Source organism: Mya arenaria, chromosome 17, assembly GCF_026914265.1.
Source record: "Mya arenaria isolate MELC-2E11 chromosome 17, ASM2691426v1".
In the NCBI taxonomy this organism is placed as follows: Eukaryota; Metazoa; Mollusca; class Bivalvia; order Myida; family Myidae; genus Mya; species Mya arenaria.
Genome location: NC_069138.1, coordinates 34322258 through 34466436, shown reverse-complemented (window position 1 = coordinate 34466436; position 144179 = coordinate 34322258). Strand labels below are relative to the sequence as shown.

At 36.0% G+C, this 144179-nt stretch overlaps 6 protein-coding genes across 10 annotated transcripts; 2 read left to right on the top strand and 4 right to left on the bottom strand.

Moving 5' to 3' along the window:
* Positions 1-74564: 74564 nt before the first annotated feature.
* Positions 74565-78684, bottom strand: LOC128223162 (long-chain fatty acid transport protein 1-like). Its single transcript, XM_052932451.1, has 4 exons — positions 78350-78684; positions 76316-76463; positions 75721-75961; positions 74565-74941 (listed from the first exon to the last, which is right to left on the bottom strand). Exons 1-4 carry the CDS (start codon positions 78574-78576, stop codon positions 74760-74762), a joined length of 798 nt encoding a protein of 265 aa, XP_052788411.1. The 5' UTR covers positions 78577-78684; the 3' UTR covers positions 74565-74759.
* Positions 78685-80234: 1550 nt separating this feature from the next.
* Positions 80235-84247, top strand: LOC128223411 (PR domain zinc finger protein 12-like). Its single transcript, XM_052932691.1, has 7 exons — positions 80235-80397; positions 81027-81205; positions 81484-81636; positions 82484-82552; positions 82672-82690; positions 83290-83499; positions 83758-84247. Exons 1-7 carry the CDS (start codon positions 80235-80237, stop codon positions 83874-83876), a joined length of 912 nt encoding a protein of 303 aa, XP_052788651.1. The 3' UTR covers positions 83877-84247.
* A 112-nt stretch (positions 84248-84359) lies between these two features.
* LOC128223164 (vesicle-associated membrane protein 4-like) lies at positions 84360-93838 on the bottom strand. The gene is made up of 7 exons (XM_052932457.1): positions 93475-93838; positions 92047-92093; positions 91313-91360; positions 90196-90296; positions 89210-89289; positions 88430-88481; positions 84360-87809 (listed from the first exon to the last, which is right to left on the bottom strand). Exons 1-7 carry the CDS (start codon positions 93538-93540, stop codon positions 87763-87765), a joined length of 441 nt encoding a protein of 146 aa, XP_052788417.1. The 5' UTR covers positions 93541-93838; the 3' UTR covers positions 84360-87762.
* A 3758-nt stretch (positions 93839-97596) lies between these two features.
* Positions 97597-102087, bottom strand: LOC128223161 (nmrA-like family domain-containing protein 1). Of its 2 annotated transcripts, none has more exons than XM_052932450.1 (4): positions 101975-102087; positions 99656-100188; positions 98860-99053; positions 97597-98296 (listed from the first exon to the last, which is right to left on the bottom strand). In XM_052932450.1, the coding sequence occupies exons 2-4, from the start codon at positions 100179-100181 to the stop codon at positions 98102-98104; spliced, it is 915 nt and encodes a 304-aa protein (XP_052788410.1). In that variant the 5' UTR covers positions 100182-100188; positions 101975-102087; the 3' UTR covers positions 97597-98101. The 2 variants fall into 2 exon arrangements, with proteins under 2 accessions (XP_052788410.1, XP_052788409.1); XM_052932449.1 differs by lacking the exon at positions 101975-102087 and adding an exon at positions 101174-101375.
* Positions 102088-107986: 5899 nt separating this feature from the next.
* LOC128223163 (probable low affinity copper uptake protein 2) lies at positions 107987-135380 on the top strand. Of its 4 annotated transcripts, none has more exons than XM_052932452.1 (5): positions 107987-108375; positions 118550-118619; positions 120256-120469; positions 132410-132525; positions 133164-135380. In XM_052932452.1, the coding sequence occupies exons 1-5, from the start codon at positions 108286-108288 to the stop codon at positions 133349-133351; spliced, it is 678 nt and encodes a 225-aa protein (XP_052788412.1). In that variant the 5' UTR covers positions 107987-108285; the 3' UTR covers positions 133352-135380. The 4 variants fall into 4 exon arrangements, with proteins under 4 accessions (XP_052788412.1, XP_052788414.1, XP_052788413.1 ...); XM_052932454.1 differs by having other exon boundaries at positions 107988-108375; positions 120256-120400; XM_052932453.1 differs by lacking the exon at positions 107987-108375 and adding an exon at positions 114791-115209.
* Positions 135381-135822: 442 nt separating this feature from the next.
* Positions 135823-140318, bottom strand: LOC128223410 (interferon-induced protein 44-like). The gene is made up of 6 exons (XM_052932690.1): positions 139790-140318; positions 139600-139664; positions 139069-139266; positions 137543-137686; positions 136798-136969; positions 135823-136172 (listed from the first exon to the last, which is right to left on the bottom strand). Exons 1-6 carry the CDS (start codon positions 140316-140318, stop codon positions 135823-135825), a joined length of 1458 nt encoding a protein of 485 aa, XP_052788650.1.
* Positions 140319-144179: the final 3861 nt, after the last annotated feature.

The window sequence follows — 144179 nt, the reverse complement described above, 5'->3', positions numbered from 1 at the left end:
TCGTTGTCATGCAATAGTAAAAGGAATATACATCCTCGATGTCAGGCAATAGGAGAAGGAGTATACAACCTCGTTGTCAGGCAATAGTAGAAGGAATATACATCCTCGTTGTCAGGCAATAGGAGAAGGGGTATACAACCTCGTTGTCATGCAATAGTAAAAGGAATATACATCCTCGTTGCCAGGCAATAGTAGAAGGAATATACATCCTCGTTGTCAGGCAATAGGAGAAGGAGTATACAACCTCGTTGTCATGCAATAGTAAAAGGAATATACATCCTCGATGTCAGGCAATAGGAGAAGGGGTATACAACCTCGTTGTCAGGCAATAGTAGAAGGAATATACATCCTCGTTGTCAGGCAATAGGAGAAGGGGTTTACAACTTCGTTGTCTGGCAAAAGTAGAAGGAATAAATATCCTCGTTGTCAGGCAATAGTAGAAGGAATATACTTTCTCGTTACCAGGCAATAGTAGATGAAAAAATACATTTTCGTTGCCAGGCAATAGTAAAAGGAATATACATCTCGTTGTCATGCAATCGTAGAAGGAATATACATCCTCGTTGTCAGGCAATCGTAGAAGGAATATACATCCTCGTTGTCAGGCAATCGTAGAAGGAATATACATCTCGTTGTCAGGCAATCGTAGAAGGAATATACATCCTCGTTGTCAGGCAATCGTAGAAGGAATATACATCCTCGTTGTCAGGCAATCGTAGAAGGAATATACATCCTCGTTGTCAGGCAATCGTAGAAGGAATATACATCCTCGTTGCCAGGTAATCGTAGAAGGAATATACATCCTCGTTGCCAGGTAATCGTAGAAGGAATATACATCCTCGTTGTCAGGCAATCGTAGTAGGAATATACATCTTCGTTGTCAGGCATTTGAAGGAGTTAACGTGTTTGCAATGTTAGTGTTAAACAATTGTAGAATAAATACGCATCCTTATTGTCGAACAATTCTAGAATTAACAAGCATCTGACATTATAGTCAGGCAGTTGCTTTATAAATATGAATTCAAATTGTAAGGGAAATGTAGCATGAAGGCGCGTCCTTGCTGTACCTTTAAACCGATGTTGCATAAAATATACATCTTTGTTTAACAATGGTTGCAATAGCATGTGTTTTACAATGGTTGCAAGAATGTACATATTTCGTCCGTCCCAATTGACTGTATACTAGTATGCACCTTTGTGTTCTGTCATGTTTTCATGCATTTTCGTCCTGTTTTGTCAATTGATGATTGTAAGATATACAGTGGTTACATTGATAGATAACAATGCAAATGTTTAGAAAACAAAACAAATGTTTTTGCGTACAAAAAACACCTTTCAACAACCTTCATTCAACGGCGTGTGTCTTTTCAAAAGGAGTCGAGATAATTTACGACTTACCTTTGTATTTCAATGAAGAAGGCAACATTGTACGTGATCATTAAAGTTTGCATAAACAAAAAGTTAATGACTAGTATTATGCACCAGTCAATTGTAACCAAGGCCATCCCAGGTCCGGGGAGTAGCAGGGGACTTTGACTTGCGGTCTAGCTAAGCCCGGGTAAAGTCCCCGCCCTTCGGGAACGAACTGCTGGTAAAATCCCCGCCAAATGCGCTCGCACCCCAGGGACCCTAGGTTAGGAACATTCCCCGATATTTTTGGCACGAAGACAAAACCACCGCATTCACCCGGCACTGCGGGGCCACCTGAAAGGTAAAAACATGACCCATTTTTCCCGCTATCCCCCGGACCTGGGGGGGGGGGGGGGGGCAGTGGTTACAATTGACTGATGCATTACGAAATAATTTTATAGTTTTTTTTTGTTTCTGTATGCACTACTTTGTTTTGCAAAGGATTATTGAAACGAAAACATTAAAAAGTGCAACATTCCGCTACAGTATATGTACCTCATCTAACAATGTTGGATTGTAAAACAAGAGAAACCCTGACAGAATGTTCTGTTTCGCCCGTTTTAACAAGTGAGATAACATCTTCTAATGACGGCTTGTGACAGCATTGAGTGTAAATTATGCAGATGCGCAGTGGCAGAGGTCTACCAAGGCGTAGCCTGAGCATGGTTTTTATCCAGATTGAAATTGCAAATCGAATAACGGGACTCAGGCTTTACTTAATTTTGTTTTGTAGCATGCAAAGTGACATGCAATGAATGCTTATTTATTATGCAACTGCATGGATATTATAACGCATTTTCATTATACATATCCATTCTACAATTGTTATGATATTTTTTGTAATCGGTTGCAAAACATGAAATATTTATTATCAGACGACGGGTTAACTGTTGCAAAATTACGCAGACGATGACCACATGGTGAGACTTTCTCTAACCACATTATGCCTGGCCAAGCTACGTACATATGGATGCCGCCACAGACATACGATGTACACTGGCCAGGGCCTGGATCGATATCTCTGTCTGCGATGTATGTTATACTCGAAACAAGATGGATGGATGGGACATCACTTATCATTTCAGACTACTGTAAAAAAAACAGCCCTCATTACCGAAATGGCAACGTTCCCTGAAAGAAATTAAATAAAAGAGACTTAATTTAGGAAATGACTAGATGCTTTATGAATAAAGGACCTGTTTCCTGTCATAAATGCCATTTCAAATATAGATTCGAGTAAATGTTATTTTTCTGGAACTGTCTGTAGATTTACAACCCTAAAATGCAGGACAGATTACATGCGTGTTGAGCAACAGAAGATAACCCTGTATCAAAAGCTAGCCTATTGATTGCTCGTCCTGGTTATTGGGAAAATGACTGCATCTGTAATGTAGATGTTGCCAATTCGGTGATGTTTTCTATCAGGGATGTCACCAGGGAGATATACGCCGCTATGGATGTTTTTGTTTGATAATGGACCCAAGAGACTACGCATCCATATTTTCTGGCTTTGCTGAAGTTTTTTTTCCTAGAATGGATCTCGAATGATATGATCTGACACACAATGCTTTATACTGTTGTCGGGCGGGGGGGGGGGGGGGGGGGGGGGGGTGGAGTATTGCTGCTTCTTTTGATGCAAGTACAGACATTTCATTGAGATATTTCTTGTTTTAGGCAATCAATTAGTTTCATTGGGTTTTAAAGCTGCACTCTCATAGATTGAACGTTTTGACAACTTTTTTGTCTTGGAACGAGCCAAATTTTGCGGAAATGCATGGAAACCAGTGGTATAAGACTGCTGGCAAAATTCAGAACGCAGGTGTTCATATCTATGATCAAAAATGTATGTTTTATGCATGTTTTACGCTTAGTAACGCTTTTAGCCATAACTCATTGATTTTCGCACGTATACTAAATATGAAAAACTGCAGTGTGGTCTTTTGTCAGCAGCCTTATATCACTGGTTTTAAGATAAGTATGCCAAAATTGGTTCATTCCAAGACAAAAATAGAGTTGTTAAAACGGTTAATCAGTGAGAGTGCGGCTTTAAGGCATCCTACCCACAACTAGTATATTTTTTATGCCTGATGACCCCATATAACGTTAGTATCATTTCAATGGGAGAACATGTAGATATATGAAGAAACATTAAATATTATTCTGTGTAGAAAATTAAATTGTAAATATTTTACTGAAAATAGAATAACAAAAATGTTGTTTTTTTTATCTTCGAATATTGCATAATATATAATCTATGCCCGAATTCAGTTGAAAAGAGGAGCAAATATTCAACATGTATTATATGTTGTTGTTGTTGTTGTTGTTGTTATTGATTTGACATATTAATAATCAGCAAGCAAGCACCTTGCAAATGATACCATGATACTAATGGGTCAATCCACATCAAAATTTTACAGTATGGAAAATGAAGTTATCAAATATAGCGTATTTATGTGTCGGTCGCCTTAATAGCCTATGTGCGTGTTAGTTTAGATGTAGGAAGTATTTGCGATGCCTTAACGATTCTTGAATATGAAATATCGCTTAAGCCGTTTCTTGGGGGGTATTGATTTCTTTTATTGCACATAGCATTACAGTAAATGAACAGTTCCAAGCAGTTCGAGGATGAAAGTGGTCTTGTGGTTAATGTGTCCATCTCTCAACCAAGAGGTTGTGAATTTGATCCCATCAAGGTGAGAGAGGTCTTGTGGTACAGGTATCCGCCTTTCGCCAAAGAGGTTGTATGTTTGAGCCCCACCAGACTGAGAGTGGTCTCGTGGTACAGGTGTCCGCCTCTCGCCTAAGAGGTTGTGGATTTGATCCCCACCAAAGTGAGAGTGGTCTAGTTGTAAAGGTGTCCGCTTCGCACGCAATAAGTTGTAAGTTCAATCCCCACCAAGGTGAGAGTGGTCTAGTGGTATAGGTGTCCGCCTCTCACATAAGAGGTTGTATATTCAATCCCTACTAAGGTGAGAGTAGTCTAGTCGTAACGGTATCCGCCTCTCATCCAATAGATTGTGGGGTCAATCACCACCAAGGTGAGAGTGGTCTAGTTGAATAGGTATCCTCCTCTCACCCAAGAGGTTGTGTATTCAATCCCCACACGGGTGAGAATGGTCTAGTGGTAAAGTATTACTGGATTGTTACGGGCAGTGAAACCAACAGGTTTAATCCAAAGAAATAATTGATAAGCTGCATTTTTGAGTACCATTTCCTCACTACTCAGCCTAATTTAATATGAAAACTTTATATCCAATGGGATCTATTTCTGGCATGGTTCTTTACCAAATATAAACTAGATGTTGTAAAGTAAATGTAATGGCATTGCTTGCTGGATAGATCGATAGGAATGTGTATTGTGTATCCCATGAGCATTTCTTTTCTTTAAATTAATTGTTAATTGAGTTAATTGGTTATACATGTTTTAATTTGCGGCATGTAACTGCATTTATTTTGTAAACGTGAATATTGATATCCATTAAATGAATGGGTACTAAAGCAGAAGTTTTATTTATAAGTGCAAATGACCAATCTAAAGTGTTGAGGTCCTACTACATATTGCTCGTATGTTTTCTGCATTCCTCTGCCATTGTTAGGTTAAAAGTTATAACCTACACTAACGAATTGAAAACAAACCTTATCCGAGTGAAGAAACAAAATGTAAGGTATTACATGAATGAAAACAAGCGCCATCTTTACTATGATACAATAACAATAAGTGCTGTTTATATGCCACCAGGTTACACAACATATAAACACCGGTCACCTTATGACCTTTTAACAAGGTCTTCATTGTGTTTACTTTTAGTATATATCATAGCATTTATTATACATAAAAATGTAGTTCAAAATAATGACACGATAGCAATGCAACGTTGCCCATATTTTCGAAAAAATGTAAGATGCAGTTGAAACTCGTTATGTCAAACTCTGTTATCTCGATGATCTAGTTATGTCGAAAAATTTTCGACTTTTTTATGTTAACTTTTGCACTTTTTGTACTTCGGTTATTTAGAATGTTCGTTATCTCGAAGTATTACCCGACGTCTAATCGACTTTAACATAGCGAGTTTTGACTGTATTACACTTGTAAACGAACATGTCTAAAGATCATTACAAATGTTATACATGGTTAATATTCTATATTGCCAGTGTCAATAATTAATAATGCATCAGACATGCTCGTTATTTTGCCATTTAACGATGTATACCATACAAGGCATGGTTTTCTGCTGACAATGTTTTGTACATAATATATAAGCGTGATATTCCAATTTGTATCATCAATGGTGTGTATGCATGCAAAGCAAAAAAAGTTCTACTGATGTGTTAACTTCAATAAATGTTGTTTCAAAAGTGGCAAAAGTATACGCTGTAGAATAGCTGTAAATAGAAGTTTTATAAGATAAAACTCATGATGTTTCTTTTGTCATTCGTTAATGTCATATGAGCAAAGAGCCATTATTTTTGTTTTTAATAAGATGCAATTCATTATGTGTCAATTATTAATTGTTATGGTTATATGAATTATAAGGCCTAAAAAAATATGTCTGTTTCGGGTAACCCGACCCTACCTATAAAAATGCGCCGACCCTAACTATTTTTTTCCGTTTCTGAGCAAAAAAACAATTGTTAGCGAATAGAGAGTTACGAAGGGCGGATAAATGCAGATTTTAATCAGAATTATTGTTTATATGATAAAACAAAGTCAGGCAATGGCAGTAATGTAGGAAAGACTGCCATGTGCAAACAAACACTCTGAACTTACGACAGATTTTGAAAATAAAAAAAAAATCCCTACCTACCCTACCTAGAAATTTTGGGAAGGTTACCCTAAACAAACAATTATTTTTTTTTTGCCTAAGAGACAATTTCTCAATGTTTAATAATGTATACTTTATCAAGTGCCCAGTGTCATTGTCAACTGAAAGCCATATTCTCAATGTTTAATTAAACACAACGCATGATTTGTATATTGTCTATGCCTATGATATATAGGCCAAAAGCCATATGTTCAATGTTTGATAGGCTTAAAGTCATGCTGATCTATGTTTAAGAAGACACCAGCCACGATTTGTCCATTGTCAATGTCAATGATATGTCGGCTAAAAACCATAATTATGTTCAATGTTTCGGAAGGCACAAGCCATAATATGTCAATTGACAAAGTAAATGATATAAAGGCTGTTAAATGTGTCTATCATGGTCAATGTGAATGATATATAAACTAAGAGCCATATGTTCAATGTTTATTTAGATACAATAATACAATGTAAAATACAGGGACAAGCCCAGTAGTCGAAATTTCAAAAACAAACCCTTTCCAGGGCCACATTATGTAAGGGCCCAAACGACAAACAACTATATACACAAACATATTAACATCACATACACAAACATATTAACATCACATACACAAACATATTAACATCACATACACAAACATATTAACATCACATACACAAACATACTAACATCACATACACAAACATATTAACATCACATACACAAACATATTAACATCACATACACAAACATATTAACATCACGTACACAAACATATTAACATCACGTACACAAACATATTAACATCATGTACACAAACATATTAACATCACATACACAAACATATTAACATCCCATACACAAACATAATAACATCACATACACAAACATATTAACATCACATACACAAACATATTAACATCACATACACAATCATATTAACATCACACACACAAACATATTAACATCACATACACAAACATACTAACATCACATACACAAACATATTAACATCACATACACAAACATATTAACATCACATACACAAACATATTAACATCACGTACACAAACATATTAACATCACGTACACAAACATATTAACATCATGTACACAAACATATTAACATCACATACACAAACATATTAACATCCCATACACAAACATAATAACATCACATACACAAACATATTAACATCACATACACAAACATATTAACATCACACACACAAACATATTAACATCACATACACAAACATATTAACATAACATACACAAACATATTAACATCACATACACAATCATATTAACATCACATACACAAACATATTAACATAACATACACAAACATATTAACATCACATACACAAACATATTAACATCACATACACAAAGATATTAACATCACATACACAAACATACTAACATCACATACACAAACATATTAACATCACATACACAAACATATTAACATCACATACACAAACATATTAACATCACACAAATACAAACACCAAAAACAAACTTATAATTAAGTACATGATATTTGTTTGTTTTAATATTAAGGGTGAAAGGAACCAGATGCTCATCAGGTAAAATATGCCACTGGCATTGCAGGTCATATATTAGCTGCATTGCCAGGATATGCTTTTCAGACCTATATTGCATTGTGCCCGTTTTGTCCTGGCATTGTTTTTAAAATTACTTATAAAAGAGCCCACACCCAATATGTACTTTATGTCGGATGAAATTGGCATTTCTTTGTATAATTTAAAATAGGTTATCAATTTAGAAACAAGTACTATCGAGCGTAAATAAATTCACAGAATGTTAATCCAATGACGCCAACTTTAATACTACTGCGTGAATAAACTTCAATGACAGGCTGGTTGAATAATCTCTTTTGGCAGTTGAGAAATGGACTGGCACCTGTATCGCCTCAATGGTGTAACCTTGTACTAAAGGTTAATTGTTTGAGCGCTGGTATGGCTAATTATGTTTTAAGTACCCACACCTATTTATGTAACCCCAGACTTTCGATCAAGACGCTTTAACCGCTTGGCACTGATATGGACTAATGCTCCATTTATATGACGAAATATACCCGTAGGGGAAAATATGTGCATATCAACGCAGATGATATACACTGGTGTAAATTTACCCTCGGGGCAAATTTGCCTTATGTCTGAAGGTGGGTAAATTATACACTATGGGTGGTTGATATCATATAAACGCAAAACTTGATTTGCCACCGAGGATGTTTCGATTTTGGCAGAGGTTTACAGTCATATTCTACATTATTTCGACATTATAGGACGAAAGTTGTTCGAAATACATTTGCTTCATTCTATTGAACATTTTGTCGAAATTCCTTACCAAAATGTTTCTATAAAGCAATCGATACATTGTAATACAATATAAACGTCTTATTTAGATAACAATCGCAGAAGGGCTACTACCAAGAATTAAAGGGTACAGCACCCTTCCCTAACTCTTTATATAAACCCCTAGCAGAAGGGTGCTACGAAGAAATGACTGGGCGCAGCACCATTCCATAGCTCCAAAGCTAAAACTCCTTGCAGACATGTTCTATAAAGAAAAGACAGGGTGCAGCACCATTCCACTTCTGCTCAATGAAACCCCTCGCAGAAGGGTGCTACCAAGAAAGGACAGGGCGCCGCGCCATTCCAAAACTCTTTAGCTTAACACCCTTCCAGAAGGGTACTACCAAGAAATGAGAGGGTGCAGCAACATTCCATAACTCTTTAGCTAGACACCCTACCAGAAGGGTGCTACCAAGAAAGGACAGGGTGCAGCAACATTCCATAACTCTTTAGCTAAACCCTAGCAGAAGGGTTCTACCAAGAAAGGACAGGGCGCAGCTTCATTCCATAACTCTTTAGCTAAACACCCTAGCAGAAGGGTGCTACCAAGAAATGACAGGGTGCAGCAACATTCCATAACTCTTTAGCTAAACACCCTAGCAGAAGGGTTCTACCAAGAAAGGACAGGGTGCAGCTTCATTCCATAACTCTTTAGCTAAACACCCTACCAGAAGGGTACTACCAACCAATGACAGGGTGCAGCAACATTCCAGAACTCTTTAGCTAAACACCCTAGCAGAAGGGTTCTACCAAGAAAGGACAGGGCGCAGCAACATTCCATAACTCTTTAGCTAGACACCCTACCAGAAGGGTACTACCAAGAAAGGACAGGGTGCAGCAACATTCCAGAACTCTTAAGCTAAACACCCTACAAGAAGGGTACTACCAAGAAATGACAGGGTGCAGCACCATTCCATAACCTTTAAGCAAAACCCCATAGCAGAAGGGCTACTGCCAAGAAATGACAGGATGCAGTTCCCTTCCATCAGTCTTTAGCTAAACACCCTAGCAGAAGGGTGTTTCCAAGAAATGACAGGGTGCAACACCATTCCATAACTTTTAAGCTAAACCCCCTAGCAGAAGGGTGCTACCAGGAAGCATAGGGTGCAATACCATTCCTTAACTTTTCAGCTAAAACCCCTAGTAGAAGGGTGCTGCCAAGAAATGACAGGGCGCAGCTTCATTCCATAACTCTTTAGCTAAACACCCTAGCAGAAGGGTGCTACCAAGAAATGACAGGATGCAGTTCCTTTCCATCAGTCTTTAGCTAAACACCCTAGCAGAAGGGTGTTTCCAAGAAATGACAGGGTGCAACACACTTCCATAACTCCTCAATGAAACCCATAGCAGAAGGGTGCTACAAAGAAATGACAGGATGCAGCACCCTTCCATCAGTCTTAAGCTAAATACCCTAGCAGAAAGGTGCTACTAAGAAAGGGCAGGGTGCAGCAACATTCAATAACTGTTTAGCTAAACACCCTACCAGAAGGGTACTACCAAGAAAGGACAGGGTGCAGCAACATTCAATAACTGTTAAGCTAGACACCCTAGCAGAAGGGTGCTACCAAAAAAGGACAGGGTGCAGCAACATTCAATAACTGTTTAGTTAGACACCCTATCAGAAGGGTGCTACCAAGAAAGGACAGGGTGCAGCAACATTCCACCACTCTTTTGCTAAACACCCTACCAGAAGGGTACTACCAACAAAGGACAGGGTGCAGCAACATTCCAGAACTCTTTAGCTAGACACCCTAGCAGAAGGGTACTACCAACAAAGGACAGGGTGCAGCAACATTCCAGAACTCTTAAGCTACACACCCTAGCAGAAGGGTGCTACCAAAAAAGGACAAGGTGCAGCAACATTCCATAACTCTTTAGCTAAACACCCTACCAGAAGGGTGCTACCAAGAAAGGACAGGGTGCAGCAACATTCAATAACTCTTTAGCTAGACACCCTAGCAGAAGGGTGCTACAAAAAAAAGACAGGGTGCAGCAACATTCAATAACTCTTTAGCTAAACACCCTACCAGAAGGGTGCTACCAAGAAAGGACAGGGTGCAGCAACATTCCATAACTCTTTAGCTAAACACCCTAGCAGAAGGGTGCTACCAAGAAAGGACAGGGTGCAGCAACATTCCATAACTCTTTAGCTAGACACCCTAGCAGAAGGGTGCTACCAAGAAAGGACAGGGTGCAGCAACATTCCAGAACTCTTTAGCTAGACACCCTAGCAGAAGGGTGCTACCAAGAAAGGACAGGGTGCAGCAACATTCCAGAACTCTTTAGCTAGACACCCTACCAGAAGGGTGCTACCAAGAAAGGACAGGGTGCAGCAACGTTCCATAACTCTTTAGCTAAACACCCTACCAGAAGGGTACTACCAAGAAAGGACAGGGTGCAGCAACGTTCCAGAACTCTTTAGCTAGACACGCTAGCAGAAGGGTACTACCAAAAAAGGACAGGGTGCAGCAACATTCCAGAACTCTTTAGCCAAACATCCTAGCAGAAGGGTGCTACCAAAAAAGGACAGGGTGCAGCAACATTCCATAACTCTTTAGCTAAACACCCTTCCAGAAGGGTACTACTAAGAAAGGACAGGGTGCAGCAACGTTCCAGAACTCTTTAGCTAGACAACCTAGCAGAAGGGTACTACCAAAAAAGGACAGGGTGCAGCAACATTCCAGAACTCTTTAGCCAAACATCCTAGCAGAAGGGTGCTACCAAAAAAGGACAGGGTGCAGCAACATTCCATAACTCTTTAGCTAAACACCCTAGCAGAAGGGTGCTACCAAAAAAGGACAGGGTGCAGCAACATTCAATAACTCTTTAGCTAAACACCCTACCAGAAGGGTGCTACCAAAAAAAGACAGGGTGCAGCAACATTCAATAACTCTTTAGCTAAACACCCTAGCAGAAGGGTGCTACCAAGAAAGGACAGGGTGCAGCAAAATTCCATAACTCTTTAGCTAAACACCCTACCAGAAGGGTGCTACCAAGAAAGGACAGGGTGCAGCAACATTCCAGAACTCTTTAGCTAGACACCCTAGCAGAAGGGTGCTACCAAGAAAGGACAGGGTGCAGCAACATTCCATAACTCTTTAGCTAAACACCCTAGCAGAAGGGTACTACCAAGAAAGGACAGGGTGCAGCAACAATCCATAACTCTTTAGCTAGACACCCTACCAGAAGGGTGCTACCAAAAAAGGACAGGGTGCAGCAACATTCCATAATTCTTTAGCTAAACACCCTACCAGAAGGGTACTACCAAGAAAGGACAGGGTGCAGCAACATTCCATAATTCTTTAGATAAACACCCTACCAGAAGGGTGCTACCAAGAAAGGACAGGGTGCAGCAACATTCCAGAACTCTTTAGCTAGACACCCTACCAGAAGGGTGCTACCAAGAAAGGACAGGGTGCAGCAACATTCCATAACTCTTTAGCTAGACACCCTACCAGAAGGGTGATACCAAGAAAGGACAGGGTGCAGCAACATTCCATAACTCTTTAGCTAAAGACCCTACCAGAAGGGTGCTACCAAGAAAGGACAGGATGCAGCAACATTCCAGAACTCTTTAGCTAAACACACTACCAGAATGGTGCTACCAAGAAAGGACAGGATGCAGCAACATTCCATAACTCTTTAGCTAAACACCCTACCAGAAGGGTGCTACCAAGAAAGGACAGGGTGCAGCAACATTCCATAATTCTTTAGCTAAACACCCTAGCAGAAGGGTGCTACCAAGAAAGGACAGGGTGCAGCAACATTCCAGAACTCTTTAGCTAAACACCCTACCAGAAGGGTACTACCAAGAAAGGACAGGGTGCAGCAACGTTCCAGAACTCTTTAGCTAGACACCCTACCAGAAGGGTGCTACCAAAAAAGGACAGGGTGCAGCAACATTCCATAACTCTTTAGCTAGACACCCTTCCAGAAGGGTGCTACCAAGAAAGGACAGGGTGCAGCAACATTCCATAACTCTTTAGCTAAAGACCCTACCAGAAGGGTGCTACCAAGAAAGGACAGGATGCAGCAACATTCCAGAACTCTTTAGCTAAACACACTACCAGAATGGTGCTACCAAGAAAGGACAGGGTGCAGCAACATTCCATAACTGTTTAGCTAAACACCCTACCAGAAGGGTGCTACCAAGAAAGGACAGGATGCAGCAACATTCCATAACTGTTTAGCTAAACACCCTACCAGAAGGGTGCTACCAAGAAAGGAAAGGGTGCAGCAACATTCCAGAACTCTTTAGCTAAACACCCTACCAGAATAGTGCTACCAAGAAAGGACAGGGTGCAGCAACATTCAATAACTCTTTAGCTAAACACCCTACCAGAAGGGTGCTACCAAGAAATGACAGGGTGCAGCAACATTCCATAATTCTTTAGCTAAACACCCTACCAGAAGGGTGCTACCAAGAAAGGACAGGGTGCAGCAACATTTCAGAACTCTTTAGCTAAACACCCTACCAGAATGGTGCTACCAAGAAAGGACAGGGTGCAGCAACATTCCAGAACTCTTTAGCTAGACACCCTAGCAGAAGGGTACTTCCAAGAAAGGACAGGGTGCAGCAACATTCCAGAACTCTTTAGCTAAACACCCTACCAGAATAGTGCTACCAAGAAAGGACAGGGTGTAGCAACATTCCAGAACTCTTTAGCTAAACACCCTAGCAGAAGGGTGCTACCAAGAAAGGACAGGGTGCAGCAACATTCCATAACTCTTTAGCTAAACACCCTAGCAGAAGGGTGCTACCAAGAAAGGACAGGGTGCAGCAACATTCCATAATTCTTTAGCTAAACACCCTACCAGAAGGGTGCTACCAAGAAAGGACAGGGTGCAGCAACATTCCAGAACTCTTTAGCTAAACACCCTACCAGAATGGTGCTACCAAGAAAGGACAGGGTGCAGCAACATTCCAGAACTCTTTAGCTAGACACCCTAGCAGAAGGGTGCTTCCAAGAAAGGACAGGGTGCAGCAACATTCCAGAACTCTTTAGCTAAAGACCCTACCAGAAGGGTGCTACCAAGAAAGGACAGGATGCAGCAACATTCCATAACTCTTTAGCTAGACACCCTACCAGAAGGGTGCTACCAAGAAAGTACAGGGTGCAGCAACATTCCAGAACTCTTTAGCTAAAGACCCTACCAGAAGGGTGCTACCAAGAAAGGACAGGGTGCAGCAACATTCCAGAACTCTTTAGCTAAACACCCTAGCAGAAGGGTGCTACCAAGAAAGGACAGGGTGCAGCACCATTCCAGAACTCTTTAGCTAAAGACCCTACCAGAAGGGTGCTACCAAGAAAGGACAGGGTGCAGCAACATTCCAGAACTCTTTAGCTAAACACCCTAGCAGAAGGGTGCTACCAAGAAAGGACAGGGTGCAGCACCATTCCATAAATCTTTAGCTCAAACCCCATAGGTAAATGTTTATCTACTGTTCTTTTCTCTTGGTTTGAATTGATTCATGTATCGTCTGGCAACGTAACAATTCGGCACTGTCATTATTGACAGTCATACCAGACCTATTCAACGTAACTCAAGTGAAGTCTACGAAGCAATCATAAGGATGAATACCGCAAAACATGTTATTTTCGTAATTCGCCCACTCGTATCAAAGTTATAAATCACTTGAAGCTTGTTGTACATTATTAAGTAAATGTTAGTGGTTTAATAATGAATCTCAAATTCACAGATCGTAAAAAACGAACATAAAATAAACAATTCGTTACGGCTGCGGTTTTATGTTGAAATAATAACATGTCCTTACGAAACAAGTAAATTTTGTTTGGTGAACAAAAAATATCTTATGAAGCAAATACAGATTTTTTTCAGGTAATTTTAAGAGACTTAAAAGGTTTTGGAAACATATTAAATCGAAATAATATCACAACTGCACTACAGTATCTTAGTTGAATATTAACAGGTCTTGAAATCATTTGAAATTGAAATAATATCACAACGACAATACATTATCTTAAGTTCAAATTGAAATAATATCACAACGACAATACATTATCTTAAGTTCAAATTGAAATATAAGCACAACGACTCTACAGTATCTTAAGTTCAAATTGAAATATTAGCACAACGACTCTACAGTATCTTAAGTTCCAATTGAAATATTAGCACAACGACTCTGCAGTATCTTAAGTTCCAATTGAAATATTAGCACAACGACGCTACAGTATCTTAAGTTCAAATTGAAATATTAGCACAACGACGCTACAGTATCTTAAGTTCAAATTGAAATATTAGCACAACGACGCAACAGTATCTTAAGTACAAATTGAAATATTAGCACAACGACTCTGCAGTATCTTAAGTTCAAATTCAAATATAAGCACAACGACTCTGCAGTATCTTAAGTTTAAATTGAAATATTAGCACAACGACGCTGCAGTATCTAAAGTTCAAATTGAAATATAAGCACAACGACGCTACAGTATCTTAAGTTCAAATTAAAATATTAGCACAACGACTCTACAGTATCTTAAGTTCAAATTGAAATATAAGCACAACGACGCTGCAGTATCTTAAGTTCAAATTGAAATATTAGCACAACGACTCTGCAGTATCTTAAGTTCAAATTGAAATATTAGCACAACGACTCTGCAGTATCTTAAGTTCAAATTGAAATATTAGCACAACGACTCTGCAGTATCTTAAGTTCAAATTGAAATATTAGCACAACGACTCTACAGTATCTTAAGATCAAATTGAAATATTAGCACAACGACTCTACAGTATCTTAAGTTCAAATTGAAATATTAGCACAACGACTCTGCAGTATCTTAAGTTCAAATTAAAATACTAGCACAACGACTCTACAGTATCTTTAGTTCAAATTGAAATACTAGCACAACGACGCTACAGTATCTTAAGTTCAAATTGAAATATTAGCACAACGACGCTACAGTATCTTAAGTTCAAATTGAAATATTAGCACAACGACGCTACAGTATCTTAAGTTCCAATTGAAATATTAGCACAACGACGCAACAGTATCTTAAGTTCAAATTGAAATATTAGCACAACGACTCTGCAGTATCTTAAGTTCAAATTTAAATATTAGCACAACGACTCTGCAGTATCTTAAGTTCAAATTTAAATATTAGCACAACGACGCTGCAGTATCTTAAGTTCAAATTGAAATATTAGCACAACGACGCTACAGTATCTTAAGTTCAAATTGAAATATTAGCACAACGACTCTACAGTATCTTAAGTTCAAATTGAAATATTAGCACAACGGCGCTACAGTATTCTAAGTTCAAATTGAAATAATAGTACAGCGGCACTAGAATATCTTTGATTCAACATTGACCAGTCTTGAAATCATTTCAATAAAATTGAAATAATAGAACGACAGCACTACAGTATCTTTAAATTCAAATTATATACAAGAGAATACAAGCTTGGTCTGTGTTCACGTACAAAAAGCGTTAGTATAACTTCCCCAAAAGTTCAGCAATTAAATTCAATCATTTAAACCGCTCACGCATTTTGATAACAAAATCAATGGTACAAAATATGCAGACTTAACAAACAAGTTTGAAATAAAAATCTTAAGATAGATTAGAGGGTAACCGGCTAACTCAGCAAAATATTCCCCACTTGGGCTTGTCTCTAGCAGCGGTACAACTTTGCCAAAAGCGTGGGTTGATGTTCCTTACGGCGGATTTATTATCCAGGGTATAAATATGTGATTGCATTTGAAATGACACAATTAAGCATGGTAGAGTAAGTGGCACGATGTACTAATAGGCTTTGAAGGTAGTTGAAGGAAACTAAGTGAACTGGGTCATCCATCGTGCATTGACAAGATTTGAAGTAGTAGTCCACTGTCAAGTTGTCAATTGCCAGGAACAAACTATGGTGTACCAATCGGCTTAAAAGTTACACTATGATAACAGTAGCCTATTTTATGCTACAGCTGTATACTTATAACGTCAGTTGTAATTTGTATTTCTTGTTGTTGCATTCCGAAGCATTTATAACTACAGGTGGAAATCTATAACGACATCTGTAATTCGTAGTTCTTGTTCTTGTATTCCGAAGTATGTATATCTACAGCTGTATTTTTATAGCGGCAGCTGTAATTTGTTGTTCTTGTTATTGTATTCCGAAGTATGTATAGGTACAGCTGTACATTTATAGCTTCTTCTAAACATATACAGCTGTATATTTACTTTGATTACATCTATACCAAGCATCCATGGGTGTTTAACAATAAAACAAATAAACTAAACATTTATAAACAACTCTACTGTGATTTCTGTTAAACAGAGACTAAGGAACACAAAGGGGCACAAACTATTTGTTTAGATTATCGCCTTTAAACGAAGGTACATGTAGTTAAATAATTTACTGTCGTATTTGAACGAACGTTTTCAAAAGACTTTACTGAGACGTAGACATATCGCCATGGGACAAAGGTAAAACGAGGAAATTCACTCTAATTAACTAGAAAAGGTATGGACTACGAAAGTATATATACTAGTTTATATTCCTGAATTAGAACATTAAATCTTATTGGTGTTTCACAAGATTGAATAATATAAATGGTGAGGAAGAATGATAGCTCAGCTGAAGTTACAATATCTATAATCTAGTAATATCGCAGTTTACAATTCGTCAGGTATAATTTCTTTTCTTTGAGATTTCCTTGAGATTATGTTTTTTAACTTCTAGTCCTTAGTTCTACCAGTCACCATTGCCGAGAGTGTGAATGCACTTGTGATTTTATGAGTTTGAGTTTGGTATCAAAATAATTTATTCTTGGGGGGGGGGGTTACAGTGAGTCATCATGATTCATGGGCTATTCATTTTCATTCATGAATATTAACATTAAGCTTACACTAAACTTATCAAATGTTTGAATTTGATTGATACAAACCACATACTTATTTCACTTCTTTATTTTGTTTATTCTAAACCCATGCAATAAGTGTGAATTTATTTACTGGTACTTTCTAACTAGATGCGAAATGACACAAATAGTATTATTTCAAATTGTCTGATGTTTATCGAATACTCCGATTATGTAATCGGGCAGGTGGGCCGATTTATCGATAATGAAAATCCAGCCGATTGTCCATCGCTGTCAACTCGTCTTGACATTTCAGACTTATGACATCAAGAGTTCGAAAAGTTTTCGATATAAGGTACACGTTACAAGAAAAATTGTTTCACGTGGGATATATATAAACTACAACACTAGCTCGCGGAGCTATTTTTCGCGACAAAATGCAAACAACGTCAAGTCAATTCAATACCTTTATTTTCAAATTCATGTACAACATGAAAAAATTGCCGAACTTACATTTTTGTACTTTTTCAGGAGATACAAAAAACAATATAAAATGTCATAATTATACAATTACATGTAGGTTAGGGTTTTTCTGCAACTTCTTCTGACCAGTAAACTCAATTTCTATTGGCTGTTAAGTCCGGTGTTTTCAGAAAAGGCGGCAAACTAAAATATGTTAATAAAAAGATGAAAACCCCGAAATAGCAAAAAATGTAGGTTCGGCTTTTTTAAATGGTGCCATCGATATTATAGACAATAAAATATAGGTCAAAAGAAGACCAACAGCAAATATAGCAAATTTAACAACAAATAGCGGTTAAAGATAAGTATTGAATTTTGATAATGGTGGTATCAATGATGAGTATACAATAGTAATCATACAAATAACACTAGGATAACTAAACACTTCCACGTGAATCATGTAGAAGATCTTTAAAATATATATCTGAATAATATGCAAATAAGGTAACTTATACTCTTATGCAATTGGTAAATACTTGCTATATAACAGTCCGATATGATGCACATTATCGGAAGTCCGCTGGTCACAGTTTATACACGATTATGATTTGATGTCAAATTGATATGTCAAGTAAGGAAAACCTATACAACTGTGGCCGTCCCTTGACTTTCATTTTAATTTCTAGTGATCTATATTTTTCAGAGTTAATTATTTCAAAGATAATGCTAATGATAACAGTATTGTATAGTAAGGCATGTTTGTTAACGGATGTCTGCTGACTTTGGCATCATGTGACTTGGTAAATAGAATCTCGTTTGAATAATGCAATGAAAACTGCATGGACTAGGCAAACATTTACTTCTAACCTTGTCTTCCGTAATACGGTTAAAGATTAACGTACATTTAATGACAAACACATGACGTACAAAAGAACACAGACATAACCCGTACAAAAGCATACATACATACCCCGTACAAAAGAACACAGACATACCAGGTACAAAAGAACACAGTCATACCACGTACAAAAGAACACAGACATACCCCGAACAAAAAACACACAAACAGGCCACAAAAAAACAAAACAACACAAAAAGATCACGTACAACACAACACAGACGTACCTCATACAACACAACACAGACGTACCTCATACAACACAACACAGACGTACCTCATACAACACAACACAGACGTACCTCATACAACACAACACAGACGTACCTCATACAACACAACACAGACGTACCTCATACAACACAACACAGATGTACCTCATACAACACAACGCAGACGTACCTCATACAACACAACACAGACGTACCTCAAACAACACAACGCAGACGTACCTCATACAACACAACACAGACGTACCTCAAACAAAACAACGCAGACGTACCTCAAACAAAACAACACAGACGTACCTCAAACAAAACAACGCAGACGTACCTCAAACAAAACAACGCAGACGTACCTCAAACAAAACAACACAGACGTACCTCAAACAAAACAACGCAGACGTACCTCAAACAAAACAACGCAGACGTACCTCAAACAAAACAACGCAGACGTACCTCAAACAAAACAACGCAGACGTACCTCATACAACACAACACAGACGTACCTCAAACAAAACAACGCAGACGTACCTCAAACAAAACAACACAGACGTACCTCAAACAAAACAACGCAGACGTACCTCAAACAAAACAACACAGACGTACCTCAAACAACACAACACAGACGTACCTCCAACAAAACAACACAGACGTACCTCAAACAAAACAACACAGACGTACCTCCAACAAAACAACGCAGACGTACCTCAAACAAAACAACGCAGACGTACCTCATACAACACAACGCAGACGTACCTCAAACAAAACAACGCAGACGTACCTCAAACAAAATAACGCAGACGTACCTCATACAACACAACACAGACGTACCTCAAACAAAACAACACAGACGTACCTCATACATCACAACGCAGACGTACCTCAAACAAAACAACACAGACGTACCTCAAACAAAACAACACAGACGTACCTCAAACAAAACAACGCAGACGTACCTCAAACAAAACAACACAGACGTACCTCATACAACACAACGCAGACGTACCTCATACAACACAACGCAGACGTACCTCAAACAAAACAACGCAGACGTACCTCATACAACACAACGCAGACGTACCTCAAACAAAACAACGCAGACGTACCTCATACAACACAACGCAGACGTACCTCAAACAAAACAACGCAGACGTACCTCAAACAAAACAACGCAGACGTACCTCAAACAAAACAACGCAGACGTACCTCAAACAAAACAACGCAGACGTACCTCAAACAAAACAACACATACGTACCTCAAACAAAACAACGCAGACGTACCTCAAACAAAACAACGCAGACGTACCTCAAACAAAACAACGCAGACGTACCTCAAACAAAACAACGCAGACGTACCTCCAACAAAACAACGCAGACGTACCTCAAACAAAACAACACAGACGTACCTCCAACAAAACAACGCAGACGTACCTCAAACAAAACAACGCAGACGTACCTCAAACAAAACAACGCAGACGTACCTCATACAACACAACGCAGACGTACCTCAAACAAAACAACACAGACGTACCTCATACAACACAACGCAGACGTACCTCAAACAAAACAACGCAGACGTACCTCAAACAAAACAACGCAGACGTACCTCAAACAAAACAACGCAGACGTACCTCAAACAAAACAACGCAGACGTACCTAAAACAGTGTTTCGAGCGCACAATCAGTCGTTTTAAGGATGCATTTTTATACTAAATATTGTTCTTTTAAAGCAAAATACTTCACATCACTAATCACTATACATGGAAAGTTGAAATTCATAGTTTATTTCCTCACAGGTAAGTAAACAAATGAAACAAGTATATATATATATTCATAAGGCTGTCGCATTTTCAATAAATTTACATACACCATATTAAAAGACGATTTCATGCAACAATAACCAGCAAGTCATCGCAGTAGGGTTCTTATGAAAAGCATGATTACCAACTTACGTATGTGATCTCTGAAAATTGTGTGTGAGTTATGCGTGGTAATGGATTAGAGCTTGTTTGCGTATTCGCCATATATGGGCTTTTAAAAGCAATATTTCAATGGTTGAGCACACAATCACATGCCAGGATATTTTGTAGATGAGACATATATCAGGACATTGTCGATTGTGTAAATATGTACTTTCATTGATAAGACGTTAATGAAGTCTATATATGTATTACGAGGACGTGCATTCATGTTCATACTATCGTACGCACGGAAGCATGCAAATATGAAAACTGATTTTGTCTTTGCTGTTTTTGTACATGTATATATATATATGGGAGTAAGAGTGCATCTTTAAGTTTTTATTAAACACGAACAACCAATGCTCAACTTGGCAATTGCGGTTGCGAATAGGAAGTTCTACGAAACGCCAAATCTGTATAAACTCAAATATTTGAAGAGGTGGAGACATCTCAAATAATTAGTTCTTTAAATCAGCCACAGACCTCTGTAATTGATTTAAAGAGGTCTGTAATTATTGTTTGCTATCATAATATGATTTTGATTTTTTGCTAGCAACAATTCAATTGATTCTCTCACTTATTGATTTCCAGAGCTCTTTAAATCAATTACAGAAAGCTCTAATTCAATTAATGAAGGCATTGTTTTAAATGTATAATTCTCCGCGAATCATTTGATGATAGAGCTCATTCTATTTATGAGCTCTTTAATTCAATATAACACTATAACTTTGATATGGGGATCTCTAATTGAATAACAGAGGTCTTAAATTGACTTAAAAGATAGCGTTTATTCAGTTGATACTTTCATTTATTCAAGTGAAGACCAGTTTAATTACATTGAAGATGTATCTTGTTATTTGAAAACCTCTTTAAATATTTAAGTTTATGCAGATTTGACGTTCCATAAAACTTCCTTAATTGCAAATAAACACGTTAAGGATTTTTTTAACAACAACAGCAAAGCCAACTCTTGTGTTCATTCTCTGCATGCTTTCATGCGAACGAAAGTCTGCACAAGAAAGCACGTCCTCGTAATATGTTTTCAAATGTCCAAAGTGAATAATTTAATGTTAGTGTGCCTGTTTCAAAAACATCATATATCTTACGTTGTCGTTCGAGTCTTCATTCGTATACAATTCTAGATGTTGCGTTAATTAACAAAACAGAACATCTACACGTTTGGTGGGGTCGTTAAATGAACGAATAGTTGTTTTTCTGTGCTTGAAAGAACATATAGTAAGATTTACTACACTAATATTTGACAATCATTAAGGGTTACCTAACAGTATACTACTACTAGTTTAAAAATGAGATACTTTTGGTTTCTTGATTTATTATGCGTAAGGAATGGGATAAAAGTATAAATGTATATAAAGATAAATCCAATAATCAATCGCATGTTTTGGCTTCACTTAATCGTCCTCGTATAAGCAACTATGTATAATAATATTATGAAATACATACTGCTGTTTAGAATAATTTGAAAGGTCCAATAAATCCACTCGTTCATAATGTTTTTTTTGGAAAAAATTGAAGGGTCCAACTAATGCACTCGTTTTATAATGGTATTCGGAATGATTTGAACGATCCAATAAATGCACTCGTTTATAATGGTGCTTGGAATAATTTGAAGGGACCAACAAATGCACTAGTTCCATAGTGGTGTTTGGAATAATTGGAAGGGACCAACAAATGCACTTGTTCAATAGTGGTGTTTGGAATAATTTGAAGGGACTAATAAATGCACTAGTTCCATAGTAGTGTTTGGAATGATTTGAAAGGTCCAATAAATGCACTAGTTCTATCATGGTGTTTGGAATGATTTGAAAGGTCCAATAAATGCACTCGTTTATAATGTTGTTTGGAATAAATTGAAAGGTCCAATAAATGCACTCGTTTATAATGTTGTTTGGAATAAATTGAAAGGTCCAATAAATGCACTCGTTTATAATGTTGTTTGGAATAAATTGAAAGGTCCAGTAAATGCGCTCGTTCATAATGGTGTTTAGAATTATTTGAAGGGTCCATTAATTGCACTCGTTCCATAATGATGTTTGGAATAATTTGAAGAGTCAACAAATACATTCGTTCAATAATGGTGTTTGAAATAATTTAAGGGTCCAATATATGCAGTTATTTAATAATGGTGGTTGAAATCATTTGAAGGGTCCGATAAGTGAACTTGTAACTTCATATTTGGTTAAACGCCTACGTTAAGTTTTTGGCATGCACTACTAATACTCTAAATCCCCTTAGGGCTTACTATTTGAGCATGAGTGCTCACTAAATGAGGGTGCCGGGTTGCTTTGCGCTTTTGTCGTCTAACAGGAAGTTCTCAATCCCTCATGCATTTATTTATCACTGAGATAAAGAAATCTCGTGGGAAGTACCAAGGTGCACTTATTGAATCTGCGTGTTACAGTTTGTTTGTTAGAAGTACTCGGTCTATGTTTTTTTTTGGCTGATAAAGCAATTTTTAATAGTACTCCCATTTACGATTTAAAACCTTATTTACAGAGTTTAAGTAGGCTAACAGATAGGCTGATCAAGTTCTTAGCTTTTAGAAAAAAATCAAGGAGTTTAACTTGTAAAAGGTCCAAAAAGTGATCTTGTTCTTTAATAATGTTTGGATAAACGCCTACTGAAATGTGTCGGCATGCACTTCAAATACACTAAACATATACTGATCTATATCAATCACATTAGGTGTAAGTGGTTGCTTAATGTGGGTGCAAGTGTGGGACGTGAGCTATTTGACCTATGTCAGAAAGTTCTACTCCATCTTTTTATCATGGGAAGAAAGCCATTTGCTCTCAGGTGTATGCAATCTGAACACCTCGGCCATTATCCAACATAATTGAAGCTTTCCGGAGATGGCCGAGTTGTTGCGAATGAGATGTATGATAGCTATCAATGACCATTTTTAAATCATTTTAGGGTCACGTGACTTGTATTAAGGTTAATCGAAAACTGGTTTAAAAGCAGCGTTGTACTGGCTTCATAAATATCAATTGGTCGACATCCAAACAATTGTTTCAGAAGTGATTTCGATCTTCACCTTTATTTCCTGTCTAGTTAATTATTCAAAAGTTATGAGCTCTTTGGCAATATGTTACAAGAACGGCAATGATAATTGTAAAATATTTATAAAACTAAATTTAAAAAGCAATTTCGATTTAATTTATAAACAAGTTCACATGAATCTGATAGAAGATCATTGGAAATATATATCTTAATTACATGCAAATTAGGAACACATAGTCTTTTATTTACAGTCTTTATTGTTGGATAATCGCTATAAAACAGTCTGACGAAATACACACTATGGGAAAACCACTGGTGGCTGTATAAATACACGATATATTTTTATTAATTTGAAGTCAGTTTGATTTATCTTGTATGTAATTTGTTTTAAATTTTGATACAATTTTGGCTATACCTTCGAATGACAGAAAGATTTATGGGTGCTTATATTCATGTTTGTTGCTGCTGTTTTTAAATTGACAACAATTATAAAAAAATAAACTAGCAATATTGTGCTTCATGTTTGGTGTTTCTTTGGCCTTGATTTGAGTGCCTTTAAAGAGGATCTTTTTTTAGTTTAGTATACTGAGATTGTCCATATAGTCCTTATTCTCCCACCTCAGATTATAAGAAGCTTCCATGACCGAAGTTAGGTCCATCCCAACCCGAGCGTAGGGTGTTTTGCGGAAACGAGGTTTACATCAAATGACACCATAAAAAGATTTTCACGCTGCATTCAAGAAATAATGCTGCACTCCCCTTAGAACTATTCAAAGAACGATTGACTGTTTACATAATCGAAATCACTGCGCGCATATCCATGACAAACACAAATATCACATAACTGTACGCAAATTGTTTTCACTACGCACAAAAGAGTTCCAGGGAAAAATACATTTTAACTTTATTTTGTTTAACTGAGCTAGGAGAAAAAGCATCTACCATATAGCCGCTCGTGTAAGAAAGGTTTATTCCCTCGCCCCTTTTTACCTGCACACAAATTGTATGCTTTTTTGTTTTGATTTTTAAAGTCAAAGAAGTTAAACATAAAACAATTTAAATTAAAGTGATTGTTTTACATCGCCACTTAATGTGTCCCATTAAAAGAGCTTGATTCATTTTTAGGCTACTGGGCTGGTTTAACTTTTCCGTTGTGTTTTTTTATAAAATGTAAATGAAACTTTTTGGAGAAGGTAATGTAAACAAATTAGGCGATAAAAAACAAAATTACATTATTTAAACTGAAATGCAAGTTGATGATAATGGGTTTATTAAAGTCCAATAAAATACACACTATCTGAATAAATTACAGTTAAAAGGATTTGTCAAGTTTCGAATTGATATTTAAGCCGTTTATAGTCAGTTTTTGTTTAAGTGTGATTTTTTTGAAAAATCATAAAATATATGGGCGTTTTGGGGCGTTTTTTTCCAGGAAAGAATCGAGTCGAGTCGCGTAAAACGCCCTAACACGGAACCGGAAGTAGAGTTGTTAACATAATCGCAGGGCTATTTCCTCTGCAAATCATACACGCATCGTTCTTACCTCTGCTATCAGCTATGTTGTTTTCGTGTAGTCCTCTGTCCTGCCGGTTGGTAGGTTATGTGGATTTTTGACCCGAGAACAATGTTCTTGGATATTGTTCGTGTCATTAGGGTGGTTGTATCTCGGGTCGGACACAGAAGACGATAAGAACGAAGCGCCCAAAGACGCCAATAATTTTTTAGCAGCGATGCTTGTGTCATTGCGTATGTTAGTTGATTTTATTTCACGTGACATGTAATAATGAGGTTATTTGAAAAGTTCCTTGTGTTGCGGGTTAACGTTTGCAATTTGGTTCCCCGCCTGCAATGAATGCGCTGCGACAACAGAGATACAGAACAAAACAGTTTACTAACATTGGCTTACTGTTTTGTGGTGTAGCCCTGTTATATCGTAGTCTATTCAGCAAGCAGGGGACACAATCTTAAACGTTAGCCACAAACAGCCTTAGTTCTCCGTTCGAGGCATTGTAAGTTTATACATACTTTGTTGATAGATTTTGGAACATGTGTGAGGTAAAGTAGCGTTTACTTCCGGTAAGAGGCTGAGTACTCATAAACTAGCGTTAACCCCCGTTGAGGGGTTGAGTACTCATAAACTAGCGTAAACCCTAAGTGTGCGTAAACCTCAATTGTGAGGTAGAATACTCATAAACTAGCGTAAACCCTAAGTGTGCGTAAACCCCAATTGTGAGGTAGAGTAATCATAAACTAGCGTAAACCCCAATTGTGAGGTAGAGTAATCATAAACTAGCGTAAACCCCAATTGTGAAGTAGAGTACTCATAAACTAGCGTAAACCCTAAGTGTGCGTAAACCTCAATGGTGAGGTAGACTACTCATAAACTAGCGTAAACCCTAAATGTGCGTAAACCCCAATCGTGAGGTAGAGTAATCATAAACTAGCGTAAACCCCAATTGTGAGGTAGAGTAATCATAAACTAGCGTAAACCCCAATTGTGAAGTAGAGTACTCATAAACTAGCGTAAACCCCAAATTGTGAGGTAGAGTACTCATAAACTAGCGTAAACCCCAATTGTGAGGTAGAGTACTCATAAACTAGCGTAAACCCCAATTGTGAGGTAAAGTATTTATAAACTAGCGTAAACCTCAAATTGTAAGGTAGAGTACTCATAAACTAGCGTAAACCCCAATTGTGAGGTAGAGTACTCATAAACTAGCATTAACCCCAATTTTGAAATAGAGTACTCACAAACTAACCCCAATTGTGAGATGAAGTACTCATAAACTAGCGTAAACCCCAATTAAGAGGTAAAGTACTCATAAACTAGCGTAAACTCCAATTAAGAGGTAAAGTACTCATAAACTAGCGTAAACCAATGAATTACTGTTTGTCTGACTGTTCCAATGCGGTAACTCCAACTTGTATTAATGAAGAAATGTTTATGCACGTTTGGTTTGTCTGTGTTGTTCTATACGTTGTTCTTCCTCCTTAGACCTTAGCATTGTGCCAGGATCTTCGTTATTTGATTGGTTACTGGGCTTACATTAATTGTCCTGCAGTCTCCTTTTGTATAATGGTAACCGCGTTGAACGGTCAGTGACAAACACGTGAAACATATGCGGTACTTTGTTAAAATGAAATCGTTTTACTAACCGGTGTGCACCAAAATGAACAAAACTTCGCATGACTGATCACTATATTTGCAATTCAAATATATGTTTTTTAAAAGATGAGTCTCATAACTGGTACGAAGATGTATGCATAACCATTTTGCATTTTTAATGAATCCCCATTTACCATATCAAAGGAAGGTTTTTATACTTCGATAACCAACAAGTCCTGGCAAGAAGAAGGTACATATGGATAACATGATCACAAACTCACGATTATGGACGTTCGAATGTGCATGCGAGTGTATCGCGTCGTAATGGCTTTACTTCTAAGGCCCTGTTTGCCTTCTAGCCATATTTGGGCTTTTAAAAGCAATATTTCAATGGTTGGGCATTCACACGTCAGCATATCTTACAGGTGATGACATATACGGGAACGTGCAGTCATGTTCATACTATAGCATGCACGGAGGCAGAGTATGATTGCTGTTCTGATAACATACCGAGGTTTCTGCGGTTCGTGTTTAATAAACAAATATGCAATGGCTACGCTTTATAAACAAATATGCGGTGAGGTAAACGAAATTTCGCCGCGTTGCAACACTTAACAAAAGTTTCATTGCATCAGTAATTATTACTTATAATGTTGTTGTTTTTCGTTAATTGAGTGTATATTGATCATATGATCTAAATGTATGTATATTATTATCATACGGTTTTGAAGTGTGTATAGTGATCATATGGTCTTGTGGTGTGTGTGTATAATGTATAATGATCATATAATGCACCAGTCATTTGTAACCCCCCCCCCCCGGTCCGGGGGTATACCGGAGATGGCCGGGGAAATGGGCCGTGTTTTTATCCCTTATGTGGCACCGTAGTGCCGAATGAATCGGTGGTTTTGTCTTTGTGCCAAAAATAGCGGGGAATTGGCCTAACATGTGGTCCCTGGGGTGCGGGGGCATTTTACCAGCAATTCGTCCCCGCAGGGAGGGGATTTTTACCCGGGCTTGGCTTGACCGAAAGTTTAAGTCCCCGCTATTCCTCGGACCTTATGGGGCGTGGTTACAACTGACTGGTGCATAATCGTGTAGTGGGTGTATAGTGATCATATGCTCTTGAAGTGTGTGTATAATATTCATATGGCTTTGAAGACCACGATGCTTATGGAGGTGTTTTCGATTCACCAAGTTTTGTTAGACGCCTACCAAAATGCTGTATCTAAATCTACATTCATTTCAATGAAGGCGTGGGAGCTCAACATGCTATTCATCGTGAATGCCAGTGAGGGTTATCTGTATTTGTAATTAGTTCCAAAGTACAATCCCTTAACGCACCTTTTTATCTCTGGGGGTCCAATAAAGAAAACAACCCCATTGAGCGTACCAAGACTCCTTATTGAAAAGTCTGAATTTACGGTGCACTATTATGAACTGTCTTGTTTAAAAGTACTCTCAAGTTAGGAATATTAATTTTTGATGATAAAACAATATCTCTTTTTCGTCCGATTTTTAAAGAAGGCTAAAACATTTTGTAAACTTGTGTTTGTTCGAACTGGTCATCCTGAGCTGATGCGTTCCTGTGTAGATGTATTGAAACAAACCCCACATTTATGTTTTGTCCAAGGTCAAAGTTACATTATGTACAGGGAAGTCGAACTAGTATATGGATTGAAGGAAAACAAACACCGGTTGAATGAAAAACGGGCAATTATTAAAATGCCAGAAATGTTGATAAGTTACTGAGAAGGTATTTTAGAAAGGTTTTCCGAAAAATCATATCTGGGTGGACATTCCGCCGAAAGGAACCTTCGCCCTGGTTTAAGCCCTCAATGAACTATGTAAGAGTGAGGTCCAGATCTCGTGAACGGGTTTAAGCCACAAATGAGCCATGTTAGCGAGGTTCAGATCATTTGAACAGGTATTTAGCCCCCGGTGAACTGTTAAAGCCCCTAATGACCAATGTTAATGAGTTTCAGACCTCGTGAATAGGTTTTACCCCCCCCCCCCCAGGAACTGCTGTTTTAAGCAGCCAAAGAACTATGTTAGTGAGCTTCAGACCTCGTGAACAAGTTTTAGTCCCCAATGAACTGTTTTAAGCAGCCAAAGAACTATGTTAATGAGTTTCAGACCTCGTGAACAGGTTTTAGTCCCCGATGAACTGTTTTAAGCAGCCAGAGAACTATGTTAATGAGTTTCAGACCTCGTGAACAGGTTTTAGTCCCCAATGAACTGTTTTAAGCAGCCAAAGAACTATGTTAATGAGTTTCAGACCTCGTGAACAGGTTTTAGCCCAATGAACTGTCTCAGTCCCCAATGTACATTGTTAGTGAGTTTCAGATCTCGAGATCAGGTTTAAGCCCCCAACGATCGTTCAGAAACCATTCCAAGACGGTAACATCAGCATCAACATTGTTGATTACGATGTTTTTGTATTCTTCTCTGAGTCGGTTGTATCATAGCGTTGTATGCCTCGTTGAGTGTCTGTTCAGCTTGCTACTTGTGTGTATGAACAAGGGCAATGGTACAATGCTGACCTCTGGGTGCCAGTGTGGCTATGTGCATTAGTAATCTGTCTCAGCATGTATTTCTTTATCTCTGAGACAAAGCGACCTTGAGGAACGTACAAAGGTGCACTCTATAAATCTACATCTGCACTTTATGATGTGTTTGCAAAAGTATTTGGTCTACTCTTTGTTTTGAAGATAAACTAATTTCTTACAATACATCCATTTTCTTACGAGTTAAAATGCTATTTACCGAGTTTAAGTAGGCTTAGAGAAAGTTTGATCATATGTTTTTCCTGTTTTATTAATTTTAGAAAATTAAGAGGGTTCAGCAATTGGAGGGCACACAAATACGCAAATTAATGATTAAACTGTCATTATATCGAGGAGGGAACGTTACCAGATCCATTTTCTTGTGCAAACTTGTTGAAACAAACTTCAATAGTGATTTGTTTGACAGTTCAGTCGATTGTTTTAAAATGTATCTTTAGATCGCAAGCCCCAGAGCAAACATTCCATCCATCTCCTGTTATCACATTAAAAGATATATTTTCCTTTCTCCTTCACTTAAACATGTATCATATTGATCAGAGAAGAGTGGTCGTATACGCCCAAAGTAAACGACTGATTGAGAATTTATTATATGGCCATTAAAGGCAAACTACTATCATTTTATGACACTAAGCAATTTCGGGTGATATGTTAGCCTTATACGTGGGTGCCTGTTTACATCATGGGCTCTTCATTGGCTCTTATGTTTGACACGAACATAAAAATGCTGAACGCTATTAAAACATATTAGATAAAACGGGAAACCTGGAGCGAAATTTGATACCTGATGATACCCACGTGGGGATAAAGCTGTCAAAAAAACCTAATTGAACGACATTTGAAATTAAATCTGAAACATTGTCAGTGATACATTTTTTGCTAATTTAAACGAGCATCGTTTTTCTTATCATCGCCCGAATATTCAAATATATCCTATATCCATCGGTTCAAAAATTCAACCAAGTTTACATCTATTCCGCCATACATCACATTCATCACAGATGTGCTAAGGACTTCAACTTTTTTGCCCGACTTAAAATAATATGACAAGAGATGGGCTATTTTTATAATTTATTGTATATAATGTCTGGATTATTAACATTGCAAGGAAGATACGCTATTAAATGACGTTTTAGCTGACTCAAGGCCACAGTTATCTGCCCCCCGTTGACCTCCCCCCCCCCACTTCACCTAGATCCGGATGTTAATACAGAAAAAAGTGTGCTTGAGTTCAAGTATCAATATAGTACATGTATTATTAAAGTTGAATTAAAGAGTAGAAACGGGTGCTCTATTTGCATGGAACTAAGCAGTGAAAATAGAGGAAAAATCATTGCCTGTGGAACTGTGTCATATGGTTGTTTGTAACCTTATTCCGTCTTGAACTCAGGGTCATGCATTTCTGTTTTGTAAGAAGCTGATTTGGTCAATGTTTTGTTTTCTTGTTATATGTGGCGATTGTTCTACAGCAGCCAGTTATTTGTAATTCAATTGGGGTCGTTTTAAAATGAAAAGTCAGGTTAATGTGTATATGAAACATATAGTAAAAATATTTGTGGTGTCAGGCCTGTTATAATCCATTCGGAGCTCCTCGGACATTTTTATCGAAAATACATGTAACATCAGATGTATGCCGGTACATCAGTAGAAGTAGTTCGTAAAATTTGGAATTATATTATTAATAAATATAGTGTTTTTGGTTGTAATTGTATATCTAAGTTGAAATTGATGCCAGTGAAGTGTATTATTGCAAACATGAGTTAAGTCATTAAGTTTAACTGTTAAATTGAAATTATTACGCGATCTACTTGCAGCGTAGTTAAAGTATACGAATTTCTGACAGTGTAAACCGTCCATATACATTCCAGGTTGTTTTCGGTAAAAATGGCCGTGGAGTTCCGAATGGTTACCCGAAGGGCAAATAGGGACACAGGCAAGCCGACTATCATGCTATATCTTACAGTTTATGCATCTCATTGATCCATCTGGTCAGTTTGAACTCGAAGTCCAACTTTGAACTAAATACGACTCTGTTTTATCTACGCTATTTGCATACCCGTCTGGCGTTTTTCGATGTAGCCGATTATCTTTATGAAACTTGCTTACAGCTCGACACGGCTTTGATCACATTATTTATGCATATTCTCAAGGACCTTTGAAATAAATCATAATGATTTACGAGCATGACTTAGCACAACTTGTTGCAAAACTACATTGTCTGTAAGGCAAGGCACCTATTGTATCCATTCTATAAGTGAAGTGAATGTGTCTGCATTCACCAATTGATTATAACTGTCAGGCAAACCCAATGTCATAAAAATCCGTGGTTTCAAGGATATGTATATCATGAAATAATGATTTATGAATGATAAACCACATGTGTTATAGAAGATTTTCGTTTGTATTCAAACGATTAATAAAAATCTGTTTACAAATACTAACCTATAAGAGCAGAAAAGGAGTGACTTTGCATGCAAAACACCATGTATCTTTTAAAACTTAAAAAGGCAACTGAATATGTCCTATGTAAGGAGCGTATCTAGACCAGAATTGGTGTGTACACCGGAGTTGATAAGGGGCTTGGCAATCATGTGTAAGTAACTACGCTAAAATTACCCTTTAAAGCTGCACTCTCACAGATTGAACGTTTCGACAACTTTTTTTTTTTTTTGGCTGGGAACGAGCCATTTTTTGCGAAAATCAATGGGAACCAGTATATAAGACTGCTGACAAAATATTATATCGCAGATGTTTTTATTTAAATTCAAAAATCGATGTTTTATCAATTTTTCTTAAACCGTTAGTTACGGTTTAAGCCATAAAACATTCATTTTCGAACGGAATATGAAAATCTGCGATCTGATCTTTTGTCAGTAATCTTAAATCATTGGCTTGCAGAAATGTATGCAAAAAAATTATCAGGTAAACATTTCCTAAGATTTGACCTTGTGTTTGACCTTAGATGCCTCATATTCAAAAAGACAACATGCAGAAAAGTATGCTGTTCAAGTTTCATAACAACTGGATAAAAACTATGGACTTTATGACATGGAATAAAAACTTGAATGCAGAATTGCTTACATGAGCTCGCCCGTCTTCACATCCACCCACTTGTCTGATTTTCGCCATTCTTTGCCTCTAAATTAATTGATGAAAAGTCTGGCTACAAAAATCGACTTATAATTTATTCATGTAAAATGAACACAAAATATTATCGTACAGAAAAAAAGTGCGAATGAAAATTTATTATGATATGGGTTCAGCAGGCATCAACACTTCACATTTTTGTTTATTGCATACCTTATGATAATAATTTTATTTGGCGTATGTTTCCAGAAATAGTCCTTGATATATGGTGAACTAGGACGGTACCCTCTGTATGTTACTAGACATATACGAATTGTTAAATATTTTCTTAAACTGTATCAATTTAAAAGAGACAATTGCATTTTATACAATACATTGCAAAGCCTTCGATATGATGCGGAAAATAACGCAAATTCAAACAATTGGTGTTCTAATGTGTTCTAATGTACGCACTATATTACAAAATGCAGGATTCAATGAAGTATGGTTATATCCGGAGTCGATTAACATTGATTATTTTATTCCTAATTTTAGAAGAAGGTTAATCGACTCGTTTATTGGACATTGGAAAAATGATATAAACTCATTAAGTTCACTAGTGTTGTACAGAGAACTAAAAGGCACTATACATATGTCATCGTATATAGATAAATTGTATAGCTATAGACTTAGGAATATTATTGCTAGATTAAGATTGTCCTCTCATATGTTAAATGTTGAAAGAGGAAGATATGTTAATATTGAAAGAAATCAACGTAAATGTATTTTATGTGTTCATAATGATATTGAAGACGAATACCACTTTGTTTTGATTTGTCCGAAATATAATGACATTAGGAAAAAATACATAACTAAATTTTACTATGCAAGACCAAGCATGTTTAAATTCATTCAATTATTAAACTCGGAAAATGCTACATGTCTACGAAAACTAGCTTTGTATTGCAAACATGCTTTTAAGCTACGATATACTGCTTTGAATAATAATGCTTAACTTTTAACATGTTGAAATCATTGTTAGTTCATATATGTATATATGTATAATGCACTCTCGCATTTATCAACTATTGCCATGCCATGTGTTATGTTATTGTAACAACGATGAACTGTATATGTTCAAGTTAACAATAAATTTTCTGTTCTGTTCTGTTCTGTTCTGTTCTGATATTGTGCATGCATTTGATTTACGTAAGTAAATTTAACAACACAGTATCATTGAATACACACCCACCTTCAGCCATTTTAGCACGTTAAAATGTAATTTAAATGCATCACACGCATGCGACTATAGAAATATATTTTAAAAATAATACACACTTAAAATCATGAACAATTATAATGTAAATAGCGCATCCTGGAGTATAAACTATGATAAGTTTTATTGACGACATTAATCCCTCAAACGAGAGGCTCCCTAAAGATGACAATAACCTTACTGGATAGTAAAAACCATTTTTACATAATTTCTATATCAAATTCTCACCACAAATGTTTGTTTTATTGTGTTACATTGATACTTTATGTTGTGTGTGGGTTTGGCCACGTTTAGCATGCATGTCAGACTGTTGTGTTATATTTAGATTGCAGGGCACCTTTTATGAACCATTACATGACAATTTATATATCTGAAATGTTCAGTATCCAACAAAACAAGAGCCGTCGTAAGACAGCGCGCTCGACTACGCCGCTTTGACTTAGAATACAATAACGATGTAATAATACCAAGTTTGGTCTCTTTATGTCAACCTAACTAAATTATTCGATACATAAGGTGACTTTGATGCTTCCCTCCCACCAGCCCGCCCAAACAATGACGCAAGTCATTCAAATAATTTGATTCCATAATGAAAATGTGGTTAAGAATATACAAATATGCCTTTCAAAGGAAATTAAAAAAAAATATATATAAAAATCAAGGGCCATAATTTGTATTAAGGATATGGAGTTATGTAACCTCATTGGGTGATGGTCCTGAACAATTGTGTGAAGTATTAAGTCAATTGAATGAAGGGTATAGAAGTTATTAAACAATATCCCAACCTGCCCTAAATGTTTAACCTAAGTTCCATAGTCAATCAGGGGCCATAATTTGTATAAAAGATAATATGGAGTTATCTAACCTCATTATGTGATGGCTCTGAACATCTGTGTGAAGTATTAAGTCAATTGAATGAATAGTATTGGAGTTTTAAGTGAAAATCCCAACTTGCCCCAAAACTTTAACCTGCCCTTAAACTTTAACCTAAGTCAATCAGGGGCTATAACTTGTATTAAGGATAATATGGAGTTATGTAACCTCTTTGTGTGTTGTCCCTGAACAATTGTGTGAAGTATTAAGTCAATTGAACAAAGGATATAGAAGTTATTAATAAATATTACAACTTGCCCTAAAACTTGAACCTATTTAGTTCCATAGTCAATCAGGGGCCATAATCTGTGTAAAGAATAATATGGAGTTACCTAACCTCATTATGTGATGGCCCTGAACAACTGCGTGAAGTATTAAGACAATTGAATGTAGGGTATTGGACTTATAAGTGAAAATCCCAACTTGCCCTAAAACTTGAACCGGAGCCGACGCAGGAGCCAGTAGTATATCCCACCTATTCTTTGAATAGTCGAGCTAATAATTAATAACAATTACAATAAATCTAATTGATTAAATATCAATGCATTTCCCATTTCTGCAGTGTAATTTGTGTACCATTTACAATAATAGGATACATAAATCTTGTACCCTGCTTGAGAGTGTCTAAAATTTACTTACATATTATGCACCAGTCAATTGTAACAACCCCCCCCCCTTTAGGTAAAGCCCGTGTAAGATCCACATCCTGCGGGGTCAAACTGCTGGTAAAATTCCTGCTATTTTTGGTGCAGAGACAAAACCACTGCATACTCTCGGCACTGCAGGGCTACCTGGAAGGTAAAAATACGGCCCATTTCCCCGGCTATCCCCTTTTTACCCCCGAACCTTGGGTCCCATGGTTACAATTGACTGGTGCGTTAGCTATATTGGAACAGCAACAAGCTAATAGACTATAATAATGCTTTTCACTTACACAGCATATATATTATTTAACGTTGTCCTTGACAACATAGTACAAAACAGTCAAATCACACAATACCAAATAATCTCACAAAGATGAATTATCCATTATTCTTTTCAACATGAATACTGTCATCCCATTGGTAAAAACAAGGATATTGATAACATTAATTCATGATACAAACTAAGCTAAGCCTGATCATAGGCTTAAATTATGGTAAAAAATAATAATTGTGTTCATAAAATTTGTGATGTTTTAAAGCAGGACTTATTTGTATGATATGTGCTGTTTAAAAGCAGGAATATAAAAGAAACATACTGTTTCAAAGCAGAACTATGTAAGAAACATACTGTTTCAAAGCAGAACTATGTAAGAAACATGCTGTTTCAAAGCATAACTATGTAAGAAACATCCTGTTATAAAGCATAACTATGTAAGAAACATCCTGTTATAAAGCAGAACTATGTAAGAAACATCCTGTTATAAAGCAGAACTATGTAAGAAACATCCTGTTTTCAAAGCAGAACTATGTAAGAAACATGCTGTTATAAAGCAGAACTATGTAAGAAACATCCTGTTATAAAGCAGAACTATGTAAGAAACATCCTGTTATAAAGCAGCACTATGTAAGAAACATCATCTTATAAAGCAGAACTATGTAAGAAACATCCTGTTATAAAGCAGCACTATGTAAGAAACATCCTGTTATAAAGCAGAACTATGTAAGAAACATCCTGTTATAAAGCAGAACTATGTAAGAAACATCCTGTTATAAAGCAGAACTATGTAGGAAACATCCTGTTTCAAAGCAGAACTATGTAAGAAACATCCTGTTATAAAGCAGAACTATGTAAAAAACATCCTGTTATAAAGCAGAACTATGTAAGAAACATCCTGTTTCAAAGCATAACTATGTACGAAACATCCTGTTATAAAGCAGAACTATGTTAGAAACATCCTGTTATAAAGCAGGCCTATGTAAGAAACATGCTGTTATAAAGCAGGCCTATGCAAGAAACATGTTGTTATAAAGCAGAACTATGTAAGAAACATCCTGTTATAAAGCAGAACTATGTAAGAAACATCCTGTTATAAAGCAGAACAATGTAAGAAACATCCTGTTATAAAGCAGAACTATGTAAGGAACATCCTGTTTCAAAGCAGAACTATGTAAGAAACATGCTGTTATAAAGCAGAACTATGTAAGAAACATCCTGTTATAAAGCAGAACTATGTAAGAAACATCCTGTTATAAAGCAGAACAATGTAAGAAACATCCTGTTATAAAGCAGAACTATGTAAGGAACATCCTGTTTCAAAGCAGAACTATGTAAGAAACATCCTGCTATAAAGCAGAACTATGTAAGAAACATCCTGTTATAAAGCAGAACTATGTATGAAACATCCTGTTATAAAGCAGAACTATGTAAGAAACATGCTGTTTCAAAGCAGAACTATGTAAGAAACATGCTGTTTCAAAGCATAACTATGTAAGAAACATCCTGTTATAAAGCATAACTATGTAAGAAACATCCTGTTATAAAGCATAACTATGTAAGAAACATCCTGTTATAAAGCAGAACTATGTAAGAAACATCCTGTTTTCAAAGCAGAACTATGTAAGAAACATCCTGTTATAAAGCAGAACTATGTAAGAAACATCCTGTTATAAAGCAGAACTATGTAAAAAAACATCCTGTTATAAAGCAGAACTATGTAAGAAACATACTCTTATAAAGCAGCACTATGTAAGAAACATCCTGTTATAAAGCAGAACTATGTAAGAAACATCCTGTTATAAAGCAGAACTATGTAAGTAACATCCTGTTATAAAGCAGCACTATGTAAGAAACATCCTGTTATAAAGCAGAACTATGTAAGAAACATCCTGTTATAAAGCAGAACTATGTAAGTAACATCCTGTTATAAAGCAGAACTATGTAAGAAACATCCTGTTATAAAGCAGGCCTATGTAAGAAACATCCTGTTATAAAGCAGAACTATGTAAGAAACATCCTGTTATAAAGCAGAACTATGTAAGAAACATCCTGTTATAAAGCAGAACTATGTAAGGAACATGCTGTTTCAAAGCAGAACTATGTACGAAACATCCTGTTATAAAGCAGAACTATGTAAGAAACATCCTGTTATAAAGCAGAACTATGTACGAAACATCCTGTTTCAAAGCAGAACTTTGACAGGAACATGCTGTTTCAAAGCAGAACTATGTAAGGAACATGCTGTTTCAAAGCAGAACTATGTTAAGAAACATCCTGTTATAAAGCAGAACTATGTAAGAAACATCCTGTTATAAAGCAGAACTATGTAAGAAACATCCTGTTATAAAGCATAACTATGTAAGAAACATCCTGTTATAAAACAGGCCTATGTAAGAAACATCCTGTTATAAAGCAGAACTATGTAAGAAACATCCTGTTATAAAGCAGAACTATGTAAGAAACATCCTGTTATAAAGCATAACTATGCAAGAAACATCCTGTTTCAAAGCAGAACTATGTAAGGAACATGCTGTTTCAAAGCAGAACTATGTAAGGAACATGCTGTTTCAAAGCAGAACTATGTACGAAACATCCTGTTATAAAGCAGAACTATGTAAGAAACATGCTGTTATAAAGCATAACTATGTAAGAAACATCCTGTTATAAAGCAGGCCTATGTAAGAAACATGCTGTTATAAAGCATAACTATGTAAGAAACATCCTGTTATAAAACAGGCCTATGTAAGAAACATCCTGTTATAAAGCATAACTATGTAAGGAACATCCTGTTATAAAGCAGCACTATGTAAGAAACATGCTGTTATAAAGCATAACTATGTAAGAAACATCCTGTTATAAAACAGGCCTATGTAAGAAACATCCTGTTATAAAGCAGAACTATGTAAGAAACATCCTCTTATAAAGCAGAACTATGTAAGAAACATCCTGTTATAAAGCATAACTATGTAAGAAACATCCTGTTATAAAACAGGCCTATGTAAGAAACATCCTGTTATAAAGCAGAACTATGTAAGAAACATCCTCTTATAAAGCAGAACTATGTAAGAAACATCCTGTTATAAAGCAGGCCTATGTAAGAAACATCCTGTTATAAAGCAGAACTATGTAAGAAACATCCTCTTATAAAGCAGAACTATGTAAGAAACATCCTGTTATAAAGCATAACTATGTAAGAAACATCCTGTTATAAAACAGGCCTATGTAAGAAACATCCTGTTATAAAGCAGAACTATGTAAGAAACATCCTGTTATAAAGCAGAACTATGTAAGAAACATCCTGTTATAAAGCAGGCCTATGTAAGAAACATCCTGTTTCAAAGCATGACATGCTGTTTAAAAGCAGGGCTATATAAGAAATGTGTTGTTTAAAAAAAGGTCTATGGATGTAACATGCTGTTTTAAAGCAGGACTTTGGAAGAAAAATGCTGTTTTACAGAAAGACTATGTAAGAAACATGCTGTTTTAAATCAGGACTATGTAAAGATATTCTGTTTAGGCAGGACTATGTTAGAAACATTCTGTTGAAAAGCAGGACTATGTAAGAAATGTGCTGTTTTATAGCAGGTCTAATTTTCAGTGCTGTTCTTAAGCAGGACTTTGTAAGAAAAGTAAAATACAATTGTACTTTAATTGGTTCAAAATACATTCAAGCCAGCAAGGTCAGTAAAATCATGTTCATTAAAAGGGCTTAAGGCTTCTGAGATATTTATCATGGTGTTAAACAGACTAGCCTCTAATATCTATTCATGTGTTAGTTTCCTTTGATATTATCTATATACATATCCTTTAAAGAGTGTAATATAAATCCTGATTAGATAAATATTTTCGAAAGATTAACTCTTTGTTAAAATACTAAAGGTACATATAAGACATTGTCATTTTCAATGTATTTTGCAGTGGTAAATATTTCAATTACCGGTAAGATGTTATTTTGAAGTCAAACAAAAGCCGGATGAAAATGTGTTTGGTTTCTAAAGTCAAATATGATGTATTTAAGTTGCACAATTTTGATATTTAATTCTGATAAAATGTTAAGGGGGATTTAGCAAATTCAAGTCATTTTAATTAAAAACATAGAAATAGCACAAATTAAAACAAACTTCAGTATAATACCATTTTAAATGGTATGTTAAAACAAACTTCAGAATAATACCAATTAATAAACTTTTTTTTGTTTTCAGAAATATATCCATATCTAGCTAATAAACTGTAACACATATTTTTACTTTGCTAAACAAGGTATTGAAGTTTCATATTTTGCAAAACAGCATTCTAAAGTTCTGACTAACCTTACATAATTTTATGCATAAATAAAACATGGCTGATTTAACTAATCAAGTTAGGTAGTTTCAAATAATCGAGGACTCTGTGCCTTACAAAAATCATTAAACCCTCTAAACACTGATTACTTATGTGCCATAACTCAACCATAAACATTATAAACAGTTGAACCTTTATTTTAGAAAATATTTCATTTCGTACAAAGTCGTAAATTACACATTTTTATAAATAAAATTTGCCTTAAGTTGCATACTTAAGCAAGGGGAAAGTATTTTCAAATATCTATCGAACCCTTGTTTATTCCATAACATGTTTCAGTTAATGCCATGTTAATATTGTCTTTTGTTTTTGATCTGAACATTGCACAGCACTGAAGACAACTCATGAATATTTTATCTGCCAACACAAACATACTGTTATTGTTTTATGTTTGAAAAGACCGGCTCTGTTGTCATAATGTAACCTAGCAACAACAAGACAGTGTTGTTTCATTACAATCACTTAATCAGAATAGTTTGTCATGTTCTGAAAATCATACAACAAACTACTGTTGAACTTGAGATCACAATGGCCGGGTCATAAACGAGCATTTCACATGGTCCATTTCTGAAACTTATGCTCGTTTGTTGACTCATTTTTCTCTTCTTTTTTTTTTTAAACAAATGGGATGGAAAGAATACACTAGGTTTATTTGAGTATCCATTCACGTTTTGTATGGTTGATGACTTAAAACTTATGCTCGGTTGTTATACAATATTCAAAAATAACAAATCCAGATTGGATGGAAAGGATACATTACGTTTATCTCAATTTCCAATTATTTTTTTTTAATTTGATATCTGACACATGCCTAGTATTCATTCACATTTTGTATGAGATCAATTACTGAAACTTATACTGGGTTGTTATGAACCATTTAAAAAACAACAACAACAACCCCAGATGGGATGGAAAGGATACACTAGATTTCTTTGAATTTGCAAATTATAACTCTATTTCCATTCGCCTAGTATTTATTCAAATTTCTAGATTTTAAAATGCTTTGTCATACTCCTATAAACCATGGAATGGCAACTCTTGTCTGTGTTAATGCGATTGGCTCAAACTCACGCATGCAGCGCGATTTCATTCCGAGATCTTACCCTGTGGTTGTTTTCGAGACGTCCGACATCGGCCGAATATATACATGTAAGAAAACATTAATTAAAACTAAATATAAATTTAATCAGGAACATATTAGGTCCTGATTAATACTTCGATAATTAGAGAAAATATAATAAAGACAAACTACAAACATATTACATGCGAATTGTCGATCGGTGTTAAAAATAATAATCAGCAAAGCTGGCGGAAATAGCCGAAGATCGCCGTTAATCACCGATCGGAGATTCGGTGGAACTTTCCGCGTTAAGGATTGTGGGTAAATTATTATTTCTTATTGTTTCACCGATATCGGGCAGTTGCCAAGCCATGGTTTATAGGTCCGTGATGATGATGATTGCCTCGAAACTCATTCAAAGGTTTATAATCAGCCGCTTCCATCCTGGACCCTGCTTTAATAAAGATCGTATCTCTAATATTGACCCTTGCCTTGTTCCCTTAAACAGGGTTTATTTTTTAGTTTTCAACTACTCGGCTTGTCCCTGTAGTTTTCATTTTATTATAAAATCGCAAATTTCTATGCTTAACCTTTTTTGGTTGGCGTAAACTGCATTTCATTAAGATATTATAATGGAAATAATAATTCCTATTCATATGAATCATGCTGTTGATTCCCAAAAATGTTTAGCCCGTCCCAAACCTTAAATAGATGATCAGGTAGCTGTATTTGAATTTCAAATTATCACTGAAGCATGTAATGGTTTAAAAGTGCTCTTTTTTTCATCTTTAAAGAGACTTCTATTTATGGGAAAAATATGCTTGTTACAATAAAACTTATGATCAAAAGTTGAAAGAAGACCTGTTAATTACTGCTATTTAAATAATTTGAGAGAAAATGCTGTATATGTAACGCTATTGTAAATTGAGATTTTTTTGGCATGGCATATTTCTGTTCAAAGGAGAAGCGACAAGTAGCTGTTTGGTAATTGTTCATAAAAGTACGGTAAGTAAAGTTTTAAAAAGTTGTTTTAACACAACATCAATGAGTAAGTCCCTTTAACTTCACTAGTTGTAAACAGGTTTAACATTTCAAGGTCGAAAGAACATCAAAACTACCTTGAATATAAAGATTTTTTCCATTATAATCATATAATATACGCCTGGTAAAATTATTTTCAAAGAGAGCGGGAGAGGAACAATTGTTGTCTGCTAAGTGTGTGTCATTTGTGCAAACTAAAATGTCACACGTAATAATTTATAAGCATTTATAATGCAGCTCACTGCTCATCATTTTCAAAGCCTTATCAGTACCATTCATAATCAACTAGCATGAAGCTGTAACTATCTCTCTGGGACTTTTTATGGACAAATTGCTGCACGCTTTGCAGGAAAATGTCATGATAAAAAGCTAAAATTCTTTTGAAGTCTGCCATCAAATATTCACTGAAAGGCTGAATGAAGATGAATATGTGCAATTTATAAACTAATCACCATGACACCATAGATAAAACTAAAATTGCACTCCTGAGGTATAAGCTGTGTATTCAGAGGCCGGGGCTGTGTACTTAATAGGAGGACAGATGCAGTTTAAAAGTGCATTTCCCTCTTTAAGTTTAATCTAGTTACTTATTCATTCTTTCAGGGGCATAACTTGATGAATTTTCTTAGCAAGAGTTACTAGACTTGCATATTGAACATGCCTACAATGTTTAATGTTAATATCTTTAACATTGTCTCAGGTTATGTAACCATTCATTTAAAGGGGCATAACTTTACATGTTTCTTAGCAAGAGTTACTAGACTTGCATATTGAACATGCCTACAATGTTTGATGTGAATATCTTCAACATTATCTCAGGTTACTTAATTAAACTTCATTTTAAGGGAAATAACTTGACAAATATCTTAGTAAGGGTTACTACACCCGCATATAAAACAAGGGTATGATGTTTGATGTTAATATCTTTAACATTATCTGGTAAAATGGCGAAGGATTAACAATTCCACAACACAAACAACCACAATTATGACACCAGGTCTATGAATATACAAAAAAAACTTTTTAAAACAAACAAACCCACTAACAATTGTCAGTTTTTTGAAGCTGGATTTCAAATTTGCAGATCCATTTATTTAATATTGTTGTCATGGCAAATTGACCATTGCAAGGGAGGCTTACCTTTGGTCTTACAAAATTCACAGCTTAATAGCAGCAATTACTATACTCAGCAAAAAGTCAGATGAAAATGTTTAAATAACTATTTCACAACAGATATATTTGTATTAGACAGGAGCATTTTACTTTTTGGGAAGAAGTAAACTCTTAGTCTTAGTTACTCTCTTAGAATTATGTACCTATGCGACCTGGGTTCGATTCCCAGCCTGGGCTCATGTGAGTTTGGTTAGTAGTCACCAAGCCAGACAAGTGCCTTCTCTTTGGGCACTCCGGTTTCCCCCACAACACAAGAACACAAGACCACACTCACGCAACATCATGCCAACGAGAGTGACTTAGTATAAGTTACCATAGCTTTCTTCACAATCATTGTAAAATATAATTGTTTAAACTAAAATTATGTAGGTAAAATAATAAACCTATATACTGTGTAAGAAACATCCTGTTATAAAGCAGAACTATGTATGAAACATCCTGTTATAAAGCAGAACTATGTAAGAAACATGCTGTTTCAAAGCAGAACTATGTAAGAAACATGCTGTTTCAAAGCATAACTATGTAAGAAACATCCTGTTATAAAGCATAACTATGTAAGAAACATCCTGTTATAAAGCATAACTATGTAAGAAACATCCTGTTATAAAGCAGAACTATGTAAGAAACATCCTGTTATAAAGCAGAACTATGTAAGAAACATCCTGTTTTCAAAGCAGAACTATGTAAGAAACATCCTCTTATAAAGCAGAACTATGTAAGAAACATCCTGTTATAAAGCATAACTATGTAAGAAACATCCTGTTATAAAACAGGCCTATGTAAGAAACATCCTGTTATAAAGCAGAACTATGTAAGAAACATCCTGTTATAAAGCAGAACTATGTAAGAAACATCCTGTTTCAAAGCATGACATGCTGTTTAAAAGCAGGGCTATATAAGAAATGTGTTGTTTAAAAAAAGGTCTATGGATGTAACATGCTGTTTTAAAGCAGGACTTTGGAAGAAAAATGCTGTTTTACAGAAAGACTATGTAAGAAACATGCTGTTTTAAATCAGGACTATGTAAAGATATTCTGTTTAGGCAGGACTATGTTAGAAACATTCTGTTGAAAAGCAGGACTATGTAAGAAATGTGCTGTTTTATAGCAGGTCTAATTTTCAGTGCTGTTCTTAAGCAGGACTTTGTAAGAAAAGTAAAATACAATTGTACTTTAATTGGTTCAAAATACATTCAAGCCAGCAAGGTCAGTAAAATCATGTTCATTAAAAGGGCTTAAGGCTTCTGAGATATTTATCATGGTGTTAAACAGACTAGCCTCTAATATCTATTCATGTGTTAGTTTCCTTTGATATTATCTATATACATATCCTTTAAAGAGTGTAATATAAATCCTGATTAGATAAATATTTTCGAAAGATTAACTCTTTGTTAAAATACTAAAGGTACATATAAGACATTGTCATTTTCAATGTATTTTGCAGTGGTAAATATTTCAATTACCGGTAAGATGTTATTTTGAAGTCAAACAAAAGCCGGATGAAAATGTGTTTGGTTTCTAAAGTTAAATATGATGTATTTAAGTTGCACAATTTTGATATTTAATTCTGATAAAATGTTAAGGGGGATTTAGCAAATTCAAGTCATTTTAATTAAAAACATAGAAATAGCACAAATTAAAACAAACTTCAGTATAATACCATTTTAAATGGTATGTTAAAACAAACTTCAGAATAATACCAATTAATAAACTTTTTTTTGTTTTCAGAAATATATCCATATCTAGCTAATAAACTGTAACACATATTTTTACTTTGCTAAACAAGGTATTGAAGTTTCATATTTTGCAAAACAGCATTCTAAAGTTCTGACTAACCTTACATAATTTTATGCATAAATAAAACATGGCTGATTTAACTAATCAAGTTAGGTAGTTTCAAATAATCGAGGACTCTGTGCCTTACAAAAATCATTAAACCCTCTAAACACTGATTACTTATGTGCCATAACTCAACCATAAACATTATAAACAGTTGAACCTTTATTTTAGAAAATATTTCATTTCGTACAAAGTCGTAAATTACACATTTTTATAAATAAAATTTGCCTTAAGTTGCATACTTAAGCAAGGGGAAAGTATTTTCAAATATCTATCGAACCCTTGTTTATTCCATAACATGTTTCAGTTAATGCCATGTTAATATTGTCTTTTGTTTTTGATCTGAACATTGCACAGCACTGAAGACAACTCATGAATATTTTATCTGCCAACACAAACATACTGTTATTGTTTTATGTTTGAAAAGACCGGCTCTGTTGTCATAATGTAACCTAGCAACAACAAGACAGTGTTGTTTCATTACAATCACTTAATCAGAATAGTTTGTCATGTTCTGAAAATCATACAACAAACTACTGTTGAACTTGAGATCACAATGGCCGGGTCATAAACGAGCATTTCACATGGTCCATTTCTGAAACTTATGCTCGTTTGTTGACTCATTTTTCTCTTCTTTTTTTTTTTAAACAAATGGGATGGAAAGAATACACTAGGTTTATTTGAGTATCCATTCACGTTTTGTATGGTTGATGACTTAAAACTTATGCTCGGTTGTTATACAATATTCAAAAATAACAAATCCAGATTGGATGGAAAGGATACATTACGTTTATCTCAATTTCCAATTATTTTTTTTTAATTTGATATCTGACACATGCCTAGTATTCATTCACATTTTGTATGAGATCAATTACTGAAACTTATACTGGGTTGTTATGAACCATTTAAAAAACAACAACAACAACCCCAGATGGGATGGAAAGGATACACTAGATTTCTTTGAATTTGCAAATTATAACTCTATTTCCATTCGCCTAGTATTTATTCAAATTTCTAGATTTTAAAATGCTTTGTCATACTCCTATAAACCATGGAATGGCAACTCTTGTCTGTGTTAATGCGATTGGCTCAAACTCACGCATGCAGCGCGATTTCATTCCGAGATCTTACCCTGTGGTTGTTTTCGAGACGTCCGACATCGGCCGAATATATACATGTAAGAAAACATTAATTAAAACTAAATATAAATTTAATCAGGAACATATTAGGTCCTGATTAATACTTCGATAATTAGAGAAAATATAATAAAGACAAACTACAAACATATTACATGCGAATTGTCGATCGGTGTTAAAAATAATAATCAGCAGAGCTGGCGGAAATAGCCGAAGATCGCCGTTAATCACCGATCGGAGATTCGGTGGAACTTTCCGCGTTAAGGATTGTGGGTAAATTATTATTTCTTATTGTTTCACCGATATCGGGCAGTTGCCAAGCCATGGTTTATAGGTCCGTGATGATGATGATTGCCTCGAAACTCATTCAAAGGTTTATAATCAGCCGCTTCCATCCTGGACCCTGCTTTAATAAAGATCGTATCTCTAATATTGACCCTTGCCTTGTTCCCTTAAACAGGGTTTATTTTTTAGTTTTCAACTACTCGGCTTGTCCCTGTAGTTTTCATTTTATTATAAAATCGCAAATTTCTATGCTTAACCTTTTTTGGTTGGCGTAAACTGCATTTCATTAAGATATTATAATGGAAATAATAATTCCTATTCATATGAATCATGCTGTTGATTCCCAAAAATGTTTAGCCCGTCCCAAACCTTAAATAGATGATCAGGTAGCTGTATTTGAATTTCAAATTATCACTGAAGCATGTAATGGTTTAAAAGTGCTCTTTTTTTCATCTTTAAAGAGACTTCTATTTATGGGAAAAATATGCTTGTTACAATAAAACTTATGATCAAAAGTTGAAAGAAGACCTGTTAATTACTGCTATTTAAATAATTTGAGAGAAAATGCTGTATATGTAACGCTATTGTAAATTGAGATTTTTTTGGCATGGCATATTTCTGTTCAAAGGAGAAGCGACAAGTAGCTGTTTGGTAATTGTTCATAAAAGTACGGTAAGTAAAGTTTTAAAAAGTTGTTTTAACACAACATCAATGAGTAAGTCCCTTTAACTTCACTAGTTGTAAACAGGTTTAACATTTCAAGGTCGAAAGAACATCAAAACTACCTTGAATATAAAGATTTTTTCCATTATAATCATATAATATACGCCTGGTAAAATTATTTTCAAAGAGAGCGGGAGAGGAACAATTGTTGTCTGCTAAGTGTGTGTCATTTGTGCAAACTAAAATGTCACACGTAATAATTTATAAGCATTTATAATGCAGCTCACTGCTCATCATTTTCAAAGCCTTATCAGTACCATTCATAATCAACTAGCATGAAGCTGTAACTATCTCTCTGGGACTTTTTATGGACAAATTGCTGCACGCTTTGCAGGAAAATGTCATGATAAAAAGCTAAAATTCTTTTGAAGTCTGCCATCAAATATTCACTGAAAGGCTGAATGAAGATGAATATGTGCAATTTATAAACTAATCACCATGACACCATAGATAAAACTAAAATTGCACTCCTGAGGTATAAGCTGTGTATTCAGAGGCCGGGGCTGTGTACTTAATAGGAGGACAGATGCAGTTTAAAAGTGCATTTCCCTCTTTAAGTTTAATCTAGTTACTTATTCATTCTTTCAGGGGCATAACTTGATGAATTTTCTTAGCAAGAGTTACTAGACTTGCATATTGAACATGCCTACAATGTTTAATGTTAATATCTTTAACATTGTCTCAGGTTATGTAACCATTCATTTAAAGGGGCATAACTTTACATGTTTCTTAGCAAGAGTTACTAGACTTGCATATTGAACATGCCTACAATGTTTGATGTGAATATCTTCAACATTATCTCAGGTTACTTAATTAAACTTCATTTTAAGGGAAATAACTTGACAAATATCTTAGTAAGGGTTACTACACCCGCATATAAAACAAGGGTATGATGTTTGATGTTAATATCTTTAACATTATCTGGTAAAATGGCGAAGGATTAACAATTCCACAACACAAACAACCACAATTATGACACCAGGTCTATGAATATACAAAAAAAAAACTTTTTAAAACAAACAAACCCACTAACAATTGTCAGTTTTTTTGAAGCTGGATTTCAAATTTGCAGATCCATTTATTTAATATTGTTGTCATGGCAAATTGACCATTGCAAGGGAGGCTTACCTTTGGTCTTACAAAATTCACAGCTTAATAGCAGCAATTACTATACTCAGCAAAAAGTCAGATGAAAATGTTTAAATAACTATTTCACAACAGATATATTTGTATTAGACAGGAGCATTTTACTTTTTGGGAAAAAGTAAACTCTTAGTCTTAGTTACTCTCTTAGAATTATGTACCTATGCGACCTGGGTTCGATTCCCAGCCTGGGCTCATGTGAGTTTGGTTAGTAGTCACCAAGCCAGACAAGTGCCTTCTCTTTGGGCACTCCGGTTTCCCCCACAACACAAGAACACAAGACCACACTCACGCAACATCATGCCAACGAGAGTGACTTAGTATAAGTTACCATAGCTTTCTTCACAATCATTGTAAAATATAATTGTTTAAACTAAAATTATGTAGGTAAAATAATAAACCTATATACTGTGTCGAAACCATACTAGATATGGGTAAAGTCTGGTGTCAAAAGCAAATTCTTTACGCATGTATTTACATGTAAAGACAGCAAAGCCAAACTTAGATTTAAAGATTTAACCCTAACTGTGAGGTTATTGGAGATTATATTTTATTGGAAATGTATTTGATCATCAAATCTATAAACTTAGCCGCCGAGTCTGAAATAACTCATCTGTGTGACAAATGTATAATTTATGCATTGGTTGTTCAATAGGAATGCTCTGCAAGCATCATAATTAAGCTACTCAATCAAGCTTTAATTGCTTGGTTTAAAAATGAAATGAAATAAAGAGCTGTGATATATATGGGCTTATGAATAGTTCAAGATCAATTCCCAACAAGAACTTGAAAAAGACAACTTAGTGTTGTTAACAAGCAATCTCGAGCACCGCTGCCTCTTCATCATTTCATTCAGGATTCAAGCGCCTGGGCCAGTATTCATTATTGATCTTATTCTTATCCTTAGACATGCCTCAGTGATTCCATTCAGCATATTGGTCAGCTAAGTATACAGGCCAATTAAAACACTTAGTTTTTAATCTTAAATTTAAGTTCAATCAAGGCAGCTTATTGAATACAGCCCCTAACCAAAAGTGTTCTAGCAAAAAAAAAACTTGAACATTCACACACATTTTCTATAAACATATTGTTTTATTAACCTTTAGTCTTGCTTATAACCAAACTTTTTGTTACGAAACATGTCTGAACATACAAAACACTAACTAACAGTTGTGAGTTGAATAAAACAAGAAAAAGTCAGATTTGAAAATATACACAGTCATTTTTCAGGAGCGGTATTCATTAAAAATCTTAAGTCATTTCCTAACTCAAGTCATTTTCTTAACTTAAGTATCTCTCTTAGCATGTTAAATATAATAACTTTATGATATCTGCAATAATTCATTTTCAATGTTTTTAAAGCAAATGCGTATTTGGAGGCCAGATATATACCATGTTTGCAAAACTTTTTTTGGCGAAATGTAGTAGCTGGCTTAAGCTCCATAATGTGACAATAATCCTGTTATCTACCAGTGCAAGATTTAACGTGTTTGTACAAATGTTAATGAGAGCAAACATTTAATCTTCACATTTCAATGTGGATAATTTGTTAATGCATTTTACCTGAGATTTTGATTGATGAGTATATCACAATGTACTCTTATCTTTTTTACTTGTATAAATACTTGCTCTGTTGGTATATAACAAATAGTATAGCGGGGGTGTAGCTAGCCCTTCATTCGTGTCTATTCATAATTCTTCTAGAGGGGTTTGGGGGCATGCCCCCTCAGAAAATTCTTCTAGAGGGGTTTGGGGGCATGTCCCCTCAGAAAATTCTTCTAGTGGGGTTCGGGGGCATGCCCCCTCAGAACATTTTGATAACCATGGTGCAATCTGGTGCATTCTGGGCAATCTGAGGTGCTTTATGTATTTTTGAAAAATGGACAGTGTTAGAATCATGTATTCAACTATGCATACTGCAACTATGGCTGATTTTTGGGGGGGGATTTTTTTGTCAGAATCTTGCCGATTCAGTCTACTCACATATAGGCAGCTACGCACTTGTTTAGGACAATAAAAACACTGTTCATCAAAACAGTTGATAAATGAACACCTGTCTCATACCTCTAATTTGTCATAATCAACATTGAGTGATGGCAACAGATGATTTGTTTATTCAAAAACACAGAACAAATACATCTATTTCCTAGTATTGACTTTTGCTGTAAGGTTTTTGATACTGATACATAATTAACAAAAATGCAAACAAAAGGTAATTTCTTGTCAGATTTCGGTTGAAATTATGAGCAAAATTAGAAATGTTTAAGGTAGTTTTGGTAATTTATTTTGCATCCTTGAAATCAGTGCACAAATGAAACGCTATGATTCGTGACATGCAGTCACGAGGCATCCACATTTAATCAAAGAACTACATGTAGCTTATTTGTGGGTGAGATTCCTGAACACATGTATGTCCCAGTATTAAGACACACACTTTTACTTCAACAACAGCATACTAACAGTCGCACACATCGAGTTTCCATCTCTCAGTCTCAATGAATTATAAGATCTGTAGCCTCACAATCGCATGTGTTGATGAATACAGCACACAGGCCATCAAACAACACAGGTTTAAGGGTTCCAGCCCTTCTTATATACATTCAAGCCCCAAAGAGTTTATGATCCAAGACTTTGACCAATCATCCTTTATTACAAGTTCAAGGGATCCAGCCCTAATTCGAATTAAAATGTATGATCCGGTAATTCCTCTGTGCTCTTCTCTTATATAAAAGACCACACAATAAAAGCACTGCGGTCTTTGGGTCTATATCAGACACCACCACCAGCTGCTTACATCAACACTAGAGAAATAACAATGTTGAACACTGCGCTTGAAATGTGAGCCTACTTTTGACCTCTTCAAATGACTTGAACATCATTTATATAAGAACCTCAACTTGTGTCCATGACAACACTTTGAGACTCATCATTATCATCTGAAACGATGCCTTTCTCTGCCATGTCTTCAATTTCATCTTCAATATCTGCAATATTACTGTCCTCCTCATCACGTTCAGGAATATCACCAAGGTTAGTATCACCCTGGAGACGCTTACTCAGGTTACTATCCTCACCCTCCCTGCCTGCTACGTTTCCATGGCTACTGCTGTGCTGCGCATCGTTACTGTCTCTCATGTCATCGTTGTCACTATCATCCTTGTCTGTATCAACCATGCCCAGCTGGCGTTTCTTTTTCTTCGCTGCAAGAGACAAGAGAATTTAGAGCAACTGCTTCCACTAATCCATATTTGTTCTTATTTTATCAGGAGACATTACTCAAAAGGTATTTGATTCAGATTAATAGGACTTGTTACACATAAACATATTGTAATGGTAAATAGGTCTAACATGTTTTATCAGCACAATGAGGATCATGTGTATGGTGATGACACCGGAGCTAATTGAACAAATCTTTTACTTAATTCTTCCTAAGCAAAGCAGCTAAAAAATAAAGTGATGTGTTTTATATAAAACAATGAATTGCATCCAATTGTTTTGCCTGGGGGATTAGTTTTTTTCCTGCAGTATTTATACAAGTTCTATTGTAAAAGTGACCAGAAAATGGTGTTGCCTCAGTTTGCCTAAGAAGGCATAATACAGTCATTGCACAAGAAGATTTCTACTGGAAATAAATCTTTGTCTTTTATAGCGCTCTAGAAAATGCACAGCATAAGGAAGTTTTCAAAGCAGTGCACTGCACACAAATACAAATGCTTGTTAGTTCTATATAGTTCTTTATACTTAGTTTATTTTAGGTAGACTTTTTAAAGTACAAGACCACTGTCACTCAGTTGACCAAGGAACACAACAAATGGTGTAGACAGAGCAATGGAACTTGGTATAGTAGACCACGGGTCATAATTGAACAAGGAATTAAGACAGGGAGATGGAACTTGTTACAGTAGACCACGGGTCATAATTGAACAAGGAATTAAGACAGGGAGATGGGACTTGTTACAGTAGACCACGGGTCATAATTGAACAAGGAATTAAGACAGGGAGATGGGACTTGTTACAGTAGACCAAAGGGCATAACTGAACAAGGGATTAAGACAGGGAGATGGGACTTACCACAGTTGACCAAGGGGCATAACTCACCATGGGATTAAGACGGAGATGGGACTTGTTACAGTAGACCAAGGGGCAAAACTCACCATGGGATTGAGACAGGGAGATGGGACTTGTTACAGTAGATCAAAGGGCATAACTCCACAAGGGATTAAGACAGGGAGATGGGACTTACCACAGTTGACCAAGGGGCATAACTCACCATGGGATTGAGACAGGGAGATGGGACTTGTTACAGTAGATCAAAGGGCATAACTCCACAAGGGATTAAGACAGGGAGATGGGACTTACCACAGTTGACCAAGGGGCATAACTCACCATGGGATTGAGACAGGGAGATGGGACTTGTTACAGTAGATCAAAGGGCATAACTCCACAAGGGATTAAGACAGGGTGATGGGACTTGCAACTCTTGACCAAGGGGCATAACTGAACAAGGGATTAATACAGGAAGATGGGACTTGTTACAGTAGATCAAAGGGCATAACTGAACAAGGGATTAAGACAGGGAGATGGAACTTGTTGCAGTTAACCCAGGGGCATAACTCAACATGGGTTTATATAGGGAGATGGGACTTGCCACACATGAACAAGGTGCATAACTGAACAAGAAATTAAGACAGGGAGATGTGACTTGCCGCAGTTGACCATTGGTCATAACTCCACACAGGATTAAGACAGAGAGATGGGACTTGCTACAGTTGACCAAGGGGCATAACTCCTCCAGGGATTAATACAGGGGATTGGACTTGCCACAATTTACCAAGGGGCATAACTCAACAAGGGATTTATACAGGGAGATGGGACTTGCCACAATTGACTAAGGAGCATAACTCAACAAGGGATTACGACAGGGAGATGGGACTTGCTGCAGTTGACTAAGGGACATAACTCAACAAGGGATTAAGACAGGGAGATGGGACTTCCCACAGTTGACCAAGGGGCATTACTGAACACAGGATTAAGACAGGGTAATGGGACATGCCACAGTTGACCAAGGGGTATTACTTAACTAGGAAACTAAGACAGGGAGATAGGACTTGCTACAGTTGACCAAGGGGCATTACTCAAGTAGGAAATTAAGACAAGGAGATGGGACTTGCTATAGCTGACAAGGGGGCATAACTCCACATGGGATTAAAACAGGGAGACTGGGACTTGTCAATTCCAGTTGACTATGGGGCATAACTCGACTAGGAAACTAAGACAGGGGGATGGGACTTGCTACAGTTGACCAAGGGTCACAACTTAACTAGGAAATTAAGACAGGGAGATGGGACTTGCCACAGTTGACCAAGGGGCATAACTCAACTAGGAAACTAAGACAGGGAGATGGGACTTGCTACAGTTGCCCAAGGGTCACAACTCAACTAGGAAATTAAGACAGGGAGATGGGACTTGCTACAGTTGACCAAGGGACATTACTCAACAAGGAATAAAGACAGAGAGAGGGGACTTGCCACAGTTGACCAAGAAGTATTACTTAACTAGGAAACTAAGACAGGGAGATGGGACTTGCTACAGTTGACCAAGAGTTACAACTCAACTAGGAAATTAAGACAGGGAGATGGGACTTGCTACAGTTGACCAAGGGGCATTACTCAACAAGGAATAAAGACAGAGAAATGGGACTTGCTACAGTTGACCAAGGGGCATTACTCAAGTAGGAAATTAAGACAAGGAGATGGGACTTGCTATAGCTGACAAAGGGGCATAACTCCACATGGGATTAAAACAGGGAGACTGGGACTTGTCACAGTTGACCATGGGGCATAACTCGACTAGGAAACTAAGACAGGGGGATGGGACTTGCTACAGTTGACCAAGGGTCACAACTTAACTAGGAAATTAAGACAGGGAGATGGGACTTACCACAGTTGACCAAGGGGCATAACTCAACTAGGAAACTAAGACAGGGAGATGGGACTTGCTACAGTTGCCCAAGGGTCACAACTCAAATAGGAAATTAAGACAGGGAGATGGGACTTGCCACAGTTGACCAAGGGGCATAACTCAACTAGGAAACTAAGACAGGGAGATGGGACTTGCTACAGTTGCCCAAGGGTCACAACTCAACTAGGAAATTAAGACAGGGAGATGGGACTTGCTACAGTTGACCAAGGGACATTACTCAACAAGGAATAAAGACAGAGAGAGGGGACTTGCCACAGTTGACCAAGGGGCATTACATTACAAGTAAATTAAGACAGGGGGATGAGACTTGCTATAGCTGACACAGGGCATAACTCCACATGGGACTTAGACAGGGTGATGGGACTTGCTACAGATTTAGACAAGGAGATGGGACTTGCTATCCTTGACCAAGGGGCATATCTCCACACAAGATTTAGACAGAAAGTTGCGACATGCTATCATTGACCAAGGGGCATAACTCCACATGAGATTTAGACAGGGAGATGGGACTTGCTATCATTGACCAAGGGGCATTACTCAACATGGGATTAAGACAGGAAGACAAGGGGCATTAAATAACTAGGAAATTAAGACAGGGAGATGGGACTTGCCACAGTTGACCAAGGGGCATTACATAACTAGGAAATTAAGACAGGGAGATGGGACTTGCCACAGTTGACCAAGGGACATTACATAACTAGGAAATTAAGACAGGGAGATGGGACTTGCTACAGTTGACCAAGGGGCATTACATAACTCGGAAATTAAGACAGGGAGATGGGACTTGCCACAGTTGACCATGGGGCATAACTAAACTAGGAAACTAAGACAGAGAGATGGGATCTGCTATGACCAAGGCACACAACTCAACAAAGGATTGAGACAGAATCACTGGGCACCACTCAAAAAGGGCTTTAGGGCTTCCTTCATATAATATTATCATTGTGAAATATGTACCAATTTTTTATAATGTTTTTTGCAGTAATTGCCAATATTAAGTTTTGAATGAAGAGAATTAGAATGATACCAATGCTATGACAATACCACAAAATGTTGTTTTTTTTAAATAAACAGCTATTAGATATTATTAATGGTCATTATATGTCGTAAAAACTTTTTTTATTGAAGATTACCTCAACTACCATATCTTTCAAATTACAATCAATTACACCTAGTACTTATTGAATATTCCGCTTTTTATTACATTATTCAGATCTGATTACCGCTGGGAAAAAAGTGAAGATCAAAAGCAATTTATGATGACAGATCACAGGTAAAAAAGTCCATTGGGTGTAAAACATATCACAGCCATTCAAATCTGTCCATTATATCTAAACGAATGAGCCATGACACATAAATATTTAACACATGAAAATAAGATAAGTGTTCCAATTCATGGCCAACTGTTTCATAAAATGACAACGCTGTTGTAAGATCACACCATGAAGATTATTGACCTCTAATGTTGGAAACAAGAGCACCACAAGCAATGCCAACGCTCCTCTTTACATTGCCAACAGGTTTAACACATCCGCAGGATAAGTAATATAACTAGTTTACTCTATGGTTTGGTCAAAGTAAGCCAAAATGTTTCTTGATCAATATCTGACTTATAACTAATGTCTTCAAATCAAATCATTTAACTGTGAAAATCCAAAGGACAACTGTGGCCATCTTATCAAACCAAAAAACGAAATTTTGATCGGAATTTGCTTTGTAAACATGTAATCTGTAATTTGTAAACATGTAATCTGTAACTATTAAAACCATTGAAGTTCAAGGTAATCATGTTCAATTTAATAATAGCTGCAAAAGGTCTTACATTTATGGGTAAATCTAGAACATATCTGATTGGAGGTGTTTGATCTGCATTGAAGGTTGTTTGCCATGTGAGCATGCTTAATCCACCTTATCTTTTAGATCAAAAAGAAGTTTGAAGAATGAGAGTAAAAACCTTCTAACAAACACCTAAGAAAGAGGCAGTTACATCTATGTATGCCTTAAATCTTTTGAGTTGTATAGCGTTGCATTTATATTCCCATCAGAACCATTTAAAACAAATCAATGTCTTAGGCAAATACAAATTAATTGCTAGATTTTCATCCAAAGTTTTATTTATATGGGGGCGGGGGTTGACATTTTTTTCTTCTTTCTTAGAAGACTATTTCACTGTTGATTATGTGTTCACGCTCTTTCTTATTGCATAAGGGACAATAAACATGTGTTTCTAGATGAACCATGAACACAGTACTGGACCAATAGGCGAATGCAAACCCTAGTTATACATTTATATTTCTGTTAATAAAATTTGAGGGGCAGCAGAAAAAGTGGGGGCGGGCGAGAATGAAAATCTAGCAACTAATCTATAGTTGCCTCAGTTTAAAAATGCCTCAGTTTAAAAATGTCTTAACTTCTCATATAACTTATAAAATCAATTATTTGGTCAAGTTGAAGTTCATAGGGAAACTTTTGCTTGACAAGTTATATTTGATAAGTTTTTTTTTTAAATGGATGACTGCTACTCACCAATTAACATACTTATGTCACCACCATAAGGCCCTCTACAAAGTATTTACCAATCTTAATAACTTTATGCCATCTTGAATTAACTTTGAGTCTCAGATCTCCAGGGGACCATGTCTGCAAACAGTCTCTGCTAAAAGTTGCAGCTGATTTTTGTCTTAGACCCATTTTAAAAACAAATATAATGTTAACAACAGAAACTCTAATTCCACACTTTACACATACTTCTGAAGTTCTTGTATTCGACGGAGTCGTCGATGGAAATCAGCTTGTTCACATACTGGTACATGAAGTCACGGCATAGATTGCTGAAGCCAACCACACACCAACCATCCTTCTCTGTACACACTTTTTCCTGAAAACAAACAAAATACTGTGATAATGTTTTATAGTACAATTTATAATCCAGAATCGATACATGAAGTCTCGGCAGATTGCTGATGATCATAATGCACCAACCATCCTTCTCCTCACATCTGTTTTGCTGATAAAACAAAACAATCTGAACTTTTACAGCATAAATGATGTCTAGCCAGTATACAAATACAATGTACCATTTACGACTTGTACATTCATTTTTGAAGTAGATTCTTGATGCCTCAGTCACATATATGTACAATGTCTGTACAATTGATAAATGTACTATTCCACCAACTTTTAAAATCTGTACGGTCTCCGTACAATCATAGGTCCTATTCACATGCTTATGGGCTCCGTATGATATTTTGAGGTCCCATTTCTAGCTTGTCAGCGGAAGTGAATATTAGGAATTATAAAAAATAATATTTATAAGTAAAGGTTTCTGATGTATAGTGCAGACTCATACGTTGACCATGCGAGGCTTTAAACGAGCTTCAGGGTGATCCAAATCTGCATGGACATCATACAATGCCTTAATGAGCTCTACCAGGGCCCTTGTGAGCTGCTCCCGACTTCAAAAATTTCTACAAGATCAATGAGAACTCATGAGCTCATTAAAACCTTTGAACAGAGTCCTCTTTGAGTTCAAAAATCTGTAATATGCTCACAAGAATCATAATGTTGGTATGGACTCTGTGCAATATTGCAAAACTTGATTCAGAAATCCTTCAGAGCATGTACATAGTAACATGGATGTGACCATGATATGAGCTTGTAGTATGGATGTGACCAGGGTATATCAGTTCTTTGCCATAATACCATTTTGTCTGCAGTTCATGACGTCATGTCTGTTCTATTGTAAAACAGCAAGTTAATGATTCATATAATCTAGTATGGCAGATAGGTGATTTCATTAGCTGGAGGTGAAGGTTATATCATTTTATTACCTGAACTCTTGTACCAGTAGCATGTCAGGGATACTTCATTTCAAGACATTTTTGCATCAAATGACTCACTTAAGTAAAATTTATTGTTCACAAGATTAATGTTGGCTATTCAAAATGAATACACTTAACATATCAGTTTACATTTAACAGAAAAAAGTAAGGGCTATCAGAAGCAAACGGAATTTTGTTTCATAATATGTATGGTAAATATCCAAGGATTGAAGACTATACTAGGCACAACAAGAGCACGAAACAATGGGGCATAACTCAACAATTGTTAACACATAGTTATGCCCCCTGCTATTGAGTACGTATTTTTACTACCAATATTAGTTAAGCTAGTTTCTTTTGAATATCTTGAATGTTGATTAAGTTATGGCCAAGGTAAACAGATTTTTCATGACTGCGACCACAAATGACCACAACACCAAGGCTTATTGCACCAGTCAATTGTAACCACGGCCCCCCCCCCCCCAGGCCCGGGGGTATACCGGGGATAGCCGGGGAAATGGGCTGTGTTTTAACCTTCCAGGTGGCCCCGCAGTGCTGGGTGAATGCGGTGGTCTTGTCTTCCCGCCCAAAATAGCGGGGAGAATGGGCCTTACCTAGGGTCCCTGGGTTGCGATGGCATTTGGCAGGGTTTTTACCAGCAGTTTGTCTCCGCAGGGCGGGGATTTTACCCAGGGTTGGCTGGACCGAAAGTCAAAGTCCCCGCTATTCCCCCAGACCAGGGGGAGACGGGGCGTGGTTACATATGACCAGTGCATTATAATCTCAATAAAAATGGCCGCGACTTTTTTTTCGAATTTGTTTCTTTGAAAAAACAGATGAGTTAAAAATGGCCTTCGAGCAGGTATAAGATTATAGGCCATGCATGACTGTCTGAAGACATATTATGTTTAGTGTCTATAATACTGTATTCATAAAATCTCTTTTTCATGGAGCATAAATTTTAAGTTTACAGCAACAATATTCATAACCATAGCAATTACAACATTAATGTCTATATTATTATGATTTTAACTTTTCAGTACAGCACTAAATTGGTGAAGTGACTTTTATTATATTATCCCAAAATGCATAATTGCTTGAACGCTTCAACAGTTTTATTAAAATGCAAATATGTGAATTTATGATCAATTAAAGCATGTCATGTGAAGCTTGCAATGCAAGGTACACAGTAGACGTATTCAAAAATAATATTTCACCAAGTACTTTTTAAAATGCAAACATACCATTAAGGAAAAACTGGTGACTTTGATTGATTGGGAAATGCATAATAATGACCTTAAAAATATTTCAATATAATATCATACCATATCGAGAAAACAATATTTACATTACAGAATATGTATGAACAGGTTTTTTCCCTTCAGCAATGCAGGGGTTTTCCCCTCACCGAGGCGGATGTTTTTTCCCATCACCGAGGCGGGATGTTTTTTCCTCTTCTTCTGAGAAAAAATCCCCTTTTAAATAAATGTTCTCAAAACCACAGAAAGCTCAGAAATAAAGATGTAAACAAACGTTTAAATTTTACAATATAATTATTGCGACACCAGGTACACTCGATTCGACGGTTGCAGATATGATGTTTTCCAATGTTACCGGTACAAATAGGGTACCGTTAATCTTATGAAACCTTTTCAATCGAATATATCAGCACTTGGTTATTAGTTCTGGGTTTGCAATACAGTCGAACCCCGTTGACTTGAACTGATTTTGCTCGAATTAATTGTTGGCTGGAACTTGATGTTAAGGACCCATTTCTTTATACTGAGGTTTAAGATTCCCGCTTGGCTCTAACATTCTGAGGCTCGAGGTATTTTCACCTGTCCCTGGGAGTTTGAGCCAAAGGGGTTCAACTGTATAATCAATAGAGTACTATTTAACGACATCCTTCTCAGACCATGCACTTTATGTTACAAACATGTCTCACAATTGAAAGACCAAGTTTAACAAAACACTACAAACAAGCCAATATTAATTGTTTCATTCTTGCTGTCCCCAAAAGTAACTCCCCTAACAAAAAGTACCATACATGTAAGTCTCTCTAAAACAAGATATTATGGTCACAATCATGTATGTAAAGTTTGGTGAGGATTGGACACATACTTTTCAAGAATTAGATTGGAAACATATATTTTTGAAGTATTTTTGGCAAAAAAGGGCCGTAACTCCTAAATGACTAAAGCGATTTCCATGACTATCGAACTTGATCAAGATATTATGGTCACAAACATGTGTTTAAAGTTTGGTGAGGATTGGACAAACGGTTTTCAAGAATTAGATCGGAAACAATCTTCGGGACGTACGTACGTACGTACGTACGGACAGACGTACGTACGGACAAGGGCAACCCTATATGCCGCCACTTTGTGGGGGCATAAATATCTTTGAAAATCAAATAGAGCCTGTCAAAATTAATGAAAGGTCCAGACCAAGCCCTTAAAGTTAAAGTGGATGATTAGGACGCTATAGTTGATAAAAAAGCAAGACATGCAACTTTGACAATTCACTTTATTTTATGTTGAATAAATGGATCATTCAAAGATGTTGAATGTAGTAATTTTTGTCATATTGAAAGATGTACTTGTACCATAATTTAAAAACCAAGTGAAAATATTAAGGAATTTTGAGAAAAATGCCCCCCTCCCATTGTAAAAATCATGCATTTTTTACCCCCCAAAAGGGGCTTGGGCCACTTTCCCTAAATGCAAAACCCCCTCTGACTACACTTCACGAAAAGTTAGGGCAAACTTTCAACACAGTTCACTCACAACTGTAACAAATATATTTTATGACAACACTGGTCGTCATATCCAGGGTCAGCATTATTCAGAGTTGTTTTTGTTTTAAAATTAATATGGGTCAGGCCGAGCCGTTTCAATCTTAAATCTGTATAAACTAGCCTTAAATAGTTTGGGAATGTCACAAAATGGCAACATATTATTTCTTTTGATATTTTTCAATTTTGTGATACTGGCAAGAGAATTCACTCAAATAATTATGAAGCAAAAAATTTAACTTGAATGACAATGAAAATTTCGATTTACCACTAAAATCTTCCTAGATCTTTAATGAAACAGCCCCCTGCCCGACCCATTGGTTGTGTTATGGCCTCAGACTGACAGTGTGTTCGTGCAGAACATTCAGTGTATTTAAAAGTCAGATGCAACATTAGTTAAAAGTGACTGCAATTCTTGATCAAACTGAACCAGTTTAGCAGTCGAAATATTCTCCATACCCTTAATTTCTCGTACCAAGCTTGGTCAAGATATGTGAACCCTGACTTAAGTTATTCAGTTTCAACCATTCTTCTATTTTTAGTAACAGTGACCTTGACCTTGACCCTAGAAGCCCTATACACAATCCCATAAAAGGTCTCCATAAACTCTTCCTATATACCAAGTTTGGTCAAAATACGTCAACCCGAACTAAAGTTATTCAGTTTCAACCGTTTTTCTATTTCTGTAACAGTGACCTTGACCTTGTCTCTCAGGACCCCGAACACAATCCAATGAAAGGTATCCATAAACTCTTCCTTTATACCAAGTTGGGTCAAGATATGTCAACCCTAACTAAAGTTATTCAGTTTCTACCGTTTTTCTATTTTAAGTAACAGTGACCTTGACCTTGATTCTAGGGACCCCATAGCAATCCCATGAAAGGTATCCATATACTCTTCCTTTATACTAATTTTGGTCAAGATATGTCAACCCTAACTAACATTATTCAGTTTCAACCAATTTTTCTTTTTTTAGTAACAGTGATCTTGACCTTGACTCAAGGGACCCCAAACGCAATCCCATGAAAGGTATCCATAAACTCTTCCTTTAGACCAAGTTTGGTCAAGATATGTGAACCCTTTCTGAAATTATCCAGTTTCATAGGACTGAGTTTGACGCCGATCCGGCTGCCCAGCCGCCCACCCAAACAATGACGTTTGTCATTCTGATAACCACAGAGACAGCATGCTCGACTATTCCGTCGCTTTTCAGTGTAAGGATTGAAAAGTTTTGGCGAAACATGCATGGATCACTGTTAAATTAGATTTCAATGCAATACATGATGTGCTGAGATATTAACATAAGTGTGGCTACATGCAAAATTTAAACAGAATTTTTAAGTGTAATAATAAAGGGCCATTATTTGCAAAATACAGTTATCTAACTTGGTTATTCAATCAGGTTGGGTGGTTGAATACCATTGTAAAAAGTCTCAATGCAATACATCAAGCATAGTTGCTGAGATATTACCTATGTGTGCTTGCATGCAAAACCTTAACCGGAATTTCTAAGTCAAATAATAAAGGCCTATTATTTGCATTAAATGCAAACTAGAGTTATCTAACTTGGTTAATTAAGTAGGTTGGATACCATTGTATAAAGTCCCAATGCAATACCTCAAGTAGTTGCTGTGATATTTACCTATGTGTGCTTGCATGCAAAATCTTAACCAAGGGGTGACGCAGACGCCGACGCTTGGGTGAGTAGTATAGCTCTCCTTATTCTTCGAATAGTCGAGCTAAAAATGGTTTATTTTAATCAACATAAAGATAATTCCTATTTAAAGCCTAAAACATATCTTACAAAAGTTATTATAACCCAAAATATAGAAAAACCAAAGATTAGGTTAGCTTATTCCTTTTATAAGGGACTTAAGAAGTTTTGAGAAAAAGGGGTCTGCATGAACACTAGCTTATAGGATCTGTATTAAGCAAATACATAAGCTGAAGGCCTAGACAGACCTGCTAGACGGATGGGACCACCATCAAAGACATGAAATCTGAACCTGGTGACCCTGGTCAACCAAACTGAACGCAACCCTGACCAGAGGTTTGACCACAATCACTTGCAATACACAAACCCACAAAATAATAGTTTCAAGATTGGGCAGACTGTTTAATGAATGGGTTACCTGTCAATTCACAGTTAATTTTCACATCTTTATGCCTACATTGACATTTTCAAGTGTATTCCCACTGTCCACGAAGCTTAGCTAATTCAACTTTAATTGACATAAATTACACCTTGTCAATTGTTGTGAAATAGGAGAAAATCTTTGAAGTTGACAAATATTCAATTTCCCCTCTGGCATCTACTTAATGTTTGCACACTTGGGCATCAATCAACAGTACTTCTTTTTTATCTACTATCCCATCAGTGATTATTTGCAAACAGTTTATGTTAAAATGACTCTTTTCCATCAATTAAGTAAACCATTAAATGTGTATGCAGCTGTAGCTGAAAGGTCCACTGAAATTGTATAATAAACTAATTTTATGTTGTAAACAAAGTCAGAAAATTACTGCAAACTTCAACCTTATCTTTTATTTGGTCTTTCAAAAGAAAGAGTTACATAACTAGGGTATCCAATACACAAATATGGGCATTTAAGATGACTTGTGAACTAATATTTTTTTTGGTATCATTTAAAAAAAAATGCTTTTATGTGCTGAAAAGAAAATGTAAAATTTGAGTAGAAAATAATGTTTGGCCTTGAAAAATTGCTAAATATGTCCGCTATCAATTAAAATAAACAGCAAAATACAAACTTAAATAACTTAAGTATATTGTATTTTTGGTAATTTGATTTCGATGGTAGTGTTTCACATGCAATACCCTTTCAAATAATATCAGGTCACCAGGCGTCACCCATTAACACAATTGTGTATCATGAGCTATAGGAGAATTAGCTTATTATTTGTTAGACATGAACAAATTACACAGTAAAATTGGTAGTCTGCAGTGACCCAGGGGATGTATACCCTGGAATTAACATTAGCCAGACATCGTTAGACGAGGGCCTGTATTCATAATACATCTTTTTGGTCAATTCCTAATTAAAATCATTTTCCTGAGTTAAGTACTTCACTGGTCATTTGATATAACAAGAGATGTTTGTCAAACATTATGCCCCCCTGAGCGCCATGTTGTCAGGATTATATGGACAATTGAATGAAATATGCATGGACCGAAATGACAGCTGGATTGTCACTGACATTGGATGCCGTTGAGACAGTTTTAAGATTATGACCATTCAAAGTGTGAGGAAAGAGTGTGTTAGGACCATGACCTTTTAGGAGTCATCAGCTGGTCACAAAAAATCTAAATGTCAAGTTTGAGGGCCATGGATGCAGGCATTGACAAGTTATCAAACAGACAAGATTTTTTCGTTCAAGGTCACTATGACCTTGACCTTTGACCCGTGACCACTAAAATCATAAGGGGTCATGTACAGATCAGACGCAACATCAAGTCGAGTTTGAGAGCCATGGGTGCAGGCATTGTCGAGTTATCACTCGAAACATTTTCGCATTCAAGGTCACTGTTAACTTGACCTTTGACTCGATGACTACTAAAATCAAAAAGGGTCATCTTCTGGTCAGGCCCAACTTCCATGTCAAGTTTGATGATCATAGGTTCAGGCATTGTTGAGATATCACTGGGAGAAAATTTGTTGATTTTTTTGTGTTAAGTGTTACTGTGACCTTGACCTTGGCCCGATGACCCCAAAAGTCAAGAGGGGTCATATACTGGTCAGGCCCACCCTTCATGTCAAGTTTGATGACCATAGGTCCAGGAATTGTCGGGTTTACTTTCAGGTCACTGTGACCTTGACCTTTGACCCCTAAAATCAATAGGGGTCATGTACTGGTCAGGCTCAACGTCCAAGTCAAGTTTGAGGGCCATGGGTGCAGGCATTGTTGAATTATCATTCGGACAACCTTTTACCATTCAAGATCACTGTGACCTTGACCTTTGGCCCGATGACCCCCAAAAACAATAGGGGTCATCTACTGGTCAGGCCCAACCTCCATGTCAAGTATGAGGGCCATAGGAGCAGGCATTGTTGAGTTATCACACAGACAACCTTTTACCATTCAAGATCACTGTGACTTTGACCTTTGGCCCGATGATCCCCCAAAAAATAGGGGTCATCTACTGGTCAGGCCCAACCTCCATGTCAAGTATGAGGGCCATGGGTGCAGGCATTGTCAATTTATCACTCAGACAACCTTTTACCATTTAAGGTCACTGTGACCATGACCTTTGGCCCGATGACCCCCAAAAACAATAGGGGTCATCTATTGGTCAGGCCCAACATCCATATCAAGTTTGATGACCATAGGTCTAGGCATTGTTGAGTTATCATTCGGACAAGCTTTAAAATTATTTAACATTAAAGGTCACAGTGACCTTGACCTTTGACCCGATGTGCCCTTAAATCAATAGGGATCATCTACTGGACAGGCCCAACCTTCATGTTAAGTATGAGGGCCATGGGTGCAGGCTATGTCGAGTTATCACTAGAACAACCTTTTACCATTCAAGATCACAGTGACCTTGACCTTTGGCCCAATGACCCCCAAAGCCATAGGGGTCATCTACTGGTCAGGCCCAACCTCCATGTCAAGTATGATGACCATACATCCAGGAATTGTTGAGTTATCACTCGGACAAGCTTTGGTCTACCGACGGACCGACCGACCGACATACCGACATGCCTGTGCAAAGCAATATACCCCTCTTCTTCTAAGGGGGGCATAATTAAAACTTAATATTGTCAAAAATATTTTACTTTCACAATACTCTTAACAAAATTCAAACTTCTATGGAAAAAAAACACTTTTATCTAAATCTTCTGATTTCACTTTGAAAGGAAATTGACATTAGTTAGGAAATGACGTTTAATGAATACACGGAACCAGCCCTGCTGGGGCGGTAATTCACAAACTTCTTAAGTCATTTCTTAACTTTTTCAATATTCAATTTGGAAAAGAAGTTCTTGTTTTCCCCCCACACACACACATCCCCCATAAAATACTGTTTTTTTGCCTTAAAGAAGATGTTTAATTAAGTGACACTGCAGTGCACTGGTCATTATGGTTACTGGTCATTTGGCCGGAGATCTGTCCTGTAATCAGATGGTCAAGTGCAGTGACCACCACGGGACTGCAATGGTCAGTCTGGTCATCCTTGCAGCAGTCTCAGCTGGGGCGTACAGTAATTAAAGGTATGGATTGTTGGCTGACATAACTGACATCTAAAGTACAAAGATGGAAGATAAATCAATAGATAAATAAAGAATAAGATGTAGTCCCAGATAATTGTCCGATAACATGATAAATAGAAGTGTTTACTTCATGTATATTAGTAGAAAAAAGAAACTGTGCCTAATATGAATTTTGTCTAAAATTAAATGTCAAGCCTTTCGATGATTTAATCAATGTACCAGTCAATTAAAACCATGGCCTCCCCACTTCCAGGGAGTATACCGGGGATAGCGGGGGAAATGGGCCATGTTTTTACCTTCCAAGTGGCCCCGCAGTGCCGAGTAAATGTGGTGATTATGTTTTCATCGAAAATAGCGGGAAATGGGCCTAACCTAGGGTGTCCCCGGGATGCGGGGGCATTTTGCAGGGATTTTACCAGTGGTTTGTCTCCACAGGAAGGAGATTTTACCTAGGATTGGCTGGACCGAAAGTCAAAGTCTCCGCTATTCCCCAGACCTGTGGGTGGGGGGGGAGTGGTTACAATTGACTGATGCATTACATGATGTTTACCTGAAGTATATCATACATACATGTAATAATGATACTGAGAAGTACTACCACTAAGTTTATGACATTTTTCACAATTAAGTCATCTTTTGAAATTTGCTATTTCTTGGGTTATTCCCAAAACTGATATATGTTCATGCACATTTTCTCTATTCCCCTTATATTAGATCATCAAGTCAAATAGAATTTTACACTGATGGCAATTCTGCCTTTATAGAATGATTCTTGGTCATACATCTTAAAAATGTTCAAACTCGTGTTGAATGTTTTTCTCCTGCAGACGTTCTAAATGGCATATAAACCTATTTATAAACATACATTCAAAGCCACAATATACACAACAACAAAGAAACAAAAAAATGATATGTCCCATGATCCTCCTTTAGCAACACAAAAATGATAGTAATTATATTTTTATAATTCAGATATTGATCAACCTCTCAGAAAACTCATGAAGTTGCTATGTAATTATTACCAAAGTAGCCCTTTTGTTTCGTTGAATACACAGCAGATGGAAAGAGAGAACGACTGAGTAAGAAACAGAAGTCGGAATTTGTCCAATATCCAGATTGCTCTTTTCAAAATAATTAATAAACCTCTGGTTAAGCACAGATACATGGGAGACAATCTGCCCTGGTTTCACAAGAACAGAGTATGTCATGCACTTAGTGTCGGGATTCGGTTCCACTTTGACTATTGTTATAGGTTCAACTCAAGTAACTGATTATCGTTACTGAACAATCGTTTTTGAGCCGTTGTTGCCCTTTTTTCTCTCGTCATTTGCATTCAGTTTATTACTGCCAATTTTTTCTCACTTTGGAGAACCCACAACCTCTTGAGAGAGAGGTGGACACAAAAACATCTACACCACTCTCACCCTGGAGGGGATCAAACCCACCATCTCTTGAAAGAGAGGTGGACACAAATACATCTACACTACTCTCACCCTGGAGGGGATCAAACCCACAATCTCTTGAAAGAGAGGTGGACACAAAAACATCTACACCACTCTCACCCTGGAGGGGATTAAACCCACAATCTCTTGAAAGAGAGGTGGACACAAATACATCTATACCACTCTCACCCTGGAGGGGATCAAACCCACAACCTCTTGAAAGAGAGGTGGACACAAATACATCTACACCACTCTCACCCTGGAGGGGATCAAACCCACAATCTCTTGAAAGAGAGGTGGACACAAATACATCTACACCACTCTCACCCTGGAGGGGATCAAACCCACAACCTCTTGAAAGAGAGGTGGACACAAATACATCTACACCACTCTCACCCTGGAGGGGATCAAACCCACAATCTCTTGAAAGAGAGGCGGACACAAATACATCTACACCACTCTCTACACCTTTACCACTAGACGTCTCTTACCCTGCCCACTTAATGGTTTAGAAGACCAGAAATGAACAAAAGCTACTACTGAGGGTTTCTAAAAACGACTATTTTGTGAATGACCCAAGAAAGTTTGTATAATTATCACAATTTCTTCAAATTTTACTGACTAATTTTAGTCGTTTTGGATCGAAATTATATTATTATTGACATTTTTTGTGTTTTTGTTTTGTTTTTTAAGCGTGTGTGTTTTAAATTCCAAAGTTTTAGAAGCCCTGGCTATTACATATTGAGCATCTTTAGTTGGGATCAATCCTTGAACAACTTGCATGTTCTCTGACAATAATGGTCAACAATTTTTTTGTCCAATTAGAAAGAAGTATACTTTAAATTTGCCAATACATTTATCTTTGTAAATTAGCAGTCAGTGGCTATTGATTTTAAACATGCAAACTGGTCGATATACTTAACAGATGCTCGCCCACATAGTGGGTATATATATGTACTTTACAAAATAGTATCATTATTATTATTATATCAATAGTACCATTAAAAAAGTTAAAGGTTGTTAGTTTGTTCTGACACAAAATGAATGGTAATTCAACTGTGTCACATCGAACCATATACTTTTGAATGAACATATACTAAAAATCTTTAACAATTTCTTTGACTTAACAAATATTAAATGGCAAAAAATGTTTAAATTGAATTCAAACTTTACTTTACATCGTAGGTGGCTTGAAAGAATTATAAACAGAAGAAACCATCCCAATTTTCAACGACCTGATAGATAGATAGATAAATGCTCGCTTGTAAAAATTAACACAACCATCAACCTTGTCTAGTTTTGGTATAGAATTACAAAATTAAACATTCAAAATTAAAGTACTTTTTCAGTTAAAGTAAAAGTGCAGACTTAATTGACATTATATCCGGTTTGAATGACCAGAGGGTATAATAATTTTTTTTTTAAAATAAACCTAAAATCTAAAAGCTGATATATATAGTTAAATCTTTTGATTAATAAAGTTAGCAATCAGTGTTATTTGTTTTCTTAACAATTAAGTCTGCAAGCTCGACGTAAAATATAAATGCTGGTGTTCAGTGCCAAATGCCTTTATACAAGCCATGCATTTTTGGATGTCACGAGCTCTTTTAAATCATTGAATGTGAATCTACCAGACAATCCCATTGGCAGAGGTAGAGCCTTTCCATTAAAACAATTTTAAGATCAATCACTATCAAGAACAACAGGTGGACTTTCCAACGATCAGTTCACAGTAAATTACCACAATCAGTTCACAGTAAATTACCACATTACAATCATCACACTTTCAGGTGTTAATTTTGAAATATCAATGCTTTTATGTTAAACCCCCATCACACTAGAGGAAGACCATGAAGACCGCACTACGTCCTGGCATTTTCGACTAATGCAGTGAGGACGCGTTCAAATTCTTAAAAAAAATCCTACTCAAGTTCATAATATGTCCTTAATGCTTCATGTCCACTGCATTTCACATGTTCCAAATACGTTCTTACTGTGTGCATTTTCACGTGCGCACCACGTCCAATGCATTTTTAATATGCGCACACCATGTCCAATGCATTTTGTTCACGTTTTACTGCCAGTTATAAATAGAACAAGGTAGTTCCATCTTGATGACATTTACAAATAAATTCAAGTAATAAGAAGGTAACGAGGACATGATAATTTGCACTTGGTAAACGCGTGGTGCAATCTTCCAGATTGTAACAACAAGTGATCGAGATGGAATTACAGTGTTCTATTTATAACTGGCCTATTTTTTCATTCATATCTAGCGTTGGTATAAAATGAAGTTATAGTGGAGTTGAACCCCGTATTTATACATGATCACTGTGCAAAACCTGACGGGACGTGGTAAGAACCTGATACAAACATGTCTAAGACATGTTAAGCACCGAAAGAATGTACTAACAACCAAATGGTCGTCTACAATGTGGCATAAACATACCATAGTCGTAGTAAAAGCGTGGAGAGGTTGTGGTGAGAACTCCTTTGATGTAGCAAGTACGTAATGACAACCTAGAGATAATGCAATGAGAACACCATTCAATATTTCCTATCCAGAACCACGCTTGCACTATGTCAATCAAAGTTTGTACTATGTTCTTAATGTATTCTTATTAAGTTCTTACTACATCCTAATTTGACCACGTCCTCACTACGCGGTTTTTCTTAACATGTTTAAAGTAAGCTCACACTCCTACATGTCTTTATCGGTGTCTAACTGCGTTTTTTCTACGTTGACCAAGTTCTGACTGCCTCCAGCCAGATTTTGGAGGACGTAGAGGGAACTTGGCCTAGTGTGATGGGGGCTTTATAACATATTCGTTTTTTTACCTAAGATCTGTTCATGTTCAGTTTTGTGTTCACATAGCACACTCACTAAGTGCAGATTTAAGGAAAAGCACCACTGACGCAACTCCATTTTTTTCTGTTGAGACAGAATTCAACAATTATTTAAGCCAGGGTTATGAAATCAGTAATCAGTAGTGCCCCAGAAATTGCATATGAATATCTTAAATTGATTGTAAGTTATGGCCTAGGTTAAAGTTTCTAAATACACTGACTATGACAAACTAGTATGATCGACCACAAGCGGATCTGAATGCTGCCAGAACACTTCCCTCCTGCCCACACAAATTTCCCGCGCTAACTTCTTTTGACAATATGGTAAAAAAGGATATGTATACCCAGAAAACATCATTTTGGACTAAAAAAATACCTTTGTGGTTGAACGAACAACCCACATCTCATTTAACGCCTACATGTTTTTTTGGGTTTGCGGCATTTATTCTGAGATGTGTACCCAAGTTACGCCCCCTCTAATATAAAATGCTGGATCCAGCCCTGAATACAACAAGGTAACTGGCATGACACTCACATACTTGACAAGAGACATGCCAGAAAACCAGACTGTTACATTATCAAGATTGTAAGACAACATTCCTTTAAACCAGTCTAACATTCGCCCTTGAGACTTATACAGCCATGACAAAATGACGAAAATAAGAAAGCGTTGGGTAAACATGTTCATAAAATCAGTAATCATATAAGGCCATTACCCTCAGCTGCAAGTGGGATTTTATGGTTACGAAATTCATTTTCAGAAAGCCGACTGACTCACTCATCAAATCCATCATCTTGTTTTTTCCACTTGATCAACTAAGCTTGAAACTACCACAATCATGCTGTTAGATGAATTGAAACTTCTGGATATACTCATGATTGGTAGGAAAAACGATTTGTGTAAAATTAAATAGGAAAATACTTAAAACCCTTTCGCTTTCACCATGTTGCAACAGAAATATATATGGTCACTACCACATGCTGTTAGATGAATAGAAATTTCTGGATATACTGATGATTGGTAGGAAAAACGATCTATGTAGAATTAAATACGAAAATACTTAGAGCCCTTTTCTTTCAACCCGTTGCAACAGAAATGTATATGGTCACAAGACGTAAAATTTATGTTTTCTTTCATACTATACCTATATCAACTCTGAAGGTTGGCACTATTACATAAACAACCTCCACCCATGAAGGGTATGGTGCATCACACAATACAACCCCAAGATAACAGGGTAGGGACATTGGACACCTATGGAAAACATATCATTAACTTGGAGGAAATATAATGTATGACAAAAACCAGCACACCAGTCAGGCCCACTCTGAGTCTGTCATTGTGTGCTTTAATTACAGGAAACAATATCTGCATCAATCTATTCATGACTCAGATTGCAGGTGCGTGCATTAGTTGCATCTATAAAAATGTTAAAAAGATAAATAATATGTATAAGACCAAAGATAGTAACCTAAGATTTTTAACACTAGTTATTATGTTATCTAATGCATTCTAAAGAACGCCTAAACACTTATATAGTGAAATCAAGGACATAGACCATGGGTTGAAACTAAATATCATTCATCTTATTAATGTACAACAATAGGACTGCAATTGGATGCCAGTGTTTCTTCATATTTTTCAATGATAACCAAGGAGGCTGACTCAACATATATCATGTTCAAGGTGTTTCAGGTCCCCCATATGCATCTAATCTCTGTTACAAATATTTTTTATTTTAGAGTGATAACCAATGAAAAAAAACATTAATGTAATAACAGACCACATTATGCACCAGTCAATTGTAACCATTGCCCCCCCCCCCCACGGTCCGGGGGTATATAGGGGATAGCCGGGAAAATGAGCCATGTTTATACCTTTCAGGTGGCCCCGCAGTGCCAGGTGAATCCGGTGGTTTTGTCTTCGCTTTAAATATAGTGGGGAATGGGCCTTACCTAGGGTCTCTAAGGTGCATGGGCATTTGGTGGGGATTTTACAATCTGTTCGTCCCCGCAGGGCAGGGATTTTAGCCCGGGTTGGCTGGACCGAAAGTCAAAGTCCCCGCTATTCCCCGGACCTGGGGGGGCCTTGGTTACAATTGACTAGTGCATTAGAACCTCTTTCGTACAGAAAATATCTTTACCTGACTATAGAACACATTTTAAGTTTAAATGAGGTTTAGCCAGACAAACTACTAAGAATGATGCTCAATTATTATGCAGGGTAAAAAATATCAGAAAGCTCGTAACATGTCAAGTTCGTTGGTAGAGGTAACAATTAAAACTTCATAACCATCTAAAGTACAAAGATTACTCATGATTTCTGACGGAAGGCTAGAACGAACCAGTAAGGTTAAAAAGAGATTAATTTATTAAAGCAGCTGAGCAGTGTTCAGCATTCAAAACTTGAAAGGAAAATGCTTTAAAATGGTAATACTTGTAAGAAGTGACGCGGAAAACTTCAAAATTAATTCAGCAACCATCAGGGGATATGGTGATGTATTGAGGTCGATGCATCAAATTCATTTGTAATTTATTTGCGCTGATGTAGCTGTAATTCCGCTTCGCTGCACAAAGCGTTACCAATATACCCTAAATTTGAAACAGCTCAGGTACTGTATTACTGTATTTTCAAAAACCATTTCCCATAAAATTGTGCTCCGCTATTTTAATTGCTTGCTGTAAAAACGTCCAATTTGGGAAGAACGAAAACACTTAACAAAATGAGCTTTTATGCAATTAAGGCACTTACTCTACCAAAACTCATGGCTACAGGGAATCAGTGATGAAATAACTAAACCCCACAATAGAATAGGCAAAAAAAACATTTCACAAACTCAATCAATCGAGGAGAAAACGATAAAAAAAAGATGAATCAAAAGACTGTAAATTGTGTACCAAAATTCGTACATTGAAGAAATAAACTTACTTGGACCTGGGGCAATGATTTAACATACAGTCTCAAGTCTGAGTTCAGACTCAAATGGCCATACCAAAAGATTCATTTCATTTTAACTTTCTTTCTAATTGAGTTTTGATTATGACATTTGCTTAATTTTATTATAATTCATTATCACATTTTTATTGACTTTTATTTTTTTAAACAAATGGAATTAAGATAATCCTTTGTAAAGTGATTTTCTGAGTCCGAGTCTAGAGTCCGACCCGAGACTGTTCATTATCATTACCCAAGGACTCATATTTTTGGTTTAGGTTGGGCGTAGGTCAAACGCCTAGTTTATGCCACAGCTGACAGTAACAATAAATGCTATTTTGGATGTGTAAGTATTCTTGTCAGTTTTTGGAATCTCCAACTAAACTTAATAATAAAAGTTTTAACAAAAGAAAGCTAATACAGTAACGATTGCTTTCAGTTTGACATTTAATTTATCTTAAAATGCTGGATTCCTTGATTTTGATGAGAATTCCTAACATTTGTAAGTAACCACCAATGGTAGTCCAGCATACTCCTATATAAAAGTTACAATGTAACACTGTTATGAGTTTTTCGTGTTTTTTTTATCAATAACTGCAATAAAAGATATACTGAGTTATAGGTAAAAAAACCTATGAGTGAAGTTATAGAACAAAGTAATTCAATTAGCAATTTCTTCTTGTAGGTATACATGTGATCTTCTATAATTATATAGCCCGTCACACCTAGCAATGTTGCCACTGCCATTGCACAGTGTTAGTGTTCTTTAATTTCAAAGAGTTCCGTATCATATTTTTCACTTAAATGGCCATGTCATGGTGTTCTCAAGGCAACCTTGGCTTTCTACGGAGCTCCATGGTGTTCTACCCCATTCCTACTGAGCTCTTGTTGGCTATTGGAGCGGCTAAATTACAATCATATCCATGTTAATCAGGCGGGCATAATTAAATGGTGACAACAGATAGTGGTTGATTCCTGATAGGTGGAATTCTTACAGCAACGACATAGTCACCTGGATAACACATTTAAAGTTTTTATTCCAAAGTTGACCATTTGACAAGCCTTCCTGCTGCAGATTGCAATTCTGATTTTGAAAACAATACCGTATTTGAAGTTTAAAAGCCTCTCCCCTGGCAGTGCCGTGATAACCTAATATGAGCGTCTGAATTCAATGGCTTACAAAGTTTTTATAAGCAATTTAAAGATTGAGACAAACTTTTCCTGTACCTGTGAACTTGGTTAGGGGCTCAGGTGGTTTGTAAGTGGGGCTCTTCTCGAGGAGTGGATCCAGACTGATAACCCCGGGGATGGGACAGGCCACACTGCTCATGTAGTACATTAGACATGACTTGGGGATGTCCTGAGAAATCTCCGCTATTGCTGAAGAAAGAAAATATAAGTGGTGAGATTAAAATCAAATCAAATTTTGGCATTCCAACCTCTGATCCGACCACTGGAAAAACATGTAATAGATACAGGGACTAAACATAGTATTTCTTCTCACATGCTAAAATGTAATTAAGATACACATGTACATGCATTATTTTCTTACTGTTCTATCCCTGTGGTAAGATAAACTACAATACATGTTTGCTTATTAATTATTTTCTTTTAATAAATAGGATAATACCACAAATAGAATTCTCAGAAAAACTAAATATTACTGTGGTTGTTTTTTTTAAAATTCACTTGTATAAATGAATTATGGTAAAAAATGCAAGTAGACTGAATTAATTGTAGCATGACATGAAATAATCAAATCTGACTTGAATTTAGCAGTGAATAGGCCTAAATTTAATCACTTCTATAGATCAAGATGAAGTAAAATTTAATTGATTATGGAGGATCCGGACTTGCTCTGCTGGTTTAACTTGGATTAATCATTATGATTTTACTTCTTACATGTATGTTCTAACATTTACATAAACAAGACATCCAGAAAAGCTATTAAACTTGAGAATTATATGAAACAATGAAATTAAAAAATCAACTATAATTATTTAATAATCTATTTGGAAATCTTGAATGAAATACCATAATTAAATTATTATAATATTTTAAACACATGTAGTAAGATTTACGCTATATGCAAATGGGATTAATATGTTTCAATGTTTGATTTTACTCTTGATTCTTGAAAAGTTATATAAATGGCAAACCAGGTGTCATTTCCTCGGAGAAGACAATGCCTTGTGCTTGAGCTGCCTGTATACAATGGAGCAGGGATTTCTCTCTGAGGTTGAAATTTATCAGAGCCCCGATGGCACCAATCTTTCCAAGCCCGAGCCAATAAAACACAAGTTCAGGTCGGTTCTCCATCACCAAGGCAACCACACTTCCCTTACCCAGTCCAGCTTCATTGAAGAAATTGCCAATGGCGTTTGTGATTAAATCCACCTCCTGTTGAAATTTTAACAAAGTCAGTATATTCATTCTATATTTTTATATTATCTTACACTTAAAAAAGCCTGAATATGTGGAATTCTGATTTTGTGTACGCTCAACAAATATGGTGCTTATAGTGAAATTATCCAAACAGCTGGTATTATTGATATTAATAAATCTCTGGTGAAATTAAAGTACATTTACATTTATGCTATTAGTCCAGAAATAGGAAACACATTATACCAATACCATATAAGTCAACAAAGTGATATAGATTAAGCTGAAGAGAGACAATTTTTATAATTTATGTAATGTTGATCATCCTTTTTATAACAAATTGCAAAAAAAATAAATGAAATTATAACAAACCTGAAAGGTCCATGTCTTGTTTTCATAAATGAAGCAAGTCTTACTGGGATACTTCCTGACTGTTTCTTGGAACAGTTTCGGGATGCTCATCCCTGACTGATTGTACTTTTTCACTGCCCATTTTAATGTCAGTAAGACTTTAAGAGCCCTGAAATATTAGCATAAATGGTATGTATTGCATTATAGCCTGGGAATTTCATAAACAGCTAAATCCATACATGGTTAATACATGTTTTTGTCTATGTCATACATTCATAACATTGCACAGTGTTGGGAGGCCATTTTATATATTGAAACTATAATAAAATAGGGTCCTGCTTAAGCTTATGAGCTACTAAAAACTACATAGAAATACTTAGAACTACTAAGAGCTACTAATAACATTTAAGAGTTCTTCAATAAGAAGTGTATCTAAGAACAACCTGACATGATAACCTGTCATCAAAAGATTCTCATGAACATTTTTCTATTAATACACAAATACATTCAGATTTCTATTTAAATTCAAATTATTGTCATAATTATATTCTTCCTTTTAATACATTAATAATATTTCATTGCGTTTTTAAGTATCTCCTAATAGTTCTTAGTTAAGTAGCCCTTAAAGCTCTCACAGATAAACCATTTTTACAACTTCTTTATTTTTTGTCTTGGAAAGAACAAATTTTTGCATTAATATCTGCAAACCAATGATATAAGTTTGCTGACAAATAATCAAATCATAGATTATCATATTTCCGTTCGAAAATTAATGTTTTATGGCTTAAACCATTACAAACGGTTTAAGAAAAATGCCTAAAACATCATTTTTTAAACTTAAATATAAAAATCTGCGATCTATTTTTTTTCAGCAGTCTTATATAACCGGTTTCCATGGATTTTCACAAAAATTGGCTCGTTCCAAGACAAAAAAAATTAAATAATGTCAAAACGTTCAATCTGTGAGAGTGCAGCTTTAATATCTCTGAGTAGTTCTAAGATCAAGGATTGAGAAAAAGAATTCTTAAACTAAAATTCCTCTTAAATGCATAAAAGACAATATAAAAGCTGCTGTATATTGTAAACCCATTAACTTAAAAGTGCATACAGCCCAGACTTGGCATGAAAACATCTTATTTCTTTGCAATCAAATAACAGATTACTGCCCAATAGTCCAAATAATTGTACTTTGACAGATTTTTTTTAGATTTTTGATATGGCAAATCCTTCACATACAAATTGTTTAGTATCAAAAGTGGGTAGTAGTTCCGATCAGGATTCCGGGTTAAAGCATATAGCGTCTATAAAATATCATAAAAACAAGAAATATTACCAAATAATGTTATTTTATATTAGTTCCGTACACAAAAAAATAAATATCCAACCTATAATTACGAGTTTGACGGGTTTTTTTCATTTCATTCTGTCAAAACATAACGATATATACATGAATGGAACATTTCGGCCATGGCCGAGTTGTTACGATTGTATAACGAGGTCGATCTCGAAGCTTTGTCGGAGGAGGCCGAGCTATTACGATTGTATCGAGTTGTTCCCCTGTGCATAATTGTTGTCTGTGTCAGTCAAATTTTGTTTTATTGGAAAGGTAAACAACTTGTTTTAATGCATTAAATGCTTGTTTAGTGCAAAATAACATTTCACTTAAGTGGTAAAATATGAATATAACTCTTTATAATCAATTTCAACCATAAAATACTTCACTTAAAACAATTTCAATATTTTTAAAACACCCCCGTTTTTTGCACATTCCCGTTTAGACGTTAGGGATTGGAAGAATCCCATATAACACGTCTATTATTTTAGACTAACTGCCGAACAGCTGTATTTATATCTTGTATAAAGGTTGGAAAGCAGTATCCGGCCGGAAGCAGTATCTGGCCATTGTCACAAGATTTTCTAATAAACAATTGTCACCTTTGACCCCTAGTATGTGTTTCTAAAAAAGTAATATTTCAGTCAATACTTTTTCTAGTGAGTCTTTAAAACCCTGCCAGATACTGCTCTCAAACCAGTAATACTTAAATTACAATTCACCTCAAGTCACGAGGAAGTGTATGAACGACTGCTTTCACAAATGTCCAGCCTCCAGTGGCAACATAAACAACAAACACTGCAAGAGTTGTCAATGTACATGACAAACCCAGGTAATAACTAAAGAAAACTCCAAGCAGGAAAAACGAAACCAGTTTCAACACAAGCATGTTGAAACATCCGTCTATGGTCGCCCGTATTGATCTAGCGACACTAAACACGTCTGACATGTGTAGACGAGTGTTATCTACAATAAGCAAAGTTCAAACAATGTAAAGTTCACTTGTAAGTACGGTTCAAAGTACAAAAAAGGAAAGTTTACATATTACACACTCTGGATTAATATACAGATCCAGACGCTTGAAATTTAATATTTTCTTCCTATACTTTCCATAATCAAGCGTCTCGGTGATCAGCCTAGCAACATTGTTTGATTAGAGTACATTTCAAAGGGACTGAATTACTGTTTTCGACATTTTGATGAGTGAAATTGAGCCATTATGCACGTACAGATAAAAGTGCAGTAAAACGGTAAATTTGCTATTGCACAAAGTTTCATGAATGTAACATAGCGATAGCTTTTATACAAATTATTTATACAAATAAAATCTCGAATGATTGTGTCGACATCATCACGTTTTTTTTCCATTTACCACGTGCTATATTATATATACTTGTAAAATTGATTCATTTCTTTTTTGATGGAGGAAAAAATCGCGTTAAAAAACTATGAATTTGTGGGAAAGTGTTACCATGGCGAGCGAAGTGTTCTTTTACAATCTGGTATTGCTTTTACACGAAAATCTGCGGGTAACATTAAAAATTCGCTCAAAGAACCCGCATATAGTTCATTCAAGAGTGTTAATGTCTTTGTTTAATCTTGCGCCCTTAAAACATTCGTTTTCTCATATTGCATTCTGTGGTCATTTATTATATTGTCTCATTCTTCTCTGTAAAACACTTTTCACGCTCTCTACATTAGCAGAGGATGCTGGTCCAGCCGTTCGCTTTTAATACACGCACGAGAAATTTGACAACTATTAGCCATCTGATTGGCTTTGCTCACGGCATTCTGGGTTTCATACGACATTTATTAGCCAATTTTATAATGAATTAAATCACTATATTTTAAACAATGTTAGTGCGCAGTTCAATAAAATAGCCTCTCATATAATTTAAAATAATGATAACAAATTAAGTTATATTAAGATAAATTATTTGTTTAGTGTATTATTAACATTTATATTTTGTTGTTATAAGGAGATCATATTTAAGTCACTGGAAAATATTGCCTATTTAGCATGGTGCATGAAATAAAAGCGGAAGTACTGGATATGTTTCTCCACGGGAAAATTGAGAGGGAATTCGATTTTATGTACAACAAACAAAATAACACAGGTACTCTACTTTATATCTATATTCTTGATATACCTTATAATATAATTATGGCGCTAAAGAACAGTTCACTGCATATGCATATGAATGTCGGTATCCAGAACAAACTTAAGTAATGATTATACCTACAGATTTGAAAACGCAATAAGTAATTTGATAATTTATTCTGTTATAAAAAGGTACAACTTTGATTTTTAGCAAACTTATCATAATATATTATATGTTTTCATGTCATACACAAATTATGACTACAATTTTCGAGCGCATTCGACTATTAAGTCCTATGGGGAGAAACCGGTACATTTCCACACGCGCTCCGAGCACGTTTACAAGGCGGTCAGTTTAGGGCTATAACTTTTGTATCAATGCATGTGTACTTGGATTACAAATGAGAAAATCATTGAAAGTATTGAATAGTTTCAATCACGGTAGGCAAAACCATGATTAAAAAATGAATATTGAAACAGAATGTTGGGACTTTGCAAGATGCAAGATGGATTACCACAACCTGTTATTGCTACACATTTTAACATCAACCGTTAGAATATATCTCGCCTTGTTCGACGAAACAACGCTACCGGCTCCGTTTCTGACCGTCGACGTCCGGGTGCAATGCTTCCAACGAAAACACGTCAATACATTATATCCGTCATACGGTATTTCAGCAATCTCTTACTTATTAACTGCAACGTCGACGGCAAACTTAGTAGTCGGTACGAGTGGTCGACCAATTCATCGTACCACAGTGCGAAACGTTTGCAGGATCACGGGATACATTGTCGCTGGGGGGTAAAATTACCTGTTTTAAACGCTCAGCACGTTATAACGCACACCGCCAGGATTTGAATTGTGTTTTGTTTTTGGATATATCCTGATATAATTTGTTCAACGTCGGCGACATGATAATAATATATCGTCAACAACTGCGTGAAGGAAAACGGTAGTTACGGTGGTGGGGGCGTGGTGTATGTGGTGTGTGCACATGTGTGTGTGGGGAGGGGGGGGGGGTAATTGGCTATGACTTTAAGTCAGTGCTAGTAATTTGCGATTCAAATATCACTGACGACAACCGGTATATCATTGGTTTGCAGATATTGACGCAAAAATGTGCTCTTTCCAAGACAAAAAATAATAATTAAAAGTAGTAAAACAGGTTTATCTGTGAGAGTGCAGCTTTAAGGCGAACGTTGCTATTAAAGAGAAAACATTTGTTGAAACATCATCCACATTTTTACATACGATTGCTTGATTCTATCGCAACTTTTATTCTTAACCTATTTTTCAGGCGAAGTTATTCCAACACCACCGGAGGTGGCAATCCTTCCTAGCACGGTTCCCGGCGCCGATGTAGGCGTCTACAGCACGGGGATCATCAAGAGGGGGACAGAGATGGGGCCGTTTCCGGGTGTCTACGTGTCTCCTTGGGGCGGGGGCGGACGGGAGACGTATACGGAAGCATGGGAGGTAAGGCGAATCATGGCGGTTTTTAAATATAACATTGTTAAAGCGGATTTAGATGTTTAAGCGGATTTAGATAAGACGATTTGAGATCAAACCTTTCACGACCACAGTCTTCTGATATTGTTAGTTTTTATTTCAAAAGAAGCAAACAATTCGCCTACTTCGTCTTGTCACCAAGATTAGAATAATACTAATTTACTAGTAGTTAAATCTGAGTTTTCAAACAACTTTCGCATCAACTACATCTTTATCACTGAATTTATATTTCGTTCTTACTACAGATATTAAACAGTGACGGCAGCGTCCTGGCATACCTTACAGCAGTTGGTTGCCCTGCCAACTGGCTGACGCACATGCAGTGTGCACGTGGTGAGCACGAGCAGAACGTGGAGGCGGTACAGGTCGGCGTTAGCATCTTCTACCGGGCCACCAAGGTAAAGGACCTGTCATACATAACTTTTTTTGACTCACTGGGGCTAAACCAGAGCACAAAGTTGGCGATTTTCGGGGGTTGGTACAAGCACGGCAGCGCAACGGTAAAAACGGCTACGCATCGCTAAGATCGGTATTACATCGTCAGGACGTCGTCAGAACATCGGCGAAAAAAATAACAACGACATGCGACGGTGTAGATTTCTGTCATTGCGCTGCCGGAGCGAGCAACGGGACTACAACGGCAGTACTTCGTTTATGTTCGAAAACATCCATAATGGATCGGCGGCTCTCCGTTGATCTCAATGTACCGTACTGGTATAATTTTTGAACATGCTGAACATTTTCTGCCGACGCACTAACTACCGCAGCTACGGGACCAATGTGTATAAACAGGGAAGAGAAGATCGGTATTGTTATGGCTCTATGAAAGACATCATTTGTGTTGGAGCACGGCTCAGTCTGTTATTGCAACACTAGCTCTGTTTGGAGCTCTGAATTCATCGGAAAGCTAGCTCCTTTTGGAACACGCCGGGAAACAATCCCCCGGGCCTGGCTCCGTTTTGTGAACTTGGTCTGTATAGAACGCTGTCTCGGGGTCTTCTCTATGTTGTCCACTGGTTAGAGGGGCAAGTCTCTTGTGTGTGCTCGCTGAACACATTTTGAGCATTGACTGAGTTTGGGCATCATAATCGTTAGGATATTCAAACCTCGCGTAACATCGTACCAACGAGAGTTATGTACTGAATTTTTGTTTTGATAACTTAATTCTCAATCGTTGATAAATAAAAAAAACCTAAGATTAGTAAAATAACACAATTGTACTTATTTTCCAACCTTTTTCTGCAGGATATACCCCGAGGGAAAGAACTACTTGTATGGTACGGACGGACGTACAAACTGTACATGGGACTTCCTGTCACACGGAATCCAGACCAGATGGCGGCAGATGAACATCCGAGTCATCGAGGCACTGTCCAATCAAGTGAGTTGTCATCAAAACGAAAATGCTCGGATCGCAAGTTGCCCGTTTAAAGGGGATCCCCCCATTACCGCGTTAGCTAGATGTACTTGTATTTAAACCAGTCTGAGTAAATATTATATTCTATAACTTACGTTGGAAATATAAAAGCTTAGAAGCTTAACGAAAATTTGAAATTTCATGTTACATGTAGTTGGTTTGTATAATTTCACAACCTACTTGAGTTTTATTTTATTGCATCTCCATCTTTGTCTTGGTGCCGATATAAAAAAGCTTAAGGCTACGTAGCGGTCCAATTGCCTAATTTATGATCGGGATAATAAACTTGCCCCAAATTTCTCGAAACTTCTTAAGCTTAACAGGTTTAAATAGCTTATTTCAATAAGCCAAAATACATACTGAAAATTGATTCTGGTAAATGAAAAATGGTTTATTCTGATAATCATAAAGATATTTCCTACATAATTTCTAAAAATTCTTGAAAAAGTTAATATAACACATTTTATAGAACAACAAAAATAGTGAGATGAGCTTCATCCTGTTATAAAGGACTTAAGAAGTTTTGAGAAAATGGACATGTCAGATATGTTTTAAACTAGGCATTTGATGTCAGTATGTTGGGTTTGCAAACCGTTAGACACTGTATTTTTAAATAAAATGTTTCCCGTTACAGCCACACAGGAAGTCAATCAAATACTCGACACAGACCGGAAGTCGTGCGCCAGGTGGCTCTGTGTCGTGTGCAAACGAGGCTTCAACTCCCGTAGCAACCTGCGCTCGCACATGCGCATTCACACGCACGAGCGGCCGTTCACGTGCAAGTACTGCGCGCGCAAGTTCAGTCAGTCTTCAACGCTCAGAAATCACATTAGACTACATACAGGTAAACTCAAAGAAAACATTTAGATTTGTTATAAAATATACTTTAACTTACACATGCCTCAGAAAAGAAATAGGTAGTCGTAAAAATGGTTGTATCTGACTAGGAATAATTAGGATTAACAATTCTTCCATCTGACAAATTTCGAACACAACCAACCTTGCAATGTGAGCTTTTCTTCTGACCATTACACGTAAGCACTGATGGAAGCTACGTTAGTTTTACTACGTATTTGATATTCAATGAATTTTACAATTTCAGGTGAGAAGCCATACACGTGCGTCACGTGCCGAAGTTCGTACTCCCAGCTGGCCGGTCTGCGCGCGCACCAGCGTAGCTCCGCCCACAGACCAGGGAAAAACAAACATATCGTCGTTTGAAGCACGATAATTTCCAAACTTGTCGGTCTTGGTCAGATAGCAAATCGACGTGCCCCATCTACATCTTCTACGCTTAAGGGATTTTAAAAAAGAGTTGGTATATAATTAATGTTTATCATGGCGGCGTGCAGAAAACATGATCCATCCAAGTTGCTTCAATGTCATAGCCAAACAGATGGAAATTTACATGTCGGCTACAGAACTTGACGTTCATGGTATATTAATTGCTGATCACATCCAAACATTGTTCCAGTGATATTTAAATGTCAATGCAATCCATTTCTGAAGGGCAATCCCCTGTAGGCATTTACTGGTTTATTATCGTTAGCACCAGTGCTGCACAACTGCCCTATTTTAAGAATTGACATTTTATAACAATATATGAGTGCACAATCCAATGTGATTACTCTGGACAGTGATCCGGTGTATTGTGGTGAAGTATGTTATCAATAAATATGATGATCAATAAATATGAACAAAATCCAATAAATAAAGCTTTTATTAACCTTTTGGCAGTCGACCATGTTACTCAGTGAGCATTTTAACAATTGTATGATAAAGAAAGATGGATTTAAATTAACGAATACTTAGTACGGCATAGGAATTTTTAACAACAACAGCATCACAAGCACATGACAACGCTCCAACGTTTTTCTGAGATGGTCACCCTCATTATTTAACAAATATTTTAGGCAGAGTTATGGGTCCTGCTCCACATGTAAATATCTAAAAAGAATCCAGTTGTGTTTAGAAAAACACCATCACCAGCGCCTAAGCCTACAGCTATAAGCCTATGACAATACTTTGACTTCTTCAAACGCACACAGTCATTGAATGAGAGGCTGCTTTTTTACTTGCTGCAAAAAACTTACAATTGTCAAAATAGCAAAAGAAAAAGAAACAATATTGCACAATAAATAAATAACACAACCAGAACATAAAAGTTAAATGTAAGAACATAACCAAGAAATATTTCATCTCACCTAGTTTTAACACTTAAGATATACCACCCACAATTAAGCTTGTTCTCTTACAGCTATATTAAACATAATGTTAAATGTTGATGCCTGATGACCCTGTAAAATACTGTTATCATTTCACAGGGTATTACTTGCTCATTACTAAGAAATAAAATACATTATGTTTTGTGGTTTAAATTTTTGCTCCTTTTTTTAACTGAAATTGAACGTGAAAAGACCTATTTATTAATTTTTCCAGGCCAAAAAACATTGTTCATAATATTATCTTTGGTTCATTTTTTTTCTTTTTCTACATGTCCGGTATGTAAGAAAGAACTTGAAATTATCCTGAAACAATTTGGGTCACCAGGCACCCTAAATTCACACAATTGTGTTTCAGGAACATTAAGAATACTTTCATCTACAGCCATGTTAAAATATCATTATGAAGACATACCAAAGCATGATGATTTAATTGATCCTATATATCCCTCGATAAAACAACAAGAGCGCTTCAGAGAAAACGCCAAACCTTGTCTGTTTTTGTTTTTCAGTACAACAAGGGGCATAATTCAGAAATTAATTAAGCCAGAGTTATGCTTAACATGTCCCTATTGTTTCCGGCAACATATGAAACAAGTTTCATTTGAATATCTTGAATGGTTATTGAGTTATGGCGAAAAAAAAAATGCACGACGACTTCCACACAAAGGCTTTGACAATAGTTGAACTATTACTGTTTTTTTTATCTCAGACAACTTGAAAAAAAATCTGTGCATTTTATTAATGGTAATTATAACATACCAAGTAGCTTTGATACTGGAGTTTTATATACGAAATTGTTGTGTAGAATAAAGAAGATTTAACACTGAAGACATCAATGAGAAATAGTTCAGTATCATATGTTATACATGTAATTGGTTTGTCATCAATTACTGACACATCTCTCTTCATGTAGTAACATGAATATAAAATAGAATAAAATGTTTGGTAATGAAATTTGTCTTGGTACATATGTTGTTTAATTATATTATAATTTTGATAAGCAAAGTTTAGCACACAACCATATCATTGGATAATGAAATACAGTAAAAAGTAAATGGTAAAGACAATTCTAGAACCTAAATTGTAAATTACATGATATGCAAAATATGCCCGATACTAGCAAATATACCCAGAAACAGAACGGATGATAGCATAAATACCCAGAAACAGAACACATATATCCCAGAATGATAGCAAAAATATCCAGAAACAGAACATATACATCTCAGGATGATAGCACAAATACCCAGAAACAGAACACATACATCTCAGGATGATAGCATAATTATCCAGAAAAAGAACACATACATCCAGGTATGATAGGCAGGAAGGCTGTGTAACACATAGGTGGCAGTACGTATCAGTCAGAGATGGTGAACGCATTTTTGTGTCATATAAATATATAAAAGGGGACGCTGTCCAAGTCCATTTTCAACCATTACATAAAACACCCTGACATGTTCATGGTATAAAAAAAATTAATGAGCACATTTTTTCATTACAGACTGGAACTGCCACCCATGGTGTAATACATGGTACTTAAATAAAGCTGAAAATTGTCAATAAGGTCAATAAAAAGTAATATCCAATATTTACACACTCCACAGTGATAAAGCACCAACTTATCCTTCCCACAATTAAACTATGTAATGTAAAGCTTACAGTCCTTTAAAAATACAATTTTCTCTATACATTATAAAATTTAATGTTCCAATACTGAGAATGAACTGATAACGTGTAGCACCTATATATATATATTAATATACATACAAATGTTGCATTATACCCCAGATACATAATAAACCAATATACTAGATCACCTTTAACAAAGTTTAATTAAACTATGTTAAGTAACAATGAAACTAAACTATTTTAAGAATCAATGAAACTAAACTATGTTAAGAAACATTGAAACTAAACTATGTTAAGTAACATTGAAACTAAACTATGTTAAGAAACATTGAAACTAAACTATGTTAAGAAACAATAAAACTCATTGAAAATCATTACTCAGAAAATATTAGCGAATGTTTCTAGTGAAAGACTGTCAACAAATAGTCATATACACATTAACACTCATATCTATGTGTTGATGGAATGTGGAATGCAATTTGTACCCTTTCAAGAATGGATCCATGCTTTCTAGGAAGGCAAGAACTAACAAATAAATACTAACAAAATAACACACCCAGTATTTTAATAATGTTCTGGTTCCATGTTCACAAACGTCGTGTGTAAGAGTTTGAGACTTGGGCTCAAAAAGTTGAAATCTTGTTATATATTATAACTATAATATAACATTGTTTTTGTAAAAGATGTCTGTTTGATTATAGCACAGATTATTTGTAACAGATAAAACAAAAACTACCTTCTCATAGAATAGCATTTTTACAACTAAATGAAGACTTTGGTTTTCTGAGTCTGAATCTCACACTGAAGATGTTCGTGAACAGGGCCCAGCTCAAGGACAGACAATCAGTCTTTATGACAACATTTTCTGGAATAAATTTAAAACATGTACATGGTTGAAGACTTCCTTTCCAGACTTACATGCTATAACAGCTAAGACATACTTGGCTATCAACGTATACCGGTAACTGGTTTTTGGTTGAAAACACCACATGCTGTCATTTGATATAATGCTGATCAACACTGACAAAAGTATTCAGAACGGTATAACCAATGGAGAGATTTACTACGGTAGTCACAAACAAATCTACATGGACTTAGATTCATTATATTCTTTTGCTGGACATGTTGGTATTTATCGAGCATGATTGAAATCTATTTTAGCCTCATATCAATTCACATGGTGGTACACTAGAGGTCTTGGACTGTACTGCTTGGTTCAACTCAACTTTGATTGGTTAACGCTACTGATTCTATGGGTTGCTGTTGTTCTTCCTGCTCTGAGAGATGATGATTGGAACTGAAACATGGAAACAAGAAACATGATCAAGATGACAAGTAAAACAGGATAGTTAAAATGTAATTGATATGAAAAAATAGCGTCTATAATTTACTGTCATAAAGGTCACCATGACCTTGACCTTTGACCCCTAAATGGGGTCATCTATTGACCATGACCAAGGTGCATACCCCGTTACCATAGACTCTAGAATCTAGATCTTTAGTCAATTTATGATGAATTTCAACTTCTACTTTAGTTAATCAGTTTGAAAGGTAGTTTCAATTTTTAATTGTTTTTTTTTTTCAAATGTCACAGTGCTTAGCAAATAATCAATAACATAAATATCATGATCTATATTTGTTTTAAACACAAACAAATTATCAATTAAGACACAATTAATAACTAGTGTGGTGTTTGCCTCCCAATATTTTATGGCATTGCTAGGTAGTAGTTAGATTTTAGTTAAATTTATAGCAATGAAAAATAAAAAACCTTTTACCACAAAACACTAAACGAAATTGTGAGTTGGGCAGAAAATGCCAAAAAAACTATTAATTGTGGGCGTAAATCGATCTATAACGTGTTTGAAACTCATATCAGTAAATTATATCTCCTTGTTAATGCCACTTGTCACTTACTGATTATAACTGCCAATATGACCATGATGATCAAGCCCATGATCAGCCTCATCTGAAAAGAACATGGAAAATAATTGTATAATAGCCATTAAAACATCTGTTACAGTAACAGTAACTATGATTTCATCTAAAACTCATAAAAATGACAAAGGAAATATCAACCCTTTTCAACAGCTTTCTATTAATAAACTTGCATTTGAAACTCAAACCCCTTAAAGCTGCACTCTCACAAATTGATAATTTTGACAACTTTTTTTTACTTTTGGTCTTAAAATGAGCCTATTTTGCCTTAAAGTCTGAAAACCAGTGATACAAGACTGCTGACAAAAAATCAGATCACAGTTTTTATATTTATGTCTGAAGATTGATATTTACATGTGTATGGCTACAAGCGTTACTAACGCTTTAAGAAAAAATAGTTTTCCAGACAATTGAGATCTGTTCTGTTGTGAATCATCTTATATGACTGCATTGAGAGCATTGCTACCAAAATCAATTGATTGACAAAAACTAAAAATAAATCAAAACTGTCAATCTGTGAAGCAGCTTCAAATGTAATAGAATCAATTTTACTATAAAACAGAACATACATCATGTAGTGTAGTAAAATATGAATCAAGATGTTATGGCAATTAAATGACTGAACTTTTACATGACCTCTCAAATTCATTTTTTTTATCCCTACCTGAGAATAACACCAGTTAAATCCAACAGACCCAGTTTTTTGTCTATTCATAAACCCATGGTTACACAGCTTAAAGCTAAAACTAAACCCTGTACCTTGCAGTTTTTCCACCACATAGTTTTATGCAAGGCTTTTGCTCTGCTTCGGAACATGTCAGAGTTACTGGCCAGATGGTCTGAAACATGAAACAATCATTTAATGTAACCATATATATATATAATTATAGCAACAAAGCCAGACAAAAATTTAAAATATTACGAAATTCCTACTGAACTTGTGCTGTCTGTTAAACCAAGCAGCTGGAAACAGATACTGCGAAAACATATTTGTCAGCTCAAAATTTCAGGTGTTTTATTTTTTAAAATGGACAAGTTCATGGGCACCTAGAAATTGTGCATCTTAAAAATATAACAAGAAAGTTTGGCCAGTCGTGAAACAAAATGTCTACATTCCCCACTGAACAGAGGCCGGTCATATGCAAACCTTCTGGAATATATATTTCGCCAGGATATCAAATTTGTGGTTTGCCTTTCCAAAGAAATCAGCGAAAATTACTGTTCCACAAACTGATTTCACAAAATAAGCTACCCTTTTTACATTTTCACTGACAATCAAACTAAATGTAGGGTATGCTTGCCTAGTATAGATGTTCTTTAAATCATTTACTCACTGGTTCTTTTCTTCACCCATAAAAACAGGTAGAGTTACACCATTTCAAACCCAGCAGTGCGTTACATAGCTTATATTAAAATCTATATTACAGCAAATAAAATCACCTATCGGCCTAAAATAAGTATCACACTTTATCATTAAAACTTGCAGCTTTACAACTGAACAGACAAGACGCCATAATAATTTTCCTAGTTTGCTGAAAACATGTAATAACCCTAGTCAGTTGGAATATTTTATGTAAAACTTTAATGACTAAGAAGGGCTCACTTAGCTCGTTTAATATTTCTTAACTATTACTAAATATCCTAGAGATACCAGATCAGATATGTCTTGTACTATCCTCACCATAATGATTAACAACTACACATAATTAAACCATCTATGGCAACAGGGCTGAAAATGGCCTTACCGGATTTATCCTGCAGATCCTCCAGTCTTTCTCCCCGATCTATGACCTTGGTAACATTGTCCTTCATCACCCCGACAACATCCTCCACCTGACCCTTCAATCTACAAAGTTCGAGGTAGTCATTGAATACAGTCATAATAAGTATTAGTGTTCCTAAAATTAGTCTTCTAAATCATTAAGGTGGCAGTCCATTTCTGACTGACGTTGTTAAGAAGACCAAAATTGAGTTGTACATGAAATATTTACACCTCAAATTCCATTCCTTAAATGATCTGCCTTTCGGCAATTGCGTTAATCAATCGATGAACGCAACATCTTGATTCTTCAGATATGTTCGGATCGCAATTCATCGCATAACAATATACATGAAAACTATTGATCTTGTTATTGGTTGTATTGTGTCAGAAGGTCCCGTAAAATATAAATCAACATTTTAGAAAGTGTTAATTTATTATATTTTAAATGTATTGTTGCCATAAGTGTTTCAATTTTACGTTTAAAAGTGATTTCAAGTGGTTGATCTTTTCCCGCGTTATTGTGACGTCATTTGAAAAAAATGTTTCCGGTTACAGTCGGGTCGTTCTATTTACAGAATGGGAAAGACAGGATTATTAAAAGGTTTTCTTAATTGAGATGAAGTATTTTTTTAACAATTATTAAATAAAATAATAAACAAATGGTGTAAATATAAGTAATGAATTGCGAGGTTGATGTCATTATCGGAGATATGAACGCAATAAGGCTAGTCCAAGTATGTGTGGAGACCAGCCCAATTGTGTTCATATCCCACTAATGACATCAACCCTGCAATTCATTCCTTATATATCTCTATACAAGCCACTGCACATGTGCGAGCTTCTAAATAACACTGATAGTTGTTTTCTTCAAAGGCTTTTCATCATAATCAATGATTAAATGTGAACCTTGCTAAATAATGATCCAATGGGCAGGTACATGTGAGTAGATGCTTGTGATTATAAGTAAATTAATTTCTGCTACAAAATGGAGAATGCTTTAGAGACAAATTAAAACTTTTTTACTTAGTGGCATTTCATTGAAACTGCATAATTTAATTTCTAAGTATGTGTTTGTACTTTTTCTCAATATTTTCTCTTACCTGCTTATTTTTGGATCAGCTAGTTTCTTAGTATTCACTCTTGGGCCACTGCAAAATAGATTAAAGTCCTTTATTGTTTTCATACTTAAAGGCTTTAAACAGGGTGCTGAACCCTGTCCTTTTTTGCTAGCACCCTTTTGCCGTCATGGAGACCAGGGGTCCAGGATTTGATGTAAGAAGGGGGGTACAAAGGGGCATAACCTTTTGACTTGCGCCCCTTCCTCAGAACTGAATTTATTTGGTTGATAGTGTTGGTAGGGGGTACTCCCCTAGAAAATTTCTAGTCCAAAATGGTCCATTTTGAACGTAATTTATTACTTTATTTCTCCTTTTTAGGAATATTGGATCTGCTAGTGAAGGAAAGCTTGTGCATCCTTCAGGCCATTATAGACTTAAGTCAAAATCTAAGACTTGAACATGAGTGTTAATACTAAGAAGTATTTACTATGTAATACTGTAGTAATAAAAGTCCCTAGGGTGTATCATATTGAAGATAAACTTTATATTTAGAGTATAATCACAATATATTTACATTTACAATCTTTTCGTGAATAAATTAGCATTTTGTTATCATACCATATGTATCAGCACACAAGCAAAGTCATTAACACTCTCATAACCATCATTGTTCATTGATAATAAAATAATTATCTATCACTGGCTGTACTGTACATATTGTCGTGTTTTTTTATAAATAATATTACTATAACAGCAAAAACACTTAAATATCTTACTTGAGGAAGAAGTCATCTTCATCAGAATCTGCATCCAGCAGCGATTGCTGAAAGAAAATAATAGGAAATTAAAAACTTTTTTGTTTACCCATTTTGGTTAAAATTTTTTTAAGAAATTCATTGCTTTTTTTTTTTCATTCACAGAATTATTTTATTATTTGGGAAAATATAAAATTTGGGGGAAATGAACAGTTTTTCGCAAGGGGAAATATCCTTTAGAAGGCAGTAAATTGCACCAAAAAATCACTGATACCATACATTTCAAACACATTAAAAAATTCAGCCATATGAATTATTTCCACTACCATAAATTCAGCTCTAGTATATATTATTCAATGTCCCTAAATTCAGCCTAATTATACATTCAGACATGTGATATATTTAAAGCTCCATCACTAGAAGGTTGGAAAAACATCTAGAATTATCTCATCCCTAGTACTGTCTCATAGTTCAATCTGGGGCAAACCATCTGCCAATCTGGGCTGCATCAACTATCATTGGGGCCATATATATCAAACCCAGGACATCTTGGTGAATGCACTATCATGTCATTTCACTATCATGTCATTTATTCCAAATAACTGTATATAGACAGATTTTTTTCTTTACTTTTTTATATGGCCAATCTAGAATCCTTCATGTATAAATGGTTTTGTTGCCATTTTGAGCAATTCATAACACTTGTGATTCCTGGATAAGCATTATTATGTCTATAGAAAATCATAAAAACAAGCAAAAGTACCATTATAAGTTATTTCATATTAGTTTTTGCACGAAAAGTCAATATCCAACAAAAGTTTATTTTATTCCTTAACTCTTATTTACAGGAAGGGCACCTGCAGTTCAAAAATGCAAGTGTTGTCAGTGTCATTTGAAACTTTGTTAAACTAAATTTGATCATGGTAAAGCATGTTTTAATGCATTTAATGCTTGTTTTGTGCAAAATACTTTTGCAGTTCCATTTTAAAAAAATGAACATTACCTTTTCAAACAACTAACACTTTTCTAAATACAATTAAATTTAATAAATTATATCCCCCCCCCCCCCTGTTTTTTGCCAACCCTGTTTAGACATTTAGGGTATAGAAAACATCAATTTTGGGAAGTCTATTTTAGACCATGATATGACATATTCATGTATGTATGTATTTCTTTAGACCTTGGATAACCCATGAAAGTGAAAGCACTTATTTCCAATGGGGTCCTTTGTTTTTTGCTGAAGGGACAGCGCACTGAAAAGACAGTGGTGGGATACAAGGAAGTCTGGGTGATATATCCTAGCTCTTTTTGCCGCGCGTCAGGCAAGGGAGCTACTTGTTCCAACTTTTAACGTCTTTTGAAATGATGTGGCCAGGGATCCAACCCACAACCTCCTGCTTAAACACTGTGCCGCGGTATATACAAAGTATACAGAAAAAAAGGACGTACCCTTTCAACATCCCTGGCTCCATATCTGTCTGCACTGTCTGGCATGCGCGCAAATTTTGGAGGCATTTTCACCAGTAGTGAGTACTGTAAGTTCGTGGTTTTTTGTTGTTATGATGACTGTCACACGTACAAAACAGATTTTTTTAATAGTCAAACCAACGGACCAAATTACGCAGTTACTATTGAACCATAAGTCATTGTCATTTATTTCAAGTACACACAGGCAGATGAGAAGAACCTTTAAAGCAAAAATCCTTTTTAAAAAAGAAACCAGTGGCGAATATCTTAATAACAAAAACCGACTGACTAAAATTGTTATTTTGTTTATTCCGGAAGTGACATTTCTACGTCATGTTTGATTGAATTGTTGGCAAATATAAATCGATTAAATCGGCTAAACACAACTATTTTTTAAATGAAACGCAACACTGAAACGCAGTGATGTCCCTTATCACAACGCTCTCACTCGGTCCCTAGGTGGCATCATCGCTTCGACAAATGAATCATTGAATCACCATTGAAAAAAGGATAATGATACTAAGTTGAACTTTTTTAAATTAAATTGCCCGTTTGTGCGTCATGGCTATATATATCAATACAATTTTAGAGATGATAATTAAGCCTGTTCCTTTTGTCACTTCTATATTGATCCAAGGTCACATGTTAGTGGTCTGTTGTTGAACAACACATAAACTTGCAAACATGCATGGTTAAAATGTTATATGATTTTTACAATAAGTATTGTGTTGTTTAAATTTGCACCAAATAAAAGCGAAATTGATCGCCATCAAGCACGTTGGAGGTTATTGCATATTCAGACAAAGCAACCAATTCACAGTATCATGACAAACACAATTTTCAGCAAATGTCACATTAGTAGTTCTCTTCACATTTCCCGCCTAAATCATGTAGATATGTCGCTCAATGTGTGGTCTTTGATGCCTTTTGGAGTAAAACATGGAAACAACCGCACGAAACACGGCATGTACGGCATTTTCCATAACATTCATATAGACAATCATTCCTATTAAGTAAACTAAGTCTAAATGTATGTGTCTAAGACTGTTTCGATACTGTACGTTAAACGTTATGTCGTACTAGAAAACATCCTTTGACAGCACGACATAATGATGGAGACACGGGTTCAATTTTTGACAATAATTTGGAACCGTCTGTATTCACCACTTGTTAGTTTCATTAAAAACATAATATTATATAGAGTTTAATCCAAGATTTATATATAACAGCATTTATGTTTGTAACATGATTTTCGTATTTTTGTCATATTCATGGATGAAAACTCCGAGCATTTGCATGTTATTATAAACTTGAATATCAAGAAACACATATATCGTTAATACAATAATTGAATATAAAGAAGAACAATTTCAAACATAACAAATAAAATGAACTTTATAAAAAAAAATCACACGCCATCTTTAACATTGTTTATTGCCGAAGCATGACATGCTCTACACATCGAAGGTCATATTCCGGTAAGCAAGATGGCTGACACTAACACCATTATCATCTGCGTGGTCAAAGTCATGGCCATGGCAACTGCTGAGTTACACAGATCATTGGCACAGTAACATTTGCCGTCATAGCAACCACCGTAGGTCGTGTTGTCAGTCTCACATCCCCGCACTGTAACTGCAACGTTAAATGAATAAAACTGAATTATGACGTTCCTTGTGTTATTTTTCATTTGGTTTTATAAGTAAAATTGTATTACGATATATTAAGCAACATTTAACTACAAGTATTGAATGTTGACACCACCTAACGCGACAATGTGATCAGGAGCATGCTCTGAGAAAAACAGGAACACCATGAGACGGAGAGAGAGACTACCAAAGAAACCCTGTCTAGATCTAGTCGGGCATCAAATATCGTGCCAGGTATATGCCCTACCACTACCGGCGACATATGAAGACGGCGATAGTGTGACCTAGCTAGGAAATATGTTGCAATCCATTTTGCTGACGTAAATAGAAATTATGGATGAAGTCAGAAACCGTAACTGTATTATATATTTTTTTCTTTCTGCCACTGGCTGCCGCACACATGCCAGCAGGCATACTTACCCCCTCCCAGTGTCTAGGAGAGAAACGAGTCATAATAAGGACGCGCTTACTTACCCCCATATACTGTCACTTTGTAGCAGAGAATACACTCGCCCGCCATTGCGCTTCCGGGGACTGTCCACACGGACGGGATTCCACGGGGCCGAAAGTCTTCTCTGCAACCGTGATATATCTCAGACGTGCATTCGTAACACATGATGGCGTGCGTCACACCTGGGTGATTAGAGGGCGCAGACTTAAGGTTATGAACGTATTCGTGGACCAATTAGAATCGAATATTTGTTTTCGAATATATTCGTCTACATAAGGCGTGCAGGTTTATAGAAATAATTGGCTGAACAAGTTTTAATGGTATGTATGTTCTTTTAAGTCAATATTATTGACGTAACTATGACGTTTTTTAAGATCCTGAGCATTCCTGAGCAAATGATCCACTATTGAAGTTTGTTTTAATGCTTGTCTGACGTCATAGGTTCGAAAGCTGTTTGGGACACAGCAATTTAGATTTAACTTGAATATCATTGGTCCACAAATAGTTAGATCCACTAAACATCATATTACATGCTATTTTTAACGTTGTTCAGATTATAGATGGCCCGTTCGGTTTGCGCCATGACTTTGTTGTGTCAGCTATGTCGGAAAATAGCTCATTCAGCTTATGCTTCTTGTTATCTTTTAACCGACCCTTAAAGGAACTCGTTTATGTTTTTGGCACCAATTCTCTACCACCGACTATGCATCTGAAAACACTTTAATAGTAACTATTTTACTCTTTGATATCGGAATTGCAGAACAAATACACATCAAGTATAAACCAAATATGCTGGTTTTGGTGGGGAGAGAACCCACGAGGACACAGTCAAGCAACAATTAAAAAAATGAAAACAAAACCACACGCCCACAAGGACTAATATACAAATACAACGAAAATTTATTTGACTTTTATTGGCTTACCAGCACAGATGATAATTAGTCCAGTTACACAAAGTTTTACATCCAGTAATGTCGTCATGCTGAGGACTTTTGTAAAATTATTATAGTTAATCCGTAATCAGTAGTTCATGCTATCACTCTTATTATTATTGTGTTGTACATGTATATATCATGTGAACATGGACACGAATGGAGATTATTGGATGTTTTGTTTCACGGTAAGTACCAAAGGGTATTATAATCGGCTTGTAGGGGCGAACTTGAACTTTGTCTAAATAAGTGCGTAGTGAAATTTCATTTTCGTTTTTTTTTACATTACCGGTCACTCGCTTGTACACCGTTAAAAATCAAGCACACTGCAAATAATGTATTTTTTGACTACAGGAAACACGTTTCTAAAACACGAGGCAGTTTTTCGAAGTTCAATATGATGAAAAGTACACAAACAACCGAAATTCCGCCCAAACATGCTACTAAATGTGTCGAGGTGTATAAGGCTGATGTTTACAGGAAAATACGACAGCCTCGTTTATTTCCGTCATTTAATCAAAATGCATATAACATCACACGATTACCCTCCGTGATTATTCACGGTTTACATTGTCACTCGAAGGGATGAAACGAGTTAAACATCGATATGTGAAGGACAATTGGCCGATCGCATATATATATATATTCATGGAATGTTTAAATAAAAGTGCGCACTCAGGTACCTTGCCGGATTCAGTGTCCATGCACTTTCGTTTAGCGTACGTTCTGGGAGCAACTCCTTTTTACTGCCCCCAGTCTAGGGCCTTCCGCAGTGAGAGAAAGTCGTTGGAAGGACCAAAACATTAAAAAACATGTTTCGGTTCTTCACATCTTATACTTAAAAAAAGCATTTTTTTTAAATTTAGTTTTGAAGTTAAATATTTAGCAAGGATAGTACATATATATATATGTCCGTTTGAACATGTGTAGGTGTATTTAGGAGTTGAGCAAAGTTTTAGAAAACTAAACAAAACATATACGTTTAAAACAATTTCAATTTTGACCTTCCCCAACCACTTTGACACTGTGTAAGGCTCTTAAGGTTTTAGCTGTTGACGGCACAACTAAGCTGTAAATTTGATACAGAAGTATTTATTCGTAGATAACAGTAAACATATACAACACAAACGAGACAATGTCTGAAACAATAAAATGAACATGAACAATTGAATGGTTGTGCAATGCAGCCGTTTTGGCAATATATCTTTATCTAAATTAACGCATAATTAATTTGCGTATACATGTATGTGTTCATAGAATTAAATTAAACAGGAAAGAACGACATAATTATAAACACAAAACCAAGTGCATTTCATTGCAATCAATGCATTTTACTTCCTTTGCGGTTGCCATTTTTTGTTTTTGCTTTAGTTATTCGTCAGATATTCATAACAGGGATATTTATATGCCTTAGAGAGATGATTCAAAGGGAAGCAACCTACTAAAGGGACAGTATTCTATCTTCCGGTATATCTTATGTCCCTTAGCCTAGGACCGTTTCTTTTTCATCCGATGTATATCTTGCCTGTTGTACATTGCCATAAAACACAACGATGTCCCATCAACGTTTAACAAGTCTATAGTTTATTAAAGCAGTCCCCGAGGGTCCTAGCATTCCTGGCGACCCACTCCCGGAAACTCTGAACGCCCGGATGGATGTCCTTGGTGTGCTGGAGCTGGTACCGTTGGTCCTTTCGCACGAAAAACTCGAACATGTTTCCGAAATCTACCGACCACGGCTCGCCTCTCTTCTTGTAATCATGCACAGTTATCTGTTGGAAGAAACAGACTTGTTTGCAAGGTTTTAGATGACGACTGACAGCCTTCTTTACATTGATTCTAATCCTTATTACATATACCAAGGTCTTAGAGCAATACAATTGTAACGTCATCTTTTTTATAATTAGTTACGACCGTTTTGCTTTCAATCCGCGATATATGTATATTTATTCCGTTTGACATGAAGTTGATCTTGCTTTTTAAACCATACAGCTATTTGAACATTCGTTTATTTGAGTTTTATTATCTCACGTCTAACTAGCCCTCTATCGAGGTTAATGGCGCCAACGGAATGGTACTTGTTAAGTGCAGGGCATAGTGCGCTACACAGTATGGTTCTTAGCATAGTTCATGATAGTTGAACTATCAACTCATATAAGTTTTGATGGACGTCAAACACAGATGTTAAAGGAGTACATCGGGTTTTCCTGAAACTAACCTAATATGACGTTTTTGTCACATAGACTGAGGGTGTTGACCAATGGGACGGACATGGGCTAATACAGTTTGCTAAATGATTATAAATATTTATGGCATTTTTTTTATAAATACCAACCGGTTTATCTCTGAACGTTAGTGGAGCCAGCGCCCGTGAGAAGTCAGCGGCCAGTTCCTTGATGGTGATTTTCTCGCCACACAAACTGAGGGTCTTGTCGAGATAGGCTGAACGGTTAAGGAACACGGTCCGTGCCACCTCCCCGATGTCCTCCACGCTAACAAGGTCAAGGGGCATCTCCCCCATGGGGATCTCTGAAACATAGATGTAGATGATAAAGTTGGCTCTACCATTGGGACTTTGGGATTTATAAATGTTTTAAGCGACTTTATAAATAAGAAAGCGTTCTTACTCATCAAGGTTCAGAAACATGCATGCGACCCACTGGCACCGGAATTTCAAACTTATTTTTTTTTTATAAAATCAATAAAATCTTATAATTCCAAACTAAAAATTACAATGCCACAATTGTGAAAAAATATTTATTTTTGGCATTCTAATTTTTAGTTTAGAATTATAAGATTTTTTAATATATTTTTAAAACAATAATTTGAGTTCAAAAATCCGGTGCAAGTGATGCGACCATATTTAAATGTTTGCAGTGGTGACTACTGTTAAAGGACTTTATTTGTAAGGTTATGTAGATATCATTCCTTTAAAAAGCAAACAAGATGTTAATGAAATAAGTTTGATCGGTTTTCAATGGGGCTACTGTATTGTACGCGTGTAGTTTAACGCCGAACATTTATACTGGTTTCAGTCAATGGCGAAACAAAACTTGCATAATATCTAGATAACATCTACCGAAATCATTATCCACGTTTATATAGCCGTCTTTTTGCTTTCGAAAACTTACCAAAAACAAAGTTGTTTCTATCGACTCTCCGGGGTTTTAGGAAATCATAGAAATTTTCATAATAACACGGAACTAGAAAGCACGATAACGGAAGTCCCTTTGACCGGAAGTACTCTTCCACTTCCGCTTTTGCGACTAGATTGCGGACCTCAATCCCCTTCACTCTGGTGGTGTGTAACTGTGTGCTATAAATAACATGTGGAATGTTCGCCAGTGCGCATGCGTCAGCTATATTTTTTCCTTGCTGTATCTCCTTTGCAATACAGTCTGGCTCATTATAGTCCGTGTACGTGACAACAAAGCACCCGTCAGCGTCATTTAGCGCCATTTTAATACTGTTTACATCATCTAGGTTACACTGTATCACTGCCACACCGCAGTTCTTAAGATCGTCCACTTTAACTTCTTGTTGGACATCCCTGGTTATCCCACGGACGACGAAGTTAGCAGGATCACGCGCCAGCGCGCGCGCAATGGCTCCGCCCTGGTGCCCTGTCGCACCGAACACAGTAATTGTCTTCGGCATTTCTGCCCTAAAAGGATAAAATTTACGTCATTAAGCTATTGCATCCAGTAAGGAAATTTACAACCCAAAATACTGTAAAGCATGTTTCACGATAATTCTAATTGGTGTTTACGCCCATGATTTTGCCAATAGGATCGCCAGACGAGTTCAGATTAAATCGTTTAGAAAGCTTTGGACGAACACTGCTGCAAAAGTTCCTTTAAGGCATAAATTATTTTTTATTAAGTGGGTTATTCAGCGTTCTGCACATGCCCGGTGGCTACTGGCTACCGGCTAGTCATGATAGAAAATTCGCGCAAAACACTTAAATATAAGTATTTTTAACTTAAGCTATACCAACCATTTACAGCTATAGACCACACATAGTAATATCAGTTTAGTTTCAGTCATACCATTTATAGTCGTGATCTTAATTGCACTGGAAGTCATGTAATTGACACCATTATTATTCAACAGTCTTCAACAATATGAATTCTGATTAATGGCACTATGGCACACACGTTTAGATCATGAATAGCAAACTTAAAACGATATAACAATTTATTCTATGTCGAGTGCTTTATGGTGTTAAGTTATTAACTGGAATATATATAAGAGCAAGTGTGGACAATTTTCATTTGCACTGTAATACATCAATGGATGAATTGGATCAGTTTATATCTATTCGTTCTAGAACCAGAGGTGGGGATGGGGAAGTGGGGCTGATTGTAGATTTTTCATGTTAATACGGTAGAGAATTATGCAAAAGTACACTCGAATGCATCTTTTTAGACCCACAAGATGCCAAGATGTTCGTATGGGGGAAGCCCCAAACCTTGGCTCATATTTTATACGATCCACTCGGAGGGGGCACCCGGCCAACAGTGCGCCCCATCGTGCGTCCTTTCTAACGTCACATCATAGAACCGACCCTGATGATGATGCCATCAAACCGTATTGAGTTTTAACATTATGTAAACGAATGACATTCACACGTGCACTCGTTAACTTACTTTGTTTCAATTTCAACCATTTGAAAATGCATCGCCGGCTCCATTTTTCAACATTCCAATATTCACGTTATTTTATAAATCGGTTGGATAAATAATATTATTTTACTATTATATTTAAATATTTGGCAAATCTAAGCTAGTACGCTTAATTCAGTGTTATTTTTCATTAGATACATAGTAATGAATAAATTTCCCAAACATTTTAGATCGTATACATTAAATCACTTCTATTCAAGTTTGTAAGCATTGTTATTCTATTTATCCATTCTGCGGCCTTTTTATGTACGTTTGCAGACTATGTTAATATGTTTTGCAAACCTAACAAGTTCAGATGACCTTTGATAACCCGCCGACAACCGTATTTTGATAACGATTGATTTTAGGTCTGACTTTGGATTGAATAACCACTTTAAAGCGCGTGACTTGCATTTGGCTTATTATCAAGCCTTTTTCTATACTCGAAATGATACGAAACATTTCTATCCAGATTTTGTGTTACCCGTATTGGAGTTACATTTAATCATTTAGAAAGCCTCTCACGAAAACAACCGCCAAATTTCAATTTACATTAATTTTATTTAGTGTATTATTAAGCTGGATGCTTAAAAGTCTTCATACATTAAATTATGACGTAAAATAACGCAATAGTAATATAGCTGAAGCAAAATACTCAGCAAATAAGATGTTTATCTTATCCAATGTCACAATCGATAACCTCCTACACCTTTTTGTGTGACCATTAAAACTAATACATACCATAATTTGATTCATAGATAAAAACTAATCAAAAGAACTACATACCGTAAGTATTCCTTCCAAGGTTCTTTAAGAAGTATAAAATATCTTACATGCGATTTCTATAACAAGTAAATATCATACTAAATAAGCTAGCAACGCTGCAGTACGCATGCGCGCTCAATACTGTGAAAGAAGATTACAATATTAAATCATTTCAAATAAATATTGGGTAAACATATTGCTTAATGTCAAAGTATTGAAATCGGGTATTGGATATAGGAATCAACATCGATTAAGGCCTTTTATGTTTGGTTTTTCATTCATTCACTTGTTCTGCGGCCATTGATCGGGTATGGGGCAAGTATTATCCTGAAACAAATACAGACAGCCATAATCTTAAGCAACCGAACAATGCCGATAATCAGGTAATTTTTCTGTGCATTTGACGTTTTGCAAAGATAATATTTAATATCATAATTAGATACTTAAATTAATAACGTTCGGAAGTATGTAAAGACCGTGACAAATACTTAACAAAACCATATAGAATTATTATTGCAGTAGTGTGGATTTTCTTTCGTAATTTCCAAAAATAAGTGCACATTTTGAGTGAAAATGTTTATAATTGACCATTTTATATCCAATGTTTCTACAATAGTGGAATGTGCCTTGATAAAGGTCGGTTTGGTAAAGAATCACGGTTCTCAAAAAGTAGAAAAAAGAAAGTTATGAATTTATTCGGTATTACGCGCACTTATTCCAGCGGTCAATGTCGCTCCGTTAGAATAGATTCGTTTATTGTGTAATATATAACCTACATTTACCTATCTCAAACCCAAACCCGTATATACAAAATGAAATGGTTTAAACGAATGCACAAATTTGGTTCAGTAATTGCATGTACATGTATTTAATTCGTCTAAAAGGTGCATAAATGCAGAGGTTTGAAAAGGCAACGGTAGGATATAATTTGATATCGTTTGTTGCATGTCTGCTGAAATGGGAACACGAAAGACTTTTTGTGGTGATGTGGCGGGGCAAAAATGCGCCAAATGGAGGGGCAAAAATAAGAACGCACCGGCCAAAGGCCAGAAGAGCTTATGCGGTGCAGTTAGAGCGTACGTCTGTAACCAATTGCTTGTGAATGCGATAAAGTAGTTCAATAGTGAGATATTCATGAAAGCTCAAATCCTTTCGAAAACCAGCCCATGCATGATTGGATTATACCCATTGGAATTATCAAAATTGCTGTTTTAGGCTCAATTCTAAAATTACAGTCTAACTAAGTGAGACAACCCATTTTGACCCCTGTAGTTGGGTTTTTGTTTTATTCTCCCTTGCTTTTGTTAAAGAGGTCGACAGAAGAGCAAATTGTGAGATGGCGCAGTGTCCATTGTTCGTGCCTCCGTCTGTACAAAATTGCTTGAGAAATGTGTTTAAATTCTGTCCCTGAATATGTCCCTTCTCATATCGAAAAAGTTTATCCAACTGATTTGCTTACTACATTTTCGGTCCTCACAAGTTGAACATTCATCGTTTTCAACTTACTAAAGCACACAATGATTATGTTCCCAGTAAACTATCAGTATGTTGCTTATTACCCGTACATACTACACGAGTCATGCCAGTTAATGTTACATTTAAACAAATTGGTACTCCAGTAAACATAATATAACCTTAACCTGTTGAACCGATTAAAGTACTTTGTGTTCTACATATTTGAAAAAGTAAGTGCAAACCGCTTTTGCCCAGTTCAGGTATAAAACGAAACATATGCTATGGTTATTTACACTAAGTTACGAACATTATTTCCCCGTTTAATTGCATTTGTTTTTAACTATTTTTTTTTTTACTTTAGTAGCATTACAATATCAAGTAATTTATATAGTGTACTACACGTGTATATGTATGTGCACACTGTTAAATGTAGGTGCATGGTTCATGTTGCTGCATAAAGTGGCCTGAGAGTTTTTATACAGATTACTTGTCTTGATTTCATTTGGTTCAATGACGTGATAGCCGCGTGGAACACGATATCCAGGGGCGGATCCAGAATTTTACGTTAAATGTGGAGTAACTTAGGGGCGTAACCTTTTAACTCGCGCCCATTCTTCAGAAACGAAATTTATTGGTGTTGGCAAGAGCAGTTCGTAAGTATTCCCAAAATAAATTTGTAATAATTACTGGTTCGAAATGGTGCAATTTAGCCATAAACGTTTTTCTCCTAAATTAAAATAAATAGACAACTAGTGATATCTGGTACCAGGCACTTGATATGCTCTCGCCAAAGATACTAGTCAAACTCAAATTCAAGACGTTAAAGAATAGAAGCCCTGGGCTCAGATGCTGTCACAATAGTAATTGGGTGTTTCACTTTTAAATTAATGCATTTTTATAATAAAACATTCTTTATCGTCCTGCATTCTCTTTAAACATGATACCACTTGGTGTGAACCGTTAAAAAGTATGCTCTGACACAAGATGCCTGGGACCAGTATTTTATTTTCTGATTAAGATACCCACGAGAGTATACGTATGGTGTTTTAAAACTATGATGATAATGCACAAACAATTTGGTGCAATATAAACATTACTGAATGTATCATATTTAAAAAAGACTTTGATTTATGGAAATGAGGGTGAGATTTTTTCGTTCTTTTTGTCTTTATTATTGACAGTTTACTTAAACACATCATCACCATCTTCATCATCATCATCATCTTCATCATCATCATCATCATCATCATCATCGTCATCATCATCATCACCATCATGATGATGATAATCATCATCATCATCATCATCATCATCATCATCATCATCATCACCACCACCACCACTATCATCATCATCATCATCATCATCATCATCAGCAGCAGCAGCAGCATCAGCAGCAGCAGAAACAACAACAACATCATCATCAGCAGCAGCGCAACATCATCATCATCATCATCATCATCATAATCATCATATATATCAAATATATTTTATGTTTATTTTAATATAATATCTTGGAACCATGTACGACACAGCGCAGAAAATGTGTGACAAAGTAATTTATTTTCATTTATATTTATTTGAAACATTTTTGTTCCTAGCCAAACACCAAAAACCATAGCTAGATATTGTTTCTATGTAGATTACAATTTAAAGATTTTCATTCTCTATTAACTCATCGCCGAGTGTGATACTATTTTAAACTTTATAATGTATTAACCCTTGTAGCCGCATAGCGAACATAGAAAATCAATTATATCCATTTACTAACATCACATTAATTTAAATCATCTATTTCTTAGCCGGCATGGAGTTATATTCCTCGTCCTCTTCCTCAAAACAGGGCTTAGCGGCGTCCTTGACCTTGACAAACTTGACCCCACAATCCCCGATCTTCACCTTGGTGCACTCGTCCGGCAGACCAACATGCCGAGCCAGTCGCCAACCGAACCTGTGGAGGTTATAATCAGAGATTTTTTTTAATACTGATACAGGGATTGATCCAGGAATTGAAGTTAGAGGGAGCGTAACTTAGGGGTGCAACCTTTTGACATGCAGCCTCCCTCAGAACCAACATCCATATGACATAAATTTGCATGGGGTTTGGGGTTACTCCCCCAATACAATTTTTACAGGTTCTAGTCCGATATGGTCCATTTTAAGCGTATATTACTACTCCCCCCCCCAAAAAAAAAAAAAAAAAAAAATGACATGGAAATTAAACTAAGACGATTTTACGGGGGGGGGGGGGGGGGGTTTACTACAACCACAACCCGATTTATTGAAATAACACACATTTAATATTTTTGTGCTTTCTGCTATATAAAATACACGGTTACAATCTTGTTATCAGTAATTATTACTTTTCATAAATGCATTAATTAGTAAGTAGTTAAAGGTTTATCAGTCAGATTGATGTTTGTTACACATGTGTATGTATTGATTTTGAATAAGAGTGTCACTTTAATGAATGAAACACATGTCGATTTGAACATATTGAAAGCTAGGGGATATAAGTATCCCTGACCAATGAAATCAAGAGACCCTTTAAACGATCAATTCGCATGATGACTCAAATCAGGACAACATACCAAAGCTAAAATGCAGCTTTCGTATTGCCATTCACGGAGCTTTACTCTGTGGTTCGGTTCAAGTTAGTATACAATGACCCTGCAGCGTTTGATTACGATGTTTATGTATAGGTGAGCGTTTGTGGCTGTGCATATATCAAATTAAACGAGACCAGGATCGGCGTGTGCCGGGCGACCGCTTTAATTTGCTATATGCATATTAACAAACATTAACCGGTTTAGTGTTCAAAATTGTATGTTATCTACCGGCTGATCATCCACCTATAACGACTGACTGCTGATTTACCAAAATAAATCTAAATCAAATATGAAAAATACTTCCACTTAATGAGATAAATACAATTTCGAGCAATAATATCATTTTCATTCGATGTTTAGTGATACTGATGTACTATTTAAACATCCAATGTACCACGTCCTGGTATACTCACTCGCACACGGTCATTCCATTTTCAAAGCACGTGATGTTGAGACAGTCCGGGGTTTTAATGTTCGAACCGACCTTGACATGGAACCCAGAAAACTCCGGGTGGACGCACTCTTCCTGTTCCTTGTCTGAAGTGAGAACATGTATAAATGTTCACTACACTCTGTTGTTAATACGCTTATAATAAAAAAGACATAGCAAACAACGATTATTTTTTTTTATAAAAAATGAAAACTGTTTATGACTTTGATAGACATAAGGAAATCATACTGTAATACGTATACATGTACAGTTTTGTGTAAGCAAAAACATGTTTGGCATTACAGGAACTAAAGTCATTCAAGTTTTAAATATTGTTCAAATTGGAAAATAGTATTTTAGCGTTTTAGATCAACTTTCTTAAAGCAAAACTAGTGGTTAAAGATTATTAGAATGTTCTTACAATCTTTAAGTTTTTTGTGCTCCACATGATAGTGTGTAAACTACCCACTAACTGCGTCAGTCACGGTTAGATATACCGCTTCACCTGATTAAAATCAAGAAAGGCTGACTGCTGATTAACTGGAATAAATGTATCGGAAAACCTGAGAGATACTGCCTTCTAATTGGACAACATATAATGTTGACCGCTGAACACGTATAATGAATCGTTTTAGAACATTTACACCTGCTACTTTTCTATTTCCTCTTTTACCTGAATCTGTCTTGTGAATATAGTGACAAGCCGCCCAAATCATGGACACCATGGCAGCAAACAGAATCACCCTCAGAGAAAACATTATTTTATCTAAAAAGAAAGATCATTGATGAAGAGAATTTCAGGCATTAACAAAGTTTTATATTTGCTGAAAAAAAATAATCAAGATTATTGGCAGTTAAAAATCAAATCTGCAAAATCTTAGCTATTTTAACGTTGACAATAAATTAGCACAAACCGTATATACTCCGTTACATTGGTTGTTATGGAAACCTTTCTGGCGGCAACTGAATTTAGGAGTGACCTTTCATCTTTATTTATATATAAATCCGACGACCACGCATGTATAGATGGCACCATGTTGAGAATGGTCATAGTTGTTGTTATTTGACAGCGGAACAGCTGGTCAATGATACCAGCGGTCCTAGCGACCACACTGTGGTGACATAAGGCGAAATAGAACTCCTGGCCGCGCGTTTGTGTCATGCGCAGCAACTCGACGCACGGCCTTTCCCGCTGTACTACCCTCGGGGTGGCAAACGCGGATAAAGGTGTGCTCTATCTCGGACCCATATTTATTTAGACAGGTGAAGGTCATATGTATATATGTATGCACATGACTGAATTAAAAGTTTGCCGCAACAGTTTCAGGAAAGTGTATACGTGTTTAAAACACATGCTAATATTACATACTTTTCAATCCAATAATTGAAAAAGGTATAGATCTAAGTTAATTAGTTTGCAGGTGCAGTTTATTTGCAATATTTCAAAGACTATATCCATGCGTATTTTCGTAAATCTCGTATTACCGTTTCGAACACAGGACGTTATGAATAAATTACAGCAGAAGTACTAGACTGGTACCTTCATTCTCCATTTTTTTACAAACAGTAACGTAGGGTACTAGTCTATGCGAGGTACACTCTACAGTGTCACATGATAATCATGTGATAATTGCGGGGTAGTCCAAAATGGCGGCCTCCATATATATTGCTTCCGGGTCTTATTTTTTCAGTCAAATGTGCTAGAAATGCTAACTGGCTTTGCAGGGCGAATAATTACTGTTCAATTTTAGCGCTAGTCAGTTTGTTTCCTATCCTTTTTATTTTAAATAGAATAAAATAAACCAGTGTTAACTAGTCTGCTAGTCTTAATCTGCAAAATGGCATTTTCATACCAAAGTTATGACCAATCTCAGACTGGTCTTGTGATGGACATAGAAATGATGAAAAACATGTCAATGAAAATGAAGGTAGGATATTTTATTTTAGTACAATTAGAATTTTATTACATTTCCAATGCATACATGTGTATCAATGCACCAGTCAATTGTAACCCGACAGCCCCCCCCCAGGTCTGGGGAATAGCGGGGACTTTGACTTTCGGTCCAGCCAACCCCGGGTAAAATCCTCGCCCTGCGGGGATGAAGTGATGGTAAAATCTCCGCCAAATGCCCCCGCACCTCAGGGACCCTAGGTAAGGCCTATTCCCCTCTATATTTTGTGCAAGACAAAACCACCGCATTCACCGAAAAGATAAAAACACGGCCCATTTCCCCCGGCTATCCCCAGTATACCCCCTGACCTGGGGGGCGGGGGGGGGCGTGGTAACAATTGACTGGTGCATAACATTGTCAGTCAGATACCCCTGGTTAGCTTAACTGTCATATGCTTCATTGTGTTCCGCAGACAATTTGGCTAGCAAAAATCTTCTTGATAAGAACAAATAATGAGGCAGTTCCATTGGCTCAGCAGGGTACCAATGTGAAAATATGAACAGACACTCATACTAATGCTTTCCAAGAGAAAAAGTATTCTGGCGAAATTAAACTCGGTTCGCCTTATCACTAAACATTTTAAAAAAGTAACATAGACCTTTGGAGACATTTTACAACACCGGGCTATTGAAGAGTATTTTATCATACATGTGATAATTTTTTGGGTCGATTCCGGGACACTCGTCGTAATGTCAATGCACACTAGGGGAAATGGGGAACGTCTGTGGTGCATTCTAGAGCATATCTGGGGCTATTTTAGTCGTTTTTAACGTCGGGAAAATGTACCTATTTTGACTGCCAAGATGTATTTTTTACTTGACTTGGGTTTTTTTTCTGCATTTTCTAGAAAACATAAAACCACCAGATATTTTCCCAGGCTTTAAATGAAGTGCTAACCAGGAGGATATGCAGTCTACTTTCGGTTTCATCAAAACAGGAAATAAACAACTATACGGGCACCTGTTATCCCGCGCTTTTAAGAACATGCGTTACAAAATATTTATTTTTTCATCACATTTAAAACGTTTGCAATTTATGACACGCAATAATTTCCAGACGATCAAGAAGATTTTCCAGGCTATGAGCTTTTTTCCGTTTGGAGAAGCATATAATTTTGATAGAGACGTGTCAACAATCGGCTGTATAAAGCGATCACGTGACTTACCATGGTCACGTGATTAAAGCACTATATAACCACCTGTAAACCCCATATCGTCAGTTTTATTTCGGGGTAAAAAAACACGATAGTTCGAAAAAAAGTTCAAAACACTAAAATTCCTTATGGACGCGTAAGTTGTTTAAAGTATAACGACGTATCAACTTTGAAATTTGAATGGAATATGGGATGTTTTCCGTGTTTTAATTTTGTTTTTTTACTCATTTTCTCACTTTCTTTGAACTTACCTTCATGCTCGTTTGTCGGTAAAATGTGTGAAAAATATTAATTCATCAATTAAAAGCTATCATTCATAAGACCAAACAAATCCATATGAAAACGATGAATTTGTATACAAGAACCCTCCCCCACTCGTTAAGCACAACAATAGGCCAATAGATCAATTATCGGGTGATTGACGATGACCTTGACGACACACGTACCAATTAACGGATTAGTGTCAACATGTCCTGTGTTTTACGACCAGTGTCCCAGACAGGCAAAATAGCTGACTTACATTGGTAAAATTAAGATAATCGATTCCGAGATTTTTTTTCATTTTTTTTATGACTTTCCGGGACAAACATGCACCCTCCGTGACTCCGTGACAGAGATACGATATCCGGGACAATCCCGGACGTCCGGGACGTTATCACATGTATGATTTTATTGTCACATGCAATTTCATTGTATGAAGAGTTCTCTACCCTGCCTATTTCATTTCATTAAAACATTTTGTCAGTCAATTTTTCCATCGATTATATGAAATGTGATGTAAGAAAGTACCATGGTTGCCATGGACCTATAAACCATGGATTGGCAACTGACCGATATTGGTGAAACGATAAGAAATAATAATTTACCCACAATCCTTAGCACGCGCTCGGCAAATAACGGAAAATTCCGCAGAATCTCAGATCGGTGATTAAAGGCGATCTGCGGTTATTTCCGCCAGCTCCCACGGCTGATAAGGCGAGGGGATATAGTAATGGTAGGTGCGATTCAGTGCCTTTGTTTGCGTGTGTGCGTCTGTCCGTCCGTCCGTCCGTCCGTCCCACATTCATTTCTTTGCATCTCCTCTTACATTTCTCATGCGATTTCTACCAAACTTTCACAGATTGATGATCATAAAGTGAAGCAGCGCAAATTTTCGGGCTTATAGGATTTGACCATTTTTGAAAGAGTTATAGCCCTTTGTTTATTTTACATTTAAAATTGGTTTCTTCGCAACTCCTCTTACGTTTTTCATGCGATTTCTACCAAACTATCACAGCTTGATGATCATAAAGTGAAGCAGTGCATATTGTCAGGCTTTCCTGATTTGACCATTTTTGAAAGAGTTATTGCCCTTTGCTTATCTTACATTTAAAATTGGTTTCTTCGCAACTCCTCTTACGTTTTTCATGCGATTTCTACCAAACTTTCACAGATTGATGATCATAAAGTAAAGCAGTGTATATTGTCGGGCTTTCCTAATTTGACCATTTTTGAAAGAGTTATTGCCCTTTGCTTATTTTACATTTAAGATTGGTTTCTTCGCAACTCCTCTTATGTTTTTCATGCGATTTTTACCAAATTTTCACAGATTGATTATCATAAAGTGAAGCAGCACATATTGTCTGGCTTTTGCGATTTGACCATTTTAGAAAAAAGTTATTGCCATTTGCTTATTTTACATTTAAAATTGGTTTCTTCGCAAATCCTCTTACGTTTTTCATCCAATTTCTACCAAACTTTCACAGATTGATGACTATATAGTGATGCAGCGAATATTGTGGGGCTTTTGCAATTTGACCTTTTTGAAAGAATTATTGCCCTTTCTTAATTTTACGCATTTCTTATGTTTCTGAGAAACTACCCTTTTCATTGATTGGCTTTCGTTACAAAAAATGTCCCCATGAGGCGGGGGATATAGCTGTCTGTGACCACTCTTGTTATTTTTAACACCGATCAACATGTCGCATGTAATATGTTTGTAGTTTGTCGTTATTGTATTTTCTCTAATTATCGAAATATTAATCAGGACCTAATATGTTCCTAATTAAATTTATATTTAGTTTTAATTAATGTTTTCCTACATGTATATATTCGGCCGATGTCGGACATCTAGAAAACGACCACACGGTAAGGTCTCGGAATGAAATCGCACTGCACGTGTGAGTTTGAGCAAATCGCATTAACACAGACGAGAGTTGCCAATCCATGGCTTATAGGTCCGTGATGGTTGCTGACTATTGTGAGTTTTAAAGTATTAATAATTCATAAGGGTTCTAAGTGTTGGGGAAGGCTCAGTGTGAAGAAATTTTTTATTTGTTACCAATATAACGTTCCGCTGTAGGTAAAAGTGTGTTCGTAGTATGTTGATGTACTTGATTATATGCAAATTGGCATATCCAGGTCTCTGTGTGGATAGAGAATACACTATATACGCTATATATATAGAACAGTTGGCCTTGTTTAAGGCTCGCACTTTACAAATGGTGGCAGCAGTGGGATAGAGTCAACTGCCGGATCGGAGTTGCCTTACTCACAAGTTTCCCAGGCCAAGACTCAGGACGAGTCTTCTCGGAGGGGAAAGTAATGTAACGTTCAGCTGTAGGAGGAAGGGCATTCGTAGTACAGTGATGTACTTGATTATATGGAAAGTGGCATATACAGGTCTCTGTGTGGATGAAGAATATACCATAAATAAAGACCAGTCCACCCCTTCAGGGTCGAGCATGCTTTATTCTAAAGGGATCTGTTGGCCTTGTTAGACTCGCATGTTACACCTGTATTATGTAAGGTCCAGAATGTACAGTAGAAACTCACTAAACCGGACAAGGTCCAGACTGGGCAAAATTTCCGGTTTAGTGAGGATTCCGGTTTCGTGAGGATTTGATGTACGGAGTAAGTTTACTCAAAATATTAACTGAGTTAACCTTTAAAGGGAAGTTGAAAACTGGAATAAAATGAAAACACATAAAGATAACATTTATTTTACAATGGTTCAAGTAACTTGAAATAATGCATAGAATATATATTCATTAATATATCAATGTGCATGTGCTTGTTACATCAAACAAACAAATTAATGTTTCAATCAATTGTGCGGCAGTCAATCCACAGCGCAATCATCATTATCGATTATCAAGTTAATACAACATCACAGGTGCAATATTTAACGACGCACCGGCTGTCAAAACAAAGTGACAGGAGATTCGCGAATTCCTAATACACAAAATCAATTTGACATGTTGGAACAAATATATGTCCGGTTTTGAGAGATAAAATAACTTTGACAACTAACAATTTTTCTCGATATTTTGTCTGGTATCCGGAATTCCGGGGTTTCAGTTTTGTAGGGATTTTTTTACATTGAAAATAGAAGGGGAAAACCGGGACTCTGAAAAAAGTGTGGTATCCCGAGGATTCCGGTTTTGTGGAGTTCTGGTTTAGTGAGTTTCTACTGTATTTAATATTGTTTAATCATACTCTGATTTAAAAAGTATTTGTTGTATACTAAGTGTAGCATTAGGGTTGCTCGAGAATTTGATGTTAGATAGACTGTAAACATGGCAAAAAATTGGAGTTTTGGGTCCTCAACAAAGAATTATAACTATTGAATTACGCCTTATTTAAGATATGTATTAGGAGGATAAAAAAAGCTGGTTAAAGATCATTAGATGGAGCTTTTTCTTTCATTGAAAGTATTTCAGCAATAACAAAAGTCCTTTTTATCAAATTTTGAATAACATCTTTTTGTCAATTATCACAGAAATTCTAAGAAAACAATGCATGGAACAGTAAATTTTCGTATGGAAATTTGAAAATCTATGAAATGCTGGTTTAAAAAAATGATTGTATATGTGATGAACCATCTCTGCAATCAAAAGCGGATTATCTTGTCTGAGTGCATAGGTATAAAACAGCTTTAAGAAAGTACTGCTCTGCAGCCCAAATATCCATATTAAATAGCCCATCTATAAACATTTTTTGACATGGATAGCAATCTGCCAAAAGTGTTTGTCACGTTTTGCAAGTTGTATTATAATATGTTAATGAGTATACCAGTTCCCATCAACGAGTTTATCAGTTCCCACCACAATTTGTTGTTTTAAACTCATCCCTATGACAAGATGAAATGTCCCAATTTCTGTTCAATTATGTGAAGTTTAACTTGTTTTATTGTCCAAATTATTGCAGTGACATTATCATGGATTCTAGAATAATAAGCATCATTTTAAAGGGACTGTACACCAGACTGGCACCAAAAAAAGTTATTTTCTGTAACGAATCTCAGGATAATTATTTAATAGAATGTGTTACGCTTTGATATCATAATTGTAAAAAAAGTACCAAAATGTAAAAAAAAAATTTGTGTCGGAGACTGGGTTCGAACCAGTGTGTCGCCCAAATTGCAGTCCAGTGTTGTATCCACTGTGCCACAAAGGCTTACTTCAAACGAGTGGTATATTTAAGGTATATACCTAACTTGATAATATCATGTGATAACATCGACTAGCCAATCACGCATTAGGAATAAATTCTACTAGGTAGACATACCCAGTAATCTTTTTTAATGGAAAAATACGAAATAACTGCTAAACTTAAATAAATTGTAAACTATGTGGTACTTCAGTTAGTAAGTTTCAATGCATTGTACACATAAATACCAAGTTTATGTCAGTTTTCAACAATTTTCTTTTTTTCTTGCAAATTGGTCATCTGGTGCACAATTGTTTTAATACATACAAAGCCTAATCATAAAGAATTGTAGTTTTACAACCCAACAGACATAAAATCATTATTTTGTTTCATGCACGCTAAAAATTCATGATAAGAACTTTATTGGTGTCATTATGACAAAACATCGGAAGATTAAGAATTTTAGTAAAACATTTAATATGCCTCTGAAATGAAATTAGTTTTACTTGAACAATCAAATAAACTTCGCTGAAACTAGACAATCAAGCTCTTAGTTTTGAAGTAATAATATATATTATAAATATAACAACTCAGAAATAATAATTAAAAAAGTGGATGTACGATACATGCATTGATATGGCGCCTTATTGTGTAAAATCTTAATGAATCCCATTGATATGTTATATGTTGAAACAAAATATTCTTACTATTACATATTCAAATACACACTAAAGAGTGATAGGTTTTGTCAGGTAATGACAAGTGTTACTGATGTTTGGTTACTTTCTTATGACAAGCTCACACTTACAGCAACATCACAGTCATAAGCATGTAGACAAGATAGATGGCTTACTTTGTAACCCTTTTAGTTTGTATGAAAAACATTTGGGCTTAAAATTGAAACTGTTTTATATTTGGTTTGACGGATTTAAATATACATAAAAAAGCTTGAGGGTTTGAACGAAATTGCAAATCAGTGCTTGGTAGTGTTGTTGCTTAACTGAGGGATTTACATGATTTTGACTGGGATGTTTACAATTGACATATATGATAATTACCTTTGCTTAAAGGTGAATCAGTTTAGTGAAATCATTAAAGATCATTCTTTTCTCAAACTCTACTCCTTGTGCAAAACGTTAATTGAAGGCGTGTAGAAAGAGATTTGTTTTATTTTGATGCGGCATGGGCTTTCGGGGAACAAATAGTTTGAAAATATGCAGGTGATAAATGTCATAGGACATATCAAGGTATGCATTTACTTCTTCATGCATTGTTGTGGTTTATATGGACGTTACATTTCAGAAATACAATCATGAATGATAAGTAATATGTTTGTTTTTTTACCAATAAATATGTTTGGTCTATCTTGTTTCAACTGATTACAAACTTTAATTAATTGTGATTAATTAAGGTAAGAAAGTCGTAATAGATTCTGTGTGTTTTTATCAATACATAAAGTTTTATGAAAGATCATGATGCACATATTAATTAAGATCGAAAGACAAGATTTTTATGTTTATTAATAATACATTTCACCTTCCTATTTTTAAATATTTTTACTCTTAAAGGGACTAGACACCAGATGATACAAATGCAAGAAAAAAAGAAAATTGTCAAAAACTTACAAAAAATTGACATCATGGTGTACAACCCATTGATTTGAATCTTTCTTACTGACGGATGTATTATATTGCTTACGATATGTGCATCTGTCACATTTTTGTGCATTTTTCCTGAAATTTACTGTAGTTGTCTAGCGCATAAATCCCCAGTAAATTTAAAAATAATGTCAGTATATTTATCTGTACCCATAAACAGATCAGACTTTAACTGGTAAACCATTATTGCGCTATTTTTAAACTAGGAAACTAAGATAAAACAGCAACATGATTGTTGCTTTTATTCTTTAAATCATGTTAAATATATTATTCACTGCAGGCCTCCTACTAAGCTTGCATTGACAATTCTAGGCTTGTTTTAATTTGGACCATCTGGTGTTGAGTCCCTTTAAAAGTTGTTTTAATTAATTGTTGTTATGAGTTTTAACTGCGTTGTTTTTGATGACTTCAGTTGTAAGGTATATAACTATGTTATTCAATTTATAACCATATCGCTGGAGGTCACAGCATGACATAGAATAATATAGGCCTAAACAGAAAGGGACATATGTTTTATACATAGTTTCATTTATATGCTCTTTAATTTTCTTTGATAACGATACTTGGTAAGAAATGTGTGACAATGCATATGTGTTACCAGAATAACAGATGGGGTGTTATTAATAATATAAGTCACACTGTTCCTAACTTATCATAATAAATTTATTTGTATAATGTCAACAAAAATAAAAATAATAAAACATTTATGCATCTCCATATATATTTACAATGCTTTAAAGCTGCACTCTCACAGATTGAACGTTTTTACAACATTTTTTTTTTTGTCTTGGAACGAGCAATTTTTTGTGAAAATCAATGGAAACCAGTTTATAAGACTGCTGACAAAAAAGATCGCAGATTTTTATATTTGAGTTCAAAAATTGATGTTTTATGCATTTTTTCTTAAACCGTTAGTAACAGTTTAAGCCATAAAACATTAATTTTTGAACAGAAATATGAAAAGCTACGATCTGAGTTTTTTTCAGCAATCTTATATACCGGTACCATTGGTTTGCAGATATTTACGCAAAAAATTGCCTTTTCCAAGACAAAAAATAAAAAAAGTTGTAAAAATGGTTAATCTGTGAGACTGTGCAGCTTTTAACGCGTTGTGAGAATTTATGCAGTTTACTTATATGTAACACCCACAATCAGAGGTATTGAAATTTTACATGACTGGGTTTGCACAGACTTGAAAATTTTAGGCTGCTGGATGAAGAGTCCTTGCAAACAACAACTTAAAACTATTAACTAATTAATTAATTATTCAGTTTGCTTTGAAAACTGCTTGAAATGTGATTGTACTTTAGGAAACAGTCCTTAATCTTCACTGTTCTGCTTCAAATGAAGTGCCGGTAGTAAAAATGGTTTATCTTTAGAAAAACAGTTTGATCTTTAGTGAACGCTTTGCTGGTATTAATTTTAATAATAGCTTGTTATTATTGATAATTTTGGAAAACATGTGTTTTTACATAGTTGCTTATTTAAGATAGTCCTTAAAAATCTAATAAAAGCCCATGATATCTCCTTGAAAACTCAATTTAGTGCTCGTGTACAGTTTGAATCACAACGGTAGCAAGGAAAGTATAACGGTAGCATGTTGTCTATAATGGATACTGTTCAATAACTTGCGTGTGTACAAGTGAATAGCTTTATAATTTATCTGGCTGAATATTATAAAAGGGTAAAGCTCCGCTTATTCCGTACTTGTTAGCATCCTTATATGGGGTTTAATGTGTAGGCGAAAAAAAAGAATGTATACTCTCAAACACGGTACCCATTGTTATATAGCCTATTAATTACTTAAATGTAAATAAAGATTTACTTCTTATGCAATTTGTTGTTTTCACATTCTCTGCTTATGTGATCATCACATTATATATGTACCGGTATATGTTCGTGGCCAAAGGCATGTTTCTATTTGTATTTCAAATATAATAACTACAATTCATATTTAATCAAATTACATGTACCTTTGGAAGTGGGTCCAAAATGGTTAACATTACCTGCACACTTATTTTAAATAAATTATTGTTTATGAGTAAATTGAGCTAAATCTGCAAATGCATGTTTTTATGAAATATGATGTGAAACTATTTTAATGTATAGAAATTAGCTCCTTTTTCCGAGGCACAGGGCTTTATAAGGCGAGCCTTTACATTCTGCAATAGCATTCAAAAGTATGCAGTTTTACCCCCTTGTTTTATTTTTTTCAGTATTAAAACAGGATATGACCTGTGAAAAACAACAACGCTGAACTGTATTGTACAATTTCCTTGAAGTTTTATTTATCCCTTACAACAGAAGTGTTACGTGTTGGTGTAAACATGAATGAAGTTTTCATTAATTAGAATCGAAAAAAACCGTACCATCAAATCTATGTTTTGACATTGTCTAACATTATGATCATTGTCGCAACCAGCTGCCTGGAGTTTATGGGTTTCTATATACTACTTATAACAAAGATAGCTGAATAAATGCTATCAATCTCTTTGGATTTTAAATCGACGTCTAGGGCTTAATGTGTAATAAAGTGATCTGGAAAAAATGAAAGTGAGGAATAAAATGGTGTCTTAATAGCTGTTTAATCTTTAATAACGGTGAATATATCACGTAATGAAAGTTTTGTGCTTTTAAAAAATGTATGTTTTTAACATGTCCTGTAGCATTAAACAACTTCAAAAGAGTATTTGAGGAGCATTTGTTTTACTGCGTTTAAATATACCATCATGTGTGGACTATTTCTCCCCCCCAAAAATGTATTGTTTTACAGTGTATAATATAACAGCATGGTCTGTTACAGAACAATTTCAGGACTGTTTCCACCTTTTGTTTGGTGTTACTGTGTTATAGTCATCATGATCCGTTTCATGACTATTTCTACAGATGTGTTAATTGCTGTGTATTGATACAACATATTCTGTTTCAGGACTATTTCTTCCTGTCCGCAGACATCAACCATCTGTTCTTTGAAGGATGGCACTTCCAAGGAACTGGAGGTACTCATTTTATTTTATCTCATTGGAATCAGCATGTGGGTGTCATTATGCACCAGTCAATTGGTTGGGGGGGGGGAAGCGGGGGAAATGGGCCGTGTTTTTACCTTCTAGGTGGCCCTGCGGTTACAGAGTGAATGCGGCGGTTTTGTTTTTGACTAAAAATAGCGGGGAATGGGCCTTATGGGATGCGGCGGCATTTGGCAGTTTGTCTCCGTGGGGAGGGGTATTTACACGGGATTGACTGGTCCCCCCTATTCCAGAACCTGGGATGCTGTGGTTACAATTGACTGGTGCATTAATATCAAAGTGTACATTTCAATTAAAATTTATAGATTGCTTTAACTTAAGTGTTTATTTTAGGACGAATTAACATGTACATTTAAAAAACAATATTATAATTGGACATGTTTCCTTCCCCTGTACAATTAAGGGTTAAGGAAAGTATTTTGTCGATTAGAACAAAAACTGTTCAGATAACTTCTGTATTATATAACTGTCATGTGACCTGTTACTTGCAGATATATTATTTTCCTATTTGTGATAAACGTTTAGTATAGATAGTTTATCAGTTCAATTTATTAATTGATAATGATAATATACATTTTGTCATTACTCACATTTTTGGAATACCGTAAATTTTAACCCTGAACTTTACAATTTGCACAATAACACTCACAGTTGAAAGCACTCATTGCATATTTATGTGAAATTAATATATATGATTTATAATGGTTTGCATTCCAAATGAAACGTTCTGCCAAATGTTTTTGCTTGTTGTTTGAATGAAGAATGATTGTCAATGATCACAATGCTACATAAAGCTTACTCATGCAAAAACTACAGATTATTTTAATATAATCATGACTGAATGCTGAAAACGTGTGAATGTGAGTTGCCAGGCAAATCATAGGACAGACAACACTGGTAAATGTTTTTGGTTATTTTCCATGTTACATTACCAATTCTGGTCTATTTTGGAAGTCATTGTATTTTTGTCTTTACCAATAGAACATTATTGAAACTTAACAGGGACAAGCCTTATAACTTAGCCAAATCTTTAACCAAGATCCTAGTTAAAGAGACTCGCTCATGTTTTCCCACCATTTTTTTTACCCAGTAATTAATGCATCTGATTATACACTCTTGAAGATAGCTATTTTACTCTTGCAGAAAAAAAATACATTTAAAGTATTAAAAAAATATTCCGGCTTAAGTGGGGTGCGGTGTAACCCACAATGGTACAGTTGATCGAGGGAAAATCAATCAGAAAACTGACAACTAAACTTCATGTACACAAGGACTCATACACAAACCTAAGGATAACTTAACCTTTAAGCCTTTTGTTGAATCCTCACTTTAAGCACTTTGTTAATTTCGACCACTGATATTTGAGCATATATCAACATAATTGAAGGGTTCAAGCCATCAGTATCTTAGTTTTTACACTCGTAATGATTTGTCACACTTTATTTCGTCATCCAAAAACATGTGCATTTTACAAAAAAATGAGCGTTTCCCTTTAAAGTGATTATAAGGATCAAGGTCAATCACATGATTGCCAACAGACACACATCAGTTAAGTGTTTGATTAACGTAGTGTTTTTCTTGTTCTCACGTTTGTTACATTTATTCCCAGGTGTGATTGGCTGCTGTGTGATGATATTCGTCCTCACTATTCTCCTTGAAGCAGGGAAGGCGGTGATCTTTTACATCCAGTTGAGACTCAAACAGAACCCGCTCACGTATGGACGGACAGGCACCACTTCAATCCAGGACACCAGGTCATCTGAGACTTCTTTATTCTCAAGTCTACAGATCCCAGCGGATCTGGGTCAGATTAAAAAACTTAGGTTGGTGAGGTGTGAAATGTTGTGTTTCCTTCAATGTAGCCTAACCTTGTGTTGACTGTGTCCTCCCATGTAGCCAGACCTTGTGTTGTGTGTGTTTTAACTCTAGTCACCAGCTTAACCGGTAAATGTAATGTCTTAACATTGAAAAACATCTTATAATGACCTGATACGCTAACCTGCAATATACATCTTACCAGATATTTACCAAATCGCCCACGGTTCAGAGTTTTGTCTTACGGATATATGCTTAATTTCTTACCTTAATTTTTGCATACATATATCTGATGTGTAGAATTTTACCTTTCTTACTTGTAGCTATATTCCAACCAGCTTTTCTAAATTTCTAATCGCTTTTTAATTTGACTTTTCAAGTAAAAGGAGAGCTATACTTTCTCACTCTAATTTAGGCGTCACACCTTGGTTAAGGTTTAGCGTGTATCCAGCACCTCCAAGTCAATATCTCTGCAAATGCATCATGTACTGCATTAAAATGTGTTTCCAACTATCCAACCTAATTAATTTATCAAGTCAGACAACTCCATCATGAAAAAATGCCCTCTATAATATTTGATAGAGTTCTGGTTAAGGTTTCACATACTAAGCACACATACTAACTTCTTTTTATCTCAGCAAAGCTTGATGTATTGCATTGTGCTTTACACAATGGTAATCAACCATCCAACCTACTTGCATTACCAACGAAGTTAAATAACTTTTTTCTGCTTATAATGCAAATTATGGCCGTTTATTATTTGACTTAGAATTTCTGGTTCAGGTTTTGCATGTAAGCACATATAGGTCAATAACTCTGCAACTACTTCATCTAATGCATTGAAACTTTAAATAATCAAGTGTGATAACTCTATCTTGCATAAAATGCAAATTACTGGTTAAGGTTTTGCATGTTATCTGATTTTACAGGGATCAATGCAGGGATCCAAAACTTTGCAATCCTTAAACTTAAAGGCGGCGTTATAGTCGAGCATGCTGTCTCTATGACATTCTGCTTTTGTTACTTTAACATTCAGGCACTCAGGTAACTGCAATTTAACAATGGTCTGATAAACGAACTGGTAGAAATTTTCGTCTTACCAAATACATACTTAAGTTCTGAAATTACCGGTAGAGTTACCCTGTTTGTCTAACCTGATATGCTTAATTATCTGCTTACAGTTTTGTCATAATACCCGACATACGAAGCCATTTTCTGAATGTCTAACCTGCAATTATGGTTGTCGCGATTTTGAAATCAAATCTCTTTTTGGAAAATCTTCCAGTTTTAAAAGTTAAACTAAATTTCTTACCTGTGTTCATGTCTTACCCACTATACTTAATTTCTAACTTGTTTTATTATGTGTTCTAATCAAAGAGTTACTTTGTAAATCATGGGTTAAGCCATTATCAGCAGCTAATATTATTCTGATTGATTAGTTGGCCACAGGTTTGGACTATTTTGCACAATTAAATGAGTTGCTTGGTTAAATTAAATAGTATTTTTTGGATAAATATTATAAGGTGCACTCTTACTCCCTAATAAGACTGTCCACAATTAATACAATTGTTTTAAAGGATGAAAAAAATGTCGAAAACAATGGTTGTTATGACGAATACAGAGTTAAATTTGAAAGAAAGGTGCAGAAAACACGGTATTCCTACCTTATATGAGACAATATTAGATCTCAGTAAATCTTTTAGCGCTCACCAATCATTTAATACTTTTGCGTTTTCAGCTATTAAATACAAGGTTTCATGCAGTCTTGTTATAAGTAATAAATATTTTCAATAAATGCATTATTTAGTAAGTAGTTAAAAGGTTTATCGCTCAAATGTATGTTTGTTTTACATGTATATATGTATTGATTTTAAATTAAAGAGTGTCACTTTAACTTATCACACATATCGGTGACCTTAAAACCAAACCAAACGAATAAAACCATTTTTACACAGAACTGCAGTTATATATTTATCCTGCCACATTTTTACGAAATGTCTTAACATTAATTCTTTGAATATATGCTACTTCCTATTTTATAAATATGCGCACCTATGTTTGTTGCCTAATACATGTATGTCCTAAGCAGGGTTGAAAACGAACATGTAGCAATCATGAGGATTTTAAGTATTATATAGCTGTTTTATTTGATATGAATATATGGGTCAAAGGTCAATGTGATGACCTCAAGCTGAAAATCCGTTTCCGATTTATAGTTGAAAAACTGTAAAGCCCATAGACCTCAAATTGGTGGGCATTTCGGATATGACCAGCAGATGAACCCAAATAATGCTAAGGTCAGTGGGTTAAAGGTCAAGGTCGTGGTGACCTCGAGCTGAAAATCCGATTCCGATCAATTACTGAAGAACGTTTAGGCCCAGAGACCTGGTATGCAGATTTGTAATAAACAGGAAATGAACCCTATTGATTTTGAGGTCAGTGGGTCATAGGTCAAGGTTTTGCTGAACTCGAGCTGAAAACTCGTTTCCAATCAATAACAATTGTCCAATTGTTTTGGAAAAAATAGACTGCTTAATTATTGAAATTAATTCATTACTTCATATGCAATATTATTTATTTAATGTTTGTAAAAATTAGTTTAATACCCATCGGCCATCAACATCTAATATTGTAACTAATGAGGCTATCATTTATAAAAACCAGCTCCATTGAGGACATTGGCCACATGAAATAACATGAATATAAGTCGTGATATCGGCTCTGTTTGCAAGCATGTTGTCCCTGAAAATACACGTGTTTTATGGCACCGAGCGTGCAGCCGGAATGTCACTGTGTCACGATGATTATATGGCTTGCTTAAACTGTAACCACAAACATGTACAAGAAAAAATGATGCATAGCATCAAGTTAGCGATATAAAAATAGAAAAAAACATGCATGTACATCACCAGTAGACCAGGGACCGAATTTATTAAGCATTTTTGATTGAACTTCAAGATTAGAAACTGAGTGTTTTGATTGGCCTGTATATTTAGCTGACCAATAGGCTGAATGGAAAAACTGATACATATTAAACTAAGGATAAGATCAATATTGAATACTGGTCACGGTGATATGATGATGTACGTCGTTGTTCGGGCGGGCGGGCGGGCGGGCGACAGAACGGCTGAAAACTCACCTCGCTATGGTATTGAATAAATTAGGTTAGTGTTGGCCTAATGTGACCAAACTAGGTGTATAGGAAGACTTTATAGGTGCCTTTTATGGGATGGCAATAGGGCCCTAGGGTCAAGGTCAAGGTCACTGTTACTATAAATAAAAAACCCGTTTGAAACGGAATATCTTTCGTTAGGGGTGGATATTGTGACCAACCTTTGCATATAGGAAGAGTTTTTGTAGACCTTTCAAGGGATTTCGTTAAGGGCCTCTGGGATTTTGGTCAAGGACTCTGTAACTCAAAAGTAAAAATAGAAAAGTGGTTGTGGTTGATTCATTGTTACCAAACGTGGTATGTAGGAAGAGTTTATGAAAAAACTTTTATGGGATTGTGTAAACAAACACACGGGACACATCTAAACATACCTACGTATAATTTTCACAACACAGGCTGAAGTTCTTCTGTAAATCATGAAAAACCTGATTTTGTCGCATTTTGGTGTTTCTCTTTTTTTAACGTTGTTTAATCATAATGTTTAGATTCGTTTTTGTTGGTTAAAATACATTTATGAAAACTAAGAGATTCGTTATTATCTAGATATATATTTTAGGTTGTTAATGTTGTAGTCCTTGTTGTTGTTTTTGTTGTTGTCGTCGTCGTTGCTGTTGTTGTTGTCGTCGTCGTATTCATTGTTGTTGGCGTTGTTGTTGGTGTTCTGCCGTCGTTGTTGTTGTTGTTGTTGGCGTTGTTGTTAGTGTTTTGTCGTCTTTGTCGTAGTTGTTTTTTGCGTCGTCGTCGTCGTTGTTGTTGTTGTTTTTATTGTTGACGTCGTCGTTGTTGGTGGCGTTGTTGTTATCGTCGTCGTTGTTGTTATCGTCGTTGTTGTTGTTATCGTTGTTGTTGTTGTTGTTAGTGGCGTTGTTGGTGTTGTTGTTGTTGTCGTCATCATTGTTGTTGTCATAATTGTTGTTGTTGTTGTTGTTGAGCCGGAGCCTCAGAGTTCAATTAGGTGTAACTCTATTACTGCACCTGTAAAGAATGATTTACAATCATTTCAAAGGTCACATCACATCTTTACGTATGTGCATTATTGTTTTAATTTAATTTCTAATTGATCACGATAAGTGAATGCCAAACAGGCCATTAGCTCAGTCGAACATCATGATAATGCGTTTTGTTACCAGTGTTGCCTGTAGTCAAATTTTAATTGATTTGTTAAATTGAAGTCACGCTTGTTATTTTTTTTTTGGTATTTTTTTAACATATTATATTCAAAGAGTATATCGAAAATAGCGACATTTTATGCTCAAGTATTTTATAATTTTATAAATCCATTAGCTCGATATCCATGGGACCTGCCAAAATATTTTGAGCCTCGCGAATATCGAGCCAAGCGAGAATGCTTACATAGGGCTAAAAAAATGGCAACGAGGAAAGCGAGCTAGCGATATCATATTAACGGGTTTCGACTGTATATGATATATTGAAAGGAATTAAGACGAAAGCAAAGCTTATAATGTTTCTTAAGTTTTTACTTGCACTAAAACGCGTTATAATGAACACTCTATGAATAAGTATTTATAATGAAGTAATGCAAAACATCATATTTAGACTAGTGGGAGATAGGTTGAGCAAGGTGTGAAATAGATAGATGTTTATTACGGGACATGAACAAGAGACACAACTGTTTTTGTTACACAAGTTAAAGATGCACTCTTACTCCCAAATAAGATTTACCACAATTAATACAATTGTTTAAATACACTAAAAAGGATGAATAAATGTAAAAAACAATAGTTCTTATGAAGGATACCGAGTTTAATTTGAAAGAAGGGTGCAGAAAACACGATATTTCTTCCTTATGAGACGATAGTAGATCACTGTAAATATTTTAGTACTCAACAGTCATTTAATATTATTGCGTTTTCAGTTATTAAATACACGGTTACAATCTTGTTATCAGTAATGAATATTTTTCATAAATGCATTATTAAGTTAGTAGATAAAGGTTTGTCAATCAAAATTCGTGTTGTTATACATGTGTATGTATAGATTTTGAATAAGATCGTTACTTTAACCTTAATATACTTCAACTTTTTCTCATGTTGGCGTGCTTTTCAATCAGCAGACCTTCATAATATTATCATTATTACAAATTACCTGTCCATTCTTAACCCGGATATTTCAAACATGAACAACTATTGTTTGCTGTATTCGTAGCCAGTATTTAATTAGTTTTTTTGTGTGCATTATTTATCATCATTGTAATAAAAATGTCTGTTATACAGTTTGATGTTGAAGTTATACATCATTCAGTTGCCAATTCACATTGAGTTACACTGGTGATCAGCTGATTTAACTTTGGATTAAGATTAATTGTAAATCGCGAAATAGTTAATTTATTATTTAATCTAAAACCATTGTTCAAACTTGATTGCCTCGTTAACTATATAGGTGCTTTACTTTTTTACCACTAATTGTTTCTTAATTTATCACTTTTTATCAAATTACGTTGTTCGTTTGCCTTAATTCATTCTTGATGTATAAATCAACCACCGTTCACACATCAATATTCTCCTAATTTTGCGTCAGGTAAAGTCTATTGAGCATTTTGATCTGTTCAGTCAGTTCCGTCCTGTTAAACATTCATTGCATTGCAGTGTTTTTTTTCGGCCCTTTTTGGGGGCCGAAATGCGGCCCCATTCCCCTCTTTTTTATGGAGCATGAACCCTTAACATTAAGCAAATGTATTAATATAGTGCCTTTCATGAATAGGTGTGTTGAATAAAAGGTTTGAAAACAAGTTTAACATTAAAGGAGTGATAGTGGTGTTCGGTCAAGACGGTCATGTTTTTGTGAGCTCTCGGAAAATTGGAAATAACTTAAAAAATATCGTTCGCAGAGTAATATAAAATAGATTTGTGATTGTGTTAGTGATTGTAGAATCGTGTTTTGTAGATACTTTCGTAAGAAAATGGATTAATTGGCTTTTGTGGTCATTTATTTGCAAAACAATGGAATGGAATGGACAATTGACTGGACAATAGCCGGTATTTTAGTGAGCGATGGTCACGGAGTAGTGGACAGCTGTTTTGTGCAAATGTTCAATATGGATACTAAGCCGGTACATTGTTGATAATACCAATACACGATCACACAAACACTGACTTTTGATCTGTATTTACATTCAAAACTAAGAAACGTTTACGTTCATATATTTCAAAATGGGAATCTCAGTACAACAGTGGCGTGCCAAAATAGGAACTTTTAGCCAGCCATCAAAGTCTAAAATGTCTTTCCAGACATTAAAGCCCCTTGGTCTGTCATTAGGCATAAGGTTGGTGCTCTTTTATCTGCTGTTGGCACAATGTGTAGAACCACATCCCGGACCCCCAAAAGCAGGTCGCAGCGGCAACACAGCACGAGATCGTAATGAGGCTATCGGACCGGAAGTGGAAATACCTTCGTCGCAGACCCGGTCGTCACGCGCATCCTTGAGGTCTAGTAGCCAAATGACTTTAAAAGACATGCTTCTACCTGTCGACTTCCGGGATCCAGCGGGGATCTCGGATACTGACAACCCGGAGACGGATATCAGCGGCAACCGTGGTGACCTCGGGGACTTGAACGTAGGCCTGCTACTACTAGAGATACGTCAGGATGTAAAACAAATCAACACCAAATTTGATACATTGGAACAAAAAGTTAGCGAGTTAAAAGCGGAAAACAGGGAATTAAAGAAACAAAATGATAGCCTAGTGCTTTCTGTTAATAATCTCTCTGAGCGTTTAAACCAAGTTGAACTCAGTTCTTCAACATATCAAAACAAACAGGAACAACTTGAAACTCAAGCAAAACGGAATAATCTGAAGGTTTTCAATATACCAGAAGATCAAAACGAAACTAGATCTATTATATTAGATAAATTAAGGTCAATTTTAACTGAGCAATTAAACTTAAATGCGGAATCAATCCTATTTGATGACGTGTTCCGGATACCGTCAAGAACCGGAAGCCGCCCAATTATTGTGCGTTTCGCACTACTTCAAGACCGTGATCGGGTACTGTCGGCCTTCCGGGAGAAGCGACGCGAGGTTGAACTCGATTTCAGGATCGGCGAAGATTTACCACCTAGAATTGCGCGGGCGAGGTCGGGGTTGTATCCTTTCTTCAAACAATGCATTGCAGAGAGGAAACGCGCTCACTTCAAACATGATAAACTTGTAGTGGAAAATACAGTGTATGAATTCGACGAAACTCAGAAAAAGCCCGTCCCTGTTAAGAAATAGGGGTGTGGCCAAGGCCCAAAATACATATCATTTGATCGCCATTTGAAACTATGTTCTCTTAATATAAGAGGTCTATGTAAATTTGTAAATGATTTAGATTTTGTGAATTATGTTAAACAATTTGACATTATTGCTTTGTATGAGACTTGGCAATCAAAGCGTAATGAGTTTAATGATATTTTGAGTGGTTATTCAGTTTTTGAGAGTATTAGAACCCAACGAAAAGGTAGTATCCGTAATTCAGGCGGTGTACTAGTGATACTTAATGAAACTTTTTGTCAAACTGAAATGATCACGAGAATATATGAAGAGTTTAAGGACTGTATCGTTTTGTATGTGAAAAAGGATTTACTTTGCTTGCAAAAAGACCTTATAATGATATTTACATATGTATCACCGGAGGGTTCAGTCATTTATGAAAATGATGAAAATGACGGGATTTCCTTACTAAATGATAAACTTACACTTATTAAATCAGACTTTCCGGATATATTATTATTATTAGCCGGAGACTTAAATGCACGTGTAAAAGATATAATTGACTTCATTCCACAAGACAATGTTGACTATATTTATAATACAAAAACAGACTATCCTGGAGATGAGTTTTGTTTACCGCGTAGCACAAAAGACTTAGTGTTAAACAAATTTGGGTTATCACTTATTGAATTATGCTGTACCCATGACGTGCATTTATTAAATGGTCGTCTCTTTGATGACAAGGAGGGAAATTTCACTTGTATGGCTAATAACGGAAAAAGTGTGGTCGATTATATTGTTGCTTCAACTGAATTATTTGAGCATTTTTGTGACTTTGGTGTCGATGTAGCAGATTTTTCCGATCATTTCCCGCTCTATTGTACATTGAAAACCAACACGTTTAGACTACAGTGTCATGACGAAGGCGACCAGATTCGTAAGTACGTTAAGTACAAATGGCGCGACGAGTGTAAAGATAACTTTATGAGTAAATTTTCAACATTATACGAATCGTTCGTAAATAGTGTAGTAACAACAAATCCTGTTGATAAGCTAAGTGCATTTATAGATGTATTCAAAAACGCTGGTGAAGACATGTGTGTTAGGCAAAATGGGTCTTCGCGTATGACTGTTGAAAACGAGCAGCCGGACTGGTGGTGCAAAGCTTGTGATACGGCTAAACAGACAAAATACAAACTTTTACGTCGTTATCGAATATCGAACAATAGTGAAGATTTACAAAAGTATATTGACGCTAGAAATGCATTTAAAAATATATGCAGATCAAAAAAGGAGGCAGCGGAGAGATCTAACAGAGAAAAACTGATTGACTCTCGAAACAACCCGAAAGAGTTCTGGCGGCAAGTTAAGAAATCGAATAAAATAAATGTTGTAAAAGATAACAATATATCATCTGAAACATGGGTAGAATACTTTTCAGACTTATATAGTGAAACAAATATTGTTTACACACAAGATGAACAAAACGCGTTTGAGGAGCTTGCACGTGATACAAATGCAAATGAACTAGAAAGGGAGATAACTAACGATGAAATACTATTAGGTATAACTACGTTAAAAAAAGATTGTAGCCCTGGAAATGACGGATTATGCATAGAAATGTTTAAGAATACCAGTGGAATTATTTTACCGTATTTACGGGAATTATTTAACAATATATACGATAGCGGTGTATTCCCTGTTGAATGGAGCGAGAGTATCATTGTACCGTTGCACAAAAAGGGGTCTAAGGACGAGCCAAATAATTACAGGGCGATTTCGCTTATTTCAAGCATAAGTAAAATATTTACCAATATTTTAAATAAGAGACTATCACGGTGGTGTGAAGATAACGGAGTTGTGAGCGAATCTCAGGCTGGGTTTCGAAAGAAATACTCGACAATAGACAATATTTTTAATTTACATGCTGTTATTCAAAAATACTTGTGTCGAAAGAAGGGGAGAATGTACGTTTTTTATATCGACTTTTTCAAGGCCTTTGACTCCTGTATACACGAGAACTTATGGAGAAGCTTATCAAGAAAAGGCATACAAGAGAACAGTAAATTCCTGATAATATTTCAGTGTATGTACAGGAACTTGAAATCATGTGTAAAGGTTAAAAACGGACTGACGCGGTACTTTAAATGTTCAATAGGCACAAAACAGGGCTGTGTAAGTTCTCCGATGATTTTTTCATTGTTTATTAATGATCTAGTCGAGTTCCTAAAGCTGAAATGCGAGTCTGGAATTTACATAAATGACAACATTGATGATATGTATGCTTTCATGTTTGCTGATGACGTAGCAGGTGTTGCAGACACAAAACAAAATTTACAAAGACAAATAAATTACATTGAAGAGTTTTGTAACATAACTGGGATGAAAATCAACATTGACAAATCCAAGGTTATGGTATTCAGACGAGGTGGACAACTTAGAGCATATGAAAAATGGTACTATAACGGAAACCAAGTTGACGTAGTTTCATGTTATAAGTATCTCGGGGCGTTTTTTACGCCTACATTATCATGGACTAAAACTCAAGATACACTTAGACTGCAGGCTACGAAGGCAGTGTCAAATATATATGCGTTTCAGAAACGTTTTGGATACTTTCAGTTGAAGGATGCATTCAAACTGTTTGATTCGATAGTTGCACCTATATTGTGTTATTCATCTGAGTTATGGGGATATTGTCATATTGAAAATGTCGAACGTGTACATACAAGCTTTTGTAAATATATAGCATGTCTAAATAGAAATGTTTCTAACTGTTTAGCGTTGAGCGAGTGTGGAAGACTTCCTTTAAATGTGATATATATGACTCGTTGTGTAAAGTATTGGACAAAACTGATAAGCATGCCTAACTATAGGTACCCTAAAAACTGTTATCTAATGCTTCGCGAGTTAGACGGTGCTGGCAAGACAACATGGGCCACAGGAGTGAAAATACTTTTATTCGAACATGGTTTCGGTTTTGCATGGATCGCTGGCGAAGTAGGAAATATAACAAACTTTATTGTGCTATTTAAAAGCAGACTTAAAGACTGTGCAATGCAGAAGATGCAGGGATTTGTTGATTCTTCTCCGAAAGCGCTGCACTACAGACATTATAAAAGTCTTTTAAACCCAGAAAGATACCTTTCCATGGATCTACCATTCATATTGAAAAAGACGTTTTCTAATTTCCGTTGCTCTAGTCACGTATTGCAAATTGAAAAAGGCCGACACGATAACATTGATCGGGACTTCAGGTTTTGTCCTTATTGTTTGAAACGAAATATCTATGTTATAGAGGATGAATACCACTTTTTATTACTCTGTCCGTTGTATAATGATGTTAGACAAACGTACTTGTATGACCAACTTGAAAATAGAATGATAACGCTTCGCTTGTTTTACAAACTATTATCAGACTACAATAGGCGAAGTGTTATATTGGTTGCACACTATATTGCAAAGGCTTTTGCTATTCGAGAGGAATTCATTCGTGATCGATAGTTTTCTATCATAGTTATATTTTCCTGATATATTTGTATTATACAGTTTTATATTTATACTACTTATATATGCATAACTCTGTCACCACTATTATGTAATTCTCTGATATTTGTATTTTGGGCCGGAGGCCTTGTACTACAATAAACATTATGTTATGTTATGTTATGTTATGTTAATCATGTAAGTATTTTTCACTTTTTGCCAAAACGACGCTACTTTTCTCTAATGTAAGGGTACAGTCACCATTCCCTTTAAATTGAAGAAATGAAGAAAGAACCCACTGCATTGCCAATGAAGTCTGCTACGCATCCATGTCTAGTTGAAACTACACACATTTCACAAGTTCAAACCGTGCACAATTTAAACATCTGAAATGGGCTTATTAATACCTTTATTTGACTGGGGTGGTAGGTCAGGGGCCGTGATTATGATGCCAACTATTGATTCAGGAAAGAATCTATATTTTTTCCGGATACTCTCAACTCAGAATTTCTAAAGGGTTGTTTCTGTCGGCAAATACCCGCGGTCGACGAGGCAACCTAAATCAACGGTACCGGTAATATCTATCGAGTTGTCTGTCCGCCATGACAGTTGAGATTTAATTCACTTGACACAGCTACGTAGTTGCTCATGTTTTCAGTCTGAGTCTCTTTGTAAACACCGTTAAAAATAGAGTGTAATTAGTGAGTGGGAGTCCAGACTCAGACTTGAGACCGTTAGTATCACGGCCCCAGATAATTATGCAGCTTATGTATGTAAATGTTATCCCCATCGTTTCTTCGATAATGATTACATAATAATGTTTTTTCACTCATTGAATACCTCTGTGGTGTCCCTTATTAAGGCGATTCTAAGGCATTAACCTCACATTTTGTTGATCAAATTGTGTACTGTTGTTGTTGGCGTCGTCGTCCATATCTCCAAAACCGTTCAATATATTTAATGAAAATTGGTACACATATTAATAGAGACAATGGCTGTTGATCCTTTTACTTCTCAACACTGTGATAAAAGTGACTTTTCAAGTGTGTACATCTGTGTTCCCTACAATATTGCAGGATTCAGTACCACATCAGCGCGTACGTGCTTCACACCCTCAACCTACTGCTGGGATACCTGCTCATGTTGGCGGTGATGACCTTTGACGCATACATCTTTATAGCTGTGATGCTAGGTAATAGTTAGATGACATGAAGTAGTATATTAATGATTAAGAATGGGCGGAGTAAGCGTAGCAAATCTGACGCAGGGAGTTTGTACCTGATGAGTGGCAGTAGGCGGACCTTTAAACACCCGCGAAAGTTAAAAATATTAACGATTAAGCCTAGTTAACTTAAGTATTACCAGTCTGCTATTCCATTGGCTGACAATGTTCGTTGTTTTTAAAGTATGGTATTAGAGTCTAGTGTTTTTGAAATTTTTGTCAACATTCTTCGGTATTTGAAACTCATAAACTAGGACATGAAAAAAACCATAATAAATTTTGCTCAATACGAAGTTTGTGGTATTTGTGGTTGAATAACAACTTTGTTTTAAATTTGGATATTTTGAATGCCTGTATTTCGTTTCATAATTGTGTTAGCTTGTATAAAGTGACTGTGTGCCTCCTGGAGCGTATTTGGTTTTAGGTTGGTTCACATAACGGAACTGGGTTGGTTTTATATTAGTTTTGTTTTAACCTAATACTCGCCTAACTATTTGACAAAACACTGTTTTGTTATTAACAGAGCTTCAAATAATGATTGCTATTGAACACAATATATGGTAATAGGTCAACTAGCAGATACATCTGAACACAAATGTCTATTTCAGGCTCAGGAGTTGGGTACTTCGTATTTGGTGCTGTGAACGCCCGAAACCGCCTCTTGTTTACCAGACTGCAGACAGAAGTGTATACTTCCCCTCACAACAGCCAGACAGGACTTACAAACGCTTCTTACACACCGCCCGGAAATGACGCCAATAGTAGGAACAGTGGTGACGTCACTGAAATTAGTTGACACGCGATCCTACGTGTGCTCATGTTAATGCAATGTGTATTGTATTGATGAGAACTAATTAATTCACAGAGGATGCAACAGAACATTTTGTGGTGTCATAGTGAACAACGAAGTGATTATTGACTTTGCTTTATTAAAACATACAACAAAGTTCAGTGAACATACATTATGTACGTAATCATGTCATCGTTGTCATCGAAACGAAGAGTATTCATGTGCAGTGAATGTGTATGCAACAAAGCAACCCATTGCGGCCACCACATCATGAACGGATGGATGTATTTATGGAGAAAGCATTGCTTCCACTGATTCGCTGCTCTGTTTCTTGCCTATAGTCCGGATGTTAGGAAACAACTTTATTTTCATAAACATGGTGCCATTTTTGAACAATCTGATAACTGAACAAGGATATAATTGTGTGTCTGTATTAAGCCACATGATGTGTTTTAAATGACCATATTTATTAATATTACATGTATGTAATAATGACAGACAAAGTAGCATATCAACTTGACATTAGTGAAAGTACACACGTATAATGATTCTGTTACTGTTATTGTTTTGTTCTATACTACTTTGTCGTATAATGAACAAGTTGTATTTAGCTAATTTTAGTTCTGCAATACTTTAAACAGCAGAGAATTGCTATTACATTTATTTTGTCTATGAATTGCCTTAAAGGGTAAATGTGAACTTAAATGGGTTCTATTATGTCAAAGCTAGTTTATGTTTCTAAGAAATTCGTCTCGAAATAATTGTTAACATAAGTTAAGTGTTATACCATTATTGTATTAAAGTATGATGATTTAACTAATTGGCATTGTTTACTAACTCATTTTCTAGTATTAATAAAGGTATGCCACCCATCATTAGGATGCAAAGATGTTTGAGTGCATTTAGGTATTAACATCAGATTATTTATATGTTTAAAATTTTATTATTTTGCATGGATTATATTTTGAATAACACCCTAAAGACAGTACTTTTATGATATGATGTATTAAAATGATGTTTTAAAGTGTAACTTGTAATTTTATTAATTTGTTTCTTAAAAAACCCCATAATGTCTTTATTGAAAATGGGGCTTGGTAAAAATTGAAAAAAAAATCAAATTTAAAATTTTGGAATTGAAATCGAAATTTTACCAATAGCAATCGTGATGCATGGCCTCTATTCATTTGAAATGTAATTAAAACAATGTCTAATGATGCCGAAGTTTAAGTAAATACGCGTTAGTGAACAAAAGTAATTATATGTTCTTGCTTATTAGTCAGCAACATAATTTATTAGACTCTATGGGAAACTATAACTAATAGTTACACTACATATGCTAGTACGGCATAAATATGACAGTTTATTATATGCTTTCTGGTGGTTTATAGAGATTTTTCAGTGAAATAAAATGATTTTTCACTTTTTTTGAAAAGTGAAAATTTTGAGATTTGCAAATGTTTTGAAATTGAATCCCACATTGGGTTCCAATCAAACGTCAGCGCACACAGGGCTGGGACACAAATTCAACGACGTCATTTCCGAATTGACGTTACGTGTGCATACAAATTGGCGCGTTTTTCTAAAAAAAGTCTTTTAATTCCAATTTTGGGCATGAAAACAAAATAGTGATTGTTTGTTTCACTGTCAAATAGGAATATGTTTTATCTTGTGAACATGTCACTCCTGGCTTTGCCACTCGTGAAATACAAGTTTTTTGCGCTCACTCGGTGAAATATATTTTGATATCACACTGAAACAAACAATTATCCTCTATATTAAATATTTATGTTGGCGTTCTAATTTGTAAGGTTTGTGAGTTGTTTTGTACTTAAAAACGCCGAAATAGTGTGTATCCTGTGTTGTTCTATTTCATACTCTTGTTCTATTATGTTTTGTTTGAAAAAAAATGTCTTCCTACTTGTATACTTTGTGTTTTCTTGTCAAGTTGTGAATAATTATATTTATAGCATTCAAATGCAATTGTTAGTCACACATTTAACTTACATTTGTTTAAATGGCAATAAATTGTTTCATCATCGAAGGTGCGTTTAGTAATATTTTGCTTCACCGTTATGTGGAAAGAACAATCGAACTATAACTGTTGCGTCAGCGATCACCATTGTACGGGCAGGAACATTATTTTAAGTATATATAAACAAAAAACAAAAGAGAAAATTATCATTTTCGTATTTTCGATAACTAGCATTGCTTGATAACGTTTATCATAAAGAGTGCTAGTTTTTATGAGCTATAAAGTTCAGTAACTTTGATCAGTCGTCAACACAAAGTCCAGTCACTTGGACAAGTTGTCCTTTAAATGTTTATATCACTTGGACAAATCGTCCAAGGCAGTAACGGGCAGTAACAGTTTCTTTTCAAGTCTATACACTGACAACGAAAACAGAATATACACATACAAAATGTATTCATATCTTTGAAAATAGCCATTTTGCTAATGTTTTCCACACGAAGTTCATCTACTTTGAAGACTCATCCACACACTCGGAGCCGCAAACCTCCACAAGTTCTCTGCCAGGTTTGTTACTAGCGGATTCTCTCTTCATCAGCAAATTTTCCACTCCATCTTCGGCAGCATAAAGAATTTGTTGAAAAGCAAGCAGAGCCAGACAATTTATCTTCTCATCGGAGGCGACTTCACATTCATAGTTCTTCACGGGATGGATTGAGTTTCGCGGAAGTCCAAGAAGATCTGATGCTTTCTTAACACTCTCTGCAACTTGGGCGCTCTTGAAGACGGTTGACAAATCCACGCCAAGTTCAGGGTCTATCAGTTCAATGTGAGTCAAGAGGATTGCTTGAGATACGCCTGAAATATGATACCATAAAAGACATATGTTGTTACAACGCCCAAATTAATTAGTATATACTTAGTAGTAATCACGAGAACTGGGACAATAATTGTATACGTTAGACTAAGCATATTATGGGCCTAATTATACATAAAATCAAATTAACTTAAAAAAAACCCCTAAACATTTCTTACATTAATTATAGGAAGCATACGCATACAGGTTGAGTTGTCCCTGACCTTTTCCCTACATCAATATTCCATACAAATTGCACATCGGAACTCCTCGGCAATTTTCCATCGAAAACATCCTCGGATGTATATATGGACGGTTTACAATGTCAGAAATCTTAACAATTAACTACACTGCAAGTAGATCGCAAAGTAATTTCAAATTAGCAGTTAGACTTTATGACTTTACTTTCGGGATTCTTAATTATTTATGCAATGAAACACTTCACTGGCAATCAATTGAAACGCAGGTATACAAAATACTCTTAAAACACTATAATAATACATACTATTATTTAAAATTTTATGAACTACTTCCACTGATGAACCGGCATACATCCGTGGTTGTTTGCGATGGAAAATAACCGAGGAGTTCCGAATGACAAATTGCATTCAACAAAAGCCAAGTTACCTTTCCTGATGCAAAACATTTTCAAGGCACGAAGCTTCTGCAGTATTTCAGCGGACAGACCGTCAAGGGACGAAACGTCCAGCACGAAAACCACGCAGTGGGTCTTGTCTTCAAGGCTGGGCCGCAAGACGAAATGCGAATCGTCCAGTGATAACTCAACTTCGGGATTAAACTTTAATGGATAATTCAAAAGTAAAACAAGGGGTGACACAGGAGTGTTACAAATGTCCCGGACGGATAGCCATTAGTATATACATGTAACATATATGCTGAATAAAAGTTTGATTAGAATCCCATTTATCTTAACAAAGGTTTTAAAATAGTGCTATATAAATATGTAAAGATTGATTGAATATCAGGTAAAAAATAACGTTGCATATTTGTTTTAAAATGATATGTGGCTACAAAATCCATCCGGTGCAACATTGACCACCAAATGTGACCTTGAACTCTACACGCGATACACTTTCCACTGAAAAAATATGCCTTGAGTACATGAGCTTGTTTTAATTTCAGCAAAACTGTTGTAAAACACCAATGTTTGTGCATGTATTTGCCTATTAAAACTAACATTTATACTGTCGCCTATACGTTTTTATTTTAAAAAAGCAAAGCTTTGGATGAAGGGCTAATGTTATAATTGTAAAAAATTAAAAAAAAAATATTCATATTATTTTGACCTGAAGGGCTAATGTTATAATTGTAAAAAAGTAAAAAAAAATATTCATATTATTTTGACCTTCACCTCATAATATTCTGGCATATGTCCTTGTACAAGGTGCTTGTACTCCGTCAAATCCAGGCATGCCTTGTCTGATATTCCTCGTGTGTCACACAGCTTGAAACTCAGAAAGCCGCTCGCCTCTGTCCTTACCGTGTATGGGTGATACTGGAAATACAACAAAAGCGGTCACAGACAGCTATATCCCCCGCCTCATGGGTGCATTTCTTTGTAACGAAACCAATCAATAGTAAGGGTAGTTTCTCAGGAACATAAGAAATGCGTAAAATTAAGAAAGGGCAATAACTCTTTCAAAAAAGGTCAAATTGCAAAAGCCTGACAATATGCGCTGCGTCACTATATAATCATAAACGTTAGAGGAGTTGCGAAGAAACCAATTTTAAATGTAAAATAAAGAAAGGGCAATATATAGCCCGACAATATGCGCTGCGTCACTAAATAGTCATCAATCTGTTAAAGTTTGGTATAAATTGCATGAAAAACGTAAGAGGAGTTGCGAAGAATCAAATTTTAAATGTAAAAAAGGGCAATAACTCTTTCAAAAATGGCCGAATCACGAAAGCCCGACAATATGCGCTGCGTCACTATATAGTCATCAATCTGTTAAAGTTTGGTATAAATTGCATGAAAAACGTAAGAGGAGTTGCGAAGAAACCAATTTTAAATGTAAAATAAACAAAGGGCTATAACTCTTTCAAAAATGGTTGAATCGCAAAAGCCCGAAAATATGCGCTGCGTCACTTTATAGTCATCAATCTGTTAAAGTTTGGTAGAAATCGCATGAAAAACGTAAGAGGAGTTGCGAAGAAACCAATTTTAAATGTAAAATAAGCAAAGGGCAATAACTCTTTCAAAAATGGTCAAATCACAAAAGACAGACAATATGCGCTGCTTCACTTTATGATCATCAATCTGTGAAAGTTTGGTAGAATTCGCATGAAAAACGTAAGAGCAGTGGCGAAGAAGCCAATTTTAAATGTAAAATAAGCAAAAGGCAATAACTCTTTCAAAAATGGTCGAATCGGGAAAGCCCGACAATATGCGCTGCTTCACTTTATGATCATCAATCTGTGAAAGTTTGGTAGAAATCGCATGAGAAATGAAAGAGGAGATGCAAAGAAATGAATGTGGGACAGACGGACGCACACACGGACGCACGCACGCACGGACGAGCGCCTACCATTACTATATCCCCTCGCCTTTTCAAGGCGGGGGATAAAATATAATGACTCGATACTCAAATAAGGTTCTAAAATGATACGAAGTCTATATCAGAATGCTAAATTGGTGTTTGATATATGTAACGGTATTGTGGTTTTGGCCAGGGGCCGAGTTTGCACAGCGACGAAGAAGCGGACGACAAAAAAGGCTTTGATAACAACTTTTTTCTACGAGTTAAAAATCTAACCTCTGTTTAACCACTACCACTCTGCAAGAAGGACTGGTATCTTACCTTTAATGATGACACTCATGAAATTTCTAGATGTGAAAGAGAATTCATTATGTTACATTGCCTTCATTAAACATACCGTATTTGTGACGCTTGTATCCCCTTTCCCACATGCGGCCCTGTGACTAACCCGACCCTGGAAGGCTGTCATTATCGTGTTACAGTAACTGGACTTGCCGGAACCAACAGGTCCAAAAAGGGTCAGTCTGTAGCCGGCCATTTTCGCTTTTCTTGGAGTTGTTTGGCCCTGAATTGCTGTAGTAAGTTCAGAAAGTGTCTGTAAGGAATTTGAAAATGAAGGTCACAGTGAGACCCAGTAACACACATGTACTCACATTAGAATCTCAGTCTCAATAATATATCATTTTTACCACGAAACTTCAAATATATTGAAACTGTATATTTTCTTATTCTTTTCAAAAACATACGTTATCATAGAATGTGTTTTTCGTAAACATGTGGCCGAGTATAAGTATTGTAATATTCAAAGTTTTAATTTTTAATCATTTTACGTCACTAAAAAAAATAATAAATCAATGACTATAATATCGTATGACATTTTTACGAGTTTTTTGTTCTTATAACACGGGGTAAAATAAGATAGGTAGACCTTGTCGTTCAGGTCAGGAACTGTTCGCCAGCTTCTGTCCAGTTGAACGTCTGGTTCCCTTCCTTCTGAAAATCAAAACAACGATCATCATCATCATCATCATCATCATTATCATCATCATCATCATCCATCATCATCATCATCATAATCATCATCACATTTTAGAATTATACGTGTAGTATAGTTATACCTGTAAGTTGATACACTTCTAGCTCATTGACGTCCAAGTTTCCGTTGTTAATCTCTGCCCACGATGGTACTCCATCCATGTTATAGCACGTAGAAAAAGAGTTGTTTCCGTTCAGTTTGAAAACACCTTTTGATTCTTGAACGGAATCGTAGAATGGGAAAAGATTATTTGAACCAAATAAGGGTCCGTGACTCGGGTAATTAAAGATACTTTGGGTAGGATCTTTAACGCAGAATTTTGCCATTGTTGTCTTTCCAGAGAAAGCTAGTTGGAATAAAAATGCAGCTGCATCACTGCTGAAACCACTCAAATTTCTATTCCAATCCGATGAGGTGTATCCCCCGTACACGGACCCGGAGGGATTATACAGTACAGTCACAGTGGGTCCTTGTTTGTCACATTTTGTGTGGAAGGTCCCCGCCGAGCAACCATCTCGTGTGATTGCGTACAACAAGCGAAAGGTCTTCGGGCCCTGTCCAATCCAATCCTCAAGTTGATCCTTCTGTTCTCGTGAAAGTTTTCCCGCCATAATGAGTTCCTGTCGACAGAAAATGGTACACAGATGAGCACGGCACAAACGATTATTTTAAGAAATATTTCTTAAAGGATGAATCCTGCCATTTTTTCGAATTAATAAAACAGTGGAATCAAGGGCCTGGGGGAACCTATTTCGCCTGAGTTTTTTTCAATGTTAACAATTCCAAACGAGCACGATGCCACAACCTGACATAATTCCATTAACAATGAGTACTTTTTCAAGACATGCAAGAGACTGTGAAATGAATCAATATTTCATGCATGTGACTGTAAAATGAAAACAAAAGAAATCACATGCGTGTGACTGTGAAATAAGTCAATATCATATGCACGTGACTGTGAAATAAACCAATATCAAATGCAATTTATGACTGTGAAATAAACCAATATCACATGCATGTGACTGTGAAATAAACATACCACATACAAGTTACTGTGAAATAAACCAATATCATATGCATGTGACTGTGAAATAAACATACCACATACAAACAAGTGACTGTGAAATAAACCAATATCATATGCATGTGACTATGAAATAAACACAAACTACATGCATAATTTGCGAAATGAACACATAGTTCAAGCACGTGACTTTGAAATGATCATACATGTATATAACATACATATGACTTTGAAATAAACATACATGTATATTACATGCATATATGCCTTCTTAAGCTGTGGCTGTGAAATGAACAAATATGTATATTACATGCACGTGACTGTGAAATGGACCCATACAACATACATGTGACTGTGTAATGAACCGATAATACATGCATGTGACTGTATAATGAACCCATATTACATGCTTGTGACTGTGAAATGAACCCATATTACATGCATGTGACTGTAAAATAAACAAACACATTATACATGTGACTGTATAATGAACCCATATTACATGCTTGTGACTGTGTAATGAACCCATATTACATGCATGTGACTGTAAAATAAACAAACACATTATACATGTGACTGTATAATGAACCCATATTACATGCTTGTGACTGTGTAATGAACCCATATTACATGCTTGTGACTGTGTAATGAACCCATATTACATGCATGTGACTGTAAAATAAACAAACACATTATACATGTGACTGTATAATGAACCCATATTACATGCTTGTGACTGTGAAATGAACCCATATTACATGCATGTGACTGTAAAATAAACAAACACATTATACATGTGACTGTATAATGAACCCATATTACATGCTTGTGACTGTGTAATGAACCCATATTATATGCATGTGACTGTAAAATAAACAAACACATTATACTTGTGACTGTGTAATGAACCCATATAACATGCATGTGACTGTAAAATAAACAAACACATTATACATGTGACTGTATAATGAACCCATATTACATGCTTGTGACTGTGTAATGAACCCATATTATATGTTTGTGACTGTGTACTGAACCCATATTACATGCATGTGACTGTGTAATGAACCCATATTACATGCTTGTGACTGTGTAATGAACCCATATTACATGCATGTGTCTGTGTAATGAACCCATCTTACATGCATGTGACAGTGTAATGAACCCATATTACATGCATGTGACTGTGTAATGAGCCCATAGTACATGCATTTGACTGTGTAATGAACCCATATTACATGCATGCGACTGTGTAATAAACCCATATTACATGCATGTGTCTGTGAAATGAACCCATATTACATGCATGTGACTGTGTCATGAACTCATACTACATGCATGTGTATGTGTAATGAACCCATAGTACATGCATGTGACTGTGTAATGAACCCATAGTACATGCATGTGTCTGTGTAATGAACCAATAGTACATACATGTGACTGTGTAATGAGCCCCAAGTACATGCATATGACTGTGTAATGAACCCATAGTACATGCATGTGTCTGTGAAAAGAATCCATAAAAAATGTATGTGACTGTGTAATGAACTCATTGTTCAGGCATGTGTCTGTGAAATGAACCCATACAACATGCATGTGACTGTGTAATGAACTCATTGTACATGCATGTGACTGTGTAATGAACCCATATTACATGCATGTGACTGTGTCATGAACCCAAAGTACATGCATGTGACTGTGAAATGACCGCATACAACATGCATGTGACTATGACATGACCGCATAAAACATGCATGTGACTATGACATGAACCATTACAACATGCATGTGACTATGACATTAACCCATACAACATGCATGTGACTATGACATGAACCCATACAACATGCATGTGGCTATGAAATGACCGCATATAACATGTATGTGACTATGACATGACCGCATACAACATGTATGTAACTATGACATGAACCCATACAACATGCATGTGACTATGACATGAACCCATACAACATGCATGTGACTATAAAATGACCGCATATAACATGTATGTGACTATGACATGACCGCATACAACATGCATGTGACTATGACATGAACCCATACAACATGCATGAGACTATGACATGAACCCACACAACATGCATGTGACTATGACATGAACCCATACAACATGCATGTGACTATGAAATGACCGCATATAACATGTATGTGACTATGACATGACCGCATACAACAGGTATGTGACTGTGATGTGAACCCATACATCATGCATGTGACTATGACATGAACCCAAAGAACATGCATGTGACTATGACATGAACCCATACAACATGCATGTGACTATGACATGAACCCATACAACATGCATGTGACTATGACATGAACCCATACAACATGCATGTGACTGTGAAATGAACCCATACAACATGCATGTGACTATGACATGAACCCATACAACATGCATTTGACTATGACATGAACCCATACAACATATATCTGACTATGACATGAACCCATACAACATGGATGTGACTATGACGTGAACCCATACAACATGGATGTGACTATAAAATGACCGCATATAACATGTATGTGACTATGACATGACCGCATACAACATGCATGTGACTATGACATGAACCCATACAACATGCATGTGACTATGACATGAACCCATACAACATGCATGTGACTATGACATGAACCCATACAACATGCATGTGACTATGAAATGACCGCATATAACATGTATGTGACTATGACATGACCGCATACAACAGGTATGTGACTGTGATGTGAACCCATACATCATGCATGTGACTATGACATGAACCCAAAGAACATGCATGTGACTATGACATGAACCCATACAACATGCATGTGACTATGACATGAACCCATACAACATGCATGTGACTATGACATGAACCCATACAACATGCATGTGACTGTGACATGAACCCATACAACATGCATGTGACTATGACATGAACCCATACAACATGCATTTGACTATGACATGAACCCATACAACATATATGTGACTATGACATGAACCCATACAACATGGATGTGACTATGACGTGAACCCATACAACATGGATGTGACTATGACATGACCGCATACAACATGGATGTGACTATGACGTGAACCCATACAACATGCATGTGACTATGACATGAACCCATACAACATGCATTTGACTATGACATGAACCCATACAACATATATGTGACTATGACATGAACCCATACAACATGGATGTGACTATGACGTGAACCCATACAACATGGATGTGACTATGACATGACCGCATACAACATGGATGTGACTATGACGTGAACCCATACAACATGCATGTGACTATGACATGAACCCATACAACATGTATGTAACTATGACATTAACCCATACAACATGCATGTGACTATGACATGAACCCATACAACATGCATGTGACTATGACATGAATCCATACAACAT

What these genes read in the sequence shown, in the direction of transcription:
- LOC128223162 (XM_052932451.1), bottom strand. Translation starts at nt 78,576, where the DNA reads ATGTCAGACGTGTTTAGTGTCGCTAGATCAATACGGGCGACCATAGAC. An exon ending in ACAAGACATGGACCTTTCAG is followed by an intron (nt 75,962 to 76,315) that starts GTTTGTTATAAT and finishes AAATTTCAACAG; the next exon opens with GAGGTGGATTTAATCACAAA. An exon ending in CTCCGAGGAAATGACACCTG is followed by an intron (nt 74,942 to 75,720) that starts GTTTGCCATTTA and finishes TTCTTTCTTCAG; the next exon opens with CAATAGCGGAGATTTCTCAG.
- LOC128223411 (XM_052932691.1), top strand. Translation starts at nt 80,235, where the DNA reads ATGGATTACCACAACCTGTTATTGCTACACATTTTAACATCAACCGTT. An exon ending in CGTATACGGAAGCATGGGAG is followed by an intron (nt 81,206 to 81,483) that starts GTAAGGCGAATC and finishes TTCTTACTACAG; the next exon opens with ATATTAAACAGTGACGGCAG. An exon ending in TCACATTAGACTACATACAG is followed by an intron (nt 83,500 to 83,757) that starts GTAAACTCAAAG and finishes TTACAATTTCAG; the next exon opens with GTGAGAAGCCATACACGTGC.
- LOC128223164 (XM_052932457.1), bottom strand. Translation starts at nt 93,540, where the DNA reads ATGCCTCCAAAATTTGCGCGCATGCCAGACAGTGCAGACAGATATGGA. An exon ending in GAGCCAGGGATGTTGAAAGG is followed by an intron (nt 92,094 to 93,474) that starts GTACGTCCTTTT and finishes ATTTTCTTTCAG; the next exon opens with CAATCGCTGCTGGATGCAGA. An exon ending in TGTGGTGGAAAAACTGCAAG is followed by an intron (nt 88,482 to 89,209) that starts GTACAGGGTTTA and finishes TGTTCTTTTCAG; the next exon opens with ATGAGGCTGATCATGGGCTT.
- LOC128223161 (XM_052932449.1), bottom strand. Translation starts at nt 101,217, where the DNA reads ATGGAGCCGGCGATGCATTTTCAAATGGTTGAAATTGAAACAAA. An exon ending in ATGGTTGAAATTGAAACAAA is followed by an intron (nt 100,189 to 101,173) that starts GTAAGTTAACGA and finishes TTATCCTTTTAG; the next exon opens with GGCAGAAATGCCGAAGACAA. An exon ending in TAGAAACAACTTTGTTTTTG is followed by an intron (nt 99,054 to 99,655) that starts GTAAGTTTTCGA and finishes TCTATGTTTCAG; the next exon opens with AGATCCCCATGGGGGAGATG.
- LOC128223163 (XM_052932452.1), top strand. Translation starts at nt 108,286, where the DNA reads ATGGCATTTTCATACCAAAGTTATGACCAATCTCAGACTGGTCTTGTG. An exon ending in GCACTTCCAAGGAACTGGAG is followed by an intron (nt 118,620 to 120,255) that starts GTACTCATTTTA and finishes ATTTATTCCCAG; the next exon opens with GTGTGATTGGCTGCTGTGTG. An exon ending in GGTCAGATTAAAAAACTTAG is followed by an intron (nt 120,470 to 132,409) that starts GTTGGTGAGGTG and finishes ACAATATTGCAG; the next exon opens with GATTCAGTACCACATCAGCG.
- LOC128223410 (XM_052932690.1), bottom strand. Translation starts at nt 140,318, where the DNA reads ATGGCGGGAAAACTTTCACGAGAACAGAAGGATCAACTTGAGGATTGG. An exon ending in TTCCTGACCTGAACGACAAG is followed by an intron (nt 139,267 to 139,599) that starts GTCTACCTATCT and finishes AATTCCTTACAG; the next exon opens with ACACTTTCTGAACTTACTAC. An exon ending in ATACAAGCGTCACAAATACG is followed by an intron (nt 137,687 to 139,068) that starts GTATGTTTAATG and finishes TTGTATTTCCAG; the next exon opens with TATCACCCATACACGGTAAG.